This window comes from Nerophis lumbriciformis, linkage group LG10 (assembly GCF_033978685.3).
Source record: "Nerophis lumbriciformis linkage group LG10, RoL_Nlum_v2.1, whole genome shotgun sequence".
Classification (NCBI taxonomy): domain Eukaryota; kingdom Metazoa; phylum Chordata; class Actinopteri; order Syngnathiformes; family Syngnathidae; genus Nerophis; species Nerophis lumbriciformis.
Genome location: NC_084557.2, coordinates 19,903,168 through 20,034,097, shown reverse-complemented (window position 1 = coordinate 20,034,097; position 130,930 = coordinate 19,903,168). Strand labels below are relative to the sequence as shown.

General features: G+C 40.4%; 1 protein-coding gene across 4 annotated transcripts; it reads left to right on the top strand.

The window, feature by feature from the left end:
* Positions 1-34,834: 34,834 nt before the first annotated feature.
* On the top strand, positions 34,835-112,368 carry mtss1la (MTSS I-BAR domain containing 2a). 4 transcript variants are annotated; one of them, XM_061970105.2, is made up of 16 exons: positions 34,835-35,038; positions 37,839-38,212; positions 49,255-49,316; positions 49,430-49,503; positions 88,092-88,176; positions 88,323-88,414; positions 92,103-92,177; positions 94,489-94,646; positions 97,675-97,782; positions 97,907-98,004; positions 103,794-103,926; positions 105,808-105,882; positions 106,068-106,223; positions 106,523-106,696; positions 109,428-109,593; positions 111,066-112,368. In XM_061970105.2, the coding sequence occupies exons 2-16, from the start codon at positions 38,144-38,146 to the stop codon at positions 111,827-111,829; spliced, it is 2,289 nt and encodes a 762-aa protein (XP_061826089.1). In that variant the 5' UTR covers positions 34,835-35,038; positions 37,839-38,143; the 3' UTR covers positions 111,830-112,368. The 4 variants fall into 4 exon arrangements, with proteins under 4 accessions (XP_061826089.1, XP_061826088.1, XP_061826090.1 ...); XM_061970104.2 differs by lacking the exon at positions 34,835-35,038 and having other exon boundaries at positions 37,733-38,212; XM_061970106.2 differs by lacking the exons at positions 34,835-35,038; positions 106,068-106,223 and having other exon boundaries at positions 37,733-38,212.
* The last annotated feature ends 18,562 nt before the right edge of the window (positions 112,369-130,930 follow it).

The following is a 130,930-nucleotide window of genomic DNA, read 5'->3' as shown; positions in this document are numbered from 1 at the left end:
TTCTGAAAAAAATACAGTTGCACAAAATGTCAAATGTTAAGCGACAATCATGTTTTTTTAATTAAATATAACTTCATTAATCTCCGAGGAATGAAGGTTCCAAAAAAAGCAACAACATATTCAGTGTACAAGACAATAGTAGCACATTACACCGAGTAAATGTGGACTAATATAAAGTATGAGTATAGAAAAAAGAGGTGGTTTTTTTGTGACGCCACAACATAGGGTTCTAGACCAGTCATGAAGGGAAAGTGTGACGACGACTATAGAACTTGCTTTTTGCAGTGGAAAGAAGAGTCAACACTCATTTCTGTACCAGCAGCTCAGTAAAATGTGGTTAAACCAACAATATTTAACCACAAATAAAAACAATGTGAAAAAGACTCCCCTCCCAAGAACAAGCCTTTATTAGTCCTAATTTACTGTCCTTGTTGCTTTTAAATTATTCTAATTAACACTTTCACTTGTGTAACAGATTTTTAATAGTGCTGTGCCTTCCTCCGATTCCTTCAATGTGCAACAATCCATCACATGACCTCAAACGGTGAGTCCATGATTTATTTTTATGTCTCATAGACATTGCTGAACTTATTTTTACATGCACATGCCAGTTAAGAATGTGGAGATGTTCAAATTTGCCCGCAGAGTTAATAAAGGTTATATGATGGCAGCAGCTTGACCCTGGAACAGATGATTGATGCAGTATTTAAAAAATGTAATATGGGAAAATTGTTCCAAAGTCTAAGGTGTCTTAGTACAGATTGTGTTCAATCTCAGTGCAGGTACCAATAAATACTAGATATGTTTATAAATTAGTGCCATAAAATGACTGGTTAATCACACTTTTTAATTTGGGTTAATCATGATTAATCACCGGTTCTTATTTTCTTGCTAATTTAAATAACCCAATATTTGGACAAACATGCAACTTTATTGTCAGAATGTCATACAGGAACATTTTTTTTAATGTTTTCTTTAATGAAGGGAATTTATTTGCTAAAACATTGCTACAGTTTTTTTTCTTATATTCCCAGCAGGGTGCAATTTGCCAGTGAGTGCACCAGTGGGACTCTCATCACTCATCTTTGCACTGACATGCATTACCCTGATCACTGACTGCATAACACCTATGTGTCAAAGTCAAAGCCCACGGGCCAGATCCAACCTGTGAATGAATTATCTATGGCCCCCGGGATGATATTTGATTAGTATTAGAACCGGCCCGTAGGCCACAGCTGCCTGCTGCTGTTTTGCACGCACCAATACTCCAACGGTGTTGGCGCTAGGAATTTTCAAAATCAAGTCAGAAAAATGGTGTCCCCCAGTAAATAATTGGGGTCCCACTTTTTTGTAACCGTTTTTAAAACAAATGATAAATGAATGCATTATCCTGTTATATCTCACATTCTATATTGTGTTTTGGAAAAAGGTTGTCATTGACGTTACTTAATTCATTAAAAAAATAACACAAAAAAAAAGATTTTTATGCATATGTAAATGTATTCAGTTATAAACATTCATTCAGTTTCTTCTTCCCTTCATGGATTTAATCTTTATGGCTGCCGGTAGTTTTTTCTATATTTTTATTGTAATATTTTCAGAATGTGTTTGTTCTATTTTAGGCCAAAGTAAGACAAAGAAAACAAAGTGAAGTTGTATTTATTTTTAATTTTTAATTAGGGATGTCCGATAATATCGGCCGATAAATGCTTTAAAATGTAATATCGGAAATTATCGGTATCGGTTTCAAAAAGTAACATTTATGACTTTTTAAAACGCCGCTGTGTACACGGACATAGGGAGAAATACAGAGCGCCGATAAACCTTAAAGGCACTTCTTTTGCGTGCCGGCCCAGTCACATAATATCTGCGGCTTTTCACACACACAAGGGAATGCAAGCCATACTTGGTCAACAGCCATACAGGTCACACTGAGGGTGGCCGTATAAACAACTTGAACACTGTTACAAATATGCGCCACACTGTGAACCGACACCAAACAAGAATGACGAACACATTTCGGGAGAACATCCATATCGTAACACAACATAAACACAACAGAACAAATACCCAGAACCCCTTGCAGCACTAACTCTTCCGGGACGCTACAATATACACCCCACCCCGCCCACCTCAACCTCCTCAGGGAGAGCATGTCCCAAATTCCAAGCTGCTGTTTTTAGGCATGTTAAAAAAAATAATGCACTTTGTGACTTCAATAATAAATATGCCATGTTGGCTTTTTTTCCATAAATTGAGTTGATTTATTTTGGAAAACCTTGTTACATTGTTTAATGCATCCAGCGGGGCATTACAACAAAATTAGGCATAATAATGTGTTAATTCTACGACTGTATATATCGGTATCGGTTGATATCGGAATCGGTAGTTAAGAGTTGGACAATATCGGGATATCGGCAAAAAAGCCATTATCGGACATCTCAAGTTTTAATGCCATAATTTTAATAGTCCGGCCCGCGTGTGCACAGATTTTCCTCCATGCGGCCCCTGAGCTAAAATGAGTTTGACACCCAACAACACACACCGCCTTTCATGCAATCATCCACACTTAAGGCAAAGGAGTATGTACGGTCCAAAAATATTGTCTGATTAATCTGCATGTATACATGATTAATGCAATTATGTTGTGTGGTCATTCACATTAGTTAACAACTTATGTTTGACAGCCCTAAAATAAACATTTTGCAATTGATTATCTGCTGTGTATTTAATATGAAATATATAGCACCTTTAGTAGAATTGTATTCTATAGCGACAATTCGCAACAGGTTAGTTTAACATTGGGCAAGTCCACAATCATGATCCTCATACATTTTAAAACAGCAAACTGAACCCTTTATGAGCAAACACTTGGCGACGGAGGCCAGGAAAAACCTCAAACAGAACCCAGGCTCTTTGGTTATCTGTTGTGGGTTAAAGGGCACCTGGGTTGATTTTAATCTACATTTAAAACAATTCCTTGTGGTCTAGATAATATGTATTGGATGTGTTTTGGTGTAAATGTTGTGTAAATTCTGGTCCACAGTCACTTTCATTTTATGAGTCTGTCTGCAAGATGTTTGCAAATGAAACCACGCCTCACTCTCTCCAAAAAGTATCAAAATGTATCTTCTTGAAATGTACATTGTTTAAATATATATATATATATATATATATATATATATATATATATATATATATATATATATATATATATATATATATATATATATATATATATATATATATGGGAAACTAACATCATTGCTTTTTTATTTTCAGAAACGGTCAAAAAAAAAAAAACATTATAAAAAGTCACCCGGTCACGCCTGTACACTCTGCGATTAACTCAGACTCAGCATATAAAAACAGTTTTTACCAGCAATTTATGTCCCTGCATGTTGCCGTTATTATGTTAATGACAAGATTAGGTGAGAATCATACTTTATCCTACCTTTTTGTGTGTTTCCTCGCAGCCTGAGAGCTCGACTTAATGTCCAAATAAAAACGTCCACCTTGCTGTGACGTCACAACGTAGCCAAACTGCAAAACCTCGCAAACAAAGGCATCCAAAATTGCGTGCAAGCTTACGCCAAATGCATGAAGCTTATGATTTGATAATTTGGCGTCGTTTAACAAAAGTATCCAACATTGTAACATTTTTAGGTCACAAAAGATGAAACATTGAAAATCCTCATAGGTACTTGATACGATAGAGAGATGGAAAAGAGGGAGGTAGAAAGCGTAAAAAACGTACAGTATGGCGGGGTTTAGCGACGCTGGAAAGATTACTGTCAGCAGTACCGTATTTTTCGGACTATAAATATCTACTTTTTTCCTCAAGCTTTGAACCCTGCATCTTATACAAAGGTATATGGATTTTTCTCCGCCGAACGGCTAAATTATGGAATTAATTAATCAACAAAATCCAACAGTGTACTAAATTGACCCACTTTTAAAAACTGTTCAATCTCAAAGTGTTTACAAAATACCAGGAAGAAGAATGCTGATAAGCAACTTGAACCTTACTAAAAAGGTTCAAGTTGCTTATTCACCTCATAAAGGATGACTATAGACATCAAGGACTTTTTCTGTTTGGTTTGATCAGTCGTTTTACTGCCGTTTCACAAGCTCAGTTTGGAAACAATTAAGGGAGGTGAATAAACATTGACAAAATCTTTATGTAAATACACTATATTGCCAAAAGTATTTGGTCACCTGCCTTGACTCACATACGAACTTGAAGTGCCATCCCATTCCAATATAGTGTATCTCATTTCACAATGTATCTGCGACTTTTAGGTTGGTGCGGCTAATGTATGAAAAGTATTTTTTTCTTCTAAAATGTTGTGGGTGTGGCTTATACACGAGTGCGGCTTATAGTACGGAAAATACGGTATCTGTATTATGGTAATTGTATCACATAAATAGTTTTCCTGGTACTGTAGTATGTACATAAGTTTGCTGGTAAAACGTCCCATGGGTATCATTTAGACCTAGGGTTGTACGGTATACTGGTATTAGTATAGTACCGCGATACTAATGAATCATATACGGTACTATACCACCTCTGAAAAGTACCTGTCTGCCAACCCTCCCCCCCGCGCCCTCGTCGTCGTGACATTGCTGGTTTACAAGCAGACGAGCATGTTCGGCAGCGCACAATCACGGAGTACTTACAAACAGACACAGTGTGAAGAACGGACGCCTTGTGGCTTAAAAATTAACGATAAAGGTGAAGTTATAACACTGAAATGCCCTCAGGAAGAGGTGCTTTAAGACATGGCTAGCTAGCTAGCGGCTAAAGTCCAGCCTCAAGCGGCAGTGTTTTAGCTACTTCTAAATCACTAATCCTCACCTCCAGGGCGACAAATAAAGTAAGTTTCTTACAAGTATCATCCATGCAGGACGAGGAATAGCTAAACATGCTTCACTACACACTGTAGCTCACCGGCGTCACAACGTAAACAAACGCCATGGGTGGATCTACGCCTAACATCCACTGTAATGATACCAAGTACATGAGCGTATCTAGTCGATACTACTATTACGTCGACATTTTTTGGCATCACATCTTTCGTTTTTTTTTAAATGTATATTATGTTTATAAACTCAAGAAATATGTCCCTGGACACATGAGGACTTTGAATATGACCAATGTATGATCCTGTAATTACTTGGTATCGGATCGATACCCAAATTTGTGGTATCATCCAAAACTAATGTAAAGTATCAAACAACAGAAGAATAAGTGATTATTACATTTTAACAGAAGTGTAGATAGAACATGTAAAAAGAGAAAGTAAGCAGTAGATTAATAATTCATTTTCTACCACTTGTCCTTAATAATGTTGACAAAATAATGGAATAGAAAATGACACAGTATGTTACTGCATACGTCAGCAGCTAAATTAGGAGCCTTTGTTTGTTTACTTACCGGTACTAATAAAAGACAAGTTGTCTTGTATGTTCACTATTTTATTTAAGGACAAACTTGCAATAAGAAACATATGTTTCATGTACCGTAAGATTTGTTGTTAAAATAAAGCCAATAATGCAATTTTTTGTGGTCCCCTTTATTTAGAAAAGTATCGAAATCATTTTGGTACCAGTACCAAAATATTGGTATCGGGACAACACTATTTACGCCCATTTGTCAAAGATAAATTGTTATGAACTTCACTTGCTTTCTTTATCTACAGTATGTGCACTACCCTAAAACACTGACCACTTTGTGTTTGTATTTCACCCGAATGATGACCTGAATTTGCAATCGGTCTTTCCAAACGCTGCTTGGCCTTTTTTGAGGTCTGCAAATTGCTCCACTCGCTTTCTCGTCTGGCGGGTGTTAAATTTAACAAGCTTCTCTGGAGTGACCTCTGGGTCTTTGACTCTCGGGGGTGCACTTCCTGGGTTCTTCCCCTCCCCTGGCCAAACGTCGTGTTTCTTGTTGTGTCTCCCCAACGGTGCACAAACAGTCGACAGTTCGTTCAGAAGTCAGGGAGTCGTGCCGTTCCCGCTGCAGACAGGAAAACATTCCAAGTCCTCCTTTTTCCAACACGCAGCAGCAGCACGTGGACATGCAGGCTCCCTCTTTTTTTTGTCATGACCCCGCGGTTTATTTTCAGATAGTGTCGAAACAACATGTTTTTTCTTCACGGAGTTCACGTGCGTGTCCACATGCTGACATGTACGGCATTCACGTACACATCAGCTCAGAAGGGAGTAGATGTGGAATGATAGAATGCCAAAACAACTAAAGTGACCCAGGTCAGGGTAAAGAGGAATCGTACTGTATGTTTTTTAGGGGGTGGGTGGGAGGCCGACCTCAGCGTGCTAAGAGGATCAACACTTCATCCTTTGTGTTAATCTTTACACCACAACAAGAAGCGCTGCGGTGTTTCCACTCTTGGCTCCTTACTTTTAATTAGAATAAATCAAAATAACCGGGGCGCTGTTAAGCTGATTCAACAAATCATTTGGGTTGTCACGTCTTTGGTGCTGATCAGTATCAAGGACCCTTGCATAGACACACTAGAACAGACCATGGGCAAAATACGGCGGCCCGTTAAGATTTTCATTCCGGCCCGCCGGATGTTCTACATAATTTTGTTACATCTTTAAAGGGGAACATTATCACCAGACCTATGTAAGCGTCAATATATACCTTGATGTTGCATAAAAAAGACCATATATTTTTTTAACCGATTTCCGAACTCTAAATAGGTGAATTTTGGCGAATTAAACGCCTTTCTAATATTCGCTCTCGGAGCGATGACGTCACAACGTGGCGTCACATCGGGAAGCAATCCGCCATTTTCTCAAACACCGAGTCAAATCGGCTATGTTATTTTCCGTTTTTTCGACTGTTTTCCGTACCTTGGAGACATCATGCCTCGTCGGTGTGTTGTCGGAGGGTGTAACAACACGAACAGGGACGGATTCAAGTTGCACCAATGGCCCAAAGATGCGAAAGTGGCAAGAAATTGGACGTTTGTTCCGCACACTTTACCGACGAAAGCTATGCTACGACAGAGATGGCACGAATGTGTGGATATCCTGCGACACTCAAAGCAGATGCATTTCCAACGATAAAGTCAAAGAAATCTGCCGCCAGACCCCCATTGAATCTGCCGGAGTGTGTGAGCAATTCAGGGACAAAGGACCTCGGTAGCACGGCAAGCAATGGCGGCAGTTTGTTCCCGCAGACGAGCGAGCTAAACCCCCTGGATGTCTTGGCTCACATCAACTCCAAAACTGGACGGATCAGCTTTCAGGAAAAGAGCGCGGATGAGGGTATGTCTACAGAATATATTAATTGATGAAAATTGGGCTGTCTGCACTCTCAAAGTGCATGTTGTTGCCAAATGTATTTCATATGCTGTAAACCTAGTTCATAGTTAGTTTCCTTTAATGCCAAACAAACACTTACCAATCGTTGGTTAGAAGGCGATCGCCGAATTCGTCCTCGCTTTCTCCCGTGTCTCTGACTGTCGTGTCGTTTTCGTCGGTTTCGCTTGCATACGGTTCAAACCGATATGGCTCAATAGCTTCAGTTTCTTCTTCAATTTCGTTTTCGCTACCTGCCTCCACACTACAACCATCCGTTTCAATCCATTCGTAATCTGTTGAATCGCTTAAGCCGCTGAAATCCGAGTCTGAATCCGAGCTAATGTCGCTATAGCTTGCTGTTCTTTCCGCCATGTTTGTTTGTGTTGGCTTCACTATGTGACGTCACAGGAAAATGGACGGGTGTTTATAACGATGGTTAAAATCAGGCACTTTGAAGCTTTTTTAGGGATATTGCGTGATGGGTAACATTTTGAAAAAAACTTCGAAAAATATAATAAGCCACTGGGAACTGATTTTTAATGGTTTTAACAATTCTGAAATTGTGATAATGTTCCCCTTTAACATCAAAACTGTCGCCGCCATTATGATGCGCAGTGCTGTTTTTAAATTACCGTGAGTCTTGAACTATATAGAAAGTAATTTAATGGTCGAAATCTGCGCTTTTGGGTGTTATACGAGTTATTACGGTAATCTACGTCACAGCAGCTCAGACGAGGAACAAACCAGAGTGGGCGGGGTTTGTTTTCAGAGCAGCCAGCCCGAAACGCGTCTGTCAGAAACAGATGCGGAATATATCATATTGTAGATGTTTATTACACTTTGCATTCATGTTTTGCTGTTTTTTACATTTTTGTTGTGTTTTGCTTGGTCTGAGAAGTAAAAGAGGAGTGACGTTCATACGTTGTTAATATTCAGTGTTTTATTGTTCATAGTTAATATTGGAAATCCCACATTCTTTTTTTTAATGTACATTTTTTAAGTTAAAGTTAAAGTACCAATGATTGTCACACATACACAAGGTGTGGTGAAATTTGTCCTCTGCATTTGACCCATCCCCTTGTTCACCCCCTGGGAGGTGAGTGGAGAAGTGGGCAGCAGCGGTGGCCGCGCCCGGGAATCTTTTTGGTGATTTAACCCCCAATTCCAACCCTTGATGCTGAGTGCCAAGCAGGGAGGTAATGGGTCCCATTTTTATAGTCTTTGGTATGACTCGGCCGGGGTTTGAACTCACAACCTACCGATCTCGATGCGAACACTCTAACCACTAGGCCAGTGTTTTTCAACCACTGTGCCGCGGCCGTGAGATGCAGTCTGGTGTGCTGTGGGAGATTATCTAATTTCACCTATTTGGATTAAAAATATTTTTTGCAAACCAGTAATTATAGTCTGCAAATGATGTGTTGTTGTTGAGTGTCGGTGCTGTCTAGAGCTCGGCAGAGTAACCGTGTAATACTCTTCCATATCAGTAGGTGGCAGCCGGTAGCTAATTGCTTTGTAGATGTTGGAAACAGCGGGAGGCAGTGTGCAGGTAAAAAGGTGTCTAATGCTTAAACCAAAAATAAACAAAAGGTGAGTGCCCCTAAGAAAAGGCATTGAAACTTAGGGAAGGCTATGCAGAACGAAACTAAAACTGAACTGGCTGCAAAGTAGACAAAAACTGAATGCTGGACGACAGCAAAAACTTACTGTGGAGCAAAGACGGCGTCCACAATGTACATCCGAACATGACATGACATGACAATCAACAATGTCCCCACAAAGAAGGATAAAAACAACTGAAATATTCTTGACTGCTAAAACAAAGTAGATGCGGGAAATATCGCTCAAAGGAAGACATGAAACTACTACAGGAAAATACCAAAAAAAGAGAAAAAGCCAACAAAATAGGAGCACAACACTACACACAGGAAAACAGCAAATAAGTCCAAATAAGTCAGGGTGTGATGTGACAGGTGGTGACAGTACACCTACTTTGAGACAAGAGCTATATTGATGCATGCTTGGTTGTGCTTTAAAGTCATATCCAACAATTGCGACAACCACTTTTTACTGTCAACTGAGTTTCGTTTTTAAGTGATTTCTGCTGGTGGTGTGCCTCCGGATTTTTTCAACGCAAAAAAATGTACCTTGGCTCAAAAAAGGTTGAAAAACACTGCACTAGACCACTGAGTAGGTCAGTTTTGTGTCCCATTCAGTAAAAAACTGTAAAATTCCATTCCGTTTTTTTGAGGTGGTCTGTCATAACTTTTTTAGAACTCCATCGGACATTGTGACTTTTGGTATTAAAGTTCCTGAAAAAAAGGGCCCCCAAACACACATACTGTACAGCAGGTTTTTACAGCTAAATGTGTACGTATAATTTATACACACTTGGCCCCCCAGACACATTTTTTTCTCTGAATTTGGCCCCCCGAGTCAAAATATTTGCCCAGCTCTGCATTAGAAGTACATGAACAACACTAGGACACATGTCCTTGTTTGTGTCAAAGCTTGGCGCTGATTTAGGTTTTGACACCGCAGAGTGTTTGTTCGTTCGTTACGTTCGCTTGGTTTTAATGCGAGTTGTTTTGAATTGCGCTGTGTGAAAAACGTACAGATGTCTGCCTTTGCTCAGGACAGTGTTGTGTGTAAGCTGGGAGGAGAGCATTTACTGTTATGCATCAACATGTCTTGCGTGAATGCTTGATTTATTTTATCAATGAATTGTTGCAGCACTAATCTAGGGTAGGGCTGCAACAACTAATCGATTAAATCGATTATAAAAAATAGTTGCCGATTAATTTAGTCATCGATTCGTTGGATCTATGCTATGCGCAGGCAATTTTTATTTATTTTTTGTAATATTTTTATTTATTTTTTTAATAAACCTTTATTTATAAACTGCAACATGTACAAACAGCTGAGAAACAATAATCAAAATAAGTATGGTGCCAGTATGTTTTTTTTTCAATAAAATACTGGAAATGATAGAAATGTAGTTTGTCTCTTTTATCCGATTATTAATCGATTAATCGAAGCAATAATCGACAGATTAATCGATTATCAAATTAATCGTTAGTTGCAGCCCTAATCTAGGGGTTTCTATGTTGCGTTGTACTGCCTTAAGCATCTTTTTAGACTTCAGTTCATTTCTTGGTTGATGTATTACCTCAGTACCCACACGTAAACACACATCCAGTATTCCCACTATAGGCCATGGGTACCGTGATGGACCTGGCCCATGATTCCCCTTTCCTCCCATGGCCCCTGCTGGCCATTTGTGTTACCCTTTGCTTGTCCCCTCACGTTCATTCTGATCTTTTAAGGCTAATTCAGTGAACTTTCTAGTCCTATTTCAAGTCTGATTTATTCATTTTTTGAGAGAATGATCGCAACCTTTCTGTGCATTTGACTTTTGGATTATTTTTAGTCTATGTATTGTATGTACACAGCATTATGACATGTGTTGGTCTTAAGCTTATAATAGAGTTTGTAGCCATTTGACTATGTATCCTTTATTGACTATGGGGGACTTTAACAAGTAACTAATACTCATTCAATTTCAAATATTAGTTCTGATGGGAATGCAGATCAATGTGGAAAGGTGGGTTTATTTATACAGCACAATTTGAAGAACATTACAGAACATTACAAGAAGGCAACATTAAAACTAAAATATTCATAATTTGAATTAAAAACATAAAATCATCACAAAAACTATTATAATTATAATTAACATCAAAGAATCTAGATAAAATACTTTCAGTTGTCATTTGCACAATTACTGTATTTTTCGGACTATAAGTCGCAGTTTTTTTCATAGGCCGGGCTCCAGTGCGACTTGTATATGTTTTTTTCTTCTTTATTATGCATTTTTGGCATGTGCGACTTATACTCCGGTGCGACTTATACTCCGAAAAATATGGTACACATGTTTTCAGCCTGGAGTGGAAGATTGCCAATGTTGAGGTCTGTCAAACATCTTTAGCAAGACTATTCCATATTTTAGGAGCATAAAAGTAATACTCAGCCCTACCATGTTTGCTCCTGACTCTTGGCACCAGCAGGATACCACTTTCTGAGGTTCTCAGAGCCGGAGATGGTTCATATGGTTCATGCCAGAGTTGTGTTTGGCACAAGACCATGGAAAGACTTGACTTGTACACAAGGAGAGTTGTTTTAAAGTCTATTCTCTGAGCTACAGAAAGCCAGTGCAGTGACCTGAGCACTGGACTAATATGGTCGTATTTCCTGGTTCTAGTCAGGACTTGAGCAGCAGCATTTTGGATGTACTGCAACTGCTTCACAGCTCGGTTAGAGAGCCCAGTGAGAAGGTGATTCCAGTAGTCCAACCTGCTGGAGACAAAGGCATGGATCAGTCTTTCTAAGTCTGATTTAGACATTATTCATCTGATTTTGGCAATGTTGTCCGGTGGTAAAACGCTGCTGATGTTATTGACTTCATGCGGCTGTTAAAGTTCAAGTCTGAGTCCATTATTACTCCCAGATTTCTAACCTGTTATGTTTCAGGCAAAGGGTCTCAGGTGACTAATAACAGTTTCTCTTGGCTTCTGTGGGCCAAAGACAATGATTTCAGTTGTGTCTGAGTTTAGCAGAAGACAATTATTTTTCATCCACGCACTAAACCGTTCGATGCCGCGACACAGTGAATCAACAATGTGTTGTTCTAAACTCCTCTTTCAATGAGCAGGAAAAAGGAGCCCAGTGGAGTTTTGCCATAGACCACAAACTATTTAGGACTGAATCCATGAATCTTGAAGCCAAAAAGTACGCGCCAATTTACTTAAATTGCTTCAAGATGAAATTAATGAAGAATCAATAGATACAGAGAATCAGAATCAGAAACACTTTAATAATCCCAGAGGGGAATTTAAGATTTTCAGCACAATCCCATTCAAGAGCAGACAAACATTACAGGGAGACAGAACAGGATCGCTGACGGGTCTGCCAACTTTCGGCGCCCCTTACAAAACAGGTGAAAAACAGGTAAACGCTGGGGGGTGAGAAAAAAAAAATCAGTCTAAGCTTGGGCCCTGGAGAGGGGTTCCAGACTGAGGCCAAGGGAAAAAAAAACAACAACAACAAAAACCTCATAGCCATAGCACAAATAATCAAGAGGAAAGGACATTAAAGACATTAAAAGAGCAGAGCTGATGCAACCAGCCACTTCTACATACAGCCACAAAAGTAAAACAACAACAAAAACCATATACGCTGTGGTGGCCTCTGCGGTGTTCCACGCCATTGACTGCTGGGGTGGGGGGGGCATGGCCAGAAACAGGAGCAGACCCAACAAAGCAACCAAGAGAGCCGACTTCACTCTCGGCCAGTGTCCAGTCAGCATGGATGAGCGAGGTTACGTCCAAGGAGACCGAGGTGTCCGATACCTGCTCATTCAGCCTTGTCACACAGTCCCAAAGGGTCCCGAACTAAAAGGCAAAAAAAAAAACACATGAAAACAAGAGGGAAACATCAGGAACAAACTATTTAGGACTGAATCCATGAATCTTGAAGCCAAATAGTGCGCGTCAATTTACTCAAATTGCTTCAAGATTAAATTAATGAAGAATCAATAGATACAGAGAATCAGAATCATCCATCCATTTTCTACCGCTTATTCCCTTTGGGGTCGCGGGGGGCGCTGGAGCCTATCTCAGCTACAATCGGGCGGAAGGCGGGGTACACCCTGGACAAGTCGCCACCTCATCGCAGGGCCAACACAGATAGACAGACAACATTCACACTCACATTCACACACTAGGGCCAATTTAGTGTTGCCAATCAACTTATCCCCAGGTGCATGTCTTTGGAGGTGGGAGGAAGCCGGAGTACCCGGAGGGAACCCACGCAGTCACGGGGAGGACATGCAAACTCCACACAGAAAGATCCCGAGCCCGGGATTGAACCAAAGACTACTCAGGACCTTCGTATTGTGAGGCAGATGCACTAACCCCTCTGCGACCGTGAAGCCCGAGAATCAGAATCAGAAACACTTTAATAATCCCCGAGGGAAAATTAAGATTTTCAGCACAATCCCATTCAAGAGCAGACAAACATTACAGGGAGACAGAACAGGATCGCTGACGGGCCTGCCAACTTCCGGCGCCCCTTACAAAACAGGTGAAAAACAGGTAAACGCTGGGGGGTGAGAAAAAAAAAATCAGTCTAAGCTTGGGCCCTGGAGAGGGGTTCCAGACTGAGGCCAAGGGAAAAAAAAACAACAACAACAAAAACCTCATAGCCATAGCACAAATAATCAAGAGGAAAGGACATTAAAGACATTAAAAGAGCAGAGCTGATGCAACCAGCCACTTCTACATACAGCCACAAAAGTAAAACAACAACAAAAACCATATACGCTGTGGTGGCCTCTGCGGTGTTCCACGCCATTGACTGCTGGGGTGGGGGGGGCATGGCCAGAAACAGGAGCAGACCCAACAAAGCAACCAAGAGAGCCGACTCCACCCTCGGCCGCCCACCAACTCTCAGCCAGTGTCCAGTCGGCATGAATGAGCGAGGATACGTCCAAGGAGACCGAGGTGTCTGATACCTGCTCATTCAGCCTTGTCACACAGTCCCAAAGGGTCCCGAACTAAAAGGCAAAAAAAAAAACACATGAAAACAAGAGGGAAACATCAGGAACAAACTATTTAGGACTGAATCCATGAAGAAGTGCGCACAAATTTACTCCAATTACTTCAAGATGAAATTAATGAAGAATCAATAGATACAGAGAATCAGATTGAGAAACACTTTATTAATCCCCGAGGGGAAATTTAAGATTTTCAGCACAATCCCATTCAAGAGCAGACAAACATTACAGGGAGACAGAACAGGATCGCTGACGGGTCTGCCAACTTCCGGCACCCCTTACAAAACAGGTAAACGCTGGGGCCTGGGCCTCTGGAGAGGGGGTCCAGGCCAAGGGGGGAAAAAAAACCAAAAAAACTCAAAGCCACAGCACACATAAACATGTGTAAGAGGGAAACATCAAAGGACATTAAAGACATCAAAAGAGTAGAGCTGATGCAACCAGCCATTTCTACATACAGCCACAAAAGTAAAACAACAACAACAAAACATATACACTGCGGTGGCCTCTGCGGTGTTCCACGCCATCGTCTGCTGGGGTGTGGGGAGCAAGGCCAGAGAAAGGAGCAGAGGTGGGTAGAGTAGCCAGAAATTGTACTCAAGTAAGAGTACTGTTACTTTAGAGATTTATTACTCAAGTAAAAGTAAGGAGTAGTCACCCAAATATTTACTTGAGTAAAAGTAAAAAGTATGTTGTGAAAAAACTACTCAAGTACTGAGTAACTGATGAGTAACATACACACACATATCACATATATATATATATATATATATATATATATATATATACACACACATTTATATATATATATATATATATATAGTATATAATTTATATTTATTTATTTTGCCGTTTTTGTTTACATGTTAAAGGTGTTTTAATGAATATACATGCATGTTTAACACATATAGATTCCTTTCTTTCATGAAGACAAGAATATAAGTTGGTGTATTACCTGATTCTGATGACTTGCATTGATTGGAATCAGACAGTAGTGCTGATAGCGTCCACGTTTTCAAATGGAGGAGAAAAAAGTTCCTCCTTTCTGTCTAATACCACATGAAAGTGGTTGATTTTTGGCATCTTATTTGTCCAGCTTCCATATTCGTTCATTGGCGGCAAACTCCGTAGCTTGCTAGCTTGTTTGCGCTGGCTTTCGGAGACTCTTGTTTTGAAAGCGCAGGCGCGATGGAGCGGCACTTTTATTGTGAAGACAGGAACTGTGCAGTCAGTCTTTAGGCTTTTGACGGGATGTACGGTTGAAATAAAAGGGTCTTTTTTCCTTCACACTTTTGATTGATTGATTGAAACTTTTATTAGTAGATTGCACAGTACAGTTTATATTCCGTACAATTGACCACTAAATGGTAACACCCCAATAAGTCAACTTGTTTAGGTCATGTGACCGCCTGGCTCTGTTTGATTGGTCCAACGTCACCAGTGACTGCATCTGATTGGTGGAACGGAGTGAACGTCACCAGTGACTGTATTTGTTGAAACGCAGGCACTATGAAGGTCTGTCTGACAGACCAAAACAAACAAAGCGTGCATTAACAGATCGATAAAAAAATAGTAGCGAGTAGCGAGCTGAATGTAGATAAAAGTAGCGGAGTAAAAGTAGCGTTTCTTCTCTATAAATATACTCAAGTAAAAGTAAAAGTATGTTGCATTAAAACTACTCTTAGAAGTACAATTTATCCCAAAAGTTACTCAAGTAGATGTAACGGAGTAAATGTAGCGCGTTACTACCCACCTCTGGAAAGGAGCAGACCCAACAAAGCAACCCTTGGCCGCCCACCAACTCTCGGCCAGTGTCCAGTCCGCATGGATGAGCGAGGATACGTCCAAGGAGACCGAGTTGTCTGATACCTGCTCATTCAGCCTTGTCACGAACCAAAAGGCAAAAAAAAACAAGAGGGAAATATCAAGAACCCGAAAGGATGACACAAGAGCACAGAGGTCCTGCCATCTTGAAAAAAACCAAAAAAACACTGGTTTAATGTAAGAATATTTGTGTTAAAATGAAGTTTTTTGTTTTTTTTTGACTAAATCAGTGTTTGTGTGCATGTTTGCTTTAGTGGGGTGTGCGGCAGTCAAACAGAATGTACATTAAGTGCCCCAAAGGGTTTCGACTTTCCATTTTTGGCGATATCCCTTCACGCTCTTCTCCTCAACCCCTCCTCGCCAGTGCACGTGCTTGTATCAGTGCGCTGATCTTTGCGGAATGTATACAGAAGCACACATGGGATCCTTCAGAAGCAGTGCAGGAATGGTGGACATTCAGTTTGCTGAGGGGAAGAACATTCTCTCTCTCCTCTCAGGGGCATCAACACTTGGGGGGGATAGGAAAAGGAAGAGCAATGGGAGGGATAGGAAGCGCACATTAAAAAAAGGGTTGTTTTGGGAACACAGAAAAAAGTACAGGACAAGTCATTAGGAACATGTCGTAAAGGAGAACGGGCAGATCGGTGACGTTTTGGAGATGTCCAAAAAAATCAGCAATCCAAAAAGTGCATTCCGCAGATTGTGATGCCTGGTTTTTCCCAGGACAACACTTTGTCCATCTGTGATGTGTTGACATGTGAAACTTTTTTATCACGGGAGAGAAACAACCGTGCTGCTGACACTCCAGAACGACGGGCACCATCTGCTCAAGTTCTTCTACTTGCTGTTGTTTGGATTTGTGGCACTTAAAAAAAAACTGCACTTTTTGGGGAATTTATGCCTACAATCAATCAATCAATCAATGTTTATTTATATAGCCCTAAATCACAAGTGTCTCAAAGGGCTGCACAAGCCACAACGACATCCTCGGTACAAAGCCCACATAAGGGCAAGGAAAAACTCACCCCAGTGGGACGTCGATGTGAATGACTATGAGAAACCTTGGAGAGGACCGCATATGTGGGTAACCCCCCGCCCCCTCTAGGGGAGACCGAATGCAATGGATGTCGAGTGGGTCTGACATAATATTGTGAGAGTCCAGTCCATAGTGGATCCAACATAATAGTAAGAGTTCAGTCCATAGAGGGGCCAGCAGGACACCATCCCGAGCGGAGACGGGTCAGCAGCGCAGAGATGTTCCCAGCCGATGCACAGGCGAGCGGTCCACCCCGGGTCCCGACTCTGGACAGCCAGCACTTCATCCATGGCCACCGGACCTGTGCCCCCCCCCCCCCCCCCCTCCTCCACAAGGAAGAGGGGAGCAGAGGAGAAAAGAAAAGAAACGGCAGATCAACTGGTCTAAAAGGGGGGTCTATTTAAAGGCTAGAGTATACAAATGAGTTTTTTTTTTTATGCCTACGATTCACAATCCTTTTGTAAGACAAGAAAACATATGTTTTTCTTATTTTTTTTTTCCATCCATCCATCCATTTTCTACCGCTTATTCCCTTCGGGGTCGCAGGTTATTTTTTTTTTGTTTTTTTGTTTAATTTATTTATTTTAATTTATTTATTTTTTGATGCATTCTAAATAGTAAATTAATGCGATCAAAAGTCCGCTTACAATGGAGCCTCTGGGAGTTGCTGTAGTCTGCCTATAAAGTGCTCAAAAAACATCCAAACACCTGCATTAAGGTTTTATATACATGATATAAGTACAGTATATACAGTCACGATAAAAAGTTTACATACACTTGTAAAGAACATAATGTCATGGCTGTCTTGAGTTTCCAATAATACAGTCTGACACCACATGCACAAAGATAAGACCTTCTGGAGGAAAGTTCTGTGTTCACATTTTGATTCTGTGGTCAATTTTTGTTTCATTTGACCACAGAACTTTCATCCAGAAGGTCTTATCTTTGTCCATGTGATGTCAGATGAAACAAAAATTTGAGCTGTTTGACCACAATACCCAGCAATATGTTTGGAGGAGTAAAGGTGAGGCCTTTAATTGCAGGAACACTATGCCTACCGTCATGCATGGTGGTGGTAGTATTATGCTCTGAGCCTGTTTTGCTGCCAATGAAACTGGTGCTTTAAATGGGACAATGAAAAAGGAGGATTACCTCCAAATTCTTCAGGACAACCTAAAATCATCAGCCCGGAGGTTGGGTCTTGGGCGCAGTTGGGTGTTCCAACAGGACAATGACCCCAAACACACGTCAAAAAGTGGTAAAGGAATGGCTAAATCAGGCTAGAATTAAGGTTTTAGAATGGCCTTCCCAAAGTCCTGACTTAACCGTGTGGACAATGCTGAAGAAACAAGTCCATGTCAGAAAACCAACAAATTTAGCTGAACTGCACCAATTTTGTCAAGAGGAGTGGTCAAAAATTCAAGCAGAAGCTTGTGGATGGCTACCAAAAGCGCCTTATTGCAGTGAAACTTGCCAAGGGACATAGAATATAATAGAATAGTTTTATTTATCATTATTACAGTGAACAGGTTCAAAGAACAACGAAATTGGAACATTTGAATTGAATTGAAGTTGGTTACAAGTTACATTGAAACATGTAACCAAATATTATCATTGCTGTATGTATACTTTTGACCCAGCAGATTTGGTCACATTTTCAGTAGACCCATAATAAATTCATAAAAGAACCAAACTTCATGAATGTTTTTTTGTGACCAACAAGTATGTGCTCCAATCACTCTATCACAAAAAGATAAGAGTTGTAGAAATGATTGGAAACTCAAGACAGCCATGACATCATGTTCTTTACAAGTGTATGTAAACTTTTGACCACGACTGTATGTCAGCTGGGTTAAATCTTATGGTCAACTGATTACGTGTTTGTCAAATATTTTGCATTCTATTTCTTGCATAATATGCTGTCTATTTGTGGGAATGTGTGTGTAACAATGTGTATAGATGAAATAGAAGTTAGAGGTCATGGATGTGTTTAGTAAACTCTGCTGAGAGACTCTGCTGGTCTGATAACGCTGAGATGGCTTGACTTCACATAATTGACTTTGTAAATCAGACTTTCCCCAACTTTTTTGGGGCCAAAATTCGAATTTTGGTTTAACCCCAGGGATTAAACATCCCCCCCAAAAAAGACAATTTGTTGCCATCAAATCTGAGGTTGATATAAAGCAGGGGTGTCAAACATACAGTTTTATCTCGCACGCGGGAGTATAAAAATGAGCCGAAATTTTTTTAATGAAAGAAACTGCTGTTCTAAATGTGTCCACTAGATGTCGCAATAGCAATTCTTTGTATCTTTGTAGATGATGCTACATATGTAAACAATTTAAACCACGTGATGTTAGTGCACCAGTTGAGGGAAATGAGCATAAATTACATAAATACATACATAAATAACTTTAATTACTTAAATTTGATTTAGACATTTTTTTATCTTGATAGATTGAAAATGAACTTCAATGAGTTGACAGAACAACATTATCACATAATTTATTCAGAAAGTATAAATAATGACAAATAAAGATAGAATACTATTAACCGCAACATGTAAGTGTAAAAAAAAAAACTACAAAAAAAACATTATGATTTGTACATTTTCAGAATGTGCTTGTTCTTTTTTTTTAAACAAAGAAAACAATCTGAAGTTGTCTTTATTTTTAAGTTATCGTGCCGTGATTTTACCAGTCCGGCCCACTTGGGAGTAGATTTTTTTCCCATGTGGCCCCCGATCTATTTTACAAAACACAGGATAAGTTGTAAAATACTTGAGAGTGTTTGGTGATAACTGGTGGAATGATGGATGGGTGCTTTACAATTGGACGCATCATCAGTAGTGTGCCCCTGGGTCACTGTGTCATGTCTGTGTGATCATGTTTTTGTCTTAGTCATGTTTTATTTAGTTATTGGACTTTTTAGTTTCTGGCCTTTCACTCCCTTGTCTTGTTTCCATGATTACCCATTAGTTTCACCTGTTCCACATTTGGACTCATTGTGCACTCTTGTTTGTCACCATAGCAACCATTAGTTTTCACCTGTCACGTCACGCACCTGTTTCACGTTTTGAGTCACGCACCTGTTTTCGTTAATCATGTCTGTAGTATTTAAGTTCATTGTTTTTCAGTTTGTCTTTCTGGTGACATCTCCACATTTATGCTTCTGCACACTCTCCACACAGCCTTAAGACCCTTGCTGCTATTTTTTCATGTCCATCGTTCACGTTGCTCCTTTTTGTCCATGCCAAGTAAGTTTTGTTTATTATTGCCACAGTTAGTGTTTTTTGTTGTTCATAGTTTTTGCCTTTGTGCAAGTATTTGGTTTCATAGTTTGTTCTCCGCCATTGTGCGCGCCTTTTGTTTACTTCCTGTTTTTGTAGTTTAAATAAAAATGTACTTACATTCCCGTCTCGCCCGAGCCAACTTTCCGTTGCATCCCGGAAAATCATGCACCCAGGACCAAGTTTTGACACACTGGGCGTTTCGGCCTTATCACTAGACGCCCTCTCCAGGGTTGGCCAGCCACAGGGTGATCGGCCCAGGGCTTGCGTCAATCCCAATTGATCATGAGTTGCTTGGTGTTGAGCAGCAGACTTCTCATGGGACTATGCATGGCAGGGGCGTCCTTTTCCCTGAGTCAAGCCTAAACCCCGATCTAAAATAAATTTGACACCCTTGGTATAAAGTAATGATGAATTACACATCAGGTAGAAAGTTATCACAACAAACATACGTCACAAATCCTGTCGCCGAGAAAATGCATTAACGATAGCTTACCCTTTATAACAAATGAAAAAGCTACTACATATGCACACGAGCTCACTAAGTGGTGGACTTTAAGGAGGATAAATCCTGATTGATTCTACGGTCAAGTGCCGGTAAGACCTGAGCTCTGACTTTTGTCGGAGGTTAGCTCGTCCTAGAGACGAATCCTTCACATGCGGCGATAAAGCAGACAAGACAAGGGCTCTCGCTGAGTCATGGCTCGGACCTTGCTAGGAGGTGAGAGGCCGCCGTATATCAGGGGGCCTATGCTCTTCTTCTTGCCTCTATGGCAGCTACGCTTCTCGGCTGGGCCAAGGTTCTAAGGAACAGTTAATACCCTTAAATGCCATCCAGAGGGAGGTGCAACGTTTTTCATTGTGCAACAGAAAGCAAGACGTTGGCTTTATTACCCTCATGTTACGCTACACCAGTGGTCCCCAACCACCGGTCCGTGACGTATTTGCTACCGGGCCGCACAGAGACTTTAAATAATTTGGTAACACTTTAGTACGGGGAACATATTGTAAGTAACAAAGACTTAATTTAGAGTTATTTGGTGTCATGTCTGTGTGATCATGTTTTGTTTGGCCATGTGCTTTTTTGGATTTTGTCAGTTTCTGTTTTTTCACTCCCCGTTTTGTTTCCATGACAACCCATTAGTTTTCACCTGTCCTCATGTCACACACCTGATTCATTTGAACTCACGCACCTGTTTTCAATCACCACATGACTATTTAAGCCTGTCATTTTCTGTTGGTCGGCCTGGCGACATCACATTCATGCTCTGCACTCTTGACACGCTGCTTACTCTGTCCAGGTCATAGTTCATGCTGCTCTTTTCTTGCCACGTAAGTTTTTTTGTTTATTCAAGCCACTGTTTTGTACCTCCGCTGTGAGCGCCTTTTGTTTGTTCCTTTTTTTTTTTCCATAGTTCTGCCCTTGTGCTAGTTTTGTTTTATTAGCCAAGTTTGTTCCCCGCCTTGTGCGCACCTTTTGTTTATACTTTTTATAGTCTATTATTAAATCATGTATTTAACTTCACGCCATGTCCGGTCCAATTCTTATGCATCTCGGGAAAACAAACCACTTCATAGTCCACGTCCTGACAATTTGGTTAGGGTTAAGGTTAGAGGGTTGGGGTTAGGGTTAGGGTTAGAGTTAGGACTGGTTGTATAACAAGGCCCATAAAACTGGTCTGGGACCGATGCTGCGCTGCCGCCACCTTGAGCTTCGCTGACCGTTCATGAGTGACTATATCCGTTCGGCCACCGTGTTCAATGGAGAAGTCTGTTCTACAAAATTTACAGGCAGCATATCCCTTCCCCTTCGAACTGTCTTGGATAAACTGAAATTCTTGTTTCCATTCGTTTTGGAACTTAGAAGCGTATTTCTTCATCTTACTCGTCGTCGTCGTTCTTCTGCTTCATCTCCTTGTTGTGTGCGCAGTTGTGCACTCTCTAAAAGCCGTAGATGTTATAACGTGATTGGGCCGGCACGCTGTTTATATCGTGGAAAAGCGGACGTGAAAACAGGCTGTCGTCACTCAGGTCCGCATGGAGCTGGAGGGGGCGTGCCTTTAAGCCACTCTCCCTCCAGCTCCGGCTGGAATTCGGGAGAAAATCGGGAGAATATTTGTCCTGGGAGGTTTTCGGGAGAGACGCTGAAATTTGGGAGTCTCCCGGAAAATTCGGGAGGGTTGGCAAGTATGCCGATACCTGCCATCTCTCAAAGGCATTGGGAGATGGCAGGTATCGGTGGCGCCACGACCAGGTCCTGCGGGCAATAGCAAACACCATCTGCACTGGCATCAACACCAGTAAGCGGCAACACCCAACCAAGAGCACAATTGCCTTGGTCCGAGCAGGAGGGAAACCTCAACCCTCCAAGAAGACCCAGGGGGGCCTGCTAACAACAGCAAGGGAGGCAAGGCAGTTGCGATTCCCAGACATCATTGCAACTACGACACTCCGGCCAGACATGGTCTTGATGTCTGGAGCCAGCAAGCAGGTGGTGCTCCTTGAGCTAACTGTCCCCTGGGAGGACAGAATGGAGGAAGCTCAGGAAAGGAAGAGGGCAAAGTACGCAGATCTTGTGGCTGACTGCCGGAGGAACGGGTGGAAGGCCCACTGCGAGCCTATTGAGGTGGGCTGCAGGGGTTTTGCAGGCAAGTCCTTACACCGGGTCTGGGGCTCCTTGGGATTTGTGGACTGCACAGGCGAAGAGCCATAAAAAACATCTAGGAAGCGTCTGAAAAGGCTTCACGTTGGCTCTGGTTGAGGAGGGGGGACGTGTGGCGTAGTGCACAAGTCGAGGGACTGATCACCTGCTGAGGGTGTTTGGTTAAGACCCGAAAAACCCTATGATCCCGGGAGAATCACTGATGATGTCTCCAGGTTGCACCATGAGATGTATCATAGTACTATGTACTTAATAATGACTAATTAAGAGAAGTTACTAATTGGGGACGGCGTGGCGAAGTTGGTAGAGTGGCCGTGCCAGCAATCGGAGGGTTGCTGGTTACTGGGGTTCAATCCCCACCTTCTACCATCCTAGTCAAGTCCGTTGTGTCCTTGGGCAAGATACTTCACCCCTTGCTCCTGATGGCTGCTGGTTAGCGCCTTGCATGGCAGCTCCCGCCATCAGTGTGTGAATGTGTGTGTGAATGTGGAAATAGTGTCAAAGCGCTTTGAGTACCTTGAAGGTAGAAAAGCGCTATACAAGTATAACCCATTTATCATTTATTTATTTAATTTGCATGTTAATAAGCAACTAATTAATGGTGAATATGTTCCCCATACTAAAGTGTTACCAATAATTTATAACCGACCACATTTTCTCCTACTTAACCTTCGCCAGTCCCACCAGACACACCAATAAGCTTGTTCATAGATGTATTATAAAACTCCTAATAGGAAGTCGCCATTTGCTATATTTGTTACATGCACATTAACAAACATTTACAATGTAAAGGTGCCAAATCGTAGACAAAAGCTAGGTTCCATCTGTAGTCCGCGACAGGTTGATGACCTAAGATCAGGGCAGATCAGGAACAAAGTGACCATAGGAGTTAATGTGCATAAGGCAGATGGAGAAGTGCTAAATTGTTGCATATAATAATTGTGCTGAAGGAAAAAAAAATACAATTATTGCACACAGTCCTGTTACACAAGTAGTTAGCAATAACGGATGTATTTACGCATGCACAATTGGACCAAAAAGCTAAGATTAGTGTATCTACGGATGAAATATTGCACAAAATACGAATACATAACTTTTAGAATGGAAATAGTAATTCGCAGATGTATCTATTGGAACTAATGTCAAGTATGAATGAATTAATTTATTTATTCCGGCAGACAGACATATATAGCAACACTTCATCACTCTTTGTAATTTGACAGACATGCAACGGCAAAAGGGATACGGAAAAAAAGCAAGAATGTTTATCCATGTGCCGCCCCTAATTTACAATCAATTTATATGCTGGTTCAGGGGTCGGCAACCCGCGGCTCTAGAGCCGCATGCGGCTCTAGAGCCGCATGCGGCTCTTTAGCGCCGCCCTAGTGGCTCCCTGGAGCTTTTTCAAAGATGTATGAAAAATGGAAAAAGATGAGGGGAAAAAAATATATTTTTTGTTTTAATATGGTTTCTGTAGGAGGACAAACATGACACAAACCTCCCTAATTGTTATAAATCCCACTGTTTATATTAAACATGCTTCACTGATTCGAGTATTTGGCGAGCGCCGTTTTGTCCTACTAATTTTGGCGGTCCTTGAACTCACCCTAGTTTGTTTACATGTATAACTTTCTCCGACTTTCTAGGACGTGTTTTATGCCATTTCTTTTTCTGTCTCATTTTGTCCACCAAACTTTTAACGTTGTACGTGAATGCACAAAGGTGAGTTTTGTCGATGTTATTGACTTGTGTGGAGTGCTAATCAGACATATTTGGTCACTGCATGACTGCAAGCTAATCGATGCTAACATGCTATTTAGGCTAGCTATATGTACATATTACATCATAATGCCTCGTTTGTAGCTATATTTGAGCTCATTTAGTTTCCTTTAAGTCCTCTTAATTCAATTTATATCTCATGACACACTACCTGTATGTAATATGGCTTTTATTTTTTTTGCGGCTCCAGACAGATTTGTTTTTGTATTTTTGGTCCAATATGGCTCTTTCAACATTTTGGGTTGCCGACCCCTGTGCTGGTTATATATGTTGGCTATATAGTCCAAGTTTCAACCGCAGATTTGATGGATACATGACAATTTCAGAACAAGTATAACATATGATAATGAACGATAGTGGTTAGAGTGTCCGCCCTGAGATCGGTAGGTTGTGAGTTCAAACCCCGGCCGAGCCATACCAAAGACTATAAAAATGGGACCCATTACCTCCCTGCTTGGCACTCAGCATCAAAGGTTGGAATTGGGGGTTAAATCACCAAAAATTATTCCCGGGCGCGGCCACCACTGCAGTTCACTGCTCCCCTCACCACCCAGGGGGTGATCAAGGGTGATGATTCAAATGCAAAGAATAATTTCGCCACACCTAGTGTGTGTGTGACAATCATTGGTGCTCTAACTTTAACTTAATGACAAGTCGTTTTTTTTGTTGGATTCTTAGTCCGCATGATGTCCAATTCATGTTTTTTCTTGTTCCAGCTGTCCATCGTGTGACAGGTCGGCTCACCCGGGCCCACGCTACTGCTGGAAAGTACTTTGTCAATAGCATTGAACGACCATGAGATTAGTTCCATCTTGAATTACCATGAATTGATTAACGTGGACCTCGACTTAAACAAGTTGAAAAACTTATTCGGGTGTTACCATTTAGTGGTCAATTGTACTGTACTGTGCAATCTACTAATAAAAGTTTCAATCAATCAATCAATGCCTGGGCATCTTTCGTCTTCTGAAGCCTTGTCTGGTGTGTTATGTGAAGTGAAGTGAAGTGAATTATATTTATATAGCGCTTTTCTCTAGTGACTCAAAGCGCTTTACATAGTGAAACCCAATATCTAAGTTACATTTAAACCAGTGTGGGTGGCACTGGGAGCAGGTGGGTATAGTGTCTTGCCCAAGGACACAACGGCAGTGACTAGGATGGCAGAAGCGGTGATCGGACCTGGAACCCTCAAGTTGCTGGCACGGCCACTCTATTAACCGAGCTATACCCCCCGTATTCCACAGTGAGTTATATTGCACCTGTGTCCCACAGTTGAGATATTCCAAGCAACTAGTCATGTTTTTGATAGTTTCCCAACAACACATTTTTTTACCGCAAGGTTGAACACTCTTAGGCTAGAACACAGTTTAATTTCTACGCTCACGTTGTCCCACATTTTCCACCCCAGCTATAGATAACGTTTGAGCCTTGAATGTGGATTTTATCATGTTATGTTTGAATTTCAGGACAACCCTGAGTCCATGTGGACCATCTCCTGAGTGAAAACAGTGTATATGTATATGTGTATATTTGCAGGTAGAGCCCTTTGTGAGGCCATAAACGTAACTTGAAGGCTACTGTATTGGATTATGTCATGTAGTTTAAGAAAATTACTCATTACTCCATAGTATTTCTAGCATTCTTATACTTTTCTCCATGCTGTTGTCCTTGAATGTGATGTATCACCTATAACGCCAGGGGCTCCCACCAACTGAATGTTATGGTAAGTTTTTTCATGTACTAATTTTTCATGCACTTATTTGCTATATCTATCAGCCAAACATGGAATGTTGATTGATTGATTGAAACTTTTATTAGTAGATTGCACAGTGAAGTACATATTCCGTACAATTGACCACTAAATGGTAACACCCGAATAAGTTTTTCAACTTGTTTAAATCGTGGTCCACTTAAATTGATTCATGATACAGATATATACTATTTTCATAATACAGTCATCACACAAGATAATCATCAGAGTATATACATTGAATTATTTACATTATTTACAATCCGGGGTGTGGGATATGGAGGGGGGGGGTTGAGGATTGGTTGGTATCAACACTTCAGTCATCAACAATTGCATCATCAGAGAAATGGACATTGGAACAGAGTAGGACTGAATAATGCCTACATTAAACCGGTCCCTAGTGCAAAAAAGGTTGGGGACCCCTGCGCTACACTATACCTGTCACGACTAGGACTGTGGCGTGGTTTGTTCTCTCGAGGTGCAAAAGATTTGGATCAGATATGACTTGCAGGGGAGTACATGATTTATTTAAACACTATAACTACAAAAAAAAAGGATCAAACAAAAGGCACGCACAGGGGCGGAAGTACAAAACTTGACTATAAACACAAAACTTGCACAAAGGCAGAAACTATGAACAATTAAACAAAACTTGCAAACTCTGGCATGAATAAGGAAAACTTACTTGAACGAGTAACCGGCATGAAAAAAGAGCAGCAAGGGTCTTAAGGGTGTGTGGAGAGTGTGCAGAAGCATAAATGCGGGATGTCGCCAGCAAGACAAACTGAAAACAATGAACTTAAATACTATAGACATGATTAACGAAAACAGGTGCGTGACTCAAAACGTGAAACAGGTGCGTGACGTGACAGGTGAAAACTAATGGGTTGCTATGGTGACAAACAAGAGTGCATAATGAGTCCAAACGTGGAACAGGTGAAACTAATGGGTAACCATGGAAACAAGACAAGGGAGTGAAAAGCCAGAAACTAAAGAGTCCAATAACTAAACAAAACAAAACATGACTAAAACAAAACATGATTACACAGACATGACAATACCAGCCCGTGTTAACCACATTGCAAAAAAACATCTACGGCGGGGGCAAATGCAAGATTACGCACCCCCGCCCGCCCCTTGACCTCCCCGTGCTAATGAAGTAACGGATTGCTTTTCTGGATCGGCTGAAACGTAAACATTCTTTTATCGCCACATTGCTACAATGACTTCCAAGTCTACAAACGAGGTTATATAAGCCTCGGAAAAAAAATAAAAAATCGTCCAATTCCCACCAGTGTTTGAAGCGGATGATTGCTTTCAGTGGGACAGCCTCGCTGCGAGAGTGAGACAGAACAGAAACCGTCCTCGCTGAATTATGGAAGCGCTCGCAAATGCGCACATGTATCAGTGGTATGGCAGAGAACAGAACATGCTGTTTTTTCCAGGGGTTGGGGGCGGTGATGATGGTGGTGATGAGGAATGTCAGCATCTGTGTTTGAGATTTGTTTCCGTTTTATGCCTGCCTTCGGCCTCAGATGCCAGAGTTTAGAACGCACGGACTCAGCTGCTCCTTCATGTCCTACCACATGGACAACAGGCAACATCCCAATCATACACAATAAAGTCAAGTTAAAGACAGATAATTTAAGGACCTATAACAGGGGTGTCAAACTCATTTTATATCAGGGGCCACATGGAGAAAAATCTACTCCCAAGTGGGCCGGACTGGTAAAATCACGGCACGATAACTTAAAAATAAAGACAACTTCAGATTGTTTTCTTTGTTTAAAAATAGAACAAGCACATTCTGAAAATGTACAAATCATAATGTTGTTAGGGTTGTTTTTTTTTACAATTAGCTGTCGCGGTTAATAGTATATATACTTTCTTTGTCGTTATTTATATTTTCTGAATAAATTATGTGATAATGTTCATCAGTCAACTCATTGGTGTTGATTTTCAATCCATCAAGATAAAAAAATGATATCAAAATCAAATTAATTTACGGAGTTTGATCATTTTTCTCGACTGATGTACTAACATCATGTGGTTTAGTTTGTACATATGTAGCATCATCTACAAAGATACAAATAATTGCTATTGCGACATCCAGTGGACACATTTAGAACAGCTGTTTCTTTCATTCAAAAATTTCAGGTAAATTTATATACTTAGCAAACTCATCCCGCGGGCCGGATAAAACCTGTTCTCGGGCCGTACGTTTGACACCCCTCGAGATCAGGGGTCCCCAACCTTTTTTTCCACCAGGGACCGGTTTAATGTACGCATTATTTTCACGGACCGGCTTTCCACGTGTTGCAGATAAGAACAGCAAAAAAATGAGCATGAAAAATAAACTCACTATATCGCTGAAGTTGTAATGTAAAGGAGTTGTAATATACACCTATTAACAAACGTATTGGTGTGTTTAGTGGGACAGGCGAAAGTTAAGTCGGAGAAAATGCGGTAGTTTATAAATTGATTAATGACACACTGACAAAGCTTAACCTATTGCTACTACAACAATCTACAAGGTTAATATAGTTGGCTTCTCTTTCTTCCCCTCCATTTATCTGCTTTCTTTTGTGTTTGAAGTTATCATCACATATATGTATTGTTGCATTTGAAACAATTGTATTGTTGATAATAGAGGTAATTATTGTTATTATTCATCATCAATAGTGCTATTTCTATTGGTATTTGTATTGCTTCATTCATAGTGTGATAATGCTCATTTTCATTTCTGTGTTATTTATATTTATTTCACTAACTGCTTCTTTGCTGTCACTTTTACCATCATATTTGTACATATCCTATTTGCTGATGTTGTTGTTGTTTTTGCTGTTGTTGTCTCTCTGTCTTATCCCTATCTTGTCCCCACAATTTCCCCTACTGTCTTCCTTTTTTTCTCTTTCCATCCCCTCCTGCTCCGGCCCGGCTGCACCAAATAATAATATAAATCCACTTAATAAAGTCAAATACAATTTAGGCAACAAGAGAAGTATACCACACTTTTCTTTTGTAAAGTAAATGTGTACAGCCTATATGGGCATCTCCATCAACAATATGATTTACCTGAGTAGCTGGACAGGACAAAAATAAAAAATAAAATTAATGTTTCTGTGCGGCCCGGTAGCAAATGCATCACGGACCGATGGTTGGGGACCACTGACCTAGATGTCTCAAATGTAACTAAAAAGTTCCCTTTATGTATTTTATGCTTCAGAAAATACATCTGGCCGTCATTTCCCATCATATCAATCAGTTTTTAAGTAATCGGTAGATAACCCACTGGACTTGGAACGCCCCCTTTCCATCACCAGATATGCCCCTCCCTCTTGGTGTGACATCATCTACAGAGCTGGATCCCATTTCCCCGCATAGACCGTATGGTTAAAGGCTTGGAGGTCACCATGCCCTTTCAGCATTTTCTCAAGCATCATGAGAAAAATATCAGTAGAAGAGGACGCAAAATAGAATACAGCGAGTTAACTTTCTTTTTCTGTTTTGAGTGCCCGGTCTGCTCATCTTTCCCCGTATTTTCTGCCGGTTCTGACTCAGTCTTTCTCCCCTTGAGGGTGCTTTTGATTTTCGGGGGTTGCATTTGACTTGAGCCATTTACGTTTTTTCCTTACAAAGTCCGACCAAAACCCTTCTTCTTGGAAGTCAGAATCAATAAAATGATCTCTTGCTTGGTCGGTCCCATTTGGGACCTGTTCAGTCCTATTGGACTGAAGAGGTCCATACTTTCATCATATTCCCATCATTTGGAAATATATGCAGACTGACCCCTTCTTTAGACTTAGACTTAGACAAACTTTATCGATCCACAAGGGAAATTGTTCCACACAGTAGCTCAGTTACAAAGGATGGAAAGGATAAGACTGGAAAGGATAATACAGGTATAAAGTTATATAAAATATAACATATATTGAATATTTACATACTATATATACAGTATACAATATATACTGTTATATTATTATATCATTTTATATTTTTATATTACATATACAATAGATATAACAAATCCAATTACTATGTACAATATTACAGTATAAGGCAGCACGGTGGGTCAGGGGTTAGTGCATGTGCCTCACAATACGAAGGTCCTGAGTTCAATCCCGGGCTCGGGATCTTTCTGTGTGGAGTTTGCATGTTCTCCCTGTGACTGCGTGGGTTCCCTCCGGGTACTCCGGCTTCCTCCCACCTCCAAAGACATGCACCTGGGGATAGGTTGATTGGCAACACTAAATTGGCCCTAGTGGGTGAATGTGAGTGTGAATGTTGTCTGTCTATCTGTGTTGGCCCTGCGATGAGGTAGCGACTTGTCCAGGGTGTACCCCGCCTTCCGCCCGAATGCAGCTGAGATAGGTTCCAGATAAGTCCCTTTTGCTGGTGCTGCTCTCCCAACAAACCATTGCAAAGTACAGGGCACTGGCCACAACTGACTGAAAAATGATCTCCAACAGCTTGCTGCACACATTAAAGGACCTAAGCATCCTCAGGAAAAAGAGTCTGCTCATGCCCTTCTTGTATACAGCTTTGCTGTTGCCCTTCCAGTCCAGTCTACTGTTCAAGTGGACTCCCAGGTACTTGTACTGCCCTACTACTGCCACCTCTTGGCCCTGGATGTTGATGGGCTCCACAGGGGTCATTTTCTTCTTGAAGTCAATGACCAGCTCCTTGGTATTGTCCACATTAAGGAGCAGATGTTTCGCCTGAGACCTCTGTGTCCTGTACTCCAATTCCTGTCCCTCTCCGATACACCCGACCACAGCAGAGTCATCAGTTTAGTTGTTTTGCAACAATGCATCTGGCAGACATAATTGATAATTGCTCCAAATTCTGCATGAAAATATCATGATTCGGGATAAAAATGCTACCAAAACAACCAACACAATATGAAATTGCCTCCAGTCTTCTGTAGGTGACATCAGCAGGCTGATACAGGCCCGCCCACAATTTGAGCCAGAAGTGGGTGTTCCAAAATTTCCTAAAACGTGTTACAAAAAAACTAGCCTGAAATCACTACTGTCTGTTTTGGGTGGAATTTTACATGGAGACATCATTTTTAGGTCCAGAACTATGAAACAAGTCCCAATGTTTGTCAGCATTAGAGAGCTCCTTTAACCAATCAAGAAGTTGGGGAAGACCCCTTTTGTCCACATCGAATCTTAATTTTTGTTCCTACTGATACCTTTTTTCCCAGTTTATGCATGACTGTGCCCTAGTGTACAAAGCAAGGTCCATTAAGGCATCAGTTTTGTGTAGAAGAACACAACCCTGACCATTGGCCCCAATGGCAGTTCTAGCTTCAATGGCGGACTGGTGGGTTTTGGGTCACAGGTCTTTGCCTGGTAGAGATGCGAAGTTCGCAAACAAGTTGAGTCTTTAATGTTTCAAAATGTTATGAGATACAGTGGAACCTCGATAGACTCATTTTATGAACCCAGACTGAATGAAAATATGCTTTGTAGTATGACTCTTGTGTCGGTGTGCGAATGTTTCATCCACCCAGCCATTTTGTGCCCGGCAGCACAACCATAGTGGGCGGGCTGATTGCTCTGCAGTGCTCATTCGGTCAGAAGAGCAGTGCTATTGTTAGCTACTGTGCGGGTTTTTACAACATTTTTCGAGTTTTGCTAGCTCAGTATGAGTCCAAAGAGAGCAATGGACAAGCTATGTTTGGAGATGGAGGTTGAAGGAGCTAATAGGAGGTAAGATGAGGTGTGGTTTGAAACATTCAGGAAGTATTGCCAGCTTTGTTTCCGCCCTTGCTTCCGCTGTACACCAAGAAATTTAACCGACAAGGTAAAGTGGATTTTTTAAAATATTTATTACTACTCATTGTAGCGAAGTTAAGGAGTTTTGTGATTTCAAACTGAATGCACCACAGGACTAGTGACAGTCCTGTTGTACTAGCTAGCTAGCTACCTACTTGTTGTTATTTTGACTTTGTTAATAAATAGAAAGATAATCAATTGTGGGCTATTGTGGAGAAATTTGCTTTTATTTATGAACTTTAGTCTATACGAACCCTGTTCAAGAACCAAATACTTTAATAAATTGAGGTTCTACGGTACTTATTTGGGGTTTTTTACGAGCCGTAAACTATAATAACCAAAATTATTAGGTAATACGTTCTTGAAATAGTTCAGTCTCTGTGTAGTGATGACAAATGTGGGTCGCCACTTGTGTTTAGGAGGGGGATGGTCGTAGAGAAACACTGCCCGAGAGAATGCCGCCCTGGGCAATTGCCCATGTGGCCTATATCTAAAACCACTATAGTCAAGCCCATCAAACACTGGAACTAGAACGTATATTGTGAACCATGTCAGTGACCTCCAACCTCAAAACTGTTCTTCTGTCTAAAATCTTGTAGAAGGTCTTCTCAATAGAACCTTCACATTGAAATGTTCCTAAATATGTACAATAGTGTCCCACTGAACTTGAAAGGTAGAAATGCAGTCTGCATGACGTGATGTGAGACCGCCACAAAGGCTTAAAGGGGAACTGCACTTATTTTGGAATTTTGCCTATCATTCAAAATCCTTATATAAGACATGCACACATGGTTTTCTTTTTTGTGTGCATTCTAACTAGTAAACAAAACAAAACAAGCAAAAGTCAGCTTAAAACAGAGCGCTGTATTCTACCTATAAAGCGCTTAAAAACATCCAAACACTTCCCTCAACGTTTTACATAAGTATATATGTAATGTAATAAAAGGCACATTGATAAAAACATGTAATATTTACGTATTTTGCTCATTTCAAGCATACGGCCGCACATTAATTTCCCAAACGCATCACAACTTTGGATTATTACTCACTGCAGACTTCATGAGAGCCAACAGACATAATACAACTTCACTTACCGTACAATGTCTGCTTTTACTTGGATGCTGATTGTTAGGATGCTGGTATAGTCCCGTTTAGAGGAAGAATGACTCATTTCCTCGGGGAAAAAAAGGGGGATGGAACCAACCCTCTTTTTATGTCTTTCTCGCCATTCTGGATCTAAATAGGACGTCAAAGTTGACCAACTTGTCATTCTTTCACTATCAAGGTGAGAGGCATTATTTATGATCTAGAACAGGGGTCCCCAAACTACGGCCCGTGGCCAACGTCCAAAATCTGGCCCGCGGGTAGTCCCGAGTAAGAAAATAAATAAATAAATAAAACAGTTTTTTTGTTTGTTTAATTATTAATTGTTGAATCTATCCCAGTGGTATCCAAACTGCGGCCTGCGGGCCAGATACGGTCCACCATCGTCCAAAATCCGGCCCGCGGGTAGTCCCGAGTAAAAAAAATAAATAAATAAATTATTATACAATATTTTTTTATTATAATTTTTTTAATTCATCCTTTTTAGCCCATCCGTCAATCCATTATCTACCACTTGTTACTCTTGGGGTCTCCTAGCCGCGAAGGCAAATCACATTGTCTAAAAATGCATTTTCCCATCGATAACGTTACGTCATCACGACTGCGTCACAGTGTTGGGTAATCTGCAATGAAACAGATTACATATATATATATATATATATATATATATATATATATATATATATATATATATATATATATATATATATATATATATATACATATATATATATGTGTATATATATATATGTATATATATATATATATATATATATATATATATATATATATATATATATATATATATATATATATATATATATATGTGTGTGTTTATAGCCCGGACCTTGGCCAAATTATTTTAACCCCATGCGGCCCCCGGGTCAAAAAGTTTGGGGACCCCTGCTCTAGAATTAACTTTCACGGGTTCCGAGGCGACAAAGCAGCTCCCAAGTCAATCATGTCAATATAGTTAGCTCTCTGTGATCACAGCGCCGTTAAAAATAGTGTGTCTGCGTTAGCGCTTATAATAACATTATCGCTAAAACTTGGTTAATATTCAGGTCATAAAATGTAAATGATGTATTAATGCCGGTTTTTGAATGATTATTTAGAGGGCTTTATGGGTGGAATAGAGAGTGCATTAAAAAAAAAAAAATCTGTCTTCTTGTCTCTCCTAATGATTGTGAACGACAGGCAAATTCAAATTAAATGGCAGCAATGTGTGGTGAATAATTGTGAAGTAGAAAATATAACACACTTGTTTCTTTCCTGGCTGCTCAGTACAACATGGTTGAACTAACAATAATTATAATTAGCATGAATATGTATGAAAAAAAAACATCTAACAAATTGGAGGTCAACCTGATTGTGTTTGGCCATAGTGATTTCTAGATGTAATGGCCAGCTTGTGTCCATATATGGCATATTCATAACAGGCTTGATGCAAATCGGATTTTTGTCCCCAAGTGTTAATCATGAAAAAGACAGAAAAAAATGCCTTTTTTTTAAATTTGCGGTTGTGCTAATCTCTGCTCTAATGTTACAGTTGAAGTCACGTGTTCCTGCACTTGTTTGGTCCTGCTCTGATGCCACATAGCTGGGGATCGGATTCCCCTATAAATATCCTATACAGAAGTCATGTTTTTTTCTCTTGTATGCAGGATATTATCACACACAAAACAAGGTGATTACGTTTTACTTGTTTATTTTTGTTGTAAGCAAAAACTCTACCCAAGAGGTGCCAAAAAAGTGGTAAATGAAAAGTGTTTGTGTGAAGTAACCATTTGTTTTCCCCCCACAGCCTGTCCGGTAAAGTGGATGGACCATTCCAGGCTGATGAGAGAAAGGCAGATGTGGAAGGTAATAAATTGATGGATGTTTATCAATAATGACCCAAGGTCCCATGCAGTCACTCCATAAAAAAATACATTAGTCGCTGGTGGCCCCCAAAGCCTCTTTTTATATTAACTTGAAGTGGTTTGCTCTTTATACTGCACAGATAACTAAACAAATCTGTTTACCAGAGCCTTTGAAGGAAAAAAAAAAGTTTATGGTGTTATTGAAGTCCCGTCAAAGCAACTGGCCGACATATGTACTGTATCTGCCCCCACTTCCTGGGTAGGTTTCTTGTCAACACTTCGCGGCGACTCTATTTTCAACCCATCACTCAAAGTTGCAGTGATCATTTCTCATTATGTCACTTGTGCTACGAGATAACTACACAGGAACTACAAGCTGTCAGTATTTTTTCATTGATAAAAAAAGGACAATGTGTAAAAGGGAAGTTGTGTCACGTTACAGGGCGTGGGACTTTTTGCCGGCCAAAAGTGGGGACTTCCTGCAGTTGCCTGACTGTAGTCTGTATACTAATCGCGCCATAGTACAGTATACTGTACATGTGAGTAGAGCAGTGGTTCTTAACCTGGGTTCGATGGAACCGTAGGGGTTCGGTGAGTCGGCCTCAGGGGTTCAGCGGAGGTCAAAACACACTCGACTCATTGTGTAAATAAAAACTTTTCCCTATCGGCGTATTACGGATACGGCAACAGCAGAAGTCAGACTGATTTGCAGGTGTGTAATTTGTTGTGAGTTTATGCACTGTGTTGGTTTTGTTTGTTTGAACAAGGTGATGTTCAAGCATGGTTCATTTTATGCACCAGTAAAAAAACATGGTAACACTTTAGTATGGGGAACATATTCACCATTAATTAGTTGCTTATTAACATGAAAATTAGTAACATATTGGCCCTTAACTAGTCATTATTAAGTACTTATTAAAGCCTTATTCGACATGGCCTTATTATAACCCTAACCCTCTAACCCTGGCCCTAACCCTAACCCTAACCAAATAACTCTAAATTAAGTCTTTGTTACTTAGAATATGTTCCCCTAGTGTCCAAAAAAACTCTAAATTAAGTCTTTGTTACTTAGAATATGTTCCCCATGCTAAAGTGTTACCAAAAACATATAACTTTGTCTTGAATTAAAAAAAAAAAAACAACATTTTATTTTTCACTAATGAAGGGTTCGGTACCTCCAACAAGGTTAAGAACCACTGGTGTAGAGTATATATATATATATATATATATATATATATATATATATATATATATATATATATATATATATATATATATATATATATATATGTGTATAATATATATATATATATGTATATATATATATGTGTATATATATGTATATATATATATATATATATATATATATATATATATATATATATATATATATATATATATATATATATATATATATATATATATATGTATATATATATATATATATATATATATATGTGTATATGTGTATATGTATATATATGTATATATATATATATATGTATATATATCAGTGGTTCTTAACCTTGTTGGATGTACCGAACCCCACCAGTTTCATATGCGCATTCACCAAACCCTTCTTTAGTGAAAAAAAAATGTTTTTTTTTTTTCAAATTCAAGACAAAGTTATATGTTTTTGGTAACACTTTAGTATGGGGAACATATTCTAAGTAATAAAGACTTAATTTAGAGTTATTTGGTTAGGGTTAGGGTCAGGGTTAGAGGGTTAGGGTTATAATAAGGCCATGCCGAATAAGGCATTAATAAGTACTTAATAATGACTAGTTAAGAGCCAATGTGTTACTATTTTGCATGTTAATAAGCAACTAATTAATGGTGAATATGTTCCCCATACTAAAGTGTTACCATGTTTTTTTACTGGTGCATAAAATGAACCGTGCATGAACATCACCTTGTTCAAACAACAAAACCAACACAGTGCATAAACTCACAACAAATTACACACCTGCAAACCAGTCAGCTGTTGCCGTATCCGTAATACGCCGATAGGGAGAAATTTGTATTTACACGATGAGTCGGGTGTGTTTTGACCTCCGCCGAACCCCTGAGGCCGACTCACCGAACCCCTAGGGTTCCATCGAACCCAGGTTAAGAACCACTGATATATATATATATATATATACATATATATATATACTGTATACGTATATATACGTATATATATATATATATATATATATAAGAAGAAAAAAAAAATATATATATATATACTGTATATGTATATATACTGTATATGTATATATATATATATAAATATATATATATATATATACATATATATATATATATATATATACATATATATATACTGTATATGTATATATACGTATTTATATATATATATATATATATATATATATATATATATATATATATATATATATATATATATATATATATATATATATATATATATATATATATATATGAAAAATTATGACTTTATATTACATATTTTCTACTTTATATCAAAATTTCGATTGATGAATTAATTAGAATGGTGGTTCCGTAGTAATAATAACACAAGCATGTGTCAACAACACACATCTGCATAAGGAGGAAATCCTGCTCGGCATGACAGTGATCTGTCCAATAGGAGCACGCGGCTTCGCTTTTGTTGGCTGGGGGGCGGAGTCACTCCTCCTTGTCTCCGCCCCCTCTCCAACCTTCGACCCGCCCCCCCCTTTCCCCATTCCCATGGATCTTGTTACCGGAGGCTCCTCGACATCTGCTGCCGGGGTAACAACACTTCTCCCTCCTATCTCCTGCCATCTTCCCAGGACCACCGAGCTTCTCTCCTATATCCCCCCCGCTCCCCGGTGATGGTGACGATGATGAGGAGGAGTAACCGTACATGCTTCCTCCACGCGTACCGGCTCTAATTAACTCACCTCGCCGAGGACGCGCCTCCTGCCGCTGTTCCATCCAGTCCATGAGCGCGGTACCGTCGAGCGGAGCACTTGTGGTTTTTGTCCGCGGACTGCTTGGCTGCTGGGGGGGCCTTCGCATCCCCCTCTTCGCCGCGGGAGGACACGCCAGGGCGGATGTAAACAACAGTCTATTTCTTCGTTGAAGATCCGAGAGCATGGAGTCTGTGGAGAAGGAGTGCGGGGCGCTGGGTGGATTATTCCAGGCTATCGTCAACGATATGAAGGTAATATGACCTTAATTTTTTTATTTTATTTTTTTAAAGTAGAGGCTAACTATATTGGAGTTTTGTGTTTCTGCACAGTTTCTGATCACATATCTTTTTTTTTTTTTTTTTTTACTGCCTTTGTGTCTTTGGTGGCCCCCCTCCTCCACTGCAAACAGCCCTGCAGGACAAACTGGGAGATGAAACATGTTTCCCTTTGTGTTATTTGCATAATGTGCAGCAGGTCTGTCAGACACTCCATAAAATGTCTATTTTATTAGAAACATACTATATTGTGTCTCTGTATATTTGTCAGAAAATAGTCCAACAATTAAATGGGTTGTACTTGTATAGCGCTTTTCTACCTTCAAGGTACTCAAAGCGCTTTGACACTACTTCCACATTTACCCATTCACACACACATTCACACACTGATGTCGGGAGCTGCCATGCATTTATTTTATTAAATGCATTAAAAAAAAAATATATAGATTAAATCACCGTACCGCAGCTGGCTGAACTAGACATAACTAAAGAATAAGTGGATGTACATTTTTATAGATTAAACATCTTAATATCTTCAGTAATCTTACATAATGTGCTTTCTAGTGGATTTGACTTGTGCCCCCTTTTTTTGTTTTTAAGGACGCTCAAACGCTTTAGTGAAATTGTCGCCTAATGTTTGCAACCCATTAAGTATACTACCCCAGTGTTGTTGAACCTTTTTTGAGCCAAGGCACATTTTTTGCGTTAAAAAAATCCGGAGGCACACCACCAGCAGAAATCATTAAATAAACGAAACTCGGTTGACAATAAAAAGTCGTTGGATATGACTTTAAACCATAACCAACCATGCCTCACTATAGCTCTTGTCTCTAAGTAGGTGTACTGTCACGACCTGTCACATCACGCCGTGACTTATTTTGAGTTTTTTTGCTGTTTTCCTGTGTGTAGTGTTTTAGTTCTTGTCTTGCACTCCTATTGTGGTGGCTTTTTCCTCTTTTTTGGTATTTTTCTGTAGCAGTCTTCCTTTAAGCGATGTTTCCCGCATCTACTTTGTTTTAGCAATCAAGAATATTTCAGTTGTTTTTATCCTTCTTTATGGGGACATTGTTGATTGTCATGTCATGTTCGGATGCACTTTGTGGACGCCGTCTTTGCTTCACAGTAAGTCTTTGTTGTCGTCCAGCATTCTGTTTTTGTTTACTTTGTAGCCAGTTCTGTTTTAGTTTCGTTCTGCATAGCCTTCTCTAAGCTTCAATCCCTTTTCTTAGGGACACTCATATTTTGTTTATTTTTGGTTTAAGCATTAGACACCTTTTTACCTGCACACTGCCTCCCGCTGTTTCTGACATCTACAAAGCAATTAGCTACCGGCTGCCACCTACTGATATGGAATAGTATTACACGGTTACTCTGCCGAGCTCTAGACAGCACCGACCACTCAACAACAACACATAATTTTGCAGACTATAATTACTGGTTTGCAAAAAATATTTTCAACCCAAATAGGTGAAATTAGATGATCTCCCACGGCACACCAGACTGTATCTTTTCAACAGTGGTTGAAAAACACTGTACTACCCTGTGTGTGTTTGTTGTGTGTGTGTGTTGGGTGGGTTGGAGTCAAGGAAGTTGAACCCGGGTGGTCCATGGTTGTTCACGACAACAGATGGAAAGTGTGAAACGCATCCATCGGGCCTGAGACGCAGCCCCCGAGAAGTGTTGCCGGTCTTTGCACTCCTTTGTGTTTACAAGAGTTTTGCAAGTTAGTCGAGCAAACACACGCCGCAGATTTGTTGTTGATCGCTCACTGGCAGGGGCTGAGGTGCCTTTGAAGGGACTATTTATGGGCCCTCTGTCAGGCTCCGACCAAACGAGCCCTCAGCTATTGGCAGGCACTGGTTTGGTTTCATTGCATTTCCTTTTGTGTGAGGGGCTACAGAGAAACACAGGGTTTAGTACCACGCCGTGTACTGAAAAGCAGATGAATGAAGATGAAGCCCTGAGTCAGCACTGTCCTGGTCCACTGTCTGAGACAGACATCTGACCTCATTCCTGCCGCCTGGCTGGTCCACACAAGCCTGTCAGATCAGCTTTGCCCCCGGGGGTTGCACAGACCCACAGCTTTCCTGTGGTGATCTCAATTGTGTACATAGGACTGATTAATGTCACTGTCTACTAGGCTGTAGAGCTCATACACACAAAATGCAATTCACTGACTACACAGGCTTTGCAGCACCTGTTGGTTATGTAACGACTGCAATAAGACGATGAATGCAAGTAAAGGGGGTGCCCAAAGTGTGACCTAAACACAAAAACAATACTAAACAGCAATGTAGATTACTTTCCCCAAAAAAATATGAACGCAACATTTTGTTTTTGCTTCCAATTTTATGAGTTGAACTCAAATATCTAAAACTTTTACTATATAAACAAAATACCTGTCAAATAGTGTTCACAAATCTGTCTAAAACTGTCTTAGTGAGCATTTCTTCTTTGCCAAGATAATCCATCCCACCTCACAGGTGTGACATATCAAGATGCTGATTAAACAGCATGATTAATGCACAGGTGTGCCGTAGGCTGCCCACAATAAAAGGTCACTCTGAAATGTGAAGTTTTTGCTTTATTGGGGCTCTGGGAGGGGTCAGAAAAGCAGTCAGTGTCTGGTGTGGCCACCATTTGCCTCACGCAGTACAACACATCTCTTTCACATAGAGTTGATCAGGTGGTTGATTGTGGTCTGTGGAATGTCGGTCCACTTCTCTTCAATGCAGGGATGATGTTTGATAAGAAATTATCGAGTTCGGGCCTATTATCGAATCCTCTTATCGAACCGATTCCTTATCGATTCTCTTATCGAGTCCAGATATGTTGTTGTATATGGAAAAAAACACACAATATTTGGTTTAACAAAAGCTCACTTTTATTATATAAGAAACAAATAAAATCTAATAAATAAATAAATATTAACTGTTACCCCCCCCCCCCCCCCCCCCCCCAAAAAAAAAATAAAAAAAAATAAATATTGACTGTTGTTATATTAAGTGGGATTTTTCAGAAAAACAAATATATTCAGTAACACAAAAACAACCTGTCTCTGTGATCACTATAGGTGTATAAATAATAATATAGTGTTAAATAAAATCAGTCCCTTGGGCACAAAACTGAAAATAATACAGCTCTCTAAAAAGTGCACTTCTGCTGCTATTTGACATAGCTGTTTGTTATGATGCTTTGACATTTTTGCACTTTATTTCTTTATTGAAAGAAAATTCTATGAAGAGAAAAGATGTTTGCAAATGTGGTTACAATGCTAAAAAATGAAAAGTTAAAGCTAAAAAAAAGAAATACACTTTAGTGAGTTAACATTATTTCTTTATAGGGGGAAGATGTGATGTTATGAGCTAGGGAATATAACAACTATACTACCCAGCATGCAATGGGAGTGACAAGCATGCACGGTAGCCCTGAAAAGTGTTGTTGCATGTCGCCACCCGGCAGCTAAAAATGAGGTTTTGAGCACGCTGTGAAAGTAAACGTCAAGAACTCAGCCAACACGCCTCGTCTGCATTATTTATAATTAGACAGACGACACATATACAGTGTGATTTTGTTTTGTTTACAAGGAAAGAAAAACAAAAGTTAAAAAAGGGAGATCATGTCATATATGTATGTGCTGCAGTTGCATCCCAAACATGCTCAATGGGTGACATGTCCGGTGAGCATACTGGCCAATCAACAACTGGGATGTTTTCAGCTTCTAGGAATTGTGTACAGATCTGTGCAACATTGGGCTGTGCATTGTGATGCTGCAACATGAGGTGATGGTCTCGGGTGAATGGCACAACGATGGACCTCAGGTTCTCCGCACGGTATCTGTGCATTCAAAATGCCATCAATAAAATGCACTTGCGCTCGTTGTCCATAACATACGCCTGCAGAAAATCTTTGGTTATGCAAACCAATTGTTGCAGCAGCTGTCTGGGTGGCTGGTTTCAGACAATCATGAAGGTGCACTTGCTGGATGTGGAGTTCCTGAGCTGGTGTGGTTACACGTGGTCTGCGGTTGTGAGGCCAGTTGGATGTGATGCCAAATTCACTGAAACACCTTTGGAGACGACTTATGATAGAGAAATGAACATTCCATTCACGAGCAACAGCTCTGGTGGACATTCCTGCAGTCAGCATGCCAACTGCACGCTCTCTCAAAACTTGCGACATCTGTGGCATTGTGTTGTGTGATAAAACTACACATTTCAGAGTGGTCTTTTATTGTGGGCAGCCTAAGGCACACCTGTGCAATAATCATGCTGTTTAATCAGCATCTCGATAAGCCACCTCACAGGTGTGGCTTATCGATGGTGGGATAGATTCTTATCTCTCTGACAGAAAATTATTGTTAAGTATGGATACATGCTCCTCAAGGACCAATGAAATCACATGTGGTGTACCTCAAGGATCAATTTTAGGTTCTATTCTTTATAATATTTACATGATTCCACTTAGCTCTGTCATCAGGAGACATGGAATTAATTTCCACAGTTATGCTGACGACACACAGTTGTATATTTATATGCCTCCTAATGACACAAGGCCAAGTGATACTCTTTTTAATTGCATTTTAGATATGAATTCCTGGATGGCAGATACATTTTTTACAGCTTAACCAGGACAAGACTGAAGTTTTAGTCATTGGCCCGGAGGCCTTGAGAGAGAAACACATCAAAACTACAATCATTGTCTTTAACTCCATCACTAGAAGTGAAAAATCTGGGCGTCGTTTTCGATTCTGAACTTAGTTTTATACCACACATAAAAAACATAACAAAAATAGGTTTTTATCACCTCAAGAATATAGCCAGAGTTCGCCCAATTCTCTCTCAGAGCAACACGGACACGCTAATGCATGCTTTTATTACAAGTCGTATAGATTATTGTAACGCCCTGCTTTCTGGCCCTCCGAAAAAGGCTATTGCACCTTTACAACTACTCCAAAAATTCAGCGGCACGTGTCCTGACGAAGACCAGAAGGCAGGCTCACATTACACCAGTTTTAAAATCTCTGCATTGGCTACCTGTGTGTTTCAAAATCAATCTTAAGGTTCTTCTTAAGGTTTATAAATGTTTTTATGGTATTGGGCCTTTTTATCTTTTAGATTTGCTTTTACCCTATGAACCTGAGAGGCGCCGGCACTCATCTCCTACTTATTCCAAAAGTTAGGACACAAATTCGCGGGATGGCATCATTCCACCATTATGGCCCCCGTCTATAGAAAAGCTTGCCGGAGGACCTTAGGGCTGCGGAAAACGTTCATGTTTTTAAGAGCAGGTTTAAAGGCCTACTGAAATGTGATTTTCTTATTTAAACGGGGATAGCAGGTCCATTCTATGTGTCATACTTGATCATTTCGCGATACTGCCATATTTTTGCTAAAAGGATTTAGTAGAGAACATCGACGATAAAGTTCGCAACTTTTGGTCGCTGATAAAAAAGCCATGCCTCTACCGGAAGTAGCAGACGATATGCGCGTGACATCACAGGTTGTGGAGCTCCTCACATCTGCACATTGTTTACAATCATGGCCACCAGCAGCGAGAGCGATTTGGACCGAGAAAGCGACGATTTCCCCATTAATTTGAGCGAGGATGAAAGATTTGTGGATGAGGAAAGTGAGAGTGAAGGACTAGAGGGCAGTGAGAGCGATTCAGATAGGGAAGATGCTGTGAGAGGTGGGTGGGACCTGATATTCAGCTGGGAATGACTAAAACAGTAAATAAACACAAGACATATATATACTCTATTAGCCACAACACAACCAGGCTTATATTTAATATGCCACAAATTAATCCCGCATAACAAACACCTCCCCCCTCCCATCCATATAACCCGCCAATACAACTCAAACACCTGCACAACACACTCAATCCCACAGCCCAAAGTACCGTTCACCTCCTCAAAGTTCATACAGCACATATATTTCTCCAAAGTCCCCAAAGTTACGTACGTGACATGCACATAGCGGCACGCACGTACGGGCAAGCGATCAAATGTTTGGAAGCCGCAGCTGCATGCGTACTCACGGTACCGCGTCTGCGCATCCAACTCAAAGTCCTCCTGGTAAGAGTCTCTGTTGTCCCAGTTCTCCACAGGCCAATGGTAAAGCTTGACTGTCATCTTTCGGGAATGTAAACAATGAAACACCGGCTGTGTTTTTGTTGCTGCAGCCGCCCGCAATACACCGCTTCCCACCTACAGCTTTCTTCTTTGCTGTCTCTATTGTTCATTGAACAAATTGCAAAAGATTCACCAACACTGATGTCCAGAATACTGTAGAATTTTGCGATGAAAACAGACAACTTAATAGCTGGCCACCATGCTCTTCCCAAAATGTCCTCTACAACCCGTAACGTCACGCGCAGATGTCATCATACCGAGACGTTTTCAGCAGGATATTACACGCAAAATTTTAAATTGCACTTTAGTAAGCTAACCCGGACGTATTGGCATGTGTTGCAATGTTAAGATTTCATCATTGATATATAAACTATCAGACTGCGTGGTCGGTAGTAGTGGGTTTCAGTAGGCCTTTAAGACCCACCTTATTGATTTGGCTTTTACTTAATATTTGATAATTTTCATTGAAGCCATTCATAGTTTACTTTTTAATATATATATATATATATATATATATATATATATATATATATATATATATATATATATATATATATATGTATATGTATACAGTATATGTGTATATATATGTATATATGCATATATTTATATATATGTATGTATATAGTCGAGGTTTCTGTGGTTTATCCGTCATACAGTGCTCAATACCGGGGTAGAGCGGAATATACGTTAGGTCAGGAAAAAACACAAGAGGCTATATCATCCCTACAAGCCTGTTTCGCAGGTTTCCCTGTTCGTCAGGGGATTTTTTTTTTAAAACCTTGACTATATATACTACATATATATATATATATATATATATATATATATATATATATATATATATATATATATATATATATATATATATATACTATATCCATTCAAACTGTAATGACCTGCTGGTGGTAATGTTTGTGGTTTGTGTGGTTTGGATTTAATGTCAGTTTTCCCATGTTTGCAAACACACGGTCCGTGCCTGAAAGGTGATTGGCGGAGAATGAGGAAGTAGTGTTGTGTGTCCGGCGGGGAAGCGCGGATTCACGGGGATGAAAGTGTGTACACGGGAGGTACAACCTGTTGGAATTGTGCCATTTGTTATCATAAGATTGGTAATAAAAGTTGAAAATAGCATCTTAATAAATGAGGCCCCAGGTGAGCGAACTAGAGGTCAGTGACACTGCACTGTGTTGCACTTTTAAAATGAAAGCAAAGTCAAACAGTCTGCGGTATCGATTTTGGGTGGGACAAATGTGTGTCACCGTTCTTAAACACACGCCAAGACTCCACGGAATGAGAGTGAAAGGAAGTGAAGCGAAGTGATCGGGGGCAGCATATCATAAATATTATATAGATTCACTAAGTCACACCATTAGGTACACCTGAAAACTCTCTGATCGATTCAGACCGGCATAAAAAAGCTGTTTTAAGCAGCATTGAGGTCACTGCATGTTGCACGTCGGTGTTATGATGCACGTGCCAAGATTAGATGAAAATAATACTTTACTCTAATCCTGGGTGATATGGCCTAGAAATGAAATATCCGATTTATTTTACAAAAAAATTGATTTGCGATTTTTAGCTATTTTTTACCCCTCCATTTTAAAGAAACAAATAAATACAAATATATATATAGTCGTGGAATTAACATATTATTATGCCTAATTTTGTGGTGATGCCCCGCTGGATGCATTAAACAATGTAACAAGGTTTTCCAAAATAAATCAACTCAAGTTATGGAAAAAAATGCCGACATGGCACTGCCATATTTATTATTGAAGTCACAAAGTGCATTGTTTTGTTAAGATGCCTCAAAACAGCAGCTTGGAATTTGGGACATGCTCTCCCTGAGAGAGCATGAGGAAGTTGAGGTGGGCGGGGGTGGGGGGAAGGGTAGGCGCAGCGGGGGGTGGATATTGTAGCATCCCGGAAGAGTTAGTGCTGCAAGGGGTTCTGGGCATTTGTTCTGTTGTGTTTATGTTGTGTTACGGTGCGGATTTTCTCCCGAAATGTGTTTGTCATTCTTGTTTGGTGTTAGTTCACAGTGTGGCGCATATTTGTAACAGTGTTAAAGGTGTTTATACGGCCACCCTCAGTGTGACTTGTATGGCTGTTGACCAAGTATTCACTTGTGTGTGTGAAAAGCCGTAGATAATATGTGATTGGACAGGCACGCAAAGGCAGTGCCTTTAAGGTTTATTGGCGATCTGTACCTCTCCCTACGTCCGTGTACACAGCGGCGTTTTAAAAAGTCATACATTTTACTTTTTGAAACCGATACCGATAATTTTGAAACCGATACCGATAATTTCCGATATTACATTTTAAAGCATTTATCAGCCGATAACACACAGGAAGTGACGCCAGAAAGACCGCGCCCCACACAGAAAGAGACATCAGAAAGACCGCGCCACAGCCAGCTTCATAACAAAGATGGAGGCGGATCATCCAGACATGCCCGTGTTTCTCCTTCTTGTACATGTACAGACGCTTTTGGAAATCACACATGAATACCTTAAGAGAAGGCAACGGGCGATTGCAGCTATTTGGGATACAACACATCTCAATCGGCAAGAGAACTTTCGAATGTCAGCTGTGATTCTACTTAGAGAAAAACTTCATCCCTTCCTCCCGTGGATGTGATACAGGCAGTCTGTGACTACAAATATTGCTTGGGAATGGAAATGGAAAACGAAGGTGAAGGCAAAAGAGTGAGGAGTGTCCTGACCAGATATTTAGATCCCTAGATTAATTGTTGTAATAGTTGTAAAATGTTCTTTATCGCAATGTCTACTTTCTCATGTCGATTAAAGATTTGATTCATGTGTTATGGCTCAGGTGTGATGCACTACAATAGAGCCCCACAGCACACTGGATTCTAGTTATTTGAAATACCACAACACTGGATATTGTTCAAAGAAGATACATTTTTAATTTAAAACTTGCACACAAAACATTGCCATCCGGGGGGAGCTCAAAGTAAAGCCGCTGCTCCTCCACATCGAGAGGAGCGAGATGAGGTGGTTCGGGCATCTGGTCAGGATGCCACAAAAATGCTGTGTTTAGGGCACGTCCTACCGGTAGGAGGCCACGGGGAAGACCCAGGACACGTTGGGAAGACTATGTCTCCCGGCTGGCCTGGGAACGTCTCGGGATCCCCCGGGAAGAGCTGGACGAAGGGGCTGGGGAGAGGAAAGTCTGGGCTTCCCTGCTTAGGCTGCTGCACCCGCGACCTGACCTCGGATAAGCGGAAGAAGATGGATGGATGGATGAACACAAAACACAGCAAACAAATGTAAAATACACAGCAAAGTATTTACAATATAGTTATTTTAGATAACAACTTAAAAGTTAAAGTTAAAGTTAAAGTACCAATGATTGTCACACACACACTCTAGGTGTGGCGAGATTATTCTCTGCATTTGACCCATCACCCTTGATCACCCCCTGGGAGGTGAGGGGAGCAGTGGGCAGCAGCGGTTGCCGCGCCCGGGAATCATTTTTGGTGATTTAACCCCCAATTCCAACCTTTGATGCTGAGTGCCAAGCAGGGAGGTAATGGGTCCCATTTTTTTATAGTCTTTGGTATGACTCGGCCGGGATTTGAACTCACAACCTACCGATCTCAGGGCGGACACTCTAACCACTAGGCCACTACTTCACAGTGAAGTAAAGTTAGACGCTCAGGTGGATTTTTTTTTTTCTTCCGCTCATCCGTACTAGGTCGCGTTGCGCCGGCGGACGGAGAGGTGCGGGGGTCTTAAACGGTGGCATTGTTGTGTGTGGACACGGATAAGGTTAGGTGTGATAACATTATCCAGCTTAGTGTAAACGGGGCCTAAGTCATCCAGCAGCTCAAAAATGAAACTGGTGGATAGACGACTGACGAGTCTGACTGTTCAATTATGTGGACACACGCACAAATGATTGTCTCTCTCCTTTGCACCGCACACCACAATGGCTGCAGCCGTTTATGTTTATCTGTGCCAAGTTTGCACGCACCTTCCAAACGTGCTAAATATGGACACGAAAACCGCAGCTGCAAACAGCTTAATGAATTGTTTTGCAGGTGCTAAATAATTATATTTGCATGTTTTCCTCACAGTATTGTGAGCAGACTGATAATTTACAATACGAAAAGGCAAACTGACTAAATGGATTTTGCTCATTTAAGATGCACACTGCACACGAGTGACTAGATCAACTTTGCAAATTTGCATGCATTTTGATAAACGCAAAACCTTTAGTAGATCACTTTACATGCACACTGCATTTTGTCATGCAGCTCCTTATGCACACATTTACGCACTCAAAAGTGTAAGTACCAGGGAGTAGCTTCCTAGATGCTTTCTTGGATGGACAAAAAACATTTTATTCCCACAGTTCAACTTTGGCAGGAGTCCTCATTCGTGTGGATATCATCGTAGTTTTCTTGGAAAACCACCTCATTACACTGTTGTACATAATGTTGTAGCCTGGGTGTAAAACCCACATCTTTTGGCTTTGGGCCCCCTCCCTGTTAGGGAATCCAGCCTTGAATGTGTTTCATGTTTGCCTTCTGTTCTTCTAGCTGCAGGCAGTGACTGATTAGCCTGGGCTAAATCCAGGTTAGGCTAAATACAGTAGCCAGTTTTTGAAAGCCTTGCATGGGGTCACATAATGATAAGAGCGCTTATGTGGATATTCCTTGTATAAGTGTCATGCAAAACAAGCTCACTGTAACACATGGCAGAAAAGGATGTTGAAGTACATACCCTGACCTGATTTGAACCCGTGTGAAACCGTTGTCAAATGTCAAGTTGTACCAGATTAGGTCCTGTTTAATTTTGTCTGACGTAAACCAAGTTCTCCTGGCTCATTTTATTTTTCTGTCTCTTATCAGAGCTCTTACCCGGCGTGGGAAGACTTCAGTGCCAAGGCCACAAAATTGCATTCTCAACTCAGGTGAGAAGCGCTTGCATCAGATGTTTGACCTAATTGAACAGATCATTGTGAAATATTTATAATCACTTTGGTTCAAGTCATGGCGCAATGAACATGTGCCATTATATTTTCAGGACTACAATTCTGGCAGCCGTGGCCTTTTTAGATGCTTTTCAAAAGGTAGCAGACATGGCGACTAATTCAAGAGGTAAGGCGGTCCAGTGTTTCCTATATACACTATAACAGTGGTTCTCAAATGAAGGTACGCGTACCCCTGGGGGTACTTGACGGTATGCCAAGGGGTACGTGAGATTTTTTTTTAATATTCTAAAAATAGCAACAATTCAAAAATCCTTTATAAATATAAATAAAAAACTATCTTTTTTTCCAAATAGTTCAAGAAAGTCCACTACAAATGAGCAATATTTTGCACTGTTATACAATTTAATAAATCAGAAACTGATGACATAGTGCTGTATTTTACTTCTTTATCTCTTTTTTTCAACCAAAAATGCTTTGCTCTGATTAGGGGGTACTTGAATTAAAAAACATTTCACAGGGGGTACATCACTGAAAAAAGGTTGAGAACCACTGCACTATAACAGTGGTTCTCAAACTTTTTTCACCAAGTACCACCTCAGAAAAATCTTGGCTCCCCAAGTACCACCATGAGCAACATTCAAATTCAGTAGTGTAGTAGGCCGAAGTATTCATTTAAAACAAGGCAGAGGTTATTATAAGGATATTTAATATTTTTGGCCATTACACACAGTTTGAACAGTAACACTATGTTTGACTATAGGAAAATAAAACACTGTACTTTAATCAAGTGATTCTTTGGCGTACCACTAGTGCTACACAGACCACAATTTGAGAATCACTTCACTATAAGATCTACAAGTACAAGATCTTGTTCTGTCAACTAAAAAACTGTCTTTATCTTGTATACATATAAAGTGAATACAATATAAACAATGGCGGCAAATATACTATACATATGTATTCATTAAATTGTAGTTTTAGATCAGCATTTGCAGGTTAGCAGTAATAGTTAATTTGTTTAACTGTCAGATGCTATTTACTTACATTAACAAGAACACTATTGGCTAGTTTGTGTTACCATTAGTGGTTTAACAGAACACATTTGTGTCAAAACGGTCTATATTTTTCACAATTACGAAGTTTGTGTAGTAACATTTTTGCATGGTGTTTACGGCGGTCACTCACCCTGTCTCATCAACACGTACGCGGCAGGGAGCGCGTGCACACATATAAAAGCAGTCCAAGAGAAGCAACAACAAATTTGCAGTCACGTTGTTGTTATGACAGAATATACATTCAATGACAGCTAGAATGAACTATCCAAATCTCTATTATTAGCTAAACCCCTAAAGCTAATGCGCGTGCATGTGTTACGTACGTACCTAGTTACGTCATTACGTCCTAGAAGCCGGAAAAGTGCGGGATATGCTGTGTAAAATACTTTGGAAAGTTAGCGCCCTCTAGAAATTTGTGTAAATGTTGCAAACAGCCCCTTTAAGTAAGTTCGTAACGCGTAAGCGCCGCGGAAGACTGTGCTGCGCTAACTCATCCAGTTGGTCATTTGTTTATTTAAGAACATTATTGGTAATTAACACATAAGTCACTCAGTATTATGAAACAACAAGTGCAGGCCTCGAATTTAAACTTTTTAAGGTCAAGACAAGTGAGGCCTTAAAGGAGGGCTCATATTTTAGGGCACCATGGCAAACATTATTTTCTTTCGAGGCAGGATATATATATATATATATATATATATATATATATATATATATATATATATATATATATATATATATATATATATATATAGTGTTCATTTATGAGATCTAGGGCTGCCAATTATGGTCAAAGTAATAATTAAGATTATTGTTATCAATATTGAAATCATGTTTACTGATTGTTAAGTAAAGCATTTTTGGGGTGTGAACGTAATACCACCATGTAACGTAATACCACCATGTAATTTGTAATGTCTAATAAAAAGAATAAAGATAAACGTTATCCATATATTTATAGACAAATATTAGGTTTTTTATCCTTTAATAACATCAACTTGTCAGCTTTTTGTCATTACATGATGCCTTTATCTCTATTTTTACATTTTGATAGAGAAAGTTTTTATTTGTAATTTTTTTTTAAGTTACGGTATGTACATTTATATCTAGACGTAGATGCTGTATCGGGACAAATCCATTAAGAGTTTGAAAATAAATATGTTGTATAGTAAATAATAACAAAATGATTAGTGACATGAAAAAAAACACAATTAATGTAAAAAAACATGGTGTTTACTTTTTTAAAATCAAAATAAAACACAAAGCAGTTTGGCTAAGGAAGATGAAGTCTAATAAACAAGCTTTGTTCTTCTACAACGCCTCCCTAGTGTTTCAGTACAACAGTTTGGCCAAAAAAAAACAACCCCGAATAAACAATCTTCACAGCCTGCGTTCAATTCGTTGAGATGACAAAACATTTTAGCCAGTATTGATGTTATTTGAACACTGATACAGTTTGCAGTTAAATAAAGGACAAGTGAGCATCCCAGTAAACAAAGTAAAGACTTTATAAATAAGTTGTGACAACGTTCACGACACATTGCCTGCTGCAAAACATCAAATATTTTTTTCATTCGCTTTATACTTTTAGTGTGGGGACAAATGCGTCTGTCTTCAATATTGTCCACACCTGTCTCCATCTAAACACAGCAGTGCGCTCTTAAACGAAAATGACGTTAAACCAAGCGCTTAGCTCCATTTACTCAGAGGGGGAATCTCCGCAGCAAAGTCGGTGTCGTTGGTCCTCCATGATTATCCAGCCAAACACCACTAGTGCGCATACCGAAAATGCATTGATAAATGACGTTTTTTCTGTAATTAAAAAATGTAACGGTATTACTAACCATCACAAATTACCGTTTACTGTTGCATCCCTTGTCCATTAACTAAAAAGTCAAGGGCGGTCACAGCATGTTCTTGCCGCAAATATTGGTCAATTTTTTGCCGCGGTAAAATTTGAGCCCTGCAAGTGCATGTATCCTTTTATTGTAGGCTATTTGGAGACACTACATACCGAGTTGAATATAAATAAGATAACACATTCAGTGCAGAATAAGGTCATCATTTGTTGCTCCCTGTTATTTTATATGTTTTTTAGAGGATTCCCCAAGACCAGCAACACTTGAATACACTACTTTTAAAATTTTAGCAGACACTTTAACACAGCCAGTCCCTAGTGTTGATCATTTTGCACACCGGCGCTTTCAGCCTCTTGCCGTTTTGATTCTCCTCCCAATGCTAAGCCCGTGCTATGCTGCCACACTGCAGTCTGGGATAACCAGTGCCAGCCTGAGCTTTGAAGTCAGGAAAAATGTTCTCTCATGGAAATGATCAGAGGTCTACAAGCCTCTGGGCCGTGGGATTTCATGATCCGGAGAGCTCTTGTTTCAGTGGCAGAAAAAGCTGAGATAAATTTCTTCACCAGGGTCGCGGCGCTTTTCGGCGATGACATTTGGTCTTCAAAAAGACATGCAGACAAATAACACTAAACAAAACCATATTAAATATTTGTGATTTGAGCTTGTCAGCCAAAATTTTTAGACACGCAGGTGCAGTAATTAATACAGTTGCAAAATGTATGGCAATTATGATTGCGCCTTTTGAACAAGTGAGTGTGGAACGTAATGTGTTGTAACCCCGTATCTGCCAGACTTACACATTGTGTAAGTTTTAAAAATGAATAAAGAGGAATGCTTGAGATGAAATGTAGTTTTCCTGCATGTACAATAGTCATATACACAAATGTTTTCGTATTTAAACTAGTGCGGTCAAATGATAAAATTTTTCATTCATATTATTCTCAATTATGTATTTCGATTACCGTATTTTTCGGAGTATAAGTCGCTCCGGAGTATAAGTCGCACCGGCCGAAAATGCATAATAAAGAAGGAAAAAAACATATATAAGTCGCACTGGAGTATAAGTCTCATTTTTTGGGGAAATTTATTTGATAAAACCCAACACCAATAATAGACATTTGAAAGGCAATTTAAAATAAATAAAGAATAGTGAACAACAGGCTGAATAAGTGTACGTTATATGACGCATAAATAACCAACTGAGAACGTGCCTGGTATGTTAACGTAACATATTACGGTAAGAGTCATTCAAATAACAATAACATATAGAACATGCTATACGTTTACCAAACAATCTGTCACTCCTAATCGCTAAATCCGATGAAATCTTATACGTCTAGTCCCTTACGTGAATGAGCTAAATAATATTATTTGATATTTTACGGTAATGTGTTAATAATTCCACACATAAGTCGCTCCTGAGTATAAGTCGCACCCCCGGCCAAACTATGAAAAAAACTGCGACTTATAGTCCGAATAATATGGTAATTGTAATTAATCTCAGTAATTTCTGTTTATGATTTGAATTGACTTGAAAAAATATCATACAGGGACATTTTTTTTGCCTTAATGCACATCATTATATGTTCAAACTTTTATCTTAAGTGTGTTTTGAAGTAAAATTTGCCAGTGAAGACACCAATTGAAGTTTCCTCACTTGTCTTTGCAACTGACACATGCATTGACCTGATCACTGACCGTATAACAACCTGCCTTTCTGTTAACCATCCACGATTAAGGTAAAGGAGCACGTGCGGTCAAAATAAATGATGCGATTAATCAGAATATTTTACATGATTAATGTGATAATGTTTTTATATTAAAGTGGAACCTTGACAGCGCTATGATCACACCTGACTTTACTTGTGCTCTCAAGTCACAACTACAATGCTCTTACTCTTAAGACGGCCAAAGCGCAGAGAAGTGAAAATCTGAGCTTATTGTTTCGTTGGTCCTAATGAGGTCTGCTGAGCTGCTTTTTGTCCCAACTAGCAGCAGCAGCAGCAGGCAGACTAGCCACAAACGCAGCTGATTAACACTTTTTTGAGTTGATCGTGGAGAGCAATATGTAGGTCAAAACCCCTCTGCATGAGCATGGACACGTGTGTAAAGGCTCCTGGCATTCGCGCAAAAACCTTAATGAAAGCGTAGTACGCAAAGACACGTTCATATTTTAAGGCCGACAGCTGGTAGATGGATACCTGACCTTGCAGGTCACATGCCCAAATGCTTTAATACCACCTGTATGAGTCGTCACATACTGTCCAACTTGCTTCAAGAGTGTTGACACTTTGTCACATGTGCTCTTTGTGTGTCTCAATCTGGTTTATTATGGAGACACATCACATTACCGTAACTGAATCCTTAACCCTACAGACTGGAAAAAAGGTTACTTGGGATTCATGGCTGACACCCTGCTGTGCAAGACTTGAATATGGGGGTGCAGAACATGTAGAGAAAAGATCAGAGAGTTGAATACTTTTTGCAGCTATAAATGTATAAAATCCCTCTATGTGTGCTCACTCCACTGCTCCATTAACTTTCGGATTAGTACCCTCGTTCCGAAGCTATGTGGGAAACGTTATAGGACCATACTTTGTACTAATTAAACAGGGACTGACTGATAAAGGGACGGATTTTGACGATTTATGAATTACTATGTTTCACATATAGGGATTCTGTATTGGCTGATCACAGTTTTTCTTGGAAATTGGCCGATCCCTACTTTCATGTGTATTGTTAAAGTTATGATTCAAAATCCATTTCAATCAAGCTGTTCTAATTGTGCAAATTGGATATTGTATTTCAATAAACTTAAATTATCAATCCTTTTAAGGTGTCTCATGCCAAATGTGCTGTTTTTAATCATTCTTAGCCAGAGCGCTAATTCTATTTCCTTTGTCCTCTGGGACCTCTGTTAGCCCCACCAATTAATTTGTCAATGAGAGTGTCAATATTTACTGAAACTTCCTCTCTAACCTTTGAACCCCAGGCTGTATAATTAAAATGGCTCAGTGTTAAAACATGTATGCCTTAATTGTCATAATATTTGAAGCACCTATGTAACACCACTGGTTTATAGACCAATCACTGCGGTCACATATTGTTCCGGTTCCATTCTGAGAGGAACGTGGTCACCACACCCAAGCATGTCGGTAATGGTAGCCAGATCCTCACATAGGATGTGGTCCGTCCTGGTTTTCCATGTCTGATGCATGGATATTTTTGTCCCTGTCAGCACCAGTCCCAACTCTCAAATGATCATCTTCATGGATTATCTCTGTGTGTCAGCTTTAGAACCTTATTGATTTTGACATCCAAGCTAATACGGCAGTAGTAGCTGAGGTCAGACGTGATAAATTACAGTTTTGAATCAATTTTCCATGGTACAGACTAGTTTTTGTCATCTTTTGTTCTTTAGTTGCACAAATGACATGATATTTTGAAGAAGATCTCAAACTCTGCGACAAAGTGAAGTGAATTATATTTATATAGACAAAGACCATAAACATGTTTGGAAACTCAAGAGAGATGTAGTCCTTCTCTTTTGGATGTCTGAATATGTTATGGTTTTGACGTGGGAGTAGTCGCTCCCAGTTGGATATTAACAACTTTTGCAGGTTCATGCACATCTTTGGCTTCACTTTTTACCTTTGACCACAATCACACACAGTGTACTCACCCTCACACACTTGCCAAAAAAAGCAACATTTCCCCTCACTAAGAGTTTTCCTATTACTGTCCAAAGAGCGAGGACAGCGTATAAAGAAGAATTTTATGATTTCCTTCTCTTTTCTTTGAGTAATATTCATCCATCCATCCATCCATTTACTACCGCTTGTCCCTCTCGGGTTCATGTTATTCTAAAATACTAAAGTGCCTCCTCAACATTCCCCTGGATGTCTATGTTGATGTGTCAGACTGCCACGCTCGGTGTCCCATGTTCACCGCTTCCTCTTGCCTGTGGAGTCCATTTATGGTTTATGGTCACGACCATGGCGTCAGCATGTGTGTTTTATAAAGACACAGGAGGAAGTTGGCTCCTAGGCTTTTTGGCGCTGTCACATCGAGGGATCTGTGTCTGAAGACAGATCACAGCTGGGTTCAATAAAGGTCCATCAACCACAGGGTCTTAAGTTGTGTTTAGACAATTTGGACATTTCCAGATAAAAACGTTTCGTGTTTCTTCGGAGGTTCTATTTTTAGGTCGGTCACCCTATTGGTTTTGGCGAAGACCATTTTTATCCCTCTATATTACAGTGTTGTGTATGTAAGAATTATGCAGTGTTTTGTGTTCTGCTGTTGCTAGGCTAGGTAACATATGTTTCTGTGGACGCTTCACTTCCATTTTTGGGCATGGTTCAATTAGATGGAGGTCAAAAGGGGAGGAGCTGTGGGCTAATGGTTCACCAGGGTACGGCGAGCGCCGTTCATCTTTTTCAGCGAGTGTGGCGAGCCTTGTTAGTGGGGGTTGTGGTTTCGGTGGGATTTCCAAAGCTCTTGGTATCCAGGCTAGCCATAGGCGTTTTGCTAATCCTCTTAACCCAACTCTATAACACACAGACTCAGAATGGCTTCTCTTTCCTCCTGAGCGGCCAACCCCTGCTTCAGCAAAATTCACCCAGTGAGATCCCAACCCAGACGGTGTTGCAAGTTTACGTTCCCCTTTCATTTGGAAATCGGTAAGCCAGACAGTGACTGTGGAGTACAAACAGAGACGAAATGTCCAGTGCAGTACAATCTGATGTTTTTACTCCTTATTGCATATTGAGTGGAGGCATGCTAGTAGATCAGTGTGTCAGTGAAGTAGTAATCTGCTTGGACGCTGTGCCTCTCCGGGCTGGCAGATGGGGCGGATATCCCCTACGAGCCATCTGGACGAGCTGGCATGGACGAGATGCAGCCCGGGCCTAGTGTAGAGCGAGATCAGCAGCTTACAGTCCTCTGCACTGTCCCAAACGGTGTACATATTTTTTAACAGGCATGTCAAATAACGAGAGCGTGCACATGTGACCAAGATCAACATGCACCAAGCCTGGCATGTCATGTTAAAGCCTAGGATGAGGATGTATTTTAATGTAAGCACCACAGCTGGATGGGTAAAGCCACATCCTATAGCCTTTTGACTTACCAAAATGATTTGGGGGGATTTTAGACATGCTGTCACTTAAATAAATGAACCCTCTACTGTACTATGACTTCCACCCGGATTCCAATAACCTGAAGTGGGACAGTCCAGTTTGCAACATATAGGTAACGAGACATGAATGAAAGATGACAAACTTAACCCGGCGCTTGAGGGTTCCAGGTTCGATCCCCGCTTCCGCCATTCTTGTCACTGCCGTTGTGTCCTCGGTAAGACACTTTACCCACCTGCACTGGTTCAAATGTAAATTAGATATTGGGTTTCACTACGTAAAGCACTTTGAGTCACTAGAGAAAAGGGCTATATAAATATAATTCACTTAACACTTCACTTCATAGTGATGCATGCTGATAGTATCCATTATTCACATCTCTTTAGTCAACTTGTAATTAATCGGGAATAATTATAGACAGAAGTTTTCTATCTTTAATAAGTGTACCTTGAACAGATTGAACACATTTTCAAGTTTTTAATACTTACTTTACTTTATGCATAAAGCCAGAGATCATACGTGTAGATACTGTATAATAGTAATATACAACAGAACCATTAAAGATGCTTAAATAACAGATTTATAACAGCACGGTGAGACGGGTTAGTGCGTGTGCCTCACAATACGAAGGTCCTGGGTTCGATCCCCTGGTCTTTCTGTGTGGAGTTTGCATGTTCTCCCCGTGACTGCGTGGGTTCCCTCCGGGTACTCCGGCTTCCTCCCATCTCCAAAAACATGCACCTGGGGATAGGTTGATTGGCAACACTAAATTGGCCCTAGTGTGTGAAGGTTGTCTGTCTATCTGTGTTGGCCCTGCTATGAGGTGGCAACTTGTCCAGGGTGTACCCCGCCTTCCGCCCGAAAGCAGCTGAGATAGGCTCCAGCACCCCCCGCAACTCTGAAAAGGGACAAGAGGTAGAAAATGGATGGATGTATATTGAAATCGTAATCAAATGGTGAGCTGCCACTCCAACCAGTATTCATTTACCTTCAGCGGTCAAATGTGGATGGTTTACCACCATAACACAACCTCAGTCTCTCTGAGGTTTGTTTGGCCTGCAGGTTTGCCAGGTGTTACAGTATGCAAAAGTAAAGAGTAAAAAGTCTAGAACAACTGTGCGCGGAACAGGCAAAAAAGGGAATAATAATTGAAGAGAAAACAAATCTTTTGGCCGGTTTAGCTTTCATTCTGAGGGCAAAATACCAAACTAAGAAGAAAAACATGAGATTTAAGGGGAACACTTTGTTCGGATGGATTTGAACTCTGGATAGAAAGGACACTATATATATATATGTGTGTGAGAGGACTTGAACGAGGGGAAAAAACAATATTATGCATACTTTCACTGATTATGTAAACTTGTAAAGCATAGCTCAGATTTTTCTATGTGAGGATTTTGTAACCCTTTTGCAACCACATTTTGTGTCTTGGTCTGAACGCACAGTCTTAAGTGATTGACTTCTATTGTTTCTAGAAGGAGATTCCCTCTGTGATCTGGTCCAAATATTAACTGCATGTCTTCTAGATGTAATGCAGAATGAGCGGTGTCCCCTGGTGTGCCTGCTTTAATCTTTTATTATCAGATTTCAGATTAATACTTGATCACGCCATCCGACTGCTGCATTTTATATGGTTAAGCACTGCTGTTGAAGTACTAGCGTTTTGCTATGACAACACAATTTCAAAGTTAAAGAACAGTATGTAAGAGTCCTGTTAATAAGGCACATGTTTGAATTAGCATGCACAATTAATTATTCCACTTGTTATAGCAAGGAGATATTTTTAATGCCATTTGCATGTGCCTCACAATACGAAGGTCCTGAGTTCAATCCCGGGCTCGGGGTCTTTCTGTGTGGAGTTTGCATGTTTTCCCCGTGACTGCGTGGGTTCCCTCCGGGTACTCCGGCTTCCTCCCACCTCCAAAGACATGTACCTGGGGATAGTTGATTGGCAACACTAAATTGGCCCTAGTGTGTGAATGTGAGTGTGAATGTTGTCTGTCTATCTGTGTTGGCCCTGTGATGAGGTGGCGACTGAGATAGGCTCCAGAAAATGGATGGATAGATGGGTTTTAGCGATGTTATTGAATTATTTTACAAAAATAACATGGCCTCCTTCATTCTTTGACTTTTCAGCATGCGGTCCTGGTTTACAATATCAAAAATAGGCATTTACATGTTTTTGTCATTTCTGGGGGACCTTGTAACCAAATTCAAAGGACTAACTAAGGGATCGACTGTAGTCCAAACTCACTAACTGTAAAAATCCAACTTCATGCCCATGGTACACAAAACTAGTACTTTTGATTGTGCATTTGCACCAGAAAAAATAAAATAAACACACAGATGAATTTCCAATTACTAGCCAGATCTTTTTAATACAGCATCTTTATTCAGTACTGTATCTCTTCATTCTTCCTACTGTATGTGAACGTGCAAAGTTGATCGTGACCAACTTGTGAGGTCGATTCAATATAAATGTGGCCTCAGGCGCTACAGGAGTGGGGTTGGTCTGAAGTACTGCTGTATGAATAGCGCATGCAGCAGTGCCTGTCAGCATTGTTTGCAAATGAGCAATGTCAGCAACGTTGTGAAACAGAAGAATTAACACGTAATTGATTGAACTGCCTCACAGATGCTGTTTGTTGTACTACATAAATACTCAGCTTTTTCATTGTTTTCTATACAGACAATATGAAGTATCTCACCATAGTGACAACACAATCGAATTGTGTTGGTTATAAGTAGTAAATCTTAGAAAGCTGTATGGATTCACTGTCCTCTGGAAATAAGTCAACGCAGAGCTATTATTGCCTAATTAGCTGGCAACAAATGTACAAACCAGTGAAGTTGGCACGTTGTGTAAATCGTAAATAAAAACAGAATACAATGATTTGCAAATCCTTTTCAGCTTATATTCAATTGAATACACTGCAAAGACAAGATATTTTATGTTTGAACTGAGAAACAAATTTTTTTTTTTTTTGCAAATAGTCATTAACTTAGAATTTATTAACCTGCTCAGTGGCCTTGTGGTTAGAGTGTCCGCCCTGAGATCGGTAGGTCGTGAGTTCAAACCCCGGCCGAGTCATACCAAAGACTATAAAAATGGGACCCATTACCTACCTGCTTGACACTCAGCATCAAAAGTTGGAATTGGGGGTTAAATCACCAAAATTATTCCCGCCGCTGCTGCTTACTGCTGCTCCCCTCACCTCCAATGGGGTGATCAAGGGTGATGGGTCAAATGCAGAGGATAATTTCACCACATCTAGTGTGTGTGTGTGACTATCATTGGTACTTTTTTGAAATGGCAGCAACACATTTCAAAAGAGTTGGCACAGGGGCATTTCTACCACTGTGTTACATGGCCTTTCCTTTAAACAACACTCAGTAAATGTTTGGGAACTGTGGAGACCAATTCTTGAAGCTTTTCAGGTGGAATTATTTCCCATTCTTGCTTGATGTACAGCTTAAGTTGTTCAACAGTCTGGGGTCTCCGTTGTGGTATTTTAGACTTCATATTGTGCCACACATTTTCAATGGGAGACAGGTCTGGACTACAGGGAGGCCAGTCTAGTGCCCGCACTCTTTTTCTACGAAGATACGCTGTTGTAATACGTGCAGAATGTGGCTTGGCATTGTCTTGCTGAAATAAGCAGGGGCGTCAATGAAAAAAACGTTGCTTGGATGGCAACATATGTTGCTCCAAAACCTGTATGTACCTTTCAGCATTAATGGTGCCTTCACAGATGTGTAAGTTACCCATGCTTTGGGCACTAATACACCCCCATACCATCACAGATGCTGGCTTTTGAACTTTGCGCCTATAACATTCCCGATTAGTTATTTTCCTCTTTGGTCCGTAGGACACGACGTCCACAGTTTCCAAAAACAATTTGAAATGTGGACTCCTCAGACAACAGAACACTTTTCCACTTTGCATCAGCCCATCTTAGATGAGCTCGGGCCCCGCAAAGTGTTGTTGCTCTTTGGTCCGTAGGACACGACGTCCACAGTTTCCAAAAACAATTTGAAATGTGGACTCCTCAGACAACAGAACACTTTTCCACTTTGCATCAGCCCATCTTAGATGAGCTCGGGCCCAGCAAAGCGTTGTTGATAAATGGCTGTAGTTACTGACAGTGGTTTTCTGAAGTGTTCCTGAGCCCATGTGGTCGGATTTTGATGCAGTACCGCCTGAGGGATCGAATCTCACGGGCGTTCAATGTTGGTTTTCAGCCTTGCCGCTCACGTGCAGTGATTTCGCCAGATACTCTGAAACTTTTGATTATACTATAGACTGTAGATGGTGAAATCCCTAAATTCGTTGCAATAGCTTGTGGAGAAATGTTGTTCTTAAACAAATTTGCTCACGCATTTGTTCACAAAGTGGTGCCCCTCGCCCCATCCTTGTTTGTGAATGACTGAGCATTTCATGGAAGCTGCTTTTATACCCAATCATGGCACCCATCTGTTCCCAATTAGCCTGTTCACCTGTGGGATGTTCCAAATAAGTGTTTGATGAGCGTTCTTTAGCTTTTTCAGTCTTTTTTGCCACTTGTGCTAGCTTTTTTCAAACATGTTGCAGGCATCAAATTCCAAATGAGCTAATATTTGCAAAAAATAACAAAGTTTACCAGTTCAAAGGTTAAGTAACTTGTCTTTGCAGTGTATTCAATTGAATATAGGTTGAACATGATTTTCAATTAATTGTGTTATGTTGTTATTTACGATTTACACAACGTGCCAACTTCACTGGTTTTGGGTTTTGTACATACACCTCACATTTAGCGTGCGCACCATTGTGCATTCTTTCACCTTCCACTTGAGGATACCCCAGAGTTACCTCAGTTTGGTTTAGTTCTGGAGAAGACACTCTTCAGTTTCTTCAACAAGAAGGTGTGTTTAGTGTTGTTATCTTATATGAAACAGAGGAGATGTTCTCTGCTTCACGATAGAAAAGTTCCCCTCAATGGACTGCAGCTATCCATTGCTTGCAGAACTCATGCAGCCCCCTATGATTAAAAAAAACAATCTATTTCAAGTGTCCTACTACTTTTGTCCACATCGCGGACGAGGAAACATCTGTGCTCGTTCTATGGCATATGGTCTTTCAGAGTATGTAAATGTCTGCAGATGAAGTGCGGACAAACCAGGGTGAATACGCCACTCCTTAGATTTATGACATCGTATAATACCCTCGTCCCCCTTTTCACCCTCAATGAAAAACACATTTAGACAAGGAGCTAACTTTATTTTTAGAAACGTTTATGTTCCTTAACAGGAGGTTCCACCTACAAAGTATCGCTCCCCCTTTCTCTCCATAATACACTCCAGAACAAGGTTACACCACATTACAGCACACTGCAGTCTGTCTGCTTCTCGGAGTGCCTCAGGTCGTGACTTGGGAGGTGGAAATTGCCGTGTGAGCTCCCTGGCCCAGACAACAATGGGATGAGTGTGTTTGACTCGTCATGTGTGGACTAAAACAATCGCTACAGAGGTGGTTTCCTCTGCCTTTCAATAAATGTTGCCGCTTGTAAGAGAAGGCAGATGCAAGGAAGTGACGTAGTCTGGAGACGCAACAAATATAGAACATGATTGTTCCCATTTGCTTGCAGCTAAAAGAAGTTGGGAATTAATTTCCTTGAAAAGACGCACGCCAAAACAGTTTGAGTTGCATGTAACACTGACTCTAGAATTCTCAACGGCCAATATGGAAGGTGAACTTTTAATGGACACTTTATTAGGTACTGTACTTTGAAGTCGCTGATTGCCTACAAAATTATTCATCTCATGCTGTAACACAAATGTTTTGGAGCAATGTGGAGTGACGAAATACGAATAAATCCACATTGTACCCCAGAAAATTGTTGACATATCTGAAGGTATAGGTGTACCAAATGTACATTTTAACACAGCAGCATGAATACAATAGTAGAATAGCAATTGTATCTTTAAAGAACTGCGAAAAATATATAATCTAAAATTACTAAAAATAATGAAATATAATAAATACATGAAAATACATCGTTTCAATTAACAACCAAGATATCCTGCATAACTGGATTTATACAAAATATGTTTATAGCCTGGGTTTGAACTGGCTCATGGACTGGGAAGATCTAATGAGAAGAGGAAGGCTGTTCCACAGTGCTGGACAGGGCTATTCAACTAGTGCGGTGGGATTGACACCACATCGGCCCCCGAGTTCAGTTCAAAACTTGGTAGACAAACATTTTTGCAGCAAATTCCTAAAACACTAAAGTGTTCCTTTTGTATAGAGGAACTGGCACCATCGTAAACACATTGGCAGATCCTTGCCTTGACATTTTAACCTTGCTAGCAAACATAGAACACTGGGGTCCAAACCTATAATTTATAACTGAAGCGTTCCTCAAGGCACTCCTTAGTTCCATTTTTTTGTAATTTTGCTGTAGTTTGTTTACTTCTAATGCAGTCAGTAGTTGTTTGTTAAACTTCTGTAGTTATACTGGTCGTGTTCCTCAATGTTCCATTTAAGGTCCTGTCTTTTTCATCGTTTGGGCTATTGAACTGGTAGTCTGTGACTGTGAGTTCAATACAAAATAACTTGTGAGAGACTCACAGATTCTTAAAAACACTGGAGTGCTGTCATAGAGATGATCTTTGACTAGCTTTTTCGCAGAAGGTCCTTTAAAAATAGCAGAGCGCTCCTGTAACTCTGACATCATGAATAGACCAAAATAAAATGTCTACTGTAGAGGACGCTGGTTCTACGGAATATACAAAATGTGACTACCGGTAATAGTGAAGGGAGAAATTGGGCCCCTGGTCCTTAGCTTTCTGGAAATGTGGCTCCCAAAAAACCCTTCCTCCCACTTCTAATCAGAGTAGACACCAACAGCACCACTCATTTTGACCAATCAAAACAGATGAGAAAAAATAATGGCTTTAAAGCTATAGGGGCCCGATTGTATTTTGTGTACTGACTGGTGAGCAGTTCAGGTTGAAACCTCCTTCTGCCTAAAGTTACATAGGATAGGCTATAGCACACCCGTGACCCAGAATAGCACAAACAGTGGAAAATCAATGACTGACTGAATGAATGTACCGGTACCAATGTGGTAATGACATTAGTCCTCGACTCTCATTTCACCCTCAAAAGCAATACAATGAGCAAAGGACATTTTTCATTAACGCTTTAAAATCTGAAAATGCTTTGATCCTGTCAGCTTCAATGATCTAGTTCTAGCTTCAATGCTCTAGCTCATCTGCTTTAACATTCGTAATAGTTATAAAATAATAGTTTTTATTAGTAATCCTTTTCACAATTTTGCTACAAACCCGAACAAAAACCACTTATTATAGAACATAACTATACTTTACATGCAGAAAACAATACTAAATGGATATAAATAATGAGTAAATTTGATAAATGAACATTTTAGATGATTTTTTTTCTTTATTGAAAACTTTTGTTGGCAAATACTGCGATGAGCAGAGAGAAATAAAGGCAGGGGAGAGCCATGTTGATGCCATCTACATACATTACTACAAGTTATTTCTTAAATCTAATAGTGTTAGCACTCACAACTTTTTTGGCCCCATGGTGGCCTATTTTGCAGACTGAGTCACCAGTGCGTCGGATTCATTGTTTGTACACTCGATACCAGAAAATGACAAGGCGGCAAAGGGACTTGTATGCTACGCTCAATGTTTGGCGGTACAATACCCGAGACGGTGTATAAAAACCAGGCCAAGATTTTGACAACCATTTGGCGAAAAGTGGGGGATGTGTGTACCACTGTATTTAGAGGGTATTTGTTGTAAAACAAAGATAAACTAAGACTTCTTACTTATTACTCATATTTTCCGGACTACAGAACACACCAGTATATAAGCCGCACCCACTAAATGTCAGAAAAAAAACAATATTTTCCATTTATTAGTCTCACCAGACTATAAATCGCAGATATATATGTTGTGATATGAGTTATTTACACAGAAACATTTTGTAAATGTTTATTTACATACGTTAATTGATTTCAAACGGTGCCCGTAACACAGCAGTAAAACGGCTGATCAAACAAAACAGAAGTCATCGTCATGGACCCAGGAGCTGCAGAAGAGAGCTCTCCAATCAGCTAAACAGACTCAATAGGTCTACAGTGGCGTTTTGGTGAATTTACTGAGGAAATTGTGGAATGCCATTGTAGAGCAATAATACTAACACTGACACTCGTAAACGTGTTAGCGTATTAGCTAATGCTAACGATGCTTGCTTCATTACATTATGATAGCACGTAAAAATATGCATGAAACCACTGCTGCTGACATCACACATGGGACAGTTTAGTAACTCTAAATAGTTGAAGTTATATTTTAAAACTTACAAACGTGACTTGGAGTGATGAATGAAGAATCCATATGAGTAGAAATGCTATGGATGAACAGCACTTGTGCTCCCCAGTTTAAAGCACTATTACTGAATACTGTAGATGTTTACCCCGCAGCACCTGCACTGAGCGGACTCATCCCAAAAGATGGCGCTTTTGCACAAACAAAAACACACCTTTTCAGTGTCTCTGCCTGTGTTTAATGAAAACTATTTGTTGAACACAAAATATTGTGGCCAGCGAAGAAGGATCCTTAAATTAACCGCACCGTTTTATAAGCCGCAGGGTTCAAAGCATAGAAACAAAGTAACGGCTTAAAGTTTACGGTAATCTCTTACGTTTCTTTTTTAAATTCTACTCGTAATAACTCATGTTATGCAACAAAGCTAAACATACCCAGGTTATTTCAATAACACACAGCTTCCCACTCCATATTTTCTGCTACGTAGTATAAAAATGAAAAGGAAGTTAAACGGAATTGACAAGTTTCTTTTTTTCAAGTCCAGCTTTTAGGAAGATCAGAGAGACGCTGCAGTGTTTCGTTAAAGACACACACGCTGTGTGATCATCTTACTGTACACAGTTTGATCTCTTGCTGTCACCAGCAGGCATACAACTTTGTAATACTGACTGCTTGCACAGAGCTCACGATGTCTGAAGCATGTTTTTAATGATCTGGAAGTTGAAATTCCAGCTGTGTATTTGCACAGCAGGGGAGTAAACAAGAGCATTGAAGCTGACAGGATCAAAGCATGTTCTGATTTTAAAAGCGTTAATGAAAAATGTCCCTAGCTCATCGTATTGCTTTTGAGGGTGAAATGAGAGTCGAGGACTAATGTCATCACCACATTGGTACATTCATTCAGTCAGTCATTGATTTTCCACTGTTTGTTCTATTCTGCGTCACGGGTGTGATCGAGCCTATGCCAGCCAATTTTAGGTGGTGTCAACCTAGTCGCTCTTCAATACACAAAATACAAATGTGATGTGTGGTTTGCAAACAATCGGGCCCTTATAGCAGGCTCTTTGAAGTGAACAAGCCGTTTATTTTTTCTCGTCTGTTTTCTCTTAAAGCCGCACATGATTGGCCAAAATGTGTGGTGCCGTTTGCGTCGACCCTGAGTGGAAGTGGGAGGAAGGGGTTACACAAACACAGGAAAGCCATTAATACACAAACAGGAGGGAGGGAGAGAAGAGAGAGTGAAAAGTTGCTCTCTAATTTAAGACTGTACGCAGGAAAGGTGAACACGAGCAACGGGAAACGAAAGCTACAAATCTTCACTAAAGGCTCGATGCTGCTATTTCTTTTAGTTCTTCAAATTTTTCAATGTATTTTCATTGTGTAATTTTCCTTTAAATTAGCAAGCGTCCTTTAAAGAGCTAGAATACTTAGGGCCTGATCTACTGAGATCTAAATAACAAGTGCTAAACAACAAATATACAATACTGTCTACTATTAGTGGGCGTGTTGCAGGTGATAAACTAAGACTGCGTGTACAAAAGGTGCAAAAGCGTTGCATACCGCCTTATTTAAATGAGGATTATTCGTGTACTACCGGCTGTCACCATGGATGCACTCATTTCCCTCCACATTCATGGCCTCATTTGATCCAACCTGTGGTGTTGCATTATATTCTTGACATACATCACACACATATAATTAGTCAAGCGCAATCTCGAGAATTGAACCTATTTATATGTGCATCTGGAATGATTCAGGTGCAAGAAAATGCATGTTGCAAAAAATTGTTTCATATAGGAAAAAACGAATGAAAACAAATGCAAACAGATGCCACAATAAAGCAATTGAATGTGTTTTAAACAGTCTATTATAGAGCTATGGACTTTTACATTGATATTGCTAAATAAAAGATAAGTCTAATATTTATTTTTTCTGAAAGTCCAAATATGTTGATACACACACAGACGGAGGATTTTCTCTCCATCTACTGTCTGTCGTTGCTGCACAGCTATTTGTCCGTAGGTGTGCCAGTTTCTATGTAGATTTCAAACGTGCTAAATAGGGATGTAACGGTATTGTTAATACTGCGGTATTGCGGTTTCAAAATTGTCATAACAATGCCATGATGTGGGACGGAACTAACCTGACTCTCGCCAGATCCTTGTAGTTCGCAGAGCTCCACACAAGGATATGGGACTTCTCAATAGGAGATGTACAAACCCCGTTTCCATATGAGTTGGGAAATTGTGTTAGATGTAAATATAAACGAAATAAAATGATTTGCAAATCATTTTCAACCCATATTCAGTTGAATATGCTACAAAGACAACATATTTGATGTTCAAACTGATAAGCATTTATTTTTTTTGCAAATAATCATTAACTTTAGAATTTGATGCCAGCAACACGTGACAAAGAAGTTGGGAAACGTGGCAATAAATACTGATAAAGTTGAGGAATGCTCATCAAACACTTATTCGGAACATCCCACAGGTGTGCAGGCTAGTTGGGAACAGGTGGGTGCCATGATTGGGTATAAAAACAGCTTCCCAAAAAATGCTCAGTCTTTCACACGAAATGATGGGGCGAGGTACACCCCTTTGTCCACAACTGTGTGAGCAAATAGTCAAACAGTTTAAGAACAACGTTTCTCAAAGTGCAATTGCAAGAAATTTAGGGATTTCAACATCTACGGTCCATAATATCATCAGAAGGTTCAGGGAATCTGGAGAAATCACTCCACGTAAGCAGCATGGCCGGAAACCAACATTGATTGACCGTGACCTTTGATCCCTTAGACGGCACTGTATCAAAAACCGACATCAATCTCTAAAGGATATCACCACATGGGCTCAGGAACACTTCAGAAAACCACTGTCACTAAATACAGTTTGTCGCTACATCTGTAAGTGCAAGTTAAAGCTCTACTATGCAAAGCGAAAGCCATTTATCAACAACAACACTGGCTTCTCTGGGCCCGAGATCATCTAAGATGGACTGATGCAAAGTGGAAAAGTGTTCTGTGGTCTGACGATTCCACATTTCAAATTGTTTTTGGAAATATTCAACATCGTGTCATCCGGACCAAAGGGGAAGCGAACCATCCAGGCTGTTATCGACGCAAAATTCAAAATCCAGCATCTGTAATGGTATGGGGGTGCATTAGTGCCCAAGGCATGGGTAACTTACACATCTGTGAAGGCACCATTAGTGCTGAAAGGTACATACAGGTTTTGGAACAACATATGCTGCCATCTAAGCGCCGTCTTTTTCATGGACGCCCCTGCTTATTTCAGCAAGACAATGCCAAGCCACATTCAGCACGTGTTACAACAGCGTGGCTTCGTAAAAAAAAAGAGTGCGTGTACTTTCCTGGTCCGCCTGCAGTCCAGACCTGTCTCCCATCGAAAATGTGTGGCGCATTATGAAGCGAAAATACGACAGCGTAGACCCCGGACTGTTGAGCGACTGAAGCTGTACATAAAACAAGAATGGGAAAGAATTCCACTTTCAAAGCTTCAACAATTAGTTTCCTCAGTTCCCAATCGTTTACTGAGTATTGTTAAAAGAAAAGGTGATGTAACACAGTGGTGAACATGCCCTTTCCCAACTACTTTGGCACGTGTTGCAGCCATGAAATTCCAAGTTAATTATTATTTAATATCTTGTCTTTGTAGTGCATTCAATTGAATATGGGTTGAAAAGGATTTGTAAATCATTGTATTCCGTTTATATTTACATCTAACACAATTTCCCAACTCATATGGAAACAGGGTTTGTATTTCAGAAGACGGTGTTAAAATATAATTGTATTTGATTGGATAAACCACTTGTCCGTTATCTTGAATGACGTGCTACTTCAACCACTCACATCGAAATCAACCCGTGACGCTAATGAGAGCGACGCTGGGAAATCCAAAACAGAACAGCCGACATGTTGGATAACGACAGACCGAAAAGTTAGAGAACTTTTACTGAAACAACGCAGCAATGTCAGTAGACGATCGATGTCGTTTGTGCAAAGAAAATATGCGAATAAAAGGCATGATTGGGAACAGCAAAAAAATATTTCACAAAGTCGCCAACAAAAAAAGCAGAGCAATCAGCGGGGAGACAATTATAACGACTGGGTTCTGCACTCGTCCCATTTCTTCCTTCACAACCAGTGGAGCGATTTGGTAAATCAAGCTCTTGCCAAACCAGGTCGGAAGAAGAACCAAAACATCTTTGCCACCAATAAATGCCTTCAAAACCATTCTCTGTTCATCTTTTAAATAATTAATATTCGATAGATTCGACAAAACAGTTGCCGCCATTGTTGTTTGAATCAAACAGTCGCTTCGGCGCTACGTCACATCTATGAAATCCCACCCGGCGATCCTGATTGGTTCATTATGTTTTTGCTATCTTGAAGGAGTTTGCATTGCCCTCGAGCCCAGATCCTTGTGTGGAGCTCAGCGAACTACAAGGATCTGGCGAGAGTCAGGTTAGGACGGAACTGGGAGTACACCTAAAACTATTGAGTGAGCCGGTCTGAGACGCAAACCACATCTCCCATGATCCTCTTACAGCACAGCTCAGTAAAGCTCAAGCTAGTATATCCTCTTGCAAAGTTAGAATCGGACATTTGGACGCAATTTGGCTTCGCAGTCAAGGGCAATGAAAGAGGAAAAAACGTGACACACGTGCAAAATACGGTTTGCAGATATTGCTAGACCGCGATCGTCTACAAGTCTGGCAATACAAGCAATATGAGAAGTCACTTGATTAATTATCACCCGGATAAGATTATTGACGCAAAACCAAGATGTAAGCCGGGCCATCAATTTGTGAGTCATTTCAATCAAGTGTTTTTATGTTTGCTTGTTACTTGTACCTTCACTGTTCTTCACACTTTGAAATTACCTTTTGGTATATAAAAAATATATAAATAAATATGATTACAACATTTGAGCATTAGTGTGTTCATCCTTAAAATAAGTAGCACTTAATTTTCCACACTAAGGCATTTTTACCAAGTCATCTTTTTTTTGACATTACAGCAATACTATCGTACCGTGGCCTGAATACTGAAATAATATTGTACCGTGAGATTTTGATATCATTACATTCCTTGTGCTAAATATGAACGCAAAACAGTTTCAGGCTTAATTAATCACATTGCATAAATTATTATATTTGCATCTTCTTCTACTATCACTTAAGAGATGCAACCTAGTCTGCGTAGAGTATTTTAATATATTCAAGCCTTGAGTAGACGACACTCTAATGTGATCCCGTATAAAGGCTGTAATAAATGCTGCCCATATATTGTGCTTGTTGTATGCAGTGGTTCATGTCTTGTGGTTCATTACATCAGTTCAAGAGCTGTTTCTAACAGTTTGCCTCGAGCCACTGCTAACAAAAAGGCAAACATTATTATCTTGGTAAAGTCAGCTTGTGTCCCATGAGCATACAGTCATGAGTGGTTGATGCATGTACATGAATAAGGCCTTATGAGTACAGTATTGCTTTGCCTTGGCTGTTTAAGTTCAATCAAGTCAGTCCATTGGTGTTCTTCGTCACCCTCCCGCCGGTTATTATCTGTTATCCCTCAGTGACCTTCACTGTGCCTCTGCCATTTCACGTTCAGCAGCACTTTAACAGGGTGAGAGATGCTTAAGGGAGTAATCTTAATTGTCTATGCCAGCCCCAGTCAGCTCCGCGGCCGAGGTGCCAACGTGAGGAATACTGTAACGCTCATGAATGATGGAATTTTACTGCCCTCGGCAGCAGCTGTCTTGAAGGAGCAGTAGAGTGGAAAAACACGTTCACTTTATATGCTTAAAGGGGAACATTATCACAATTTCAGAAGGGTTAAAACCATTAAAAATCAGTTCCCAGTGGCTTATTTTATTTTTCAAAGTTTTTTTAAAAATTTTGCCCATCACGCAATATCCCTAAAAAAAGCTTCAAAGTGCCTGATTTTAACCATCGTTATATACACCCGTCCATTTTCCTGTGACGTCACACAGTGATGGCAATACAAATAAACATGGCGGATAGAACAGCAAGGTATAGCGACATTAGCTCGGATTCAGACTCGGATTTCAGCGGCTTAAGCGATTCAACAGATTACGCATGGATTGAAACGGATGGTTGTAGTGTGGAGGCAGGTAGCGAAAACGAAATTGAAGAAGAAACTGAAGCTATTGAGCCATATCGGTTTGAACCGTATGCAAGGGAAACCGACGAAAACGACACGACAGCCAGCGACACGGGAGAAAGCGAGGACGAATTCAGCGATCGCCTTCTAACCAACGATTGGTATGTGTTTGTTTGGCATTAAAGGAAACTAACAACTATGAACTAGGTTTACAGCATATGAAATACATTTGGCAACAACATGCACTTTGAGAGTGCAGACAGCCCATTTCAGGCGCGCTAAGAACATATATTTTTCCACGATTTCAGCACTCAGGTTAACCATACCTAAATAGACACAAAATACTGCATTACACAAGACTACCCGAATGTACTTGAATGATTGAAAAAAAAAAATTTTTTTAAGCTAAATTATTGGTAAACACAGTTTATGTATAATAATTTATGTAAAACCGCGAGTAATGAATAAAGTTTTCATCAATTAATATATCCTATAGACATACCCTCATCCGCTCTCTTTTCCTGAAAGCTGATCTGTCCAGTTTTGGAGTTGATGTCAGCAGGCCAGGGAAGCTAGCTAGGGTCGACATTCTTCTCTTGATCATCTTCGGTTCATTCTTGCCATCTCTGTCGTAGCATAGCTTTCGTCGGTAAAGTGTGCGGAACAAACGACTGACCATTTCGTCGGCTTTCCCCACAGCCTCGTATTTTGAACAAATTTCGTCCAATTTCTTGCCACTTTCGCATCTTTGGGCCACTGGTGCAACTTGAATCCATCCCTGTTCGTGTTGTTACACCCTCCGACAACACACCGACGAAAGTGAGAAAATGGCGGATTGCTTCCCGATGTGACGTCACGTTGTGACGTCATCGCTCCAAGAGCGAATAATAGAAAGGCGTTTAATTCGTCAAAATTCACCCATTTAGAGTTCGGAAATCGGTTAAAAAAATATATGGTCTTTTTTCTGCAACATCAAGGTATATATTGACGCTTACATAGGTCTGGTGATAATGTTCCCCTTTAATTGTGTTCCGTTGCATCCATTATATTCCGCTCCGAATATCTTCAACAATTTCCATAGATTTTACGTCACTGAAGTAACGCTTCTGCACTCTGACCATATTATCAGATCAGTCATACTGGAAATATGCAAAATTGGAAATAATATATACCTAACAATTGAGTCAACAGATCGAGGGTCCTCTATCGCGCCCATCATACCCTCTAAAAACATCCAGAAACCGCCAACAATACTCCGTTTACATTATATTATTATAAGCGCCAACGCAGATGGTCTATTTTAGCGGCGCATTGATAGCAGTGAGCTAATGCTAGCTTCCGCTGCTACTGTTGACACACTGAGCCAGCAGCTGCTTCTGCTTTGTCTCAAACTTGGTAAAAGTAAATTGTAGATTATAATTCATGCATCTCTCACCTGGTAGTAGAAAAATGTGGCCAAGGACCGAGAGGCTGCTCGACTTTGACATCGCCCGAGATGGCGGAAAAAAATAAAGATGAGTTGTGGCAACATTTTTTTTTACCCTTTGTGAGTATTGCAATTGAATTCTATTATATATTCTAACTTTTTATTTTAAATTGTTTTTTTTACTTTTTTTAATATTTTGTAGCACTTTGATATTTTAACAAATGTAAAGTGCGTTACAAATGTAATTCATTATTATTATTTTTATTATTATTATTGAATCTTCATCTAAATGTGAGCATCCCGTCAGTTGGCATCGCAGTGAGAGTGGAAATTGTACAGTAAGTGTTTGTTCTATTATGGCTTATTATTATTTGTTATTTGCTAAAGTAGTGTTACAATAAAGCTACATCTGTGTTACATACGGTGGGGGAAGGAGACGACACCACAGTGAGAATCAGTTCAATAGGTTTATTGAACCTAATGATGAGTGTGTGGGAGGTGTATGCTACTCCAAGTGTTTGGTGCAAAACCATGTGTAGAATTAACAATGTAAATGTTACCTAGGGTTTGTTGTAAGTGCGTGTTGGATGAATCCTTCGTCAGACCAGAAGGGCAAGGCGAGAAGGCAGTCCGTGGGGGCTGGAGAGAAGCAACAAGGTCCGTGTCCAAGCAGGGGTCGAGGATCGAGGGAGGCAGTCCAATATCCAGAGGGGAGTCGAGGCGCACAGCTCGATCACGGGAAACAGGAAGGGCACTGCGGGAAACAAAAAGGGCATAAGGCACGGGAAACTGGGAAGCAACAAGGAGAGCAAGTACGCGGGAGGGAAGCCAGAGACGATATGCCCACTACTAAGAATGAACTATGTTCCGGCGTATGATCCTCAGGTCCGCTGGTCTTCATATTGCTTGCCATCGTTAGTCCCGGATGTGCAGATTGCAGATTGCTTAAAGCTTTGTGAGGCGGCCAGAGCGAGCAGGGGCGTGTCCTGGCGTGCTGCCATAGGAGGTGCCGGCAAAGTCTGCCGCAGATGACATGCGGGCTTGAACACGAGTCGTGACAATCTGTTTAGGACTTGGCTTTTTAAACTTATTGCTCATCCCAAAGTAATTGTTGTTGGCTCTCACAAAGTCTGCTTGATTAGCATTGTTGATAGGGAAGGGATCTATGGTTGTTACTTCTACATCACGTATTACGTGATTGGCTTCTTCATTAACTCTCAAAATGGTTCGGGAATCTCCGTCAGAGTGATACTATTTTGATCATATCTATTTAATCGCAAACTTTGGAAGTCTTTTGGTGTCCTAAATCAGATATATAATAGCTTCAATATAGAGGCAACTTGATTTTCCACTCCTAGTACTTTAAGCGCTCATAAAAGGCAGCTTGTTTTTCGTGGAAGTGTAACCATGGAGGATGTTATTTGCCTTTTGCACTCTACAGACCAAATAAACATGTTCTAGTGACACAGGAAATTTAGAACACAGCCAGCCCAGACGGCAGAACAGAATTTCAAGTACTGCTCGCAATTCCTTGTTTGATACTCGCTCCAAATCAGTAGTCAATAAAACCTGAGAGAGATAGTTCCGTAAAGCTCCCATATTGAAGACATCAGGAGTGAGGCGCTGCTTCTTGGCAGGGGAGCCTTCTTTAAAGCAGGCCTATTAAAGGACTTCTCTTTCCCGGAGATAATCAGAACCAGGATTCATTGAATATTTAGACCACAATTAGCTGGACCTTGATGCTGCAGCCGCCCAAGTTTCCCAAGAGGGGCTCCTGTCAGCAGTCTTGTGTGTGTGTGTGTATTTTTTTTTAGGATAACGAGCAAAAGTAATGGAAATGTGGATTTTGAAGCATCTACCGATGTGTGGTTCAAACAATCTGCTGAGTTGCTCCTGGTTGTTGGCTGTGTGATTGCTACATGAAGAGATTGCATAACATTTTCCCTTCACATGTGGGTGTTTGCTGTACAACGCTGGCCCTGCTTCCTTTGAGCCACAGGGGTGAAGAGCTGCTGAATAATCACTTTTCCAGCTCCTCTTGTAAGACAAGTTAGATTTAAACTGAAGAACATCAAGTAAAAGATAAGTAAGTCTGTCAAATTGGTTTAGAACGACGTTGGTAAGCTACAAAGCCGCTGCACTTGATCAATTGTCGGCGCTTTACGGCTACCGAACGTACTGTGCTTCAACATACGGGTATTATTATGGTGTGTGTATAAAGACCCCAAAATGGCACCTATTAGGAGACATTATCTGGTGTTTTGTTTTGCAATATTATGCAAAACCAACTTTTCTTACCTTCTGGTACCTGCTGTTGTGTATTTGGGATCTGCATAAGTCCCGAAACTTTGCGCCCGTCTGTCATTGTAGTCTGCATGGACGCCGCCGTCAATAAGGTTCTTCTTCCTTCTGTTGTAGGGCCATTCATCCGCCATATCTAATATAAAGTATTATATAGTTCTATGGAAGCGCTAACAGCTACCAGTACCACAAAAGATGACAGGGATACGATGCAGTCGAAGTGGAGCCACGTAAATAACACCACCCACAAAACGGCGCATCCTAAAAACACGGTCAGAAAGCTGCTTGATGATGGTCTGTCAAACATAATCTATGCAACATTTTGATCAAAGAACTAGGGCTGGGCGATATGGCCTTTTTTTAATATCTCAATATTTTTAGGCCATATCGCAATACACGATATATATCGCAATATTTTGCATTAGCCTTCAATGAACACTTGATGCATATAATCACAGCAGTATGATGATTCTATGTGTCTACATTAAAACATTCTTGTTCATACTGCATTAATATATGCTCATTTTAAACTTTCATGCAGAGAGGGAAATCACAACTAAGTCAATTTACCAAAACTGTATTTATTAAACGGTTATTAAGCAGTGGCACAAACATTCATGTCATTTCAAAACAGAACGTGCAAGATTGTCAGAGACATTTTAAAACCAGCTATTAGTGCACTTTTGTGCATGACGTCACTAAGATGACATATCAAAACAACAGTAAATTAAAGTGCACTTTTTGTACAGAACGCCACTACAATAGTTTAAAACTAATAAAATGCATTTATGTGCATGATGTCACACAAGATATTTCAATAACTGTCAAATAAAAATTAGCTGCATAATAGGAAGTCAAATTGTGTACGTCCTTCGCTATGTGGTAGGTTCCGGCGGACGTTATCTCCTTATGTCGTTCTTTTTTTTTTCATAAGGTGTTGATGTGGAAATGGTTGCCTCGGCATTTTGTTGGTGTGGCACCGAACGGAAATGTTGACATGAGGAGTAAGCACTGTTCATTCTCGAGCGGGTGACTTTTCAAATGATGCTACATATTAGCAGTAATGCTACTTTTTATAGCAACGCTTTCGCCCCACACTTGACAAATTATGGTTGTCTGTTCGACATATTCCCACTTGAAGCCAAACCACCGCCAGGCGATGGACCCCCTGCTGTTTTTTTGGGAATTAATTATTCCTTCATTTGTTACCAGATTCGCACCTTCTTTCTCTCGTATTACCGCTAGCATCACAGCTAACGTTACCCATGCTGCTACCTCTTTGCTGCGCGAGGGCGTATACGTATGTGACATATGTCGTGACAGTATATGACGTGTGTAAGAAGGTGCGCTTGTCTGTCTGTGAGAAGGAGACACAGGAAAGAGCGAGGAGAGCCTGTAGTGTAATGCCAGCAGCTAAAAGCAACTGCGTGAGAACGTATACTCGAATATCACGATATAGTCATTTTTTATAGCGCACAGACAAACCCGCGATATATCGCGTATATCAATATATCGCCCAGCCCTACAAAGAACCACGATTAGACTATTAGAAAGTGTTTTAAATGTATTGAAAAAAAATCATAATATCACCCCTTTAATGCGCTTTTTGTATGAAAACAGACCTGAATAGACCCGCTCATCGGCAGTGCGCCTTATAATCCGTTGCACCCTATGGTCCAAAAAATACAGTAATATTATTTGCAAAACCAGGAGCGTGACAACAAGGAGGTCAGAAAGTCCAAGAACGATCCAAAACAAATACATGCAGCACACTCCTTAAGGAGGCCTAAATGCCTGATCAGTCTCAGGTGTGACACTTGGCTCCGCCGCCTCATCAGGCCCAGAAAGGTCTACAAAAGAGAAACACGAGAAAAACCGAACAATAGCCAAAATGACAGGAAACAATGTAAAAACTACAAACCCCCAAAAATCACAAAAATAAGAAGGTAGATCGATACAAATATAGACAGTAACGATACCAAGTGTAGCATCAGTATATGGTCAATACTAGGGTGAGAATACTGTTACCGTAAGTATTTTTTTTTGTCATTTTTGTTATTGTTTCCGAACTCAGGAAATAAGTCACTGGACACAGGAGGACTTTAAGGGCAAAAACCAAAGTATTTAAATAAGAGCAAAGTAGTAATGAAAGGGAATAAGGAAATAATTTGAATATTTAATTGACGGCCTGTGTTTTTGTCTCATTATAGTTGTGATAATCTTTTTTTTATTCAACGATCTTAAAAATTTGAAGTATCAGTATGAGCATTGGTATAATGACCAATACTGCCGCTGTAACTACCGTATTTTCCGCACTATTAGGCGCACCGGATTATAAGGCGCACCTTCAATGAATGGCCTATTTTAAAACTTTGTTCATATATAAGGCGCACCGCATTATAAGGCGCATATAGTAGACCCTACAGTAGAGGCTGGGGTTGCGAGACCTGTTGTGGCTCAATATTGGTCCATATATAAGGCGCACCGGATTATAAGACGCACTGTCAGCTTTTGAGAAAATTTTAGGTTTTTAGGTGCGCCTTATAGTGCGGAAAATAGGGTACTTGGTATTGGATCCATACCAAAATTTGAAGTATTGCCCAAAACTAATGTAAAGTATCCAAACAACAGAATATTTAGTGCTTATCACATTTGAAAATAAGTTTTAGAGAGAACCATGTTGCAGCAGAAAGTAACCAGCTATTAACAGTAAATTCGCAAGTAGAATAATAACACACTGCCATCGTAAATTATGCAATATGATACCTATTAAAATTGTATTTATTTTTATTTTAGATTTATAAAAATGCAAACAAAGTGCTATTTTCCCCTGCTTGTATATGTTTGTCACATGCCAGTGTGCAGTGGGAGTGCTCCATACTGTCCCATTCCATCCGGTGGAGGCCAGAGGCCAGAATGACTCTTGGATGAGTCCAGGAAGCCTCTGGACCTCCCCAGGATGTAGCTGTCAGTTGATCCTCCACTGGGAGGACAAAGAAGAGAGGAGATGTGTTGAGGAGAATATAGCAGGGGGGTATATGCAGAATTGGATTGCACATGAAGAGGTGGGAGTTGGGTGCTCTAGGCTGCCTGACGGTGACTTTGGAGAGGTCTGTTAAAGAGAGTCCACATTTGTCTCGCACTCTCCCGCCATGTCCCGTTTCTGAGCTATTTCACAGCTGTGGGCGCCCTGTAATGTTGACCAGAGTGCACATGTCCTGCATGACAGAGTGTACATTCCTTTGCGGTAACTTTGTCACTACAAACACAACTGCAATGTAAAGGTGCAACACCCACTGGACACAACATTAGGAACACCGGCTGTATCATATACCGTATTTTTCGGAGTATAAATCGCTCCGGAGTATAAGTCGCACCGGCTGAAAATGTATAATAAAGAAGGAAAAAAACATATATAAGTCGCACTGGAGTATAAGTCACATTTTTTGGGGAAATTTATTTGATAAAACCCAATTCAGTGGCCTAGTGGTTAGAGTGTCCGCCCTGAGATCGGTAGGTTGTGAGTTCAAACCCCAGCTGAGTCATACCAAAGACTATAAAAATGGGACCCATTACCTTCCTGCTTGGTACTCAGCATCAAGGGTTGGAATTGGGGGTTAAATCACCAAAAATGATTCCCGGGCGCGGACACCGCTGCTGCCCACTGCTCCCCTCACCTCCCGGGGGGTGATCAAGGGTGATGGGTCAAATGCAGAGAATAATTTCGCCACACCTAGTGTGTGTGTGACAATCATTGGTACTTTAACTTTAACTTTAACTTTAACACCTAGAATAGACATTTGAAAGGCATCCATCCATTTTCTACCGCTTATTCCCTTTGGGGTCGCGGGGGGCGCTGGAGCCTATCTCAGCTACAATCGGGCGGAAGGCGGGGTACACCCTGGACAAGTCGCCACCTCATCACAGGGCCAACACAGATAGACAGACAACATTCACACTCACATCCACACACTAGGGCCAATTTAGTGTTGCCAATCAACTTATCCCCAGGTGCATGTCTTTGGAAGTGGGAGGAAGCCGGAGTACCCGGAGGGAACCCACGCAGTCACGGGGAGAACATGCAAACTCCACACAGAAAGATCCCGAGCCCGGGATTGAACCCAAGACTACTCAGGACCTTCGTATTGTGAGGCAGATGCACTAACCCCTCTGCCACCGTGAAGCCCCATTTAAAATAAATAAAGAATAGTGAACAACAGGCTGAATAAGTGTACGTTATATGACGCATAAATAACCAACTGAGAACGTGCCTGGTATGTTAACGTAACATATTATGGTAAGAGTCATTCAAATAACTATAACATATAGAACATGCTATACGTTTATCAAACAATCTGTCACTCCTAATCGCTAAATCCCATGAAATCTTGTACGTCTAGTCTCTTACGTGAATGAGCTAAATAATATTATTTGATATTTTACGGTAATGTGTTAATAATTTCACATATAAGTCGCTCCTGAGTATAAGTCGCACCCCCGGCCAAACTATGAAAAAAACTACGATTTATAGTCCGAAAAATACGATAATCTGCCTTTACAAGGATAATAACGCTCAATTCAAATCACATTCATCAATCCTTCCCCTTATTTTCCTGGGAAATGTCCCTTATTTTGCAGTGCATTAGTTCATATTGGCATTGTCAGAAAGGTATGTATGGAGGGTAATTTTTGTCTTTACTTATAAAACTTTTGTTAACACTGGATTTATGCTACTGAATCTTTTGCATTTGAAATTTGTGAACTGAATTTGTTTCCATCAAATAATGCTGACTATTTCAGTGAAGAAAAATTTGGTAGCAAAATGCGTATGTTTTTAAAAATTCAGTGTTTTAAAATGCAGTGTATTAAAATGCAGTGTATAAAAATTGACTGCAGACAAAATTGCTGCTTCAAAACGCAAGACCCACTTCCGGTAAATTAATTCTGTCTCAGAACCAGCCATTGAGGTGTCAAGTTTAAAGTCATGTGACACTGGTCTTGCAAAACAGGACCTGGGCATAATACATTAAAAATAAATCCAAAGAGGTTCATTAGGGCTTCAAAAAATCTGTAAAAAATTATGCATTTTGTTATTCTTATATCCAGACCTGTGTGTGCGTCACAGCAACATCACGTGGCAACCTCTGAGGAAGGCAACAGTTGAAGCCGAAACCGTCATGTATGTAAGTAAACACACAGGTCTGGGTATAAGAATAACAAATTACATTATAATAAACATTTCAATGTGGCCTGCTGGATGTTTCCAAACTATAAAAAGTATTCAAATAGTTAGAAGCTGCACTTTTGAGTGACTCCGGTAACCATAGGACCTACGTCACAGCAGCTCAATGCGTAAGAGGCATGAAGCAGAATGGGCAGGGCTTGTTTACACAACAACGAGCCTGAGACGCAAGTGTCAGACAAAGGCAGATTTCTACAACAAAGTTCTGCAGAACAGTGATATTATATCAAATATGTGGATGTTTTTTACCCTTAATGTTTATGTTTCGGCGTGTCTGTTGCATCTTTGTTGTATGTGCTCAATTATCAAAGATGTTGATCAAGAAGGTGGTCTGGGAAGTAAAGGAGCAACGTTCATATATTCTCAGTATTCAGTGTTTTATTGTTTATAGTTAATGTTGTAAATCCCACATTCTGTATTTGTATGTACATTCTGAGTGTCTTATTCAGTAAAAAACTAAAATGTAATTCGGTTTTTTAGCTGGTCTGCTAGTATCAGTCATTGTGCGAGCTTTTATCCTTTTTTGCCGAATCTCTGGATTTTTTTCACTAATGCACAGCAACCTCCACATGTTTAAAGTGTTCATAAAAAGGGATCCAAGCACATAAAGCAGATTACATGGCCCGGCCCACGAGTGCTGCACAACATGCCTCTTTGTAAGACACATCATGTGTCACATGACTTCAAACTTGACACCTCATTGCTGGTTTTAGGACAGGATCGATTGCTTCAGTCTTAATTTACTGAAAGTTGGTCTTGCCTTTCAAAGCAGCGAGTTTTTCGGCGCTGAATTTTAAAACACTATATTTTAATACACTGAATTTTCACACACTGAATTTCAAACACTGAATTTTAATACACTGAATTTTTAAGCACACGCATTTTGCTCTTAAATAATTTTTCACTGAAATTTAATGTAAAAAATTTCAGTTCACAAAATTCAAATGGAAAAAAATCAGTTACATAGATTCTGTGTACAAAAAGGCTTGTATAATAAAGAGACAAATTAACCTTCATAAGTGCAGCTGGGATAGGCTACAGCATCCCCCCCGACCCCGAGAGGGACAAGCGGCAGAACATGGATAGATGGAAGGAGGTGTTCATAATTATAATTTTTTTTCGACATTACTTTATTTAGACATTTTGTTTTTTAGTTACCGGTAGTTAGTTGCAGCCCTAATATATATGCTGCAACTAATGATTAATTAGATAATCGATTAATCTGTTGATTGTTGCTTTGATTAATCGATTAATAATCGGATCAAAGAGACAAACTACATTTCTATCCTTTCCAGTATTTTATTGAAAAAAAAAACAGCATACTGGCACCATACGTATTTTGATTATTGTTTCTCAGCTGTTTATACATGTTGCAGTTTATAAATAAAGGTTTATAAACAAAATGCCTCTGCGCATGCGCATAGCATAGATCCAACGAATCGATGACTAAATTAATCGCCAACTATTTTTTTAATCGATTTAACCGATTAGTTGTTGCAGCCCTAATATATATATAGTGTATTATTTTGGACTGATTAATAAAAAATAAATAAAAAATATATATATGTATTTATATATATATATTTTCTTCTTAAATATATATATATATATATATATATATATATATATATATATATATATATATATATATATATATATATATATATATATATATATATTCATTTTTTAATAAAAAATATTTTATATATATAATTTATTCATTTATTATTATTTTATTTTAAATTGTTTTAATTTTTTTTTATTAATCAATCCAACAAAATAACACAACAATAATACCATAATAATACAATTCCAATTCCAAAACCAAACCCGCCCCAGCAACATTCAGATTAGCAATCTACAGAGCAATTGAGAGGACACACAAACATGACACAAAACAATCCAAAAGTAGTCAAACAAAAATGAATAATATCAACAACAGTATCAATATTAATAAGAATTACAACATAGCAGTGATTACAAATCCCTCATTGACATTATCATTAGACATTTATTTATTAACATAAAATAAAAACATTTTAAAAAAATGAACATTAGTGTCACAGTGGCTTACACTTGCATCACATCTCATAAGCTTGACAACACATTGTGTCCAATATTTTCCACAAAGATAAAATAAGTAATATTTTAAGTTCATTTCATTGTTAAAAAAAAATTAAATAATGGATCCCATATTCCAATATACGACTCATTATTATCTATGGAGGTGTTCATAATGACATGTGAGTGTGTGTTCCAATTCCACGCCCCAGACCTCTAACCTCTACCATCTTCCTCAGTCAACTTAGAAAATGATTCTGTCAATTGATGATCTTCTCTTCCCTTTTCAACACAAACAACAACCATGCCTGCAGCTTTAAACTGCAATGTTGACACAGCGGGGGTCTTTGTCTCTTAGTAACACACTTTCTTTACAGTAATAGAGCTCAGATCTCAGCGATCTAGAGCATCTATTTCATTCGCTATGAGCTTCTTTCAGTTCACGGCCTGGTTTTGGAGGGAAGTTTCGAGTCAGTTTCTGTCTCTCCACCCTGCATGAATGGTGTTTAGCAAACAGAGAGAACAGGAAAGGCAGAGAAGCCAGGGAAGAATAGAGGGATATCCCCTTACAGGTTCCCTCCTTTTTCCTCCAGGAAAGAAGGGCTAAGTACTTTGGGACAGATGGGGGGGGTGTGGGTTAATTGCACCACCTGTCTATACAGAGGCATGAACATCTGTATGGGGCACCTATGCACACACATTCTTGAGAAAGCATGGAATGAGTTGGCTTCTGTGTGTGTGTTGGGTGAAAGACCTTGCGATTAGCAATGTGTGGCGGAGATTACAAGAGGATCAATGCTGCCACATACTACACCAGCCTGTGAACTATCAGTGAGACATTGGCTCGCCTGAGCTTTAGAGCTTAAGACTCCATTTAATTACACTTCAGCAGAGAGGAAAAGTACAGTAAGAAATTCTCTCAAGATGTCATTTACACTCCGGCGAGGATTGGGTGTGTAATCTAAAGTGTATTAGCACACGCTTCTTGCAGGTGAGGCTCGACAGCAAATGTGTGATATTTGCTTTCCCTACACAAATGTGACATTTTACGGTCTCTGGTTTTACAATTGCTACCTTGTGGCGGTGGCAGAAAGCTCTCTGGTGATGGGAAAAGCATATACTGTGGAAGAGCTTGTGCAAAAGCGTCCCTGATAACATAATGTTTTTACAAAGATAAAGATCTCTACCACTTGGTTGTGCCATTATCTTAGATTAGATAAAGATGTATTGATCCAATTCGCCCTCGGGACATTAAAGATTGATTTTGTTGTATTTCGTATATTTGTATTTTACATAAATGTTAATATAGCGGTAGAAAATGGATGGATGGATATATTTATTTAGTACTGTCAAATTATACATTTTTTAATCGGATTAATCACACTTGAGATGTGGTTAATCATGATTAATTGCAGTAAATTACTAGCTTGCATAATTTTAAATAACTTAAAAAAATACCCCAATATTTTGACACTAATGCAATTCATCCATCCATTTCCTACCGGTTGTCCCTTTTGGGGTCGCGGGGGGTACTGGAGCCTATCTCAGCTGCATCCGGGTGGAAGGCGCGGTACACCCTGGACAAGTCGCCACCTCATCGCAGGGCCAACACAGATAGACAGACAACATTCACACTCACATTCACACACTCGGGCCAATTTAGTGTTGCCAATCAACTTATCCCCAGGTGCATGTTTCAGAATGTCATAAACAAAGATTTTTAAAAACCTTATAACTGAATGCAGGTCCTTTATTTGCTTGTAATCTACAACAGTATTATCTAAAGTCCCATTGAGAAGTATTTTGGAGCAAACTTTGTAACCAATCAAACCAGCCTGAGTCTCCTCACTCATCTTTGCACTTACGTATGCATTGACCTGATCTCAGCCTTTCAGGTAACCATTCACGGTTAAGCTAAAGGAGCATGTACAGTCAAAATAAACGTGATGAATCCGCATACGTAATGAATGTGATATTGGTTGTGAACTCGTTATTTCTGAACATGCATACAATTACAATATGGTACATCACACCTTTTATAGATGTGTATATTATACATGTAGGGTAACACTTATTCATTGTATTTATATTTATATTTTTATATATTATTTATTTGATGATATAATCTTTTTTTCTAACAAATAGTGGCAGTTTTAGGTATGAGCAACATGGGCAATTGTCCAGGGCAGCATTCTCTAGAGCAGTGGTCTCCAACCATTAGCATGTGAGCCAGTGGTAACTCGCTTGCTGTTTTTGATTAGTTCACTTAAGAGTGAAAGTATAATTAGTCAAACTCTCAGTATTTTTATAACTGTTCGATTTTTACATATTTAATCATAAATGACCACAAAATAGCAGTAAAACAATGACCGCATTGTTTGCGTGGATATCTACTTCCTGAATAAAGTACAATTGAATTATCAATTAATCAATCAATCAAAGTTTATTCATATAGCCCTTAATCACAAGTGTCTCAAAGGGCTGCACAACTCACAATGACATCCTCGGCTCAGATCCAACATCAGGGCAAGGAAAAACTCAACCCAAAGGGATACAATGAGAAACCTTGGAGGGGACCGCAGATGTGGGTACCCCCCCTGGGCGACCGATGCAATGTAAGTCGAGTGGATCTAGTTAATAGTTTGAGAGTGCAGTCCATAGTGGGGCCACCAGAGGATCATCTTGAGTGGAGACAAGTCAGCAGCACAGAGACGTTCCCAATTGATGCACAGATGAGTGGTCCACCCCGGGTCCCGACTTTGAAAAGCTAGCGAATCCTCTGTGGTCACCTAATAAATTCTCCACACAGGAAAGGGTGCAGAGCAGAAAAGAGACGGCAGATCAACTAAAGGGGGGGTCTATTTAAAGGCTAGCGTATACAAATGAGTTTTAAGATGGGACTTAAATTATTCGACTGAGGGAGCATCAATTATGTTGTCAATCATACAAATAAAACACCTTTTTGTTTTTTGTCAAAGTAGCTCAAATAATGATAAAAAAAATTGTACTTGAATGAAATGTATACTGAAATATAACATTCAGTTGTGAGTTGTGTGTACCAACATTTTGTTAATGCTCTGGCAAAACATGCCTATTCCCTTTGTCTGGGTTGAAAAAAGCTATGAAAATAAACGGTACAAAAATGTGTAGGTCTTGCCATTTTTATTTTAAAAGAAAAAGGTTGGAGACCACTGCTCAAAGGGGCGTCGATAGGATGAGGGGAAACAAAAAAAAAAGACGTGTATTTTAACGTTTTTGCAAGGATGACAAGGAGGTGGTTGACCAACTATCAGAATCATCCCCATCCATCCATTTTCTACCGCTTATTCCCTTTGGGGTCGCGGGGGGCGCTGGAGCCTATCTCAGCTACAATCGGGCGGAAGGCGGGGTACACCCTGGACAAGTCGCCACCTCATCGCAGGGCCAACACAGATAGACAGACAACATTCACACTCACATCCACACACTAGGGCCAATTTAGTGTTGCCAATCAACTTATCCCCAGGTGCATGTCTTTGGAGGTGGGAGGAAGCCGGAGTAATCAGAAATACTTTATTAATCCCCAAGGGGAAATTTTCAGCACCATCCCTTTCAAGAGCAGACATACATTACAGGGAGACAGAACAGGATCGCTGACGGGTCTGCCAACTTCCGGCGCCCCTTACAGAAAAAGGTGGGAAACCGGTAAACAGAAACATATCTAATTGTTGATATAAATAGTCATATATTAAAATTTGAGAGCGCATAATGACAAAACTAAAGGCAATTCAAGTTGTGAATGTGCTTTTATTTTGAAGGTTTCGCCCGGGATGTTTCAGATACAGGCAGCAAAAAAAAATAAAAAGATTGCTTGATTTTTTTTATGTAACATTGCATGGTGAAAACAAGCTTGGTGGTACAGGAACTTTGTATATAGTGCTCATTAGTTTATCTTGATGTACTTAACAAAATGTATGCGAGAGAAAGAAATAGAGAGCCACAATCCAGGATTAAGGTGCATTTTTTCTGTCAGTCATAAATAACATTCCAAAGTACACCTGAATCACTTCATTGCAAATTCAAAACACATTACTGTCGGCTTGAGCCATGCCAAAACAACGCCAGCAAACCCAACAGACCTCTTCACACTAGCCATAACTGCCTCACAGGTTGATACAAGGGCAGGGGGCCATTTAGCTACAATCTAACATACACTGTATTCTGTATAAACAAGTCCGTCAATTTCACAGGGGGAAAAAAACTTGTCACTCAGTTTCCAGGATTTTACTGTGAAAATAACAGTGGTACCAATTTTAATTTACAGTAATGTACTGTAAAAACTGTAAAATTCTAGCGACAGAGCTGCCAGTTTTTTATGGTAAAAACTACAGGTTTTTTTTACAGTTTTACAGTAAAAAGAAAAAATAATCTGTTCCAAGGAAGTCATATGTTGCATATTTTTAGAGATGTATACACTATGGCAGTGGTTCTCAACCTTTTTTCAGTGATGTACCCCCTGTGAATTTTTTTAAAATTCAAGTACCCCCTAATCAGAGCAAAGCATTTTTGGTTGAAAAAAAGAGATAAAGAAGTAAAATACCGCACTAAGTCATCAGTTTCTGATTTATTAAATTGTATAACAGTGCAAAATATTGCTCATTTGTTATACAAAAAAAGTCTTTCTTGAACTATTTGGAAAAAATATATATAAAAATAACTAAAAACTTGTTGAAAAATAAACAAGTGAATTATAAATAAATAAATAAAGATTTCTACACATAGAAGTAATCATCAACTTAAAGTGCCCTATTTGGGGATTGTAATAGAGATCCATCTGGATTCATGAACTTAATTCTAAACATTTCTTCACAAAAAAAGAAATCTTTAACATCAATATTTATGGAACATGTCCACAAAAAAATCTAGTCGTCAACACTGAATATTGCATTGTTGCATTGTAATGAATGGAATAGCCTACTTGATTTGATGTTCACTTTATGAACTTACATTCATATTTTGTTGAAGCATTATTCAATAAATATATTTATAAAGGATTTTTGAATTTTCGCTATTTTTAGAATATTTGAAAAAAATCTCACGTACCCCTTGGCATACCTTCAAGTACCCGCAGGGGTACGCGTACCCCCATTTGAGAACCACTGCACTATGGGGCTAAAATGTCAATGTTTGTGTTGTCTTTTCAAGGTGCCACCAGAGATATTGGCTCCGCCCTGACTAGGATGTGCATGCGACATCGCAGCATTGAGGCTAAATTACGCCACTTTACCAAGTAAGTGTTTGTTTATCTTCTCTGGCCTTGAGTGGGATTAGTGGCCTTAGGTCCCATTCCATTTCATCTGACCTTCTTCTCCTAGTGACAGATAAAGCAATTTGCAACACGTCCTTCAATTTCTAACTGTGTCCTCATCACTGCAGTGCTCTAATGGAAGGCCTGGTCACGCCACTTCAGGACAAAATAGAAGAGTGGAAAAAGACCGCTAATCAGCTGGACAAGGACCATGCCAAAGGTGAGATGCATATGAAGATTAGTTTGACGTAGAAAGTAAAGTCAATTTAAAATATATTTAATATGGTGAAGTACAGTGCATCCGGAAAGTATTCCCAAAGCTTCACTTTTTCCATGTTGTGTTATTACAGCCTTATTCCAAAATTGAATACATTCATTTGTGTCTTTAAAGTTCTACACAATACCCTATAATGACCATGTGAAAATTGCTGCATTCATCTTAGTCAAGTCAGGAGTTGATCAAGAACCTGAGGATCACTCTGTCAGAGCTACAGCATTCTTCTGTGGACTTTCCCAACTTGTGAGAACTTTACGGAAGGACAACCATTTCTGCAGCAATCAACAAATCAGATCTGTATGGTAGAGTGGCCAGACGGAAGCCATTTCTTCGTAAAAAGTTTGCCAACATGCGCCTGAAAGACTCTCAGACAATGAGAAACTATATTGTGTGAATGCCAGGCGTCATGTTTGGAGAATACCAGGCCAATACTTGACCCATCACCCTTGATCACCCCCTGGGAGGTGAGGGGAGCAGTGGGCAGCAGCGGTGGCCGCGCCCGGGAATCATTTTTGGTGATTTAACCCCCAATTCCAACCCTTGATGCTGAGTGCCAAGCAGGGAGGTAATGGGTCCCATTTTTATAGTCTTTGGTATGACTCGGCCGGGATTTGAACTCACAACCTACCGATCTCAGGGCGGACACTCTAACCACTAGGCCACTGAGTAAAAAGTGCACTAATAGCTTGTTTTAAAATGTCTCTGACAATCTTGCACTTTCTGTTTTGAAATGACATGAATGTTTGTGCCACAGCTTAATAACTGTTTCATAAATACACTTTTGCTAAATTGACTTAGTTGTGATTTCCTTCTCTGCATGAAAGTTTAAAATGAGCATTTATTAATGCAGTATGAAGAAGAATGTTTAATGTAGACACATAGAATCATCATACTGCTGTGATTACCGGTATATGCATCAAGTGTTCATTCAAGGTTAAGGCAAAATATCGCGATATATATCGTGTATCGTGACATGGCCCAAAAATATCGAGATATTAATAAAAGGCCATATCGCCCAGCCCTAGTATGCTGCAAAGAGGAATGGGCGAAACTGCCCAAAGATAGATGTGCCAAGCTTGTGGCATCGTATTCAAAAACACAATAACCTATACAAAAAGTTCCAATCCGGCTTCCGCTCACTCCACAGCACAGAAACTGCCCTCCTCAAGGTCACCAACGACATCCTCCTCTCCGCCGACTCTGGTTCCCTCTCCATCCTCATCCTCCTCGACCTCAGTGCTGCCTTCGACACCATCAACCACTCCATCCTCCTAACACGCCTCCACTCCTCCCTTGGTTTATCCGGCACTGCCCTCTCCTGGATGAAATCCTACCTTTCTGACCGTCAGCAATTCATCTCAACCAACAACTGCACCTCCTCCACTGCCCCAGTCACCCACGGCGTCCCCCAGGGCTCAGTACTTGGCCCCCTACTCTTCACCATCTACCTCCTACCCCTCGGTCAGATCCTCCGACACCACGGCCTTCAATTTCACTGCTATGCCGACGACACACAACTATACATTTCCACCACGACCATCACCACAGCCACCCACTCCACCCTCACCACCTGCCTCACAGACATAAAAACCTGGATGCAAAAAAACTTTCTAAAACTCAACTGCAACAAATCTGAAATAATTATCATTGGCCCCGACTCCCTCACTCGCTCCACTCAGGACTTTTCATTAAACATCGACGGCTCCCTTGTCACTACCTCCACCCACATCCGCAATCTAGGTGTAATTTTCGACCCTACCCTTTCACTCCTCCCCCATGTAAACCACATCACCAAAACTGCATTGTTCCACCTCAGAAACATTGCCCGTCTCCGGCCCACCCTCACATCCTCTGCAGCCGAAACCCTCATCCACGCCTTCATCTCATCCCGGCTAGACTACTGCAACAGCATCCTCTACAGCATCACCTCCAAAACCCTCAACAAACTGCAATATGTCCAGAACTCTGCTGCCCGCCTGCTCACCGGAACCCGCTCCAGAGAGCACATCACACCTGTCCTTCATGACCTCCACTGGCTGCCTGTCAAATACAGAATCACCTTTAAAATACTCATCATCACCTACAAGGCACTCCATAACCTGGCACCACCCTACCTCTCTGACCTCCTCCAGCCACACGTCCCGTCCCGTTCCCTCAGGTCTAGTGATGCCGGCCTCCTGGAGGTCCCCAAGACCAGGCGCCGAACCTGGGGCGACAGGGCCTTCTCCGTGGCTGCCCTCTCTCTCTGGAACGCTCTCCCCAGGCACATCAGAGATGCCCCCTCCCTCCCTACCTTCAAAGCCACCCTAAAAACTCACCTCTTCACATTAGCCTTTCCAAACTGACCCTGCCCTAGGTGTCTCTTATTTATTTATTTATTTGTATTTTTTATTTTTTATTTTTTTTCTAATAAAGTTGTTTTTATCGTCCCTCCCCCTGTATTCATGTCCGCTTTCCCACAATACAAACAGCGTGCCTGCCCAAACACGTTATAACTGTAGAATGATCGAGGGCGAGTTCTTGGTTTCTTATGTGGGTTTATTGTTAGGCAGTTTCATTAACGTCCTCCCAGCGCGGTAACAACACACAACAACAGCAGTCATGTTTTATTCTACCGTAAAGCAGTTCATCTGCCGTAAACAGCAATGTTGTTGTAATATATTGAGTTGGAGGCAATAAACAGGCGAGGTGATGAAGTACGTCTCTTTACTGTAGACTTCAGAACAGACTCACACACTTGACGTCAGGTGCGCAACACCACGTAAATCGTTGGCCAACCAAAAAGTAACCCCAGTACGCTATAGCCAACATTCACCAGGAGATGGCAACAGACAAACATAGATCACTCTATTACATTCCTCCCCTTTTAGAAATGTAGAAGTTTCTCAAAATAAATAAACAACCCAACCAAAAAATGCAGCAGCTCAATTAAAAAACTGTACTTAAGCCACATTCTTTTTTTATTTTTTTATTACTGAACTCTTAACCCTCATTTGTTAACAATAACATGCTTATTATACAAACAGTATTTGTACACCTTTAACACAGATTTTTATACTGTCTTCAGAGATTCAGTTTTTTTGGTGGTACTCGAAACCTTTCTGGGTACCTGCGAAAGGGTGTTCAGCATGGTTAGAAAAATAGTGACAGAGAATAGAACAAGGATGGACAATTCAACCCTTAACTCAACAATGAGTAGATGAGTGTTATGTATATGTGTAAATGAACACTGAAATTCAAGTATTTCTTTTATTTATATATATATATATATATATATATATATATATAATAAAATAAATATATATATATATATACTCCTCCCCTCTTAGCCACGTCCCCCACCCACTACCCCCACCCCCCACCTCCCGAAATCGGAGGTCTCAAGGTTGGCAAGTATGAGGTACACACATTTTTTAAATGTTTTTATTTTTAGTACATTTGCATAATTAAAACAACAAATAATTCACATTGTCATTATGGGTTATTGTCTGTAGAATTTGGAGGACAAAAATGAAAGTATTACATTTTGGAATAAGCCAGTAACATAACAAAATGTGGAACAAGTGAGGAGTTGTGAATACTTTCCAGATGCACTGCATATTTGACGGTCTTTGTGTCTGACATTTGACAGAATATAAGCGGGCTCGTCAAGAAATTAAACGGAAGTCATTGGATACCATCAAACTTCAGAAAAAAGCAAGAAAAGGTGAGTTTGTGTGCTGTGTCTTGTACAGTAAGTGAACTGACGCCATCTTGAGTTTGATGCAGGAGTTACACCAAAACTAGCACAGATTTAGAGGCTGCTGCAAAGGTTTTATAATTTGTATTAGCTAGTGTTTAAAATAATGTCTTTACTCCACTACTGCTTGTAATCAAAATTGCATTATTATATTTTTGGCACAGCTTTGTCAAACATCCAATTTGTCCTGATTTGACATCGCTAACATTGCTTGTTCTTCTCTCTCCCTGCCTGATCCCTGCCCTCTTTGATTTCTGTCTGGCCATGTTCCCCCTCCCCAACTTTAGAGCTTATCGGTACGTCTGCTCGGCTTAGTTTATGAGAAATGCATGTGTTAGTTCTTGAAGGCATCACGACCATCATCACACTGCCAGTCACATAAAATGTTGTACGTTGGAGGCTAACCACAAACTTCCTTCACCTCAGTTGACAAAGTTAAATACACAAAGTATGGGTCCGCCTCATCCATTTAAAATTAATACGTATGTTTCATTTACATTTGAAAATACAGAGGACCCTTGTTTGTACTAAATACGCAACTTAGATGGCGGACGCCACATGATAAATAGAACATAATTGGTGCGATGGGACTTGTAACAAACAGCTGAGCATAACATTAAAACGGTGTATGTACGATATGCTCTTTATTGTCATCGCACAAATACAATGAAATTTCATTTTCACCACAAAACTGTTTAAGATTAGACAACAAAAAGAACAACATACAATTGTTAATACAAAATATTTACATATCCAAAAATATTTTTTGCTAATCAGCATCCCACAATTTGTGTCCTTCCAATTAGGCTCCTTTCCATTGACATGTATTGTCTTTTTTGGCCACAATATTAGGTACAGTTGCACCACTTTAATGTGCCTAATTTGATCACTAAAGACACTTTAACTGCTGCTGTGACCCAAGGTCACCTCCATATTTATACTGTTGACTGTCAATCAGAATGTGCAATAATGTTATGTTACTTACTGTGCCTTGTATATACATTTTTATTTTTAGCTAAGTACTGTGTGACTTGTTGAAGGGTGGACTACCAAAGTAAGATTTTCATTGTACGGCAAACTATCTGTTTGACTGTGCATATGACAATAAACAATCTTGAATCTTGAATCTTAACAATGTACAGTAATACCTCGTTCATCACTATTTATTTGTGTAGGACCTGACCGTGGTACATTTCTGCAGAGTAGGAACTATTAATTAAAAATCAAATAATGTCGAGGACAAAAAAAACAACTGTGTACGACATTCTAAATATGGTTTTTAATATCATGAGAGCCCTCTAGAAATGAAATAAAACCCACATAGTTACCTTTGCACTTTTTTAATCCTATTTAGTAATGCTGATTGGGGCTGAGCCAATCAGTGTCCATTATACTGAAGAGTGTGTTCTGATACTGTAATATGGATAATGTTAGTTCAGTTAGCCATTTTATGCTTGAAATATGCAATATTTTTAATTTGGTGATATAGTGAAGCCGTTAACTTCAAAACGTCATGTGTTCTGCAAATACTAGTCACAAAATAGCTACAGCGGTACATAGTTTTTTAAAATTAGCGATCTGTTCGAAAAGGTCAGACTAAAACAGAATGGAACAAAAACCGGATCAATATTTTCCCTTAATTGATAATGCAAATCCAATTAATTTGTTCTAGACACCCACGGATGTTCATACAGAACCCCTGGGGTGTACAAAAACCGAGTTAAGTTAGGCAAATATATAAGTGTAAGCTGCTTTTGAATCCATCAACAACAATTTAAATAGTACTCACATCATTATGCAGTATATTTGCTCATAATATAGTCTTGAAATTAGTATGCATTGAACTGGCAGTGTTTGTACATTCAAATCCAAACAAAGTGGCATCTCATTGATCTTCATCACATCTTTCTTACATGCTTTTGTGCTTTTGTTCATCTCCCCTAACGTCACAGTAAAATGTAGTCTTGATTAGCTTATTTTTTCCCCATATTGCACATACATTTGAGGGTCTTCAAGTCATCACCAGTCATTATCTCTGACATGCATCATTGTCCTCCCATTACCATGTACATGAACCCCTCGAATAAACAAGCACTTTGTCACTGTGTTTTCTAATCATCTTTTATTTTTGCCTCTCCTCCTTTCTCTGCTACGCTGTTTACACGCTTGTCTCCACTCCCCATGATTTCCTATCATATTTGGCTCCCTCCTGCCGTCCTCACTCCCACTCCCTCATTCTACCCCGTCTTCTGTGTCTCTGCACACACGCCTATAACAGGGCGGGGTAACCTACGCCCACAGCTGGACAGTGCCATGCAGGACGTCAGCGATCTGTACCTGCTCATGGAAGAGACGGAGAAGCAGGCTGTGCGCAGAGCCCTAATGGAAGAGAGAGGGCGCTATTGTGCATTCATTAACTTGCTGCAGCCTGTTGTGGTGAGAAACCTGTACATAAGATGACATTTTACACTTAGTATAAATACTTAGGGCCTGATTTATTAAAGGTTTGCGTGTACTAAAACACGTGCAAACTTAATAGCACACACAAAGCTGATCTACTAAACGTGTGCAAAGTGGATTGTTTCTTTATAACTAAGCAGATTGAGGCATGCAATCCATTTTGCATCTGTCTTCATTAATATGCAGAATATACAGCATGCTGAGTATCAAAACACCGACAATACTGGAAGGAGAAAATGCAAATGTATTACCGTAAATTGCAGACTATAATAGCGCTTCGAATTTATGGATTTTTGTTTGCTTTTGGCTATAATGTTTTGTATTGATCAAACAGTTTTCATAAAACAAAGGCAGACATTGGAAAGGTGTGTTATTGTTTGTGCTGTGGCGGCATCTTTTGGATAAGTTCCCTCACTGCAGGGGCTGCGTCTACAGTATTTCCTTCAGTTTTGTGCTTTAAACCGGAAATACAAGTGCTGTTGATCCATAACGTTTCTATTCCTATGGATTCTTTATTCAACACTTCGAGCAACTTTTGCACGTTTTAAAATATAACTAAAACTATTCATACTTACTAAACAGTTCCAAGTGTGATGTCTGTAGGAGTGGTTTCATGCATATTTGTACGTGCTATAGTAATGTAACGAAGCTAGCGTCGTTAGCATTAGCTACCGTATTTTTCGGAGTATAAGTCGCTCCGGAGTATCAGTCGCACCGGCCGAAAATGCATAATAAAGAAGGTAAAAAACACATAAGTCGCATTTTTTGAGGAAATTTATTTGATAAAACCCAACACCAAGAATAGACATTTGAAAGGCAATTTAAAATAAATAAAGAATAGTGAACAACAGGCTGAATAAGTGTACGTTATATGACGCATAAATAACCAACTGAGAACGTGCCTGGTATGTTAACGTAACATATTATGGTAAGAGTCATTCAAATAACTATAACATATAGAACATGCTATACGTTTACCAAACAATCTGTCACTCCTAATCGCTAAATCCCATGAAATCTTATACGTCTAGTCTCTTACGTGAATGAGCTAAATAATATTATTTGATATTTTACGGTAATGTGTTAATAATTTCACACATAAATCGCTCCTGAGTATAAGTCGCACCCCCGGCCAAACTATGAAAAAAACTGCGACTTATAGTCTGAAAAATACGGTAATATGCTAACACGTTTACGAGTGTCTGTGTTAGTATTATTAACCTACAATGGCATTCTTTTTTGTATTTTTTCAGTTTCACAAATTCCTCAGTAAATTCACCGAAACGTCACTGTGGAGTTATTGAGTCTATTTAGCTGATTGGAGAGCAAGCTTCCCCAACTAGTGGGTCCATGACGATGACTTCTGTTTTGTTTGATCAGCCGTTTTAATGCCGTGTTACAGGCATCGTTTGGAAACAATTAAGGTATGTAAAAAACATTTAAAATGTTTTTCGGTATAAATAACTTAGATCACAACATATATATGTGCGGTTTATAGTCCATCCATCCATCCATTTTCTACCGCTTAATCGGGCGGCAGGCGGGGTACACCCTGGACAAGTCGCCACCTCATCACAGGGCCAACACAGATAGTCTGTTGCGGCTAGTATATAAATATTTTATTCTTCTAATTTTTTTTATTATACCGGTGCACACTATAGTATGGAAAATACGGTATACAGCACACGCAATGTGATTTATCAACACTCATTACCGTTTTGAGAGCGCACTTTCACGTTTGAAAAGGACGTGCAGACTGACACAGTTACGCACACGGCTCTGAGTTAGGAGTGCTCGCACTGCAAAAACACACGATGGACAGAAAATCATCTGTCCTATGTGTACGTTTCAACGTATTTGAATGGTCAGAAATTAAAAAAATATTAGACACATCATCTATGCAGCAACATCCTTTTATAATTTAATATCTGCTAGATGACTTAAGGGGCTGATTAAAGCTAATTCATTTGATGCATTTTGGTGTCATCTAATGTATTTTTTTATGAAGTTTGTGTTTTCGCAAAGTATATATATTACTAACATGTATCTATATGATAAAAACGTCTTGAAATATGCATTTTGTCATTCTTAAACACATAATTAATTTTTTAATTTCCCCTCAGGGATTAATAAAGTATTTCTGATTCTGATTCTGATAAGTGCATCCTCCCTCTCACGCACATTCAGTGGTAAAAAAAAAAAGTGGTGTCATTGTCAATGCACTGCAGGACTGCTTCTAAAATGCCCATAAAATGTGGTACATGTCTCCTGCTTGTTTGAAAACATAGCAAAACGCCACAGATCGTAGCATGATAACATGAATGTGCAGCAAATGAGAGTGTCTCTGTGGCAATACCCCGTATGGTACATGCAAAATCCTCAATAGTACAGTAGAGCAGTGGTCCCCAACCTTTTTGTAACTGCGGACCGGTCAACGCTTGAACATTTTTCAAGCGTTGGGGGATGGGGGGTGGGGGGTGGAGGGGGGGTTGGAATTATTTTTTTTTGTCATAGAAACATACAATCATGTGTGCTTACGGACTGTATCCCTGCAGACTGTATTGATATATATTGATATATAATGTAGGAATCAGAAATATTAATAACAGAAAGCAACAACCCTTTTGTGCGAATGAGTGTAAATGGGGGAGGGAGTTTTTTTGGGTTGGTGCACTAATTGTAAGTGTATCTTGTGTTTTTTATGTGGATTTAATAAAAAAATGAAAACATTTTTTTTTTTAATTTTTAATTTATTTTTAATTTCTTCTGCGGCCCGGTACTAATCGATCCACGGACTGGTACCGGGCCGTGGCCCGGTGGTTGGGGACCACTGCAGTAGAGCACACACAACACCCCCACTAATAGTACACGCTATTTTATAGCTTGCACACGCTGTTTTGAGTGGTGTATTTAGATCTTAGTAAATCAGGCCCTTAAAGTTTTCTTTATGTTAACAAAACATCTGTTTGGACTAATATTAGTATTATATCTGTCTACGTTGCAGAATGTTGAGATAGCCATGCTGGGAGAAACAACACACTTACAGGCCATTGTTGATGACCTCACAGTGCTAACTGAAGACCCGCACAAACTCCCTCCAGCCAGTGAACAGGTAGAAAGGATTAAAATATCCCAACCAAACCTGTAAAAATACCCACCATCTGGCCATTCATCCAATTTTCTGTGCCACTTTTCATATGCTACAGTGTTAATACCATGTCGTTGTGTTGCCACAGGTGATCCGGGACCTAAAAGGCTCAGACTTTACCTGGTCCTATCAGACACCTCCTTCCTCCCCCAGCAGCATCAGCTCCAGAAAGAGCAGTATGTGCAGGTACACCCTAAACACTCACATGCACATTATTCAACTGTCTTCCTTTATTTTCGTGGTGCATGTCTGATACATTGGCTATCTAACACCTTTATCATATCACGACTCTGGAGACCAATGAACGTTGTCATCAGGCTGAATGGCATTCAAAAGGGTGACACTGAAACAAGACAAACTATGGATGTCTGAAGCAAAAATACCTATCTGTCTAAATTTAGGATAAGCCATTTTGGATGACCTGGCAAGTCGTGAATAATTAGCACAACGAAATGACTTATTTTATTGTCCAACAACGTATTAGCAGGCAACATCTTGCAAACAAACAAAAATACAAACTTGTACGTATACCGGCAATTCAACCTTAGACATAAAAGATGTATGCACTCATTTTCTCCGAAAGGACGCTATTAAGTGCATGCTGGCACCATCTCTTGTTTTGCTTGACCCACTGTAACTTCCCCTCAATTAAGTTTTGTTAGAAAATAAAAATGTTTTTTAATTGCAATACCTGCCGCGACCATTCAAAGGTGCTGCAAACAGGGATTCTACACTTCTTACTATTTATACTGTAGGTTTTTCTTATTGCACCGATGGATAGCACTAACATGGATAGCACTAACCCTCAGATTGCCAGCAATCTGAGGGTTACTGGTTCAATCCCCACCTTCTACCATCCTAGTCACGTCCGTTGTGTCCTTGAGCAAGACACTTCACCCTTGCTCCTGATGGGCCTGGTTAGCGCTGTGCATGGCAGCTCCCGCCATCAGTGTGTGAATGTGTGTGTGAATCGGTGAATGTGCAAATAGTGTCAAAGCGCTTTGAGTTCCTTAAAAAAGTAGAAAAGCGCTATACAAGTACAACACATTTACCATTTAACATTAATGGTTCTGCCTGTCACTACAGTATTTCACTATGTAGATGAATGAACAAATATGCATTATTTTTCATAAAAATAATCCTACATTGGGAATCACTGACTTACCTATTCACATAGCCCGTTTTTGCCCTTCTTCTCCACCCATTTCAGTAGTTTCTTGTGAATTTCCCAAATTTGTACTTTTATTAACAAAGAAAATATCTTCTCCTCTGATATTGCTGGAGCAGCACAGCAGTCTGCAAGGCGTATCAGCGTATTTTTCCCTTATTTTGACAATTTTCCTCTTCCTATTTTCCATAAAACGTCTTGTATTACCTTCTCAAGGAGGTTACAGTTTTTATGATCGCCAGGGTTTGTCTGTCTGTCTGACAGTTAGTTAATTTTCACCATTACACTTTTAGAAAGTGTCTGGAATGGGATAAGGAACAAGTAATTGTATTTAGGAGGTGATTCTGATCATTTTCACTACATTACCTTACATTTACGGTACAAGGCTGAACATCTCTGTGTGTATGCTAGCAGCCCCACACGCCTCCACCCACAGAGACAAAGAGAGTGAAATGCCTGACAAGATGGTTCACTCTGTTGTGCCCAGCTGCTGAAACCGATGCATAGAGGGAACCCTCTCGCAGCCTGTTTGGAAGCGACAGACGAACAAAACAAATATGCACGTCCTCCAAGGGGGTTATGCATTTGCTGTGGTTTGTTAGTTAGTTAGTTAGTTAGTTAGCAACATAGCTCAAAATGTTATGTGCAGATGTTGGTGAATCTTTCAGGAAGTGTCAGACATAGGTTAAGGAACAAGTGATTACATTTTGGAGGTTGAGCTGGATCACCGTCTGAATTCATGATTTTTATAAACAACTTTTTACTATTGAGATATAAGGCCTGTTTTAGGTATGCACTATCTGAGTGCTTTTCTGGTTTTCAAATGAACATGTTGGAATGATTAACACCCTCTATTTACTAAAACTTTGTAACCTAACCCATTATCGCGACCCAAAAACATCCCCCTGCTCCAGTGTCACTATGACATTTTCTGCTAATCAACACTGCTGCCTATTTATAGTACTCACTGGCAAGATATGCTTTGAAAAGACTACAGTTCCGTATCATCCATCTACTTGCCTACTACTATATTTCTGTGGTAAGAAAGAAAGTAATCATAAGTGCACAAAGTTGGCGTCACCTTGACAGCAGTATTTGTTTTAGTTCAGCTACTGTGCCTCTAAAAGTTTTATGACTATAACCCCATATTTGCTGTGGCAGAATTCAATAAAAACAATTATATATTAGAGTTTCTACTGTCAGAGGTGACAAAAGAAGTGTTTCAGTGAATAAAAAAGGATATCTAGTTAAGATAGCATCCATCAATCCATGTTCTAATCTATGGCTTCTAAAATTCCAAACCATTGACACTGTGTGGTTCAAGGTTCAAGGTTCAAGGTTGAACTTTATTGTCCCCGCGGGGAAATTTGTCTTGGGCACAGTGCATCATTGCTTTCTTAACATACACAAAAACAAACAGAACAAAAACACAAGCACAGACACAACCACAACCAGACAACTAACATTTAAACATCAGAACATGGAGCTTGATAGACATAGGTGGCACTTTGATGTAGGCATAACATCTACAGTTTGGAGATAAAGATAAAGTACCAGTGTGCATTGCACTAGAGCTCATGGATAAAGTGCTGTGTGCTAAAGTGCTTAGTTCTAAAGTGCTATGTGCTAAAGTGCAATGTGCTAAAGTGCTATGTGCTAAAAAAGTGCTAACCTATGTATTAACATTCTATTGCACATTGTTGGTCAGCTTAATGGAGGCTGGGACAAATGATAATTACAGGCGGTTAGATTTGCATAGTGCAGGGGTCGGCAACCTTTACCAGTCAAAGATCCATTTTGACCAATTTCGCAAATTATAGAAAACAATGGGAGCCGCAAACATTTTTTGAAATTTTAAATGAAATAACACTGCAATCAAAGTTTTCTTTTTGCTTTGTGCTATGTATAAACCAGGGGTCTCAGACACGCTGCCCACGCCTTTATATGGAATTTGAAAGCTGGTGCGGCACGCGGGTTTTAAATGAACGGCGCTTGTCAGCGTCATGCGTGCCGTGAGGGTACAGCATATAGCACCCACTACAACCAGCGTGCTTGATCAGTCACACGTTGTATGGTGTTTCCGCTTGCTCACAGAGGTGATAGCATAGCATACTTGGTCAACAACCACACAGGTTACACTGACGGTGGCGGTATAAAAAAAAAACTATAACACTCTTACTAATAATGCGCCACACTGTGAACCCACACCAAACAAGAATGACAAACACATTTCGGGAGAACATCTGCACAGTAACACAACATAAATACAACAGGACAAATACCCAGAATCCCATGCAGCCCTAACTCTTCCGGGATCCATACACCCCCGCTACCAAACCCCGCCCACCTCAACCGACGCACAGAGGGGGGGGGTTGATGTGTGAGGGAGCAGGGTTGGGGTGGGGGCGGGGTTTGGTGGTAGCAGGCGTGTATAATGTAGCCCGGAAGAGTCAGGGCTGCATGGGATTCTGGGTGTTTGTTCTGTTGTGTTTATGTTGTGTTAAGGTGCAGATGTTCTCCCGAAATGTGTTTGTCATTCTTGTTTGGTTTTGGTTCAAAGTGTGGCGCATTATTAGTAAGAGTGTTAAAGTTGTTTTATATGGTCACCGTCAGTGTAAACTGTGTGGCTGTTGACAAAGTATGCCTTGCTGTCACATACGTGTGCAAGCAGAAGATGTATATTGTATAACAAGTGTTAGGCTGGCACGCTGTTAATACAGATTGTAGAGAGCGCCAAATGTTCTACCATCATGGCACGCCCTTATTATAGCTGTAAGGGCGAAAATCGGTGAATATTAATCCCGGGAGTTTTCCGCAAGAGGCACTGAAATCCGGAAGTCTCACGGGAAAATTGGGGGGTTCAGCAAGTAAGCTGCTGAGCCGCATCAGAGTGATCAAAGAGCCGCATGCGGCTCCGGAGCCGCGGGTTGCCGACCCCTGGCATAGTGGGACCCGGAGTCTTCTCCCTGATGGCAGGGTTCCATATTCAGGGAAGAGTGGGTGTTGTGAGTTGGAAATCATTTTCTTAGCTTTTTTTCCTAACTGCCTGCTCATAGATGCTCTGTATAGGCTCATATTCTTTCCTCCCTACGATTTTCATTGCCGGCCAGTTTGCTTTTTAGCTTAACGGTTAGGTTGCCAAACCATGAGGTGATCCCGTATCTAATGATGCTCTCTACAATGGGAATGGGAACGGTTTAAGCAAGGTGCTTCTCTTTCCAGCTTGACTGTGCCTCAGTGCACAATGTTCGGACGTGCTGTAATGAAACAACTGGAACTCTATGATGCATTACATTGTATCGTATGCATGTTCGAAATAAACTGAAACTGAACTGAACATTGCTACAGTACATATGTAAAGGGATGTTTGCATGACTTTGGTGTTGAAGAACCTAAAAGCCAATACAAAATTATTTTCAGCCTGAAGTTCTTCTGTTAGGTCCAACGTCAATGACCTTGATCTTACATAATGTTCTTCATCTAGGTTAATCTTTAGTTTAAATTGAGGAAGGTCCGTTTATGAAAAATGTCTTGCAGCGAACGTCGAACCTTACAACAAACAGATTATAATCTGCCCAGTGTTCCTTAAACGTTATTTTACCAAGTACCACCTCAGAAATCCCTTGGCTCTCCAAGTACCACCATACAAGGTAAATGCTCTGTATTTATATAGCGCTTTACTATACCTGGAATGATACCCAGGTCACATTCACATATTCACACACTAATGGCGGAAGGTGCCATGCAAGGAACTAACCATGACCCCTCAGGAGCAAGGGTGAAGTGTCTTGCCCAAGGACACAACGGCTGTGACTAGGGTGGCAAAAGATTTAAACCTGGAACCCTCAACTTGCTGGCATTGACACTCTACCATCTGCGCCACACCGTCCCTTAATGACCAACATTAAAATACAGTAGCTTCGTAGGCTTAAGTATTCATTAAAAGCAAGGCAGATGTTTTATTTAACAGTATATTTAAGACATTTTGGATCATATTTTTCTATTTTATTTATATTGTAACGGACTGGGTCCTATGTTATGTTATGTTCCACGTGTAGTTTTTGCAATGTTTAGCAGATGTTGTGGTTTCCCATGGCCTTGAAGGCATCATTGTTTCGTGCAGCTTTCTCTGCCAATGTGTGTTTTTGTTTACATGTGTTCTACGTGTTGATTGGCTTGGAGGCTGGGAAAGGGCATACGTAAGCGGAGGATGTGGAGAACATTCAGTTCCCACGCGTGTTGCGTGATAGAAATGACAGAGTAGGACGGTTCTGTTTGTGTCTTAATGGTTTGTTTTAGTGTCGACTACGGCGGGCCTACAGCTTTCGGATTGTAACGGCTTCCATTGAAGGCTGATGAACCTTTGATAAAGGCTCGGTTCACATCATTACAATAATTAATTAAGTATAGCTAAAATGGCTAATGGCGGGGGTAGGGGGGGAAGAATTCTCACATGATTTAAAAAAATGCCCCATCAGATTTCCCAGAATGGGCAATTTTCTAATGCAGGGCAAAAGGGCATCTGTGCACGTGCCTGTTTCATATGATTATATTATAAGTTCCATTGACTTTAAATTGGTCACGGGTCCAGACAAGTCCCAATTTTAATGCAGGTAAATTTTAAATGATCCTGACACAGAAGCTTACAAGCTTATATATGACTCAGTGCCCCAATGCTTTTTTTTCTCCCATAAGATGGCTAAAAGAAATGCATGCTGCACATACCAAAGCACTTAATCATGATGCGACTGCAAGAGACAGAGAAGACTGCCTTCTAATCCGTGCCCATGTTCCCTTCTCTTCTCAGTCTTCTCCAGATGCCTTCTGCGGGAGCGCATCGGCTAAGCAGCGTCTCCTCTCACGACTCAGGATTTGTCTCCCAGGATGCCAACACCCACTCTAAGCCACCCTCCCCCATGCCCTCTGACTTCACCAGCCAGGTAGTCATCACACCCACCTTAAGCGCTTGAGTCCGGTCCAGTACTTCTTACATAGTGGGGCGAGACCCCCTGGAAAAAAGTATTATCAGGTCCATATTTGGTCTATTAAAGGGGACATGACAGAAAATAACTAAGAACATTTGGTCTTGTCTAACAAGAGTACATTAAAGGGGAACATTATCACAATTTCAGAAGGGTTAAAACCATTAAAAATCAGTTCCCAGTGGCTTATTTTATTTTTCGAAGTTTTTTTCAAAATTTTACCCATCACGCAATATCCCTAAAAAAAGCTTCAAAGTGTCTGATTTTAACCATCGTTATATACACCCGTCCATTTTCCTGTGACGTCACACAGTGATGCCAATACAAACAAACATGGCGGAAAGAACAGCAAGGTATAGCGACATTAGCCCGGATTCAGACTCGGATTTCAGCGGCTTAAGCGATTCAACAGATTACGCATGTATTGAAACGGATGGTTGTAGTGTGGAGGCAGGTAGCGAAAACGAAATTGAAGAAGAAACTGAAGCTATTGAGCCATATCGGTTTGAACCGTATGCAAGCGAAACCGACGAAAACGACACGACAGCCAGCGACACGGGAGAAAGCGAGGACGAATTTGGCGATCGCCTTCTAACCAACGATTGGTATGTGTTTGTTTGGCATCAAAGGAAACTAACAACTATGAACTAGGTTTACAGCATATGAAATACATTTGGCAACAACATGCACTTTGAGAATGCAGACAGCCCATTTCAGGCGCGCTAAGAACATATATTCTTCCACGATTTCAGCACTCAGGTTAACCATACCTAAATAGACACAAAATACTGCATTACACAAGACTACCCGAATGTACTCGAATGATTGAAAAAAATAAATGTTTTTAAGCTAAATTATTGGTAAACACAGTTTATGTATAATATTTTACGTAAAACCGTGAATAATGAATAAAGTTTTCATCAATTAATATATTCTGTAGACATACCCTCATCCGCTCTCTTTTTCTGAAAGCTGATCTGTCCAGTTTTGGAGTTGATGTCAGCATCTGCTTTGAGTGTCGCAGGATATCCACACATTCTTGCCATCTCTGTCGTAGCATAGCTTTCGTCGGTAAAGTGTGCGGAACAAACGACTGACCATTTCGTCGGCTTTCCCCACAGCCTCGTATTTTGAACAAATTTCGTCCAATTTTTTGCCACTTTCGCATCTTTGGGCCACTGGTGCAACTTGAATCCGTCCCTGTTCGTGTTGTTACACCCTCCGACAACACACCGACGAAAGTGAGAAAATGGCGGATTGCTTCCCGATGGGACGTCACGTTGTGACGTCATCGCTCCAAGAGCGAATAATAGAAAGGCGTTTAATTCGCCAAAATTCACCCATTTAGAGTTCGGAAATCGGTTAAAAAAATATATGGTCTTTTTTCTGCAACATCAAGGTATATATTGACGCTTACATAGGTCTGGTGATAATGTTCCCCTTTAAGCCTATGTTTTTCTTTCCAAACTCCTGTTTAATTGGGCGCCTTGTCAATCTCGGATGAAGGAATCATGTTTGCATTTCAAACAAAAACCTTCTCCGAGCTCTTAACTGCAAAACAGCCAATCGGTTGCGCGTTATGATGTTGTTGTTTGTATCCCAACGGACCACTAAAGTTATTCACATACAAATTGCAGCAGGCCGGCATAGCAACTAATGCAAGGTTCTTTTCTGAATAAATGATCTTACGACTGGGAGACATGGAGGCAACAACATCCATCCCCCTGAAACTCATCAGCAGTCCTCACCAACCGCCTCTTTGCTTCTCATATCCTCCACCTTTGTGTCTCAATGTCCGCCTCTCCCCTACTATTTCTGTTCCATCTTCCCTTTCCCCAGAAATCAACGAGCTCAGCCTCCTCTGAGGCATCAGAAACCTGCCAGTCTGTCAGCGAGTGCAACTCCCCCACAGCGGTTAGTAGAGCATGCAAGTCGCCTATCAACCAATCAATGAGATAACCGGGTCACACGCAAACAAACAGTCCACATTGTTAGCCAGAGCTCAAAGAGGCCCACGGGCTCTTGTCGACAGCTTCAGTGCAATCAGGCTATTTGTGGATGTTGAGCGCTCTGACTCAGACTTGTGTGTTGTTCTGCAGTTTGGCTCATGCTCATCCTTCGGCACCTTCCGCCCTGCTTTCTCTCACACTGGCACCATCAGGCCTCTGTCTGTCATACTTCCTGCGTCCCCTACATTTAACCACTCCCCCGGATCCAACACCCCCCCACCCACATCAAAGGTCCCTAGCTGGAAGGTTTGTTTTGGTTTGCAGTTTGACTTTTGTTACAACTTTATTGCTTCTGGTGTTGCACATGTCCTGATTGCTCTTTCTGTCACCTTTTCTGTTGCTCATCAAGCTCGGTTTTCCAATCTTGTTTTCCTCATAAAGATGTGGTAAACTGAGGTGGCTCTGTCATTTAACAACACTGACCCAGTCTCCATTGTGGCCTGCACGTGTCTACCTCAGCATCTAACCAGTGCATGAGCCAAACCAGCAGGATGGTGGGATGGTGCATCCTTGGGGGTGTCTTATTGTTGTGTGTGTTGCCACAGGAGTGGGCCAAATCAAACCAGTGTGAGCCGTCGTTGGCCAGCACTTTGCAGCGCAGGAGAGAGTCCATGGATAAGATGAGGGAGCTGGAAGCTCCGCCCAGTCCGAAGGTGTATGGGATGCAGGCAGAGGACACAAACAGAGCAAGAATTGGCCCAGCTAGCATTGTAGCAAAGGTAAGGAATCCAGTGGAATATTATGTATGTTCACATATATATATATATATATATATATATATATATATATATATATATATATATATATATATATATATTTTTTTTTTTATATATATATATATATATATATATAGATATGTATACATATATATATATTTATATGTGTGTGTATATATATATATATATATATATATATATATATATATATATATATATATATATATATATATATATATATATATATATATATATATATATATATATATATATATATATATATATATATATATACATATACATACACACTGTGTATAAATATGTATATATATATATACACACTGTATATGTGTGTGTATATATATATATATATATATGTAAGTGTATATATATGTGTGTATATACAGTACAGGCCAAAAGTTTGGACACACCTTCTCCTCATTCAATGTGTTTTGTTTATTTTCATGACTATTTACATACTAGATTGTCACTGAAGGCATCAAAACTATGAATGAACACATGTGGAGTTATGTACTTAACAAAAAAAGGTGAAATAACACAAATATAATATGAAGCAACTTTTTTGGGCAACATAGAGGTGTAATCGAGACAACAGAACCTATTTTTAGCTTACCGAAAGCGCGCTGTGGGAGGTAGATGCGTTTGGAATGATCCACAGCAAAAAAAATGCATATTGCAAGAGTTTCTTTTCAGATAGGAGATATACTAACATATATATCTGATATGAACTCTACATATATAGACCTCCTCATTCAATGTGTTTTCTTTATTTTCATGACTATTTACATAATAGATTGTCACTGAAGGCATCAAAACTATAAATGAACACATGTGGAGTTATGTCCTTAACAAAAAAAGGTGAAATAACACAAATATAATATGAAGCACCTTTTCTGGGCAACATAGAGGTGTAATCGAGACAACAGAACCTATTTTTAGCAGATCGAATGCGCGCTGTGGGAGGTAGATGTGTTTGGAATGATCCACGGCAAAAAAAAATGCATATTGCAAGAGTTTCTTTCCAGATATACTAACATATCTGATATGAACTCTACATATATAGACCTTCTCATTCAATGTGTTTTCTTTATTTTCATGACTATTTACATTGTAGATTGTCACTGAAGGCGTCAAAACTATGAATGAACACATTCTCGTTTCTTCAAAATAGCCACCCTTTGCTTTGTAGACTGCTTTGCACACTCTTGGCATTCTCTCGACGAGCTTCATGCACACCTGTGAAGTGAAAACCCTTTCAGGTGACTACCTCTTGAAGCTCATCCAGAGAATGCCAAGAGTGTGCGAAAAAGTAATCATAGCAAAGGGTGGCTATTTTGAAGAAACTAGAATATAAAACATGTTTTCTGTTATTTCACCTTTTTTTGTTAAGTACATAACTCCACATGTGTTCATTCATAGTTGTGATGCCTTCAGGGACAATCTACAATGTAAATAGTCATGAAAATAAAGAAAACACATTGAATAAGGAGGTCTATATATGTAGAGTTCATATCGGATATATGTTAGTATATCTCCTATCTGGAAAAAAACTCTTGCAATATGCATTTTTTTTTTTGCACTGGATCATTCCAAACGCACCATCCTCCAAGAACGCACTTTGGTGTGCTAAAAATAGGTTCTGTTGTCTCGATTACACCTTTATGTTGCCCAGAAAAGGTGCTTCATATTATATTTGTGTGCTGCATGTTCCATAACATAACGAAACAGTACAGGTTGAGTGTCTTCATGTGCCAGTATAGTGCACGCAAAAATATCATTTAAATATGTATGCACCACTTTTGCACTTGTTATCAATTTTGCATACAGGCTTTAGAAATCATCTGCATCACACCAACTAATAGTACTTGCCATTTTTCACTTTGCACACGCTATTTAGCACTTATTGTTTGAGCAGTAGGTTGATTGGCAACACTAAAATTGGCCCTAGTGTGTGAATGTGAGTGTGAATGTTGTCTGTCTATCTGTGTTGGCCCTGCGATGAGGTGGCGACTTGTCCAGGGTGTACCCCGCCTTCCGCCCGATTGTAGCTGAGATAGGCTCCAGCGCCCCCCGCAACCCCGAAGGGAATAAGCGGTATAAAATGGATGGATGGATGGATGTTTGAGCAGTAGTAGGTCAGGCTCGAAAAATTTAAAAAGTATTTTTCCATGTACCGTATTTTTTGGTACTTTTTTCCCTAAACTTTAAAACCTGCGGCTTGTACAAAGGTGCGGCTAATCTATGGATTTTTCTTCGCTAACGGCTAAATTATGGAATGGATTAAGCAAAGAAATCAAACAATGTACCAAAACGATCCCATTTAAGAAACTGTTCACACTCCAAGTGTTTACAAAGTACAAGGAAGAAGAATCCTGGTAAACATCTTGAACATTATTAGAAAAGTAGAACATTGTATTCACCTTATAAAGTATGACTAAAGACAGCAATGAATCTTCTATTTTGTTTGATCAGCCGTTTTACTGCCGTCTTACAGGCACCAAACAAGGTATGTAAATAAACATTTACAAAATCTTTCGATGTAAATATCTTATTTCACAACGTTTATATCTGCGTTAATATCCGGTGCGGCAAATATAAGAAAAAAAAATGTTTTCCCATTTAAAATTTAGTGGTTGCGGCTTATAGTCCGGAAAATACGGTAACCTTTTTTTTTGCTAAACCTTTCTTTCATGTGGTGTTTGTGCTACAACAGCACGGAGAGCCTCTGTCGCCAGCAGCCAGTACTCTCGCCATGGTTTTGACCAGAGGCCTAAGTATGGAGCAGCAGAAAAGCAGCAGGGATTCGCTACAGTATTCCAGTGGGTACAGCACACAGACCAACACTCCCTCCTGCTCTGAGGACACCATCCCCTCCCAGGGTAAAACAACCTGATGATTTAAAAATGTCGGTAACACTTTAGTATGGGGAACATATTCTAAGTAACAAAGACTTAATTTAGAGTTATTTGGACACTAGGGGAACATATAAGGGTTAGGGTTTGGGTTAGGGTTACTAATAAGCAATAATTCTGAGGTTATTGAGGGAAGACTCTTAGTTAATGGCTTACTGGTTGTATAATAAGGCCATCAGTGTTGGGACTAACACGTTACAAAGTAACGCGTTACTGTAATGCCGTTAGTTTCGGCGGTAACTAGTAATCTAACGCGTTATTTTTTATATTCAGTAACTCAGTTACCGTTACTACATGATGCGTTACTGCGTTATTTTACGTTATTTGTTATGTAGTATCGGCTAGAAACAGAAGATCTGAGTGTGTTTTATTGGAGCGCTGCGGTGGAAAAGAAAAGGCGTGCTTTGTGTGGGTGGGGGCGCGTGGGGGGGCTCCCAGACCGTAGTCGAAGAGCGCAGGGGAGACGTTCCTCCAGGGCCTATGTACTTCGGGGCTAACAACCTTCACTTTACCCGGAAGTGGGTCTTTACAGCTGAGGGTGAATGACGAGGCCGGCGGTTTGTTGCAACTTTGTGACTTTATTGGACGCAGCCATCCACCAAGCTAGAGCACCTGCACGCACTCACTGTCGCCGTTCCCTCACCTCTCTCACTCACTGACGTCACTCACCTCACATGCTGTCATATCTTAACGGGCCACACACATACACACACACACACACATACATACGCTACTCTCATAACAACTAACAAGACATCATGGTGAAGCCAGAAGTCGAGTTTCTTAACACGGAGACATTCTCAATACTTTTCTTTTGTCGAGCACAAAGAAAATAGCATTTTAGTTAAATGTAAGTTGTGTCTTGGATCAAAGATCCTATCTACCTAAAGTTAAAGTTAAAGTGCCATTATGTTGCAGCTATTTCAAATAGTTTTGTCAATTTGTTCTGGCCTGAAATAAATTGGCCCTTTGAAACATATCTTTGTCTTTGTGTGTTGTATGTAGACCACATTGCTTTCTGAGTTCAGTGATGCAAATGCATGTCAAGTTGATCAACAGATTGTATTATTCTCCAGTGCAATAACAGTCCTGAAATGAAGGCTAAAAGGGCATTAATGGGAGCCTTAAAAAAAAAAGTTACTTTTCACAGTAACGCATTACTTTTTGGTGTAAGTAACTGAGTTAGTAACTGAGTTACTTTTGAAATAAAGTAACTGTAACTAGTTACTGGTTTCCAGTAACTAACCCAACACTGAAGGCCATACAGAATAAGGCATTAATAAGTACTTAATAATAACTAATTAAGAGCCAATATGTTACTAATTTGCATGTTAATAAGCAACTAATTAATGGTGAATATGTTCCCCATACTAAAGTGTTACCATAATGTCATCTAAGTGCAAAACTATCACACACTCACAAGTTCCTGTCTTCTCCAGGCTCTGATTATGAGTGTTACTCTCTGAACGGGGATGCAGACACCGAGGCACAGACAGAGTTTGACAAGTCTTCCACCATCCCGCGCCACAGCAACATTGCCCAAAGCTACCGCCGCATGATCCAAACTAAGAGGCCTGCCAGTACAGCAGGACTCCCGGCAGGTAAGTCCCTGCAGGGAGTTCCAAACGGAAGCAACATGGGTGCGATTTCTTCCGGAACGGCCACAATTCGGCGGACGCCGTCCTCCAAAACTGGGGTTAGACGCACGCCTTCCACATCGGGGCCCATTCCCATTCGGCCCCCCATCGTGCCAGTCAAAACCCCAACGGTGCCAGACTCCCCGGGGTACGCCAGCCCATCGCAGCATCGTGCAGGGAGTGAAGAGTTCCTCTACCCGGATGAATACATGATGGTGTCTCCTCAGCAAAGAAACCTCCCTGATACGGCTTGGGCCTGCGGGGGAGGAGATAGGACTGCTTACACCCAACAGGCCCCCGGCAGTGCCGAGGAAGACCCTCTGCTGGCTGCCAACCGCCACAGCCTGGTGGAGAAGATAGGCGAGCTGGCAGCCAGCGCCCATGCCCTTGGCGAGGGTCAGTTCCCCTTCCCCAGCTCATCACCGTCATCATCATCGGGTAATTCTACCCAGGAGCCATCTTCAGGGCCCCAAGAAGGGCTGGACATGCTGGTCACCATACGGCGGGGCGTGAAGCTCCGCAAGACGGTGACCGACGACAGGTCGGCTCCCAGGATCCTGCGGTAGCTGAGGAGGAAGCAGCTGTGTCCTTAAATACAAAGCTGCGGAATATGACAGCACTCATGAATACATGAATTATGGAAGAAGCACAAGGAGTGACTTTTCTCCATCATTTCATGTCAAGTACGTGTTAAATAACCCTTTTTTTGGTATGAATTGTTGTTTTTGTCTGTGAGGCTGTCGATCTCTGCTCCCCATGTGATCTTTGTTTTCCCATTTTGTTCCTGCAGCTCCACTGATCACAAATCCTCACCCAGTCACAGAAAGCTCCTCGTGTCTATTTCCCTCTTGCTCTTATGATTAATATAATATTATTTTCTATCAACAAGCCATCCGTCATTGGAAAGCGATGGTTAAAGTGCTCTGTGAGCCCCTTCATGTGTAGTGTGTCCCATCTTTACTGTACAAGGTCTATTATGACTGTTTTGTTTCATAAGCTGAGAAGCAGCAGTGATTCTTGTATAATAGGAGCAATATGGCAGTGTTTTTATCGCTGTACTGTACTGTCAATATATTCTGCAATTAAACACGCTTTTTGGAGTTAATGCTGTAGTCGTATTTGACAGAAAAGCAAAGGTTTCACTATTGTAACATTTGGTTGGATTAAAAAGAAAACAATGTATTTTTCCCCTCATTTTCCAACTATGGATTTTGCAGCAGTTTGGTATTTTGAAATTGTTGTGACAGAGACAGAAGTACAGGTCTGATGTCATCTCTGTAATGTAGTTTTACACTAAGTATTCACATAATAACATTGCTCAGGATTTGGCTATTTTGCACCACCACAACAGATTACGTTTTCCGGACGCAACAAACCAAAAATACTCCGCATCCACACAATTCAAATAAGAAAAAAAAATGCATGTCCAATACAATAGTGTCATTTGGAAGAGAAAAAAAAACAATAGTAATATTATAAGAAAAATAAAAACATTTTGTCTCCAAAAAGGAGCAGGAAGAAGCAAACCTTAAAACGTCCTGTCCCGTCATTCAGATAATAATCAGAATTCTGGTTGGCGATACAATACATGGTTTATCCGTTATACAGTGCTCAATACCGGGGTAGAGCGAAATATATGTTAGGTCTATATGTGTTAAAATAAAATACCCTGATGAGCAGGGAAACCTGCGAAACAGGCTTATAAGGATGATATAGCCTCTTGTGTTTTTTCCTGACCTAATATATATATATATATATATATATATATATATATGTATGAAAATTAAATTTCAGTTCTTATATGTCTTGTACATGTTAAAGAATGAGCAATAATAATGAATCTTGAATATATATATATATATATATATATATATATATATATATATATATACATATATATATATATATGTATATATATATACATATATGTGTATATATATATACATATATGTGTGTATATATATTTATATATATATATATGTATATATATATATATATATATATATATACATACATATATGTGTGTATATATATTTATATATATATATATACATACATATATGTGTATAAATATATACATAGATGTGTGTATATATACAGGTAAAAGCCAGTAAATTAGAATATTTTGAAAAACTTGATTTATTTCAGTAATTGCATTCAAAAGGTGTAACTTGTACATTATATTTATTCATTGCACACAGACTGATGCATTCAAATGTTTATTTCATTTAATTTTGATGATTTGAAGTGGCAACAAATGAAAATCCAAAATTCCGTGTGTCACAAAATTAGAATATTACTTAAGGCTAATACAAAAAAGGAATTTTTAGAAATGTTGGCCAACTGAAAAGTATGAAAATGAAAAATATGAGCATGTACAATACTCAATACTTGGTTGGAGCTCCTTTTGCCTCAATTACTGCGTTAATGCGGCGTGGCATGGAGTCGATGAGTTTCTGGCACTGCTCAGGTGTTATGAGAGCCCAGGTTGCTCTGATAGTGGCCTTCAACTCTTCTGCGTTTTTGGGTCTGGCATTCTGCATCTTCCTTTTCACAATACCCCACAGATTTTCTATGGGGCTAAGGTCAGGGGAGTTGGCGGGCCAATTCAGAACAGAAATACCATGGTCCGTAAACCAGGCACGGGTAGATTTTGCGCTGTGTGCAGGCGCCAAGTCCTGTTGGAACTTGAAATCTCCATCTCCATAGAGCAGGTCAGCAGCAGGAAGCATGAAGTGCTCTAAAACTTGCTGGTAGACGGCTGCGTTGACCCTGGATCTCAGGAAACAGAGTGGACCGACACCAGCAGATGACATGGCACCCCAAACCATCACCCAACCATGCAAATTTTGCATTTCCTTTGGAAATCGAGGTCCCAGAGTCTGGAGGAAGACAGGAGAGGCACAGGATCCACGTTGCCTGAAGTCTAGTGTAAAGTTTCCACCATCAGTGATGGTTTGGGGTGCCATGTCATCTGCTGGTGTCGGTCCACTCTGTTTCCTGAGATCCAGGGTCAACGCAGCCGTCTACCAGCAAGTTTTAGAGCACTTCATGCTTCCTGCTGCTGACCTGCTCTATGGAGATGGAGATTTCAAGTTCCAACAGGACTTGGTGCCTGCACACAGCGCAAAATCTACCCGTGCCTGGTTTACGGACCATGGTATTTCTGTTCTGATTTGGCCCGCCAACTCCCCTGACCTTAGCCCCATAGAAAATCTGTGGGGTATTGTGAAAAGGAAGATGCAGAATGCCAGACCCAAAAACGCAGAAGAGTTGAAGGCCACTATCAGAGCAACCTGGGCTCTCATAACACCTGAGCAGTGCCAGAAACTCATCGACTCCATGCCACGCCGCATTAACGCAGTAATTGAGGCAAAAGGAGCTCCAACCAAGTATTGAGTATTGTACATGCTCATATTTTTCATTTTCATACTTTTCAGTTGGCCAACATTTCTAAAAATCCCTTTTTTGTATTAGCCTTAAGTAATATTCTAATTTTGTGACACACGGAATTTTGGATTTTCATTTGTTGCCACTTCAAATCATCAAAATTAAATGAAATAAACATTTGAATGCATCAGTCTGTGTGCAATGAATAAATATAATGTACAAGTTACACCTTTTGAATGCAATTACTGAAATAAATCAAGTTTTTCAAAATATTCTAATTTACTGGCTTTTACCTGTATATATATATATATAAATATATATATGTATGTATGTGTATATATATATATATATATATATATATATATATATATATATATATATATATATATATATATATATATATATATATATAATGTGTGTCCAAACCTTTTCCACCAAGGGCCACATACTGAATCAAGGGTTGGAATTGGGGGTTAAATCACCAAAATGATTCCCGGGGGAGCCACCGCTGCTGCTCACTGCTCCCCTCACCTCCCAAGGGGTGATCAAGGGTGATGGGTCAAATGCAGAGAATAATTTCACCACACCTAGTGTGTGTTTGACAATCATTGGTACTTTAACTTTTTAACAAATCTAAGGATGTCAAGGTGGTCACTTTGATGTTATTAAATCTGTAAAAATGCTTAAATAATTGTTTTGTACTCATAGTGTGTATTTAAAGAGAAAGCTTACAAGTTATTTGCATTAACATTTCATCCTCTCCTCGTTCTTCATCAATCTATCCATTTTCTTCCGGTGTCTTGGGAAGCAGCCTCACCAAGCTAAGACTTCCTGGTCTTCAGCCACATCTCTGTGATCTTGCTACTCCGATCAAAACCTAAAAGTTTGTGAGTCGTCACCATGCAGCCCTTGTGCCTTTTTAAAAAATATTTTTTTGTTGAACTTTTGTTAGATTTTATTCTTTCAAAACGTTACTGGCCAACGAAAAAACAGCTGTGAGCTGCAAATTACCCCGAGCCGCACTTCGGACACACCTTATTCCGATATTATCTTCATCTGATTGATTAGCAGGTTGAAGGGGTGTAAAACTGCAATGTATTTACTGAAAGGCGTTTTTCTAAAATTAAACATTTCAAATACCTTAACGATATGGTGCACCTGCAGCACCGTGACTGCATATAATAATAAACATACCACTTTCATAGTGTGATGAGGTGACGACTTGTCCAGGGTATACACCGCCTTCTGCCCGAATGCAGGTGAAATGCAGCACCCCCGCGACCCTGAGTCGGACAAGCTGTAGAAAATGGATGGAAGGACCAATGCATCCTTCTCTAAAATGTACATTGTGACATCATAATAACTGGTTCTGACCCCTATTGGTTCACATCCAACTCGAATGACAGACTCCAAAACATTTCCAACTGTACATTCCGCTCCATCCCAGTAACACATGGTGTCCCTCAAGGCTCAGTGCTTGGTCCCCTCCTTTTCATTGTCTACTGCACAAGCTGTTCCTTGGCCTTATCATTCGCACACAACTCTACGTATCCACCTGATGTGTATTTCTGGTCTTGTCATCCTCGTCCGGACAGAAGGGCGACACGGCAGTGCGGCTGGATCAAAAGAGACGTCGGAGATGCTTTACTGTACCAAAAGTTGCTTTATTACAAGCGAGCGTCATTATACAGGACTGCAGTTCCTGGAGGAGGTCAGGTCGAAAATGAAGCACTCCTGACTTGGAGAACTCAAACCATCCATCCATCCATCCATTTTCTACCGCTTATTCCCTTCGGGGTCGCGGGGGGCGCTGGAGCCTATCTCAGCTACAATCGGGCGGAAGGCGGGGTACACCCTAGACAAGTCGCCACCTCATCACAGGGCCAACACAGATAGACAGACAACATTCACACTCACATTCACACACTAGGGCCAATTTAGTGTTGCCAATCAACCTATCCCCAGGTGCATGTCTTTGGAGGTGGGAGGAAGCCGGAGTACCCGGAGGGAACCCACGCAGTCACGGGGAGAACATGCAAACTCCACACAGAAAGATCCCGAGGCCGGGATTGAACTCACGACTACTCAGGACCTTCGTATTGTGAGGCAGACGCACTAACCCTTCTGCCACCGTGCTGCCGAGAACTCAAACCATCAGTTTTATATTCCTACCACCTGTCTGTGTGTGTGTGTGTGTGCTAGGTCAGGAAAGCGCATCCTGGCCATAAAGGGGATATTTGCGTGTAAGTGACAGAAAAGAAAACAGATGTTGGTCGTATCTTAGATGCTGTCATTAACCTAAACATGTAGTCTCTTCTCACCTTCGACTTAGACTTAGACTTGGACTTCCTTTATTGTCATTCAAATTTGAACTTTACAGTACAGATAAGAACAAAATTTTGTTGCATTAGCTCGTTGTGGTGCAGGATAAAAGAGCAATAAGGTGCAGATATAAATAGATTTGCCATCCATCCATCCATCTTCTTTCGCTTATCCGAGGTCGGGTCGCGGGGGCAGCAGCCTAAGCAGGGAAACCCAGACTTCCCTTTCCCCAGCCACTTCGTCCAGCTCTTCCCGGGAGATCCCGAGGCTTTCCCAGGCCAGCCGGGAGACATAGTCTTCCCAACGTGTCCTGGGTCTTCCCCGTGGCCTCCTACCGGTCGGACGTGCCCTAAACGCCTCCCTAGGGAGGCGTTCGGGTGGCATCCTGACCAGATGCCCGAACCACCTCATCTGGCTCCTCTCCATGTGGAGGAGCAGCGGCTTTACTTTGAGCTCCCCCCGGATGACAGAGCTTCTCACCCTATCTCTAGGAAACTCATTTCGGCCGCTTGTACCCGTGATCTTGTCCTTTCGGTCATAACCCAAAGCTCATGACCATAGGTGAGGATGGGAACGTAGATCGACCGGTAAATTGAGAGCTTTGCCTTCCGGTTCAGCTCCTTCTTCACCACAATGGATCGATACAGCGTCCGCATTACTGAAGACGCTGCACCGATCCGCCTGTCGATCTCACGATCCACTCTTCCCTCACTCGTGAACAAGACACCGAGGTACTTGAACTCCTTTACTTGGGGCAAGATCTCCTACCCAACCCGGAGATGGCACTCCACCCTTTTCCGGGCGAGAACCATGGACTTGGATTTGGAGGTGCTGATTCTAATCCAAGTCGCTTCACACTCGGCTGCGAACCGATCCAGTGAGAGCTGAAGATCCTGGCCAGATGAAGCCATCAGGACCACATCATCTGCAAAAAGCAGAGACCTAATCCTGCAGCCACCAAACCGGATCCCCTCAACGCCCTGACTGCGCCTAGAAATTATGTCAATAAAAGTTATGAACAGAATCGAAATAGATTTACTGTACAGATAAATAAATTGCACTTTTGCATATGCATCCATGTTTACGGATGTATGTTACATTGGCTTTATAGTCCAGCGAGTTAGTCGTTTTTTTGGATTGCATGCCAAGGTCCAATTGTATTGCCTTTTCTTCCTCGATATCTAATCCAATCCACACACAAATGTCAGTACTAAAGGGCCCTATGTTATTATGTGCCCAAACTGAAATTAAACCTGGTGGTTGGTTTCTCCAAGATGAATATAAACATTCACCATATGCAAAACATAATAGGAGTTAATTAATTCACTTCACACCAAAACAATCAACCTTGCCACAGTTTTCACCCTCAAAAACTGCCTCTCTGCAATAAACTCACGGATGACCACTAAATCAACTGCAATAATTCATCATCATTGGTCCCAAATCTTTCCTCCACTCCACCCAGGACTTTAGATTCTCAATTGGTGGTCACCCAGTCATCCCTTATCCTCACATCAAAAACATCCAATTCATTTTTCACCGCATCGCCACCTCCTGTGTTAGCAGTCCCCCTGACAGACAGATGGGGGCGCCAGAGAACCTCGGCTAAAAGGCAGGTGATGCAGGATTACTTTTGACAAGGCTGCCTCCTTGCTCCAGGGAAGACATTTGTCAGGTGTGAGAAACACATGATGCACGAATATCAAAGAAAGAAGCGATGTTCTCCTTCCCGGACTGACACCTGTGTCGCTCTCAATGCCAAACTGCTGGAGTGTGGCAGCATGCAAACGTGATCAGATGTTCAACCAAGAAACACTGCTCGCACAAATCTGTTCACTCAAACTGTCAGGGGTGGATATATTTTCAACAAATCATAACCAGGAAGAAATGACAAACGTTTGTCCTGGCTTGTGGTCTTCGGCCTTAAATCTCAACAACACCCATATTGATGAATCATGAAAAATTGTCGAATTACAAACATGAGGACATGAGTTTTCATTATGCCACTTCTCAGTAAAGAAACAGTAAAACTAAATAAGATGTAAACAGTTGATTAACCACAAGCTCATGTGCAGAGCTGGCCAATAAAAATCACCCGTCTGATCAATCCTACATGTATTCTCAGTGCATCCGTTATAATAAAAGCACATTTAGGGAATGCCATCCATCTTCTAAGTAGAGAAGCCCAGACTTCACTCTCCCAAGCCACTTCGTCCAGCTCCTCCCGGGGGATCCCGAGGCGTTCCCAGGCCAGCTGGGAGACATAGTCTTCCCAACGTGTCCTAGGTCTTCCCCGTGGTCTTCTGACGTGCCCTAAACACCTCCCTAGGGAAGTGTTCGGGTGGCATCCTGACCAGATGCCCGAACCACCTCATCTGGCTACTCTCGCTGTGGAGGAGCAGCGGCTTTACTTTGATCTCCTCCTGGATGGTCGAACTTCTCACCCTATCTCTAAGGGAGAGCCCCGCCACCCGGCGGAGGAAACTCATATTGGCCGCTTGTACCCGTGATCTTGTCCTTTCGGTCATAACCCAAAGCTCATGACCATAGGTGAGGATGGGAACGTAGATCGACCGGTAAAATGAGAGCTTTGCCATCCGGCTCAGCTCCTTCTTCACCACAACGGATCGATACAGCGTCCGCATTACTGAAGACGCCGCACCGATCCGCCTGTCGATCTCACGATCCACTCTTCCCTCACTCGTGAACAAGACTCCGAGGTACTTGAACTCATCCACATGGTGCTAGATCTCTTCCCCAACTCGGAGATAGCACTCCACCCTTTACCGGGCGAGAACCATGGACTTGGACTTGGAGGTGCTGATTCCTATGCCAGTCGTTTCACACTCGGCTGCGAACCGATCCAGTGAGAGCTGAAGATCCTGGTCAGATGAAGCCATCAGGACCACATCATCTGCCAAAACCAGAGACCTAATCCTGCATCCCCTCAACGGCCTGACTGCGCCTAGAAATTCTGTCCATAAAAGTTATGAACAGAAACGGTGACAAAGAGCAGCCCTGGTGAAGTCCAAACCTCACTGAAAACGGGTCTGACTTACTGCCGGCAATGCGGGCCAAGCTCTGACACTGATCGTACAGGGAGTGGACCGCCACAATCATACAGTCCGATAGCCCAGACTCTCTGAGCACTCCCCACATGACTTCCCGGGGGATACATTCGAATGCCTTCTCCAAGTCCACAAAGCACATGGAGACTGGTTGGGCAAACTCCCATGCACGCTCAAGGACCCTTTCTTTCTTTCTTTCTTTCTTTAGTTTATTTCGAACATGAACACCCTTACAGTAAAATACATCACACAGTTTAATATCATTTCACTTTACATCATGTCCGAAAAGGAGTAGGCAGAAGCAAAGCTTATTTAATCCTACCCCTTTCCCACTTCAGAGCGTTTACAAATATATAGAATCATTTACTGACCTTTTTATATAATAAAATAACATCTGTGAATTAGTATACACAACAGTTTTGTAATATGTAATGAATTAATTCAGTCATTATTAACATACTGAGATGAAGAATATCTTATTTTCAATAAGGTTGAAAGTATTTCTGTCATATCTTTGTGGGAACATGTTTTGTTTTGGTTATGTTCGGTTTGGTTTTTGGACTCTTTGTGCACTCTTGTTTGTTTTGTTTCCATGACAACCCATTAGTTTTCACCTGTCCTCTTGTCACGCACCTGATTCATTTGGACTCACACATCTGTCATTAATCATGTTCAAGACTATTAAAGCCGATAGTTGCCAGGAAGTCAGCCTGGCGACATTAACTCTGTTTGACTTCTGCTACCCATGTTACCCATGCTACCATAGTTCCATGCCAAGTGAGTTTTGTCTATTTTCATGTTCCAAGTAAGTTTTTTGTTTATTGTCCATAGTTTTGCCTTTGTGGTAGTTTTTGTTTCTTAGCCAAGTTTATCTCCGCCTTGAGCGCGCCTTTTGTTTGTACCCTTTTTGTAGTTAGTGTTAAAATAAAATGATGTCCTTACCTTCACACCATGTCCACTTCTATTCTTGCATCTCGGGAAAACAAACACCCCATAGTCCACGTCCTGACAATTTCTCATAATTCTTCTTCTTTGTACTTCGTAAGCACTATTATTTTGAACAACCTCTTAAACTGGATCATATCAGTACATTGTTTAACTTCTTTACTTAATCCATTCCATAATTGAATTCCACATACCCTGCCGAGAATATAGAGCTGGTTTTGATTGATTGATTGATTGATTGAGACTTTTATTAGTAGGTTGCACAGTGCAGTACATATTCCGTACAATTGACCACTAAATGGTAACACCCGAATAAGTTTTTCAATTTGTTTAAGTCGGGGTCCACTTAAATTGATTCATGATACAGATATATACTATCATCATAATACAGTCATCACACAAGATAATCATCAGGGTGTATACATTGAATTATTTACATTATTTACAATTCATCAACAATTGAGAACAGAGAAATGGATATTGAAACAGTGTAGGTCTGACTTGGTAGGATATGTACAGCAAGTAGTGGACATAGAGAGAGAGAGAGAGAGAGATCAGAAGGCATAAGAAAAATATCTGCATTTGATTGTTTACATTTGATTATTAACAATCCGTGGAGGGTGTTAGTATAGGGTTGAAGTTGCCTGGAGGTGTACTTTTATTGCGGTTTTGAAGGAGGATAGAGATGCCCTTTCTTTTATACCTGTTGGGAGCGCATTCCACATTGATGTGGCATAGAAAGAGAATGAGTTAAGACCTTTGTTAGATCGGAATCTGGGTTTAACGTGGTTAGTGGAGCTCCCCCTGGTGTTGTGGTTATGGCGGTCATTTACGTTAAGGAAGTAGTTTGACATATACTTCGGTATCAGGGAGGTGTAGCAGATTTTATAGACTAGGCTCAGTGCAAGTTGTTTTACTCTGTCCTCCACCCTGAGCCAGCTCACTTTGGAGAAGTGGGTAGGAGTGAGGTGGGATCTGGGGTGGAGGTCTAGAAGTAATCTGACTAGCTTGTTCTGGGATGTTTGGAGTCTAGATTTAAAGGGTTTTGGAGGTGCTAGGGTACCAGGAGGTGCATGAGTAATCGGAAAAGGGTTGAACGAGAGTTCCCGCTAGAATCCTCATGGTGCTTTTGTTGACCAGAGAGGAGATTCTATAGAGAAATCTCGTTCGTGGTCTACCGTTCCACGACTAGGATGAAAACCAAACTGTTCCCCCTGAATCCGAGGTTCCACTATAGTAGCCTCCTCTCCAGTACACCTGAATAGACCTTACCGGGAAGGCTGAGGAGTGTGATCCCACGATAGTTGGAACACACCCTACGGTTCCCCATCTTAAAGAGAGGAACCACCACCTCACCACAGTGTGGAAGGTAGTTGAAATTAATATTTTGAATTGAATTGAATAAATATGAAATCCAATCAATGCGCAGGACACATTGCTTAATAAAAACATATATTTTACAGTTTATTAGTCATACATGTTATTTCCTCAGGAGGCAAATGGCTCATAGGCAATTCAGTATTACTCATTACCGTAAACAAACTTGCTTTTTAACATACTTGCCAACCTTGAGACTTTCGAATTGGGGTGGGGGTTTGAGGTGGGGTGGGGGTGGGGGGTTTGGTGGTAGCGGGGTGTGTATTGTAGCCCTGAAGAGTTAGGGATGCAAGGGATTCTGGGTATTTGTTCTGTTGTGTTACGGTGCGGATGTTCTCCCGAAATGTGTTTGTCATTCTTGTTTGGTGTGGGTTCACAGTGTGGCGCATATTTTAACAGTGTTAAAGTTGTTTATACGGCCACCCTCAGTGTGACCTGTATGGCTGTTGATCAAGTATGTCTTGCAGTCACTTTCGTGTGTATGCAGAAGCCTCATACAACATGTGACCTGGCCAGCACGCTGTTTGTATGGTGAAAAAGCGGACGCTAAAGGCAGTGCCATCACGGCACGCCCTTCATATTGTTGTCCGGGTGAAAATCGGGAAAACGGTTGCCCCGGGAGATTTTCGGGAGGGGCACTGAAATTCGGGAGTCTCCCGGAAAAATCGGGAGGGTTGGCAAGCATGTTTTTAAATCAGAGAACTTGAATGGCTGATGCTAACTTTACAAAGAACCCATAAACCATGAGGTAGGTCTAACAAACACAGCTATTTGCACATATCATGACACAAATAACCATGAAGTTGCATGCTTGTTTCTATCAAAACAACTTTGCGGTCATCATAAAATCCTTTGGGTGTACTTCGGTTCCCTTTGTTTCCCTTTCACGCAGACAAAACACAGCCTCTATTCCACTTGCCTCATGGAGTAAGCAAAAAGATCAGCACAATAACAAGGTGATTCAGTTTACTCGAGATGGGGTTTTTTTGTGCAGCAGCTGACATTTCAAGAACATTTTGCTCCATTGGATGAGGATTTTTGTGAGTAAATCCTATATCTGGTTGCACACATAGCTCCATAATTTATACCACTGCTGTTTTTGATTCCAGCGCTGCTCAAATACTACGGTGTGTGGTAGACGCCTTAGGGCAGGGGTGCCCATTATGTTGATCGCTCGCTACCGGTCGATCTTGGAGGGGTGTGTGTTGATCGCAAAGCATTAAAAAAAATAGATATGACCTATCATCACTCTTCACTATCATGTCAATTTGTGACTTGATTGACAAATAGTGCATCTGGAAAGTATTCACAGCGCTTCACTTTTTTATACATTTTATTATGTTGCAGCCTGTTTCCAAAATTGAATACGTTTTTTTTCTCCTCAAAGTTATTTAGACAATAACCCCATAATGATAATGTAAAATATATTTTTTTTAAAAGCACATTAGAAATAATTAAAAAAAAAACTTTGTTGATGCACCTTTGGCAGAAATTACAGCCTGAAGTCTTTTTTTAACATGATGCCACTGTCATGTCTGTGTAATCATGTTTTGTTTTAGTCATGTTTTGTTTTGTTTAGTTATGGACTCTTTAGTTTCTGGCTTTTCACTCCCTTGTCTTGTTTCCATGGTTACCCATTAGTTTCACCTGTTTCACGTTTGGACTCATTGTGCACTCTTGTTTGTCACCATAACGACCCATTAGTTTTCACCTGCCCTCACGACTCACGCACCAGTCTTTAATCATGTCACTATTATTTAAACCCATTGTTGCCAGGAAGTCTCCCTGGCGACATCATACCCCTGACTTTCTGCTTCTCACTCTGTTTACCTCTGCGCACTTCATGCCATTTCAAGTAAGTTTTTTCTATTCATGCCACAGTTAGCGACTTTTGTTCATGTCCATAGTTTTTTGCCCACGTGCAAGTCTTTGTTTCGTTAGTCAAGTTTGTACTTCCGCCTTGAGTGCGCTTTTTGTTCCTTTGTTAGTGTAAAATAAATAATGTCTTTACTTTCACGCCTTGCCCGCGCCAACTTTCATTTGCATCCCGGGAAAACAAACCCCAAAGTCCAAGTCTTGACAGCCACAAGTTTGGCACACCTATCTTTGGGCAGTTTCGCCCATTCCTCTTTGCAACACCTCTCAAGTTCCATCAGGTTGGATGGAAAAAGTTGGATTTCATCTTGGATGTTTCTGTACATTGCTGCATTCATTTTTCCCTCTACCCTGATGAGTCTCCCAGTTCATACTACTGCAAAAACACCCCCACAGCATGATGCTGCCACCACCATGCTTCACTGTAAGGACGGTATTGGTCTGGTGATGAGCGGTGCTTGGTTTCCTCCAAACATGATGCCCGGCGTTCACGCCAAAAAGTTCAATCTTTTTTTTCCATTTTATTTTGTCCTGTCCAGCCACTCATCAAAATCATATTGTTGATGTGGATGCTTATATTTGCTGTACAAATGTATTCTACAAAAGAGAAGTGTAGGATACTTCTCTTGTTGCCTTATTTGGATTTGACTTTATTAAATGGATTTATATTAATGTTAGGCGCAGCTGGACCGGAGCAGGAGGGGATAGAAAGAGAAAAAAAGGAACACAGAAGGGAAAATTGCAGGGACAAGAGGGGGATAAGACAGAGAGAGAACAACAACAACAACAACAGAAGAGCATCAGCAAATAGGATATGTACAAATATGAGTTAGTGAAATAAATATTAATAACACAGAAATGACAATTAACATTGTTGCACTACAAATGGAGCAATAAAAGTACCAATATAAATAGCACTATTGATAATAAATAATAATGATAATTACCTCTATTGTCAAAAATACAATTGTGTCAAATGCAACAATACACATATGTGATGATAACTTCAATTAAAAAAGAAAGCAGATAAATGGACGGGAAGAAAGAGAAGCCAACTGTAAGACAGGCAAGAACACAAGAAAAACCTTTGATTTCAACACAGACTCTCTCTCCCAAACATTTGCCGTCAAAAGTGTAAAGACACAGTTTCCTGTCTTCACAATAAAAGTGCTGCTCTATCCTGCCAGTGTTACCAAAATAAAGGTCTCAGAAAACTAGCACACACAAGCGAGCGAGCTCAGAGTTATAATCCAATGTAAAGGGTAGAATATATATATATATATATATATATATATATATATATATATATATATATATATATATATATATATATATATATATATATATATATATATATAAAGGGTATAAATATATATATACAGTACAGGTCAAAGGTTTGGACACACCTTCTCATTCAATGCATTTTCTTTATTTTCATGACTATTTACATTGTAGATTGTCACTGAAGGCATCAAAACTATGAATGAACACATGTGGAGTTACGTACTTAACAAAAAAAGGTGAAATAACTGAAAACGTGTTTTATGTTTTAGTTTCTTCAAAATGGCCACCCCTTTGCTCTGATTACTGCTTTGCACACTCTTGGCATTCTCTGGATGAGCTTCAAGAGGTAGTCACCTGAAATAATAATAATAATAATAATAGATTTTATTTGTAAAAAGCACTTTACATTGAGCAAACAACCTCAAAGTGCTACAGTGTATTGAAAAATAATAATAATAATAAAAAGATAATAATAAAAACAAATTAAAAAAAATAAAAACTAGGACAACCTGGTAGCTAGAACTAAATGGAACTAAAAACTAGAACAGCCTAATAGCTAGAACTAAATGGTTTTCACTTCACAGGTGTGCCTTATCAGGGTCGATTAGTGGAATTTCTTGCTTTATCAATGGGGTTGGGACCATCAGTTGTGTTGTGAATGGGAAGGTGTGTCCAAATTTTTGGCCTGTACTGTATATACAGTATATATATATATATATATATATATATATATATATATATATATATGTGTTTTCTCCTTCGGGGATCAAATCTAATTAGCCGTACCTAATACCTGGAAGAGATGTCTTTATATTTATCCAGCTCCGTTAAGTGCTTTTTGCTTCGAGGATCTGACGAGGCAAGACGTCTAAAGGGACTCATACACACAATGAATTCTACAGTGTTGTTGCTACTGTCAGCATTTTGATGGTTCCACAAATGACTCCTTGCAGGGGAACGGGGGGTCAAGTTTTCCACATATTGACTGTCGTCTGAAAAACGACGGCGGCTATTTTTCTCCCATCATTTCAACTTTTTCTGCCATCCGTCGATAAACCTACGTTTTTATGACAATCTCTCATTGACTTTTTTCATTACTTTGTAGGGAAAATTGCATTTTAGCTGCTGTCAAATCCTGCTAACAGTGCTCTCCGTCATCTTTAGTCTACGTCACTGTTATGTACACTGCTGAACCCTCTCGAATCCCAGCCAACCTTATACAGTATGTCTGAGAGCAGTGAGGCATGTCCTGTGTTTTTTTTTTTTCTTTAAGTGTAGAAGGCTAAAACCTCGGCCTTCAGATGTTTGCCTGGGTTTGAATGTAGGGAATGTATTCAGTCAATTATTCAGTAAGTTAGCATGAAGCCTTCTTTCAGTATGTTTATAGGCTTCTCTCGGTATACTCATTTAATGCCCTCCAGCTCGTTGTTATCTGTGAGAAAAGACGAATGACGACGCTGTTTCGAGTTTTCCATATTAAACAAGCCTTTGTAGTTTTTAATGTGCTGATAACTCTTTGGATGCACTGACCGCCTTGTGATTAAAATATGCCTTTGCCAATCAGAAATAGAAAAGATCTGATACATGCATTATTTCGATACCTCTCAAATATTGGCAGCCCGGGAGGGAGAGAAACTCAGTATTAAAGTTAAGGTTAAAGTACCAATGACTGTCACACACACACACTAGGTGTGGCGAAATTATTCTCTGCATTTGACCCATCACCCTTGATCACCCTCTGGGAGGTGAGGGGAGCAGTTGGCAGCAGCAGTGGCCGCGCCCGGCAATCATTTTTGGTGATTTAACCCCCAATTCCAACCCTTGATACTGAGTGCCAAGCAGGGAGGTAATGGGTCCCATTTTAATAGTCTTTGGTATGACTCGGCCGGGGTTTGAACTCACAACCTACCGATCTCAGGGCGGACACTCTAACCACTAGGCCACTAGGTAGGTTAGTGTCTTTATGCATGCTTGAACAATACACACGTCTCCAGCTAGATGGCGGTAGTGCTCAAACTGATGAACAAACTGTAGAGTAGAGCAGGGGTGTCAAACTCATTTTAGATCGGGGGCCACTTGGAGAAAAATCTACTAGTGGTCCGGACTGGTAAAATCACGGCACGATAACTTAAAAATAAAGACAACTTCAGATCATTTTCTTTGTTTAAAAATAGAACAAGCACATTGTAAAATTGTACAAATCATAATGTTGTTTTGTTTTTTTACACTTACATGTTGCGGTTAATAGTATTCTATCTTTATTTGTCATTATTTATATTTTCTGAATACATTATGTGATAATGTTCATCAGTCAACTCATTTGTGGTCATTTTCAATCTAGCAAGATTGCTTTGTTGGGTCCGCTCCTGTCTCTGGCCATGCTCCGCCCACCCCAGCAGACGATGGAGTGGAACACCGCAGAGGCCACCACAGTGTATATGTTTTTGTTGTTGTTGTTTTTTTTTTTTTTACTTTTTTAGCTGTATGATGAGGTGGAGACTTGTCCAGGGTGTACGCCGCCTTCCGCCCGAATGCAGCTGAGATAGGCTCCAGCACCCCTCGCGACCCCAAAAGGGACAAGCGGTAGAAAAAGGATGGATGTGTGTAGAAATGGCTGGTTGCGCCAGCCCTGCTCTTTTAATGTCTTTAATGTCCTTTGAGTTCTTTGATGTTTGATGTTTCCCTCTTACACACATGCTCATGTGTGCTATGGCTATGAGGTCTTTTTTCCCTTGGCCTCAGTCTGGACCCCCTCTCCAGGGGCCCATGCTTAGACTGAAATTGTCTTTTTCTCACCCTCCCCGGTGTTTACCTGTTTCTCACCTTTTTTGTAAGGGGTGCTGGAAGTTGGCAGACCCGTCAGCGATTCTGTTCTGTCTCCCTGTAATGTTTGTCTGATCTTGAATGGGATTGTGCTGAAAATGTTCATTTCCCATCGGGGATTATTATAAGTATTTCTGATTTTGATTCTGATTCTGAAAGACATAATAAAGAACAATTGCATAATTGAATAGTTTGGAAGTTTAGAGAGACTTACATTTAAAGGGGAACATTATCACCAGACCTATGTAAGCGTCAATATATACCTTGATGTTGCAGAAAAAAGACCATATCTTTTTTTAACCGATTTCCGAACTCTAAATGGGTGAATTTTGGCGAATTAAACGCCTCTCTATTATTCGCTCTCGGAGCGATGACGTCACGTTGTGACGTCACATCGGGAAGCAATCCGCCATTTTCTCAAACACATTACAAACACCGAATCAAATCAGCTCTGTTATTTTCTGTTTTTTCGACTGTTTTCCGTACCTTGGAGACATCATGCCTCGTCGGTGTGTTGTCGGAGGGTGTAACAACACGAACAGGGACGGATTCAAGTTGCACCAGTGGCCCAAAGATGCGAAAGTGGCAAGAAATTGGACGAATGTTGTTCAAAATACGAGGGTGTGGGGAAAGTCGACGAAAATGGTCAGTCGTTTGTTCCGCACACTTTACCGACGAAAGCTATGCTACGACAGAGATGGCAAGAATGTGTGGATATCCTGCGACACTCAAAGCAGATGCATTTCCAACGATAAAGTCAAAGAAATCTGCCGCCAGACCCCCATTGAATCTGCCGGAGTGTGTGAGCAATTCAGGGACAAAGGACCTCGGTAGCACGGCAAGCAATGGCGGCAGTTTGTTCCCGCAGACGAGCGAGCTAAACCCCCTAGATGTCTTGGCTCACACCGCTTCTACCGTCCTTAAGCCACCGAAGATGATCAAGAGAAGAATATCGACCCTAGCTTCTCTGGCCTGCTGACATCAACTCCAAAACTGGACAGATCAGCTTTCAGGAAAAGAGAGCGGATGAGGGTATGTCTACAGAATATATTAATTGATGAAAACTTTATTTATTACTCACGGTTTTACGTAAATTATTATACATAAACTGTGTTTACCAATAATTTAGCTTAAAAACATTACAACACTTAAAAACAAACACATACCAATCGTGGGTTAGAAGGCGATCGCCGAATTCGTCCTCGCTTTCTCCCGTGTCGCTGGCTGTCGTGTCGTTTTCGTCGGTTTCGCTTGCATACGGTTCAAACCAATATGGCTCAATAGCTTCAGTTTCTTCTTCAATTTCGCTTAAGCCGCTGAAATCCGAGTCTGAATCCGAGCTAATGTCGCGATACCTTGCTGTTCTATCCGCCATGTTTGTTTGTATTGGCATCACTATGTGACGTCACAGGAAAATGGACGGGTGTATATAACGATGGTTAAAATCAGGCACTTTGAAGCTTTTTTTAGGGATATTGCGTGATGGGTAAAATTTTGAAAAAAACTTCGAAAAATAAAATAAGCCACTGGGAACTGATCTTTAATGGTTTTAACCCTTCTGAAATTGTGATAATGTTCCCCTTTAAAAAAAAAGAGCCACATTTCACATTTGACGATACAGGTTTTGATTGATTGAGACTTTTATTAGTAGATTGCACAGTACAGTACATATTCCGTACAATTGACCACTAAATGGTATCACCCGAATATGTTTTTCAACTTGTTTAAGTCGGGGTCCACGTAAATCAATTTATGGTAAAGGTGAGGCAGCATGTGGTTATTTTCCTTCAGTCGGCCATTCCTCTGTCTTATTTCACTCCTGGGTTCATTGCAGTTGTTTCCCTCCATAGGCCATTTATTGTAAAAAGCGCCTCTGGATGCGGAATGGCTCATGTGTTAGCGGCGAGGCAGCACGCAGCTTGTGCCATGCAAAAGAATGCGGCGATGAACCAATATGAGCTCTGTGCTCCAGCTGCCTCCCTGCCATGCAGAAATACCAAGGGGCTCACTTCTGGTTATTGCCTTGAAAATAGCAATTTGCTGCGGATAGTGGGTTCTACTGAAATTGCGGTGATGGATTGCGATTGTAAATTGATTCGGATCTTTCAGCCAACATTTTGCTGAATGTTTAGACTCGGTCGAGATGAGTGATATGAGCATGGGAAGTGGACGAACATACTGGACGTGTGCCAAGCTTGTGGTACTAAGTTCAAAAAGACTTGAGGCTGCCAAAGATCAAAATATGTTAATAATATAATATAAATATTTGTACTACATTTGCAAATGTAATATTTATTCTCAATTATATTGTTTTTAAATGTAAAATCTTTATACTTGTTTATTGTATTGGTTATTCAATTTCATACCCGCAAATATACTGTCAGTCAATCAATCAAAGTTTATTTATATATAGCCCTTAATCCCAAATGTCTCAAAGGGCTGCACAAGCCACAACGACAACATCGGCTCAGATCCCACATCAGGGCAAGAAAAAACTCAACCCAATGGGGAAACAATGAGAAACTTCGACGTCCCCCCTGGACGTCGAGTGGATCTAGTTAATAGTGTGAGAGTCCAGTCCAT

What these genes read in the sequence shown, in the direction of transcription:
- mtss1la (XM_061970105.2), top strand. Translation starts at nt 38,144, where the DNA reads ATGGAGTCTGTGGAGAAGGAGTGCGGGGCGCTGGGTGGATTATTCCAG. An exon ending in CATGGCGACTAATTCAAGAG is followed by an intron (nt 49,504 to 88,091) that starts GTAAGGCGGTCC and finishes TGTCTTTTCAAG; the next exon opens with GTGCCACCAGAGATATTGGC. An exon ending in ACTTGCTGCAGCCTGTTGTG is followed by an intron (nt 94,647 to 97,674) that starts GTGAGAAACCTG and finishes TCTACGTTGCAG; the next exon opens with AATGTTGAGATAGCCATGCT.